General features: G+C 36.5%; 3 protein-coding genes across 5 annotated transcripts; all 3 read left to right on the plus strand.

Moving 5' to 3' along the window:
• Positions 1-15,819: 15,819 nt before the first annotated feature.
• KERA (keratocan) lies at positions 15,820-24,359 on the plus strand. Of its 3 annotated transcripts, none has more exons than XM_066365748.1 (4): positions 15,820-15,877; positions 16,045-16,096; positions 17,441-18,334; positions 22,674-24,359. In XM_066365748.1, exons 3-4 carry the CDS (start codon positions 17,449-17,451, stop codon positions 22,844-22,846), a joined length of 1,059 nt encoding a protein of 352 aa, XP_066221845.1. In that variant the 5' UTR covers positions 15,820-15,877; positions 16,045-16,096; positions 17,441-17,448; the 3' UTR covers positions 22,847-24,359. The 3 variants fall into 3 exon arrangements, with proteins under 3 accessions (XP_066221845.1, XP_066221847.1, XP_066221846.1); XM_066365749.1 differs by having other exon boundaries at positions 15,870-15,947; XM_066365750.1 differs by lacking the exon at positions 16,045-16,096.
• Positions 24,360-55,680: 31,321 nt separating this feature from the next.
• EPYC (epiphycan) lies at positions 55,681-103,822 on the plus strand. The gene is made up of 7 exons (XM_066365751.1): positions 55,681-55,743; positions 58,078-58,255; positions 84,775-84,946; positions 92,297-92,455; positions 93,295-93,497; positions 94,674-94,769; positions 103,247-103,822. The coding sequence occupies exons 2-7, from the start codon at positions 58,091-58,093 to the stop codon at positions 103,415-103,417; spliced, it is 966 nt and encodes a 321-aa protein (XP_066221848.1). The 5' UTR covers positions 55,681-55,743; positions 58,078-58,090; the 3' UTR covers positions 103,418-103,822.
• A 9,486-nt stretch (positions 103,823-113,308) lies between these two features.
• Positions 113,309-114,445, plus strand: CCER1 (coiled-coil glutamate rich protein 1). The gene has a single exon (XM_066365752.1). It carries the CDS (start codon positions 113,309-113,311, stop codon positions 114,443-114,445), a length of 1,137 nt encoding a protein of 378 aa, XP_066221849.1.
• The last annotated feature ends 29,734 nt before the right edge of the window (positions 114,446-144,179 follow it).

Consider the following 144,179-nt stretch of genomic DNA (forward strand, 5'->3'; position numbering starts at 1 on the left):
CTATTGAGCATTTATGATATGCCAGCACAGTGTTGGGCAATTAAAAAAAAATTAAAAAGCAGAAAAAAATTGCCTTGCACCAGAAGCTTATAGCCTAGAAGACAGATATAGAAATAACCACAAATTGTTTGAGTTGGAATTATTTAAATCAACATTGGATCAATAATTTTTAATAGGAGTATTGGGCAAATAAGTTTGTAAAATGTGTTTTTTAGGTTTGCTTGCTTATATTTTGTATTGGCCTGGGAAGCTCCATGTGTATGTAGTCCATGAAAGGCTACTGTGTTTGCCCTCAATGCGACAGATTACAAATTGTGGATTATTTTACTACTTGGAAGGGGCCACTGTACTGCTAATGTTTGCTAGAGAAGAGATTTTTTTTCCCCAGCTGGGGATTTTCAGGAAGAGAAGAGGGAGTACAGATGTGGAACCAGAGCAGAGGGGCTTTGGGAGCTCCACAGAGGCTGGTGAGGGCCTTTGATGCCAGGAGGAACCAGAGAGGATTTTCTGGGTTGTGGAACCAGAGAATGTGTCAGGGCTTTGGGAGCTCTGAATGAGAGGGAAGCAGTCTGCCCTGCCTGTTTACTTGTCTGCCGGTACAAGACTTTAATAAACAGAATGGCCCACCACTTTTTGGCTCCACTGTTTCTTTACCATCTGCCTGATCCAATGAGAACCTACATGGCCACAACGGCAGCAGCCACTGGCCATAGAAGTAGTGAAACTGGAAGGACCAGAGTTTGTGCTGCCTATCACCAATTCAGCAAAAATGTAGACAAGGATTGAGTATATATCAGGGGTTGGGAATCTATGGCTTGAGAACCAGATGTGGCTCTTTTGGTGGCTGCATTAGGCTCACAGACAAATCTTTAATAAAAAAATAATAACTTTAAAAATATAAAACATTCTCATGTATTACAATCCATTCATTTCCTTCCACTCATGTTCATGGTTATGGGTGGCTGAAGTCAATCACAGCTGTTCTCCGGGACAACACCAAATTTTTATTGGATAATGCATAACATACACAGGTAGTTGTGAGGTCAAGAAGTAAACTTCCCTCCTTTTAATCAAGTAGTCAGCTAGCTAATTTCAGAAACCCTTTTGATGAAGAAGATGGCTAAAAGAAAAAAAGATGAGGAGTATCGTACTTTTCAGCAGGAATGAACAGAGCAATTCACCTTTGTGGAGAGCACAGGTTCTGCAGTGTGTTTAATATGCAAAGATAAAATTGCATTGATGAAACAGTCAAATATAAAGCAGCACATCAACACACGCCATACTACATTTGCATTGAAATATCCAGTGGGGGACAGCAGGAAGAAAGCATGTCAAGAGCTACTGTGCAGAGTGCAAGCTAGTCAGCAGCAACTCCGTGTTTGGACACAACAAGGTGACTGGAATTCAGCTAGCTTTGCTCGTGCTTTAGCAATTGTAAGAAATGGAAAAGCCATTCACAGATGGGGAGTATGCCAAAACATTCATGCTTGATGTTGCCAATGAACTTTTTGACAACTTTTTGGATAAAGGCAAGATAATCAAATGAATAAAAGACATGCCTCTGTCAGCAAGAACTGTTCATCATGATTGTACCATCATGATGGCAAATCAAATTGAGGCAACACAAGTGAAGGACATAAATGCAGCACCATTCTTTTCTTTCGCTTTGGATGAGTCAACAGACATAAGCCATTTATCCCAGTTCAGTGTGATTGCAAGGTATACTGTCGGAGACACACTACATGAGGAAAGTCTTGCTCTTTTGCCTATGAAAGAAACAACAAGAGAGGAGGATTTATTCAAGTCTTTCACTGAGTTTGCTAAAGAAAAAATCTACCAATGGATAAACTTATTTTGGTGTGTACTGATGGTGCTCCGTGCATGGTGGGGAAAAACAGAGGATTCGTAGCCCTTCTTCATGAACATGAAAAGAGACCCATCCTAAGTTTTCACTGCATCCTACATCAGGAGGCGCTTTATGCTCAGATGTGTGGTGAGCAGCTTGGTGAGGTGATGTCAATGGTCATTCGGGTGGTGAACTTTATTGTTGCCTGAGGTTTAAATGATTGCCAGTTTAAAACACTGCTGGATGAAGTTGGGAAAAATTATCCTGGTCTGCTTCTGAACAGCAATGTGTGTTGGTTGTCAAGAGGGAAGGTGCTCAGCCATTTTACAGCTTGTCTGAGCAAAATCTGGACTTTCCTTGAAATGAAAAACGTGAGCATCCTGAGTTAGCTAACACTGAGTGGCACCTGAAGTTCTACTATCTCATGGACATGATTGAACATCTGAACCAGCTCAATGTGAAAATGCAAGGCATTGGAAATATAGTCTTATCCCTTCAACAAGCAGTGTTTGCATTTGAAAACAAGCTGGGACTTGTCATCGCCAACATTGAAACAGGTTATTTACTACACTTTGAAAAACTGGGACAGTTTAAAGATGCATGCGTAGCAAGTGACCCTGCTCAACATCTTGATCTCCAGCAGCTAGCAGGCTTCACATCTAAACTCCTTCAGTCATTCAAAGCATGCTTTGAAAAATTTCATGAGTGCACTCGTCTTTTTAAGTTCATCATCCATCCACATGAGTGTGCAGTGGACAGCGCCGACCTGAGTTATATCCCCGGTGTCTCCATCAGAGATTTTGAGCTACAAGCGGCTGACCTGAAGGCCTCAGACATGTGGGTGAATAAGTTCAAGCCACTGAATGAAGATTTGGAAAGACTTTCATGACAGCAAGCAGAGTTGGCGAACAAACACAAGTGGGGAGAAATAAAAAAAATTCAACCCGCGGACCAGTTGATTGTCAAAACTTGGAACGCACTTCCCTTCACATACCACACACTGCAGCATGTGAGTATTGCTGTACTGACAATGTTTGGCTCTACATATGCATGTGAGCAGTCTTTCTTACATCTAAAGAATGTTAAGACCAACCTATGATCACGTTTAATGGATGGAAGTCTCAACGACTGCGTGAAGCTTAATCTCACCACATATCAACCAGACTACAAAGCCATCAGGAAAACCATGCAGCACCAGAAGTCACATTAATGGTAAGAAGTACTTTATTCATCATTGGTTAGCAACAGCATAACAATGTTATCAAAAAGAATTCAGAGACTTATTGTACTTTAAAAGTGTTGGTCTTACATAAAATGCATACATATCCTTGTATTTAGTGTTAAACATATTGTATGGCTCTCACGGAATTACATTTTAAAATATGTGGCATTCATGGCTCTCTCAGCCAAAAGGTTCCCAACCCTTGATATATATGATATTTTATTCAGATGGATGGCAATCTGGGGAGACTAAGTAAAGGTTATATTCCCTACTCTTCTCAACCACCTATCCCCAGTCAACTTTTTTATAATGGGGAGAATAGGGTAGGTAAGAGTTTTGAAATTTCAATGGAAAGTTGAGCCAAGTTAACTGGATCATAGTCAGTGGGTGTTTAGGTCATTTTTAGAGCACAAAGGCTTTTCTTGCAGACTCCTTCGCACAAAAGTGAACTATTTACTGTCCCCTGGGGCACAAAGTGGGTCACTAACAGATACCCTGGGGCACAAAAGTGTATTAGCTGCAGATTTCCTTAACTCATGTAGGCCTGTCAGGTGTCCCAGTTTCTGGAACAAAGCTTTTATTTACATTAACCATTAAGCCCCTTGACCATAACCAAAGCGAACATTACACAAAGTAAAAGTTTAACTTTTGAGTATTCCCTATCAGGAGCATGCACTTATTTCTACAAGTGAGAGACAGGAAATACTGAAAGCTGTTGTGGAGGAAGAAGTGTTTTATTTGAGTGCAGTTCTCTTGACAGGTGGTAAGAGGATTTCTGGTAGAGGAAGAATTATGAGCAAGGTTTGGAGGAAAGCTATAATAGTAAATTCAAAAAACTTAAAGAATCCAGTAAGGCTACAACCTCACCCATTGAGAGAATTCTGGTCTTGCAGTAAGCAAATGACACATCATAAAGAAAACTTCTGTATCAAAAAAAATCCAATTTTATCTTTTAATCAAGCAATTATATATTCCTGGGTAAAAGACAGTTGTCCCAACTCCATTTTCTTCTATGTAGAGAACTGCCCTTAATTATAATCTTAGTGGGGTGTAGTAGTCTCTGGGCATCTCTTCTCTTCCTTTTCTTTCTTTCTTTCTCTTTCTTTCTTTCTTTCTTTCTTTCTTTCTTTCTTTCTTTCTTTCTTTCTTTCTTTCTTTTTTTCTTTCTTTCTTTTCTTTCTTTCTTTCTTTCTTTCTTTCTTTCTTTCTTTCTTTCTTTCTTTCTGTCGTTCTTTCTCTCTCTCTTTCTTTTTTTCTTTCTTGCTTTTCTTTTTCTGTTAAGTGAAAGGCTAGGAGGCAGAAACAGACTCCCACATGAGCCCCAACCAGGATCCACCTGGCAAGCCCCCTATAGGGCGATGCTCTGTCCATCTGGGGCCAATGCTCCATTGCTCAGTAACGGAGCCATTTCAGCGCCTGAGGTGAGGCCATGGATCCACCCTCAACATCTGGGGCCAACTTGCTCAAATCATTTGAGTAAAGCCAGATGGGGTTTGTAGAAGTCTTAGTGAAGCAGATGTTTATTCTTGGCTTAGAATGACCGCTAGTGAAGACCCCTAGTGAGGCTTATCAGTAAGTCAATATAATGGCAGTGGCTGCATGGTCAGATTTATTCTTTTTCTTTTTTTTTTTCTTTTTTTTTCCAAAGTTAGAAGTGGGGAGGCAGTCAGACAGACTCCTGCATGAGCCCAACTGGGATCTACCCAGCAAGCTCACCAGGAGGTGATGCTCTGCCCATCTGGGGTATTGCTCCATTGAGGCCTGAGCCATTCTAGTGCCTGAGGCAGAGGCCATGGAGCCATCCTCAGCACTTGGACCTACTTTGCTCCAATGGAGCCTTGGCTGTTGGAGAGGAAGAGAGAGACAGAGAGGAAGGAGAGGGGGAGGGGTGGAGAAGCAGATGGGCGCCTCTCTTGTGTGCCCTGATTGGAATCAAATTCAGGACTTTCACACAGGCCAATGATGCTCTACTGCTGAGCCAGCAGGCCAGGGCCATGATCAGATTATATTCTATCAGTCTCTTTGTTTTCCAAATCTACTCTTCCAGGTGTTTCTTCTCATTTATATGACTCCACTTGTCACCTTCAAAGCTTTCAAAGAAACCTTAAAAAAAAAACACAACACTTAGAATTGCTATCTGGTAATTATAACCTAGGAGCCTGGTTGACAAAAATATTGATACCATAAATTCATTATGATTAGGTTGTTGGGAAATGTGGAGAAATGCAAGATTGTTGTCGGCATAGTTTAGCCAAAAAGAGTCAAAATCATGAAAGTACACAGAGATAGGAATCTGGAAGGCAGTGACCCACAAAATTGAGATATCTATAGCTACCTGAAATGACACATCTCCTGAGAGTACGGCTTTGAAAGATCATAGCTCTTGTCATAGAAAAATAAAAAGGACATGAAGCAAGATTGCAGGGCAGGTTGGCTGCGACTATAGGCCCATGGAACAACTGGAAATGAATGAATAGAAAGCTCAGCTACCTAAATTCTCAGTTCATTATAGGATTTGATAAAATTAAAATATAGAACTTGATAAAATTATTTTTAAAAGATAAAGTTCTTATTTCTTTCCATTGCAGAATGAGATAACAAAAAATGATTTCAAAAATTTTGAATTATAATTAATGCACTATTACCTTCTTTTTTGCAAAATATTAAAGAATTGATCTGAAATCAGAGTGCCCTCAAGACTGAACTAGGGGTTATACAATAAGGTCCAGGTTAGTGGAAGTGTCTATGATCCCCAGCCCCACTGAGCCTATGGTGCTTGCAAAGGGAGCTCCACCTTCCTTGTAAAGCAATTCCTACTTGTTTGAAGATGCTGCTACTCCTTCGATTCTAGGCATTAATTTAAAAAACAAACAAGCTTGACTCTTTTCATGTCCACTGTGCTCAATCGTCAATGATTCTCAACTTGTAGTAAGAAGTAGCAATATGGTATAAATGAGAAAGTAAAATCTAGGATGAAAATATACTCTAAAGGAACTACAGACATTTCCTAACTTATATGGGCTAAATATTTAGGAAGATAAATTCTGAGGATACTCAATAAGGGGGGTGTGTGCTAATATATTAGAGCAGGTTGAACTTTACTTTTGTGTGTACTTCTAGAGATTCTGGAAGTTTGCTGGAACACATCACATGATGAAACTCAGTGGAAGTGTACCTGAAGTTAAAATCCCCTGGTACACTATAAAGGCAAAAAATAAAAAAAAAATTCACACAATGAAAGTCTATAGTGGATTTATCATGTATCGTCCACCCATCTACTTTCACTAAGAATTGAGACATATATTAACATGGGAATATTAGTATCTTTTTTAAAAAAAATGAGTAAATTTGCTGGTTGATGGTAGAAGGCCTGGCAGTGGAGATTTCACTGAGGAAGGATAAATCTGGAGTGGGAAAGATCAAGGGATATCTTTTAATTACCAGTGATAAAATATATCTATTTCTCATTAATAGGTAGAAAGATCAACATAAAGTCAGGATGTCTGATCCTAATATAATGACCAATTGATAATTAGATTTCTGAGAATGAAAGAGATGTAAAATTCTCCATGGATCTATTTGACTTGCAAAGTTTTCAGAACTGTTTATCAGGGCCTTTGACAAGCCATTATGACATCTGAGGCAGAATGCCTACCCTTTACTGAATTTTTAAACTTTAGTCAAATCACTCACCTAGAGCTAACAGAATGACGGTACATCTTGTCCTAAATGAGTACTTTGCAATGATATAGATACACACATTTGTGATATCGTGTATATTTTAGCCTCGTCTTCTAAAAAAATGACAAGTCATTACCAGAGTAATTTTGCCCTAAGGAAGAAAATGTAGTTTTGGAACAAAACTAGTATCTAATCCCTGAGAACACAGGGTACTTCTGCAGTCCAACAGTGTGGTTATTTTGGTGTTAAGATGTCAAATGGAGAATTTACCTTTATTCAGCTCATCCTTCCCATATTTATTCCCCAAGTTTTTGTGCATGTAGTTGGAATAGAGGACCTCAGAAAGTGATACATATCTCACACTGGCTCTGTTACCAATGAAAGAAGGACCATTCTGCTAGAAAAGATCAAGTAGAAAATTCCCAAGCTCTCCATCCCTACAAAATTTATTAAATTAATAGCAATACCACTTTAATAAAAAGAAAATCAGAAATATCAGCACTGCCTTCAAAACTAAAAATGCAAGGTTAATAATTCTCAGAAGATTTCCATTTAATCTAGTGTTTGGTGATGGAAGGCTAGTTTTGGAGAATAAAAGTGGATTTTCCAAAATTTAATTAGATGGCAACTGCTGTTCCATATGTGGCCCAAATCATCATAGTGCTCAGTGCCTGTATGAAGCAACTGACCTGAATAATGTCTTTTTCCAGTATGCCAAAAAACAAAATTGCTAGAAGGAGTCTGTTTTCCTTCACCAGACAGGAACAGCAGTGGAATTTTGCTATATTGTTTCTGGATTGTGTTCACTTTCTGGCTTTGTATCACGTTTTAGTCTGCAGAGATTACCATCTGACAAAACAGTGGTGGTACAATCGGGAGGGTAAACTTTATTAGTTAGATACATTGCTTAGACACTTGAATGCCAGAGCACTGTAGACAAATATAATGGAGGACCAGATGGCAGTCAAGTCATTGATTTATTCTAAGGGTTTAGGTCTCTAAGGAAAGTTGGATTTTCTCTCCAAAGCAAAGACAAATGGTTGAGCCATATATTCATTTTCATTAAGAATACAGGAGTCCCTGAATTTGGGAAGCCACATTTGACTACGTATGAATTTAGTGCCAAGAAGCTGTAAGATTTGAGTTTGTCCCATGAAAGGTAAAGGCTCTTCAGATAGTTGAGGTCACAGTGACCTCACTACTTATTATTCATCAGATTAAATGATGTTTAACCAGTGTAAGGCCAATCAGGTCACTAAATGTGTGTGTGTTGGAAGCCTTAATAAGAATTAAACTCCTAGATTTCCACAGCAAGAGCATGGTACATTGAGCAAATACTAGCCTTTTGAGAAACTAGAGATAATGGGAGGTTAAACAATAATTTGAGGTTTACTCTCCATAAACTTGTACTTTCTGATCTATCTAGCTAATCTGAATAGTCCAGCAGTGCTGATTCAGCAAGTACATGACATAAATGGAAATAAGAGCAAATAGTCCTAGTTCTTTGGCCCTGCTGCTCCTTCTTTCAGTCACATTTGTGACCTCAGGTATCTTTCTCTATGACCAGCTGACTGAGAAGACCAAATGCAATCAAACTGTGATTGATATTATATGATATGCAGGAATCAACAAAAAGTCTATGCCAACAATGGTAGAGCTCCCATTTGGGTTGGTCTGGAAGGGCAGTCTGATAAGAAGATAAGGATAACAAGAGTACATATACCACTGAATGAATATTCTCACAATTACTGGAGACATTATGAGCCTAGTAGTATTTTCTCAGCATTCCAAAAATATTGTCTTGTAAGAGACCTCTTTTGAAGTGCCTTGGAGAAATGTTAAACTCATTGGCTTTCAGCTGCTCATCTCCTTTTATCTCAGCATTCTCTGAAGGCCAATGGTATTAAGGCTAACATGGTAGACATCAAGAGAGCTTGAGCAGCCAGAAGAAAATGGTTCTAGAGCAGAGTAGTGCTAGGTAATTAATAACAGCTTACTCAAGAATCACAGAGCTATTTTTATTTTTTATTTTTGATTAGGTAATAAAAGTTTCCTCTTATAGTCTTGGAGCAACTGATACCAGAGAGTCATAAATGTCAAAGTTGAATGAAAACATATATAGATTATAAGCGACAGGATTTATCACTAGTTTCTGATCAGTTTTCGAATCAGCATAGCATCAGGATATTTCAGACACAAAGGCTAAACTATCATATAAATGAAGATTATTCACTATATAATTACAGTAACATAAAACACTTGTGCCAGCATTATTAATAAAAAATATATAGTCATGTAAAGCATAGTAAGAAGAGTAAGCATTAAAATTTTTGGTCAGTTTATACCCAGAACACACACACACAGAGAAAGACAGAGAGAGAGAGAACATACCTGATCATTTTTGACGGAAGTTGAGCAGTATTGATTCTCATAGATACTTCAATAAGATTATTTGTGCTTTCTTCTTAAGTCTTAAAGTTTAGCAAAGCACATCAGGTACGTAAGTAAAATCTCCAATATAAAATACTTCTATAGGCCAAATTAAATCAAGATTAAAAAAAAAAAGAAATTAAGAAAAAATTATTGCAGGGAACATAAAACTCACAATACCAACAAAATCTTACAAATTTTCATCTCATTTTGAACAAGATAAGAGAAGAGAGTAATTACAGGGAACAAAGAATGATTTAAGAAGGGAACAACCAAGAACAAGTATCCAAAGAAAATATATGTTATAGAAATTTTAATAGTCTGAAGACAAAATAAAGAAAATGTGTTAGAAAGTTTACAAATTTTTTGAGAAGGTAAACAGAAGAGATAAGAGAATTAGACAATTTCACAAGGAGGAGCACTAGATAAGACTCACAAAAAGAGAAAAAAAAATACATGAACTACAGTATATGGAAATGAACTTCCTGATTAAAAGGTTCCTCAAGTACCCACTGACTAAGATATAGACTCTCTCAAGGCAGATTGTTGTTAAAGTTCAGAAACTGAGGATGAAAAGAAAATTCTAAAAATTTTTAATGGGCAAAAGAAGGTGACACTTTGACAACAGAAAATCCCAATTTTTTCAGCCTTTTTAATTGTAACACCAGAAGCAAGACAAAAATTACTTTTTTTTTAACAGCTCCAAAATTTGGAGGTAATATTATTTTAAATTACAATTTCAGTCAGTCAAAATATCAGTTAAGTAGGTGTGCTGACTAAATACTTTTAACACGTGAGTTCACACACAGACACACAAAACTATCTCATGGATTCAGAAAGTGATCAGAGGCTATGTTCTGCCAACACTATGGAGTTAACCAAGAAGGAGCAGAACACAAGACCCAGGAAATAGGTGAAGGAAACCCAAAGACCACAACGGTTTCACAGACCCAGGGAACAGGGGTCATATTATGTTTAAATGTACTTTGAAACACAGGACTTTAGCAGACAGTGTAACTTTTGTGTGTACTTTTAATCCACACATTAGGTATGCTTAGTTAACGTTTGAAGAAACCTTATAATGAAGACTCACTATGTGAATTTTTAAATGCCGATTGCAAGTACATACCCATTATGTTAGGAACATAATACTTCTGGATAGGTTAAAAAGAGAGAATTCCTATAGCCCTCATTAACTAGGAGGCAATGAAAATGTGCCATAAAAACTAACAACATCTGAAAAATTTGCTTAGTTGGTTTGCAATAGCAAGCAAAATGAACTGACGTAAGAGGATGTGAAATTCCAGCACAAATATCTTCTAGGAGAACACAGTGAACCTGATATGTCCGGTTTTATTTATCAACATTTTTGTAATGTTCTAATTGCTTTACAATATTAACTCATTTAATCTTTACAACAACCTAATGAAGTGGGTATTATCACTATTATTATTATGATGATGATGATCCATAAATTATAGACAGGGAGACAAAAGCACAGAAAATTGTTCAATATCTCACAGCTAATCAATGGCAGAGATTTATTCAAACCCAAGCAGATGTGGCTTTTACCCAACATGCTTTGTTATCCCTCCTTGCCAAGTGTCAATTTTGTTTTAAATGGTTATATATATAGTTCTGTTTGAGATTTTGGAAAATATTAGTGAAATATTTGTGTATGTATATAGAACATACTATATATAGTTTTATATAATGGCAATTAAATGTGGCATAATAAAAATCAAAATAATTTTTTACTGTTTTAGAAATAAACATTTATATTGCATATTAATGTATGCAGTAAATATTTAATCAAAATTCATGCTATGTGTACATTCAGACTTATTGAAGAGAATCAGGGTTGCAGGTGGGATAAGGTGTGATGCTAAAGAAGTAGGCTAAATCCGATCTAATGACAAAATAATAGCTGTTTAAAATTTGTAAGCCAAAGAAAAATAATGCAAGCAAGAATATTAAAATAAATACTTAAATAAACCCATATGCAATTGATGATATGACCTCTTGGGAGTGAGACTGACACTGAAGTAGGTGTGGTGGGGATTGCTATCTTCATTATCAGTTTTTTAGTAGTTTTGACATTTTAACTGTGTTATTTGGACAAAATTTTAAAGTAATATATATTAATATGTTTGAGTGAGCTACATATTTTAGGGGAGTCCTTTTATATATATTTTTAATTATTTCACAGAGTTTAGTCAAACAAAACTGAAATTGATATATTAATGGAAAATTATTTCTCTTAGCAAAAGTTCAGCCAATTATACATAAACAAAGCTCCTGGGAGCACCTAAGTGGTCCAGCCATCATTAAAATAGATGTGTCATACACATATGGCAACAATTTTGAAATCCTACTAGAGTTTTAAGTCTTTTATACTACCCTCATGAATTCCCTTTTCTTTTAAAATGTCAATGATCTTCAGCAATGTAACAAGATAAATTCCTCCTTCTAAGGCAATTGGCAAAGTATCCTCCCTTTCAATAGGAAGAAGTGGAAGCAAAATATGCAGAGAGGAAACTTTATAAAGTGCTAAAAGGAGAGGCCTTGACCACTTTGCTCAGTGGATATAGCATCAACTTGGCATATGAACATCCCAGGTTTGATTCCCAGTAAGGGCACTCAAGAGAAGCAATCATCTGCTTCTCTCCTTCTTCTCTCCTTTTTCCCCTCTCACAGCCAGGGGCTCAAGAGCCTTTGCCCTGGGCAAGTTGGTCTGAGCATGTCATGTTGGTCTGAGCCTTCAGGTACTAAAGGAAGCTTGGTTGATTCTAGCATCGGCCCCAGACAGGGGTTGCTAGGTGGATTCTGGTTGAGGTGCATATGGGAGTCCAGTAATCCAAGATGCCCACTGTCATCCTCTCTGCCAAAAAAATTTCTGGGCTTCACTTTTCTTACATGTAAAAATAAAAAATTTAAAAATATATTTATTTGTATTTCTCTAATAACTAATGAAGATGAGCATCTTTTCATATATCTGTTGGCCATTTGTATTTCTTCCTGGGATTAGTGTCTGTTCATGTCTTCTTCCTATTTTTTTATTGGATTGTTTGTTTGTTTGTTGTTGAGTTTTATGAGTTTTTGTATATTTTGGATATTAGGCCCTTATCTGAGCTGTTGTTTGAAAATATCATCTCCCATTTAGTTGGCTGTTTATTTAGCAATCCCTCTACTGGGTATATACCCCCAAAACTCAAAAACATTGGTAGGTAAAGACACATGCAGCCTCATGTTCACTGCAGCATTGTTCATAGTGGCCAAGACATGGAAACAACCAAAAAGCCCTTCAATAGATGACTGGATAAAGAACATGTGGTACATATATACTATGGAATACTACTCAGCCATTAGAAATGATAACATCGGATCATTTACAACAAAATGGATGGATCTTGATAACATTATACGGAGTGAAATAAATAAATCAGAAAAAACTAAGAACTGCATGATTCCATACATAGGTTGGACATAAAAAACGAGACTAAGAGACATGGACAAAAGTGTGGTGGTTACTGGGGGGGGGGGAGAGGGAGGGAGAGGAGGGAGGGGAGGGGCACAAAGGAAACCAGACAGAAGGTGACAGAGGACAATTTGACGGGTATGAAACATAATTGAATGACAAGATAACCTGGAGATGTTTTCTTTGAACATATGTACCCTGGTTTATTAATGTCATCCCATTAAAATTAATAAAAATTTATTAAGAAAAGATTTATAATTTCTCCTTCAGCTTTAACATTTTTCACTATAAATTTTTCCTACATTTTCTAACATGCTCACCTTCATTTTCTCATTTAATTTTTAAGCAATTCTTTCTAGCAGTCAATAGGATGTGAGTATTATGGGTAGAGTCAGACTCATGATGGTTAAATAGCCTAGGCAAGATCAAACAACTAGTAAGCTGCAAAAGGAAAACTCTAATTCAGATATATATATTTCATCATGGATCTAAGGGTCTCTACTATGTTTCTATTTATATATTTTTGCTGATCAAAAACTCAGGACTGTTAAAGTGGTATTTATGCCTTATGTATTTATTTGTTCATTTACTCATTCTGTAAATATTTATTGAATATATACTCTGTTGAAAGCCCCATGGACTTCTAAAATATCAATCTGTCATTAGAAAGACAATGGCAAAGCCACATTATTACAACATAGGCCTCTTTCCTCCCTTGCAGCAGAGTCAGAAAAGACTAGGAAGAGTCTTTTATAATTCTTAAAAGTCACAACTCAGACATTCTTACCATCATCTGAATTTAATTAATTAAACTTTCATTAAAGCAGTTCCAGTGAAGAATTAGTCTTCATTCTTCAGGAATTAGTAATCAAAGAAAGGTAGATTAGATTGTTACAGAAAAGAAAATGATATAGTTAGAGATTACACTAAAAATGGAAAACATTTTGTGTTTTTAGTCTGGAAACAATGCTGCCAAACCTGGAAAGCATTGTAGATGGTCATTTTTATTTATATCATGTCTTTCAGGATCCTTCAGATGTGATTGTTGTCATATGCTCATAAAATGAAAGGGAAGAGCTAAGAATGATTTCCAGATTTCTGGATTAAGAATCTGAATAAAATGATAGTGCCACTCAAAAGTGTAAAATAACAAGAGCACTTAGAAGTAGAAGGAGACAGTAAATTTTATTTTAGATATCTGCCTCCGAGACATGCAACAGGAGATATCTAGACAGCAGCTCTATACCCACATTAGAGGACAGGTCTTTCAGAGTCTGGGCTGGTGAGAGATACTCGGGAGTCATCATAATAGAGGGAATAGCTAAAATCATGGGATAACACAGGCAATGTGTGTGTAGCAAAAAGAGCACAATGCAGAGGACAGAACCTCAAAGATCTCTTCTAAGTTCTGAAATACTTTCAAAAAATGTTAGAGGAAACAGAGAGCTTCAGGGTAGGGTCAGAGAGAGGTCAAACAAAAAGTGGAGAAAAAATTAAGAGAAGAATGTCAGAGAAACTAAAAGAAACATTTAATAAAAGGAGGGATCAGCATTCTAGACGTCACAACTCAAGTAACCTAAACACTAACAGACTTCAATAAGTTAGTAAATATAAAGATTAGTGCTGAGTTTTGTCAGAACAATTTTAGGGAAGTGGAGAAATAAAAGGCCATATTTTGGTGGGTAGATCATAAGTGGAATGGTGATCAGAAAATGAACACTGGGGGCAGCCAGCCAGTACACTACTCTCATTTTCCTACAATGAACATGTAGCAACATTTGTATAATAAAACTAAGAAAGAACTGAAACAATTTTCCCTAATAAAGAAGTCAGAGTAGCTGAAGGGGGCTGTGCAGATTTGAAGATTATCTGCTGTTTATATCTTGAAGGTTTAGAAGAAGATAAGAAAGGAAAAAAATGCAGGAGAGAGATATCACTCTGAGAAAGCAAATAATATTTGATTATTTTTGTTAAAGTATAAGTGTTCCTGTATAGCTATGACGATATCATCAATCAGAACTTAGTCTCTAAAAGTTCTTAATCTTGAATGCATTTTCCAGTTGAGACAGTAAGGCTAATACTAAATAAAAAAAGGTTTACATTCCCATAATCATTTACCACAAATTAGGGTCACCCTTGTGAGGGAGTCTACTACCGGTTTACAGATGACAAACTGGGCTTTAATTGACCTGCCAATGGTTAAAAGGGTGGAGGGAGATGTTCAGAAAGGGCCTTTGAACCTAATGCTCCTTCCCCTTCCCTGTGTTCTTTCATAACTCTTATCTGAACAGCATTAAGTGAGTCATATAAATTAAGCTTCCTGATTCCAGAATAAGATAGATTTTGAAAAACAAAATTGCAATCAATTAATAATGTCTGAAAATGAGATTTTAAAAAATGAGTGTCTTTCTTCAAAAGACATAACAACTTTTTACTTGCATATAAAAACTGGAAGACATGACCTTAGATATGTGGGTTAAAGGAAAATAGAGCAGTGACATAGAATGTCTTGTAATGACTTAAATGTAAAATGTCTGTTAGGGTGAGAAAAAAAAATTCATTTAAAAAAGTATTTGGAATAAAGCTCCTACTAGGAATTAGAGATACAGAAATAACTTCTATGATACAGAACCTGACACTAAATTTAAGTGCCACATTAGGTATAGAGTCCCAAATTTTATTTTTAAATTTTTAAATATATTTTTTATTTCTTTTTCCCTTAATCAAACACAATATATTTAAAGAGAACTCCAGAATCTGCTTTATATGAGAAACAAACAAACAAACAAAACACCATTGTTCAATATAAACAGAAAATATTTATCTTTTTGGGGGGAGGGTATTCAGTTTTTAAAAAGGATCTTCCAGGAAACAATACTTTACAATCTCTTTTGTTATACTTTAAACCCAAACTGCTTCAACTGCTTGCTGAGAAGTCGGGTCATATCTGAACATTACAATATCATTGGAACTGTGAATTGAGGGTGAAAATTGCCATGAATTATTGTTATAGGGTCTTGAGACTGAAGTAAGAATTTTCTGTGCTGGGCTGCCTAGGTACCGAGGTGCTGTGGTTGTTGGAGGGGTTAAAGTTGGAGCTACTGATGCATATATATTAGGGAGGATTCATAAAAACACAACAGTGGAGCCTGGGACAATCCGTGACTGTGAAGGAGCGGTAGCCAATAGAAAGGGGAGAAGACGGTCCAAGAAGACTGAGGTAAGCGGGCTTCTGAAGCCTGTCAAAGTGGAAACAATAGATCAACAGGTGTTCTGGGTAACCGGTCAGAGTAAGTTTTATTTTTTCTCATAGGAGGCATGACAGCATGAGATAAAAACAAACTACTTTAGTCAAACCTTTTTTTTTTCCCCTTGACTGATTTTTAGCAAACTTCAGACCCAGACACAAGACTCAACGGTATATTTCCTGGACAGCAAGGTAAACTATTTTGCACTTTTTTAAAGTCTTAAAGTTAAGAAATAGAAGTTCTGATTCATCAGAGGCAGGGTTACATCTTCAATAACTAAAACAAATCCCTGTTCTTAAAAAAAAAAAAAAAAAGAAAGAAAAAGAGAGAGAGGGAGAAAGAAAAAAAAGAATATTTCAATGTCTCTGCTGGAAGGTGACCAGAGCAGTGTTCTGCAATTGTGAGAAATTTGACAGTTTGCGGAAGCGGCTCTGCATTTATCATTTCCCTTAGTTTAGTTGCAAAATTGAAAGATCAGCATTTCATAAGGGATGCTGTTTTGTTTTATCTTTTCCTAAGGAGTTAGCAAAATTTATTCCATCTTTATTATCAAGCAGTCAAACTGAATGTGTATTCATCAAACATTATTTATATGTAGATATATATAGGTGTGTGTGTGAATATATGTATTTTTTTTCTATTAAAATAGTTTATTGTACCTGTAATCCTGTTTATAATCAATAGAAAGGGTTTGTGTTTTTGAGATGTATCTCATATCTGTTGTGTTAACCTAGTTTTTCATTAGCATCTGTACTGAAAATATGGAGTTCTACCTGCATCCTAAATGTGTTGTTTCTTTTATTTCTTATTAACCATAGAGATGCCATAAGTAAATACATTACTTACGTAATTGTGATATATAGAGTTCATAATTCAAATTTCTTGGCTGAACAACTTGACTCTGTACCTATAATATTAGAAGTCTCTTCCCGCACCCCAAAATAAAACTTACCTGAGAAGTTGAGCAACAGAAAAGACTAATCGCACACTTTTCTTCAGATCTTAAAACTTTTCGCACAACAAACTGCTAAAACGTTCTTTGATTTCTCTTTCTTTGGTTCATGGCCCAAAGAGCCTGGGAAATCTCATCCAGATGTTCTGCTCATTTAGGAATAAAAGTAAAAGCATATGCCTTCATCCTAGAAACAGCACAGACTCTCAGTTTGAATTATTTAAAGATCACTTTTTTGTACTCTTATATTCAACTCCTGATTTGAGTCGACTTCCTTGCATTAAATAGCTTGAAATGGAAAAACACTTAGAGCTCCTAAAATTTTCTTTTTTTTCCCTTCAGTTTTCATTGTAATTGGGTTGAAATAAAAAAAGTACAAGTTAATGAGTTAGTTTCAGTGTTTACAAAATGCTTTGCATGCAGTGCTTACTAAATAAATAGGTATAAATTAATATCTATATATAAAATGTTAATATGCATTTACCTTCCCCTCGAAGAAACAATGTTTACTAATCATTTTGGTGTATAAAGTTCTCTAAAGATCAAGGTCTTCAATATCTAACAGTTGTATCCTTTATTATAGGTACTATAATGGCCACCACAATCTGTTTCATCATCTGGGTGGTATTCATAACAGATTCTGTCTGGACTCGAACTGTGAGGCAGGTCTATGAGGTACATGAGCCAGAGGACTGGACTGCGCAAGACTTCGATTGTCCCAGGGAATGTTTCTGTCCCCCCAGTTTCCCAACTGCCTTATACTGTGAAAATCGTGGTCTCAGAGAAATCCCTGCTATTCCTTCGAGGATCTGGTATCTTTATCTTGAAAACAACCTGATAGAAACCATTCCTGAGAAGCCATTTGAGAATGCCACCCAGTTGAGATGGATCAATCTAAATAAGAACAAAATAACCAACTATGGCATTGAAAAAGGAGCCCTGAGCCAACTAAAGAAGCTGCTTTTCTTATTTCTGGAAGATAATGAGCTGGAGGAGGTACCCTCCCCATTGCCAAGAAGCTTAGAACAACTACAATTAGCTAGGAACAAGGTATCCAGAATCCCTCAAGGGACTTTCAGCAATCTAGAGAACCTGACCCTTCTTGACCTGCAACACAATAAACTATTAGACAATGCCTTTCAAAGAGACACTTTTAAGGGACTAAAGAACCTCATGCAGTTAAATATGGCCAAGAATGCCCTGAGGAATATGCCACCCAGATTACCGGCCAACACAATGCAACTGTTTTTAGACAACAATTCCATTGAGGGCATACCAGAAAATTATTTTAATGTAATTCCTAAAGTGGCCTTCCTGAGACTAAACCACAACAAGTTATCAGATGCAGGTCTCCCCTCAAGTGGCTTTGATGTATCGTCCATTCTAGATCTTCAACTGTCCCACAATCAGCTCACAAAGGTTCCCCGAATCAATGCTCATCTGCAGCATCTTCACCTTGATCATAACAAAATCAAAAGTAAGTAACCGTCAGCTGATGTCTTTGACAAAAATGTTCACGGTCATTAAATGTATTCTGTTATCTTCTTTAAGAATAGCAATTCTCTTTGTTTTTTCCCCCAAAGCTAATTTGTCCTTAGATATATTTAATGTGTATTTTCAATTTTTTAAGTATATTAAGATTTCTCTATTGACAGGTAGTTTCAATGAGCCAAAAAGTTTCAGTCTTCAAATAGATGTAGTAACCCACAGAGAGCTATTATCTATTAGAGAAAGTAAATGTCTCTATCTTCTTTAACCCCAAGGAGATTCTGATTTTTATTTTCTACCTCACTGGGTAGATTTATTTAAGAAAGTGTTTGAGGCACAAACAAATTTGCGAATAGTAACAGAAGAAATTTCATTTAGAGTTTATCAGGAAGACACCTTTGTCCTAAAAACTCTAGGACAGCCAATGCCTGAAACCACTCTCAATACAGTCTCAGCTTTGGATCAGTATGTTTCACAGATTGGTACCCCACCCCCTCTGCCCCGTGGAGTTTCTAACTGAGTAGGTCTGAAATGGAACAGAGACTTTTTATTTTAACAGTTCCCAGGTGACGCTGAGACTGCTCCTTTGGGGACCAGGCCTTGGGAATCAATTCTGTAGTTTAAGGCTGTGCTCTACTTAAATGGAAACAAATGTCTCTGGAAGTTGATAACTTCTTAGGACTAATGGTAATCAAGGTAAAATGCCCTCTTCTTTCTTGGAAATAGTTTTTGATAAGGGAAAACAAGATGAGTGTCAAATGACATGGAGGCAGAGGTACCAGGAGGAAAGAAGTAGTTATAGAAAGAAGAGGCTGGAGACATTGATGGCAAATTTGACACCTTCACAATTATGCCTGAGGTCAGGCTGAGTGTGGTGTAGAAGTGAGCAATGGTTTTGGTGCAGTCATGGGGTATTAGGATCAGCCTGGCACCTATCCATGCATCCTCACCCTCAAGCCCTTTAAGAAGGTTATCTTGAGAAGAATTCTGAAAAACCTTCGCAAATATATACATGCCTAAAGTGAGAATCTATCAGATGTTTTGTAGCAGAATAACACAGGTAACTGTCAGAGGGTTAGGCTGCCTGGTTATTACAAACGAAGATTTTCTTTAAGTATATAATCACATTAACATCCCATTTATAAGAATAGACAATTATCTACTGGGTACTGCTCAGTTATTCAAGTTCTGTTTGGTTTTTCCAACAGCATATTTGAGCAAAAACTTCAGAAAGTAGGCAGCAGGTTAATGCTACATTTATTTTTCCATGGTGATGAGACACATTGTTTAATCCTGTAGTCAAAAGCAAAAGATCAACCACAACAGAAAATATTAATAGACTCTGTTTCACTGAACCAGATAGTACCACAGCCAATGTTGACCTAAATATGTACAATTTTTTTTTCTGATGAAATTTTTATACTTCTATAGGTTCATTCCTTATCAGCCAACAAAGCCTCATAGACATTTAATATGGAAAGTTAACTTACAATTATTCCATCTAAATCTCCATCTGCAAATTAGGGATTCCCCTGAGAGTTTGAGAATGAGGGTGTTTTGGAGTGAGGTAGCAAAATTCATCACACAGGTGGGTACATATGCCTGCAATTCCATCATTATTCAAAGTTACACAAAGAAGAATAGGACTCTGTATTTCCTTCATTAACGGTTTAGAGAGCATTTACTAAGAATTTCTATTGTTCTCATGCCTTAGCGTGCATCAGAATCCCCTGGGGGCTGACTGTCTGACTCAGGAGGTCTGATGTGTGCCTAACCCTTTAGTTCACAGGCAGAGTATTGAAAATGCTGGTCTAGGGACCTCACTCTGAGAACCACAAATGACCCTTACAAAAGCTTTGTATGCTACTATTAGGAATTTCTGAAGAGAGAAACTGAAGCTCAACTAGGGGAAGACATTTGCTAAGGACAAAGAGTCAATATAATAGGAGGAACCTGAGCTCAGTATTTCTTATTTTATGTATTTTTCCCCCACTCACACAGTATAATCACAGCACATTTTTCTCTCATTCTGAGAATATAAAACTTCAGAAAATTTTATACCAATAATTTTAATAGAAATAGTATCAATGAACAAAAATCTTGGTTTATTTGCTTCTTAATGTAGATATAAAACATAGTCATTTTTATATTCAAAAAAAATTTTTTTAATAGGTATTTGCTTGGCTAAAATTGTTGGCTCACTGTTACATTACACTGTGCTGCAATAATTGTTAAAGTACTTAGTACTTCTGGCCACATAATCTACTCTAGTTGTTAATAAAGTGGTTTCCAAGAAACTCACCTTTTATGTGAAGAGTTCTCAGAATTTACAAGGCAGTAAACTTGTCTTATGTAAAATGATGGCAACACTTATCTACATTTTTTTGAATACCTAAGGGACATTAAATTTGGCAAAATGTTATGTGTTCAAATAAGTTACTTTTAAGTGGCCTTTTAGAAACATCATAATTAATTTATAAAAATATAACTAAATTTTAAAAGCATGCTTCCTACTATCCATTTATTCATACATGCATTAATTATGGGGCATGGGGGTGATAAGGATGAAAAGATAGCGCAGAGAAGGGACATTATCTCTCCAACAGGCAAGGCACCCTGTGCAGTAGGAAAAGGACTAGGCTGGTCTCTAATTCTTACCTCACTTGCTGAAATGCCTGTATGTATTTCCCTATCTGTTGAGACACTAATCCCACAATACCCAGGTAGGGAGAATAACATTGACTGATAAAGGCTGTGTGATGATAAAGTGATAATGTATGTGGGGAAAAAAAAAAACTTCATAAACACAAAACCATTATACAAATATGAGTCATTTTTAGCTAGTTCAATTTTTAAAAAATGGCATAACATCATAGCAGAACAACCTCACTGTAAGTATAAAATCCTTCAATTTAATATAAATACCTATGCACCAACAGGACACAAAGAGGCTGGGGCATTGCCCAAGTTAGGTGGGTCTCATCTGTTAAGGCAGAATACTTGCTCCAAATAATTTCAAAAGGGTATTTAAAGGCAATATACAACTTCATGGTTGAGATCAGCTATTATACTTCTCTAAATTTTGGTAGTTTAACAGGCCTTCTCTCCTGAATGCTCCTAAATCTCGGGATAATCATGGATGCCAAGGGCTCTGATTCAAGGCACGTGCACAGTTTCTCACATCCTAACCGTCTGTAAAGGCTGATGGGATATTTCCTGGCTTGAATTCTTTGTAACTCAATTCTTGGCAAATGTTTTTGTTTTTTTTCCAATTAAGTACATTAAGTATAAAGACACAAGTTATTTCTGTGTTACATATACATACTTGTATTAATTGTACTTTTTAAAAAGTTGTCATTATACATTATGAATTTGAAATTTTGCATTTTTAAGGTAATTTGCAAACACTTTTGCTAATAGACTGACATTCTACCCTGGTATCCATCCATCCATCCACCCATGCATGCATTTCTCTATTCTTTCAGTACCCACTCTGAACTGCTGTTTCTATCAAATACCCTAAATCTTTCTTGTCTCAGCCTGTAGTAATCTAAGCATGCCCTATCTCACCTTGTTTCCATCACAGCTTTTAACAATGTGTTTTTTCTTAGGGCCCTGGTACTAAGTACAGCAGAATATGGAGTGTGATGACTACACTTACCATGTTCTTCGCTCCATAAGATGCAACTGACACACCTAGGGTTTTAAGAAGGAAAATAGAAAAAAAAAAATTCTGAACCTAATGGTGTGTTAGAATATTTAATGAAATACCATATTTTTCACTCCATAAGACACACGGGTATTATCCCTTCCACTATGGAGTGAAAAATATGGCATATGTCCATTTTTTCAGGAATACTTCTTTTTAATGTGAGAAGAGGGGTGATAGTGAGGCAGACTCCCACATGCACCCAGACTAGAATCTACCAACCACATCTGGGGCTGTTGTTCCAGTACTGAGCTATTTTTAGTACCTGAAGCTGATGCACTCCAATGGAGCTATCCTCAGTGTCTGGGGTCACACTAGAACTAATCAAGCTACTGGCTGTTATAGGGGAAGAGGGAGAGAAGAGAGGAAAAGGGGGAGAAGCAGATGGTTGCTTATCCTGTGTGCCCTGACCAGAATTGAACTGAGATATCCATATGCCAAATGGATGCTCTATCCACTGAGCAACAAGCCAGAGCCAGGAATACTTTTGTAAAATGGATATGACATGGTTTGTGTCTCTGCCATTTTCATAGATCATTGGACTGGCCTTTCATAAGACTTTCCTCTCGTAATCTCTTGTATTCAAATACATTCATTCATACTATCTTTGTCTCCCTAGACATGAACGTCTCTGTAATATGTCCTGCCACTACCACACTGCCAGCAGACCGAGATTCCTTCAGTTATGGACCTCATCTGAGCTACCTTCGTCTGGATGGAAATGAAATCAAGCCTCCAATCCCAATGGACTTAATGACCTGCTTCAGGCTCCTTCAAACTATCATTATTTAAACATATCATCAACAATCTAAAATTGGTTTAATAAGCTAATATTTCTGGCATGAAATTTGGATAACATTCATAGGCTTAAAACAAAGATCACATTTGCAATTGTTTTTGGCCACCATTCTCATCTGTGCAGTTTAATTTCTCTATTCAAAGGTGTTCTCACCAATAATACTATAGGGAGAACAGCTTACTTTTAAAAAATAAATAAAACAGACACAGAGTTAAGTAGTTTATCAACTCCAAGATAATTCTTTTTTGTCTCCTTCACAGCTTATTAATACCAAATAATGCAATTGTATTGTTGTGCCATAGAAAAAACATATCTGTTTGCAAATATTCAAAATTGCTTATGCAGATACTATATTTACAGTATAAAATATAATAACCTAACAGGAGATAGGACAATCTGAAGAAAATAAAAAATGAGATCTTTTTTTTATCCTAATTATAAAGAAATAAATTAAGGGAGCTAAGTAGCTTTTGTAGGTAAAAGTTTAGCATTTAGTTCAAGAATGGCTGTGAAATACATCAAATATTTCATAATGAGAGAGTTTTAGTGATTTAATACCAAATTAGAGAGCATCATCCATTTTTAGTTTCCTACTATTTTCTATAGCTGCTGTTCTTAGATGCAGTATGACGTACTCCAGCAATTAACTCCTGAGATTTTTACATATACTATAACACATTTCTGACAGAATCTTAGTATTTTAACATTTAAAATCCATCTGAATCAGTGTTTGATTCATGTATCTTTCAGTGCTTTTTGGATTTTTTAAATAAAAGAAGTGGGCCCTGCTGGTTGGCTCAGAGGTAGAAAATCGACCTGGCCTGTGAATATCCTGGGTTTGATTCCCATCAGGGCACACAGGAGAAGTGACCATCTGCTCTTCCACTCCTCCCCTCTCCTTTCTCTCTCTCTCTCTCTTTCTCTTCCCCTCACACAACAATGGCTTCATTGAAGCGAGTTGGCCTCAGGCACTGAGGATAGCTCCAGGGCCTCAACTCAGGCTCTAAAACAGCTTGGTTGCCAAGCAATGCAGCAATGTCCCAGATGGGCAGAGCATCATCCAGTTGGGGGGCTTGCCGGGTGGATCCTGGTCGGGGCACATTTGGCAGCCTGTCTCTCGGCATCCCTGCTTTTCACTTAAGAAAACATAAATTAAAAAGTAAAAGGAGTTAATGTTTTCTAATAAAACAGAAGTAAAATATTTCAGATTTATTTCAGGGACATTACTCATAAGTTCTATTAAAAACACATTTTAAATAGAAAGTGTTACAGTAACAATTGCTTCCATTTGTCTGGCATGGATATATGCAAATCTATTTTGCCATTTTGTTTCTCCTTTTCTTCCAGTAAACGTGAGAAGAAAGTCATACTCAAAGTACCTGACATAATACCGCTGTGTCTCGAGTTAAAAAATTAACCCAGGATATTTTTAAGTAACAAAGTATACCTTAATTTAGATTTCTGATTTTGTAAAGCATATGCTATAAACAATAAATATTTTATAGAGGTTAATGTGTGCCTTTATATTTTTTCAAAAACAGTATTGTGAAAAATCCTATAAAATTTTATATATTTCCCTAGAAAAAGAATCATATATATTTGTGAAACACCAGATTAAAGAAAGTCAAACAAATTGTTTTACACCAAAGGCTTCTCAGAACCTTAGTATCATATGTTATTCTGTAATATGAATACCCAAGAGGAGAAGATAATGTGCAGTCTTTCATGTATTGGTAATTGCATGATACAGTGGTTAGGATCTTGAGCTTTGGAGAAAAAAGCCTGAGTTTCCAACTCAGCCTGTGTCATTTATTAACTCTTTGCTCTTAACATTACTGAGCATCGGTTGCTCATCCATAAAATAAAAAAGAGTACCCACTCTCTTACACAGTAGCTGTGAAGATAAGAGAAAAAATAGATGTACAGTTCTTATCTTTTGACACATTGAAAGTACCCAATACTAGTAGGTAAGAATTTTATTATTAGGAGGGACTCTAATCAATACAATTGCACAAATTTTCTTTATACCAGATCATGATATAAATAAAAAACTGATAAAAAATGTTTTGGTGCAAAGGAAGAATAAACAGGCAAGTGCATTTAAGAATGACAGAATGGGTCCAGTCAACCATAAGACTAAAGTTGGATAGTGAAAAAAATATATGAAAATGAAATTTAGGAGGGGACAGATAAATTTCAAGAACAAGATTAAAGACTCCAAAGGGTGAAGTACAGGTTTGAGAGCAATTAAAGTACACCTAACCTGGAAGAAAAACAGTGATCTCAGCCTGGGAGACTACAGGTAGAGACTTAGTCTTATGTGGCCCAATGCTGAGAAATGTGAAGATTCTGGGTGTGGCCATGAGAAGCAACTGTCAAAACAAAGAGAAAGTTAATGTCACTGAGGACCAACAGGTCAAGGAACTAATATGATTTTGTAAGAATCTCAGATGCAAGTGCTTACAGTTTACTTTAGCACTCCAGAGAGAAGACTCAACACAAAATGACAACTTTTGTGAATAATACAAATAACTGAAATAGTTTGTTCAGTGTCACATAGTTCTTGATTAACAAACACAGGATTCAAACCCGAGTAGTCTACCTTAAGAGCTTTTACTTTTTAAAATTATGTTATATCAACCACGTCTGATAACATATCCCATTATAGTTGAACAATTAAAAAAATTATGCTAGGAAAACATTTATATGTTTATGTGTGTATGTCTATGTGTGGTGTGTACCTCCATAGCAAATCGTCATTAAAATATCAGTTTTAAATTCAGTGAAATGCCCTATTTATAAAAAAACTGTAGAACATTTTTGTTCATTTTGCATCTGAGGTGAATCTCAGAAATACCTTGTTCAAAAAATAATAATTTTTTGTACTGAGAAAAGGATACTGTAGAATTCAAATTGTTAAGCAAATAGAATATATAATTTGCAATATCACAGGGTATTATATTGAAGTTTTAGTTTCTTGTTCCACCTTTGGCAAAATCTCACTTTCTTGGACATTCAGCGAGGAAACAAAATGCAAGTGTAGAAACACATTGTCAATACTTAGAGGATTCTGAAGACAAGTTAAAATTGTCCTGGAAAAAGATCACAACAGACTAGCAGAAATGGCTTTTGTGAAACCCATATGAAAAGCTATCCATGGCTCATGTCCTGGTGCCAGGGTTTGTTTCCAACAAGACAAGGGCTCAGCCATGTATTTCATTTGCTGGCATTCTGCTTGCATTAGAATCAACATAACAAAGCTGTTTGTTGCTAGGGATATAGGCTGGGAATACTGTCTAGGTTGATACTCAAAACAACTGTCTTCGGATAAGAGAGATGTAACAAACATGTTTTTTATACAAAATTAGCAAAATTAAATCATAAACACATCTACATAGTTAGGAGGAAAGGGATAAACATGATTTGGGTGTAACTTAGTAGTTACTGATATATTAAAGTTGAGGATGGCAAGATATAGTAGCAAAAGCATTGAGGATGTAGAATCAAACACAAATGAATTTGAATCCTAAGTTTACTAAAGGAAACTGAGCAAATTACTCAAACTCTGACAATTGGTTCTTTAAGTCTGTAGATATAAAACAATATGTGATAGTCGTCTGAGGATAACTATATTAGTATAGTTAAGATGTCTCAAATATCGCAGATGTTCAATAAATAATTACCACTAGTATCATTGATATTATGATTATTATTTGAGGTTCTTATACAAAGATGCACTAAAATGATTACTTGAGGTTCTTAGACAAAGATGTGCTAAAGAAGTTTTAGACAGTAATATTAATATATATGGGAGGAATATCTAAATAGAAATATATGAATGATAGAGTCTAAGATCTTTGTTTAGATGTATTTACTGTAAGATGCTTTCAATTTTGTTTGAAAATTTTTATAATAAAACTTTAGAAAAAATACCTATAGGCAGAAAAAGGCCTTGATGATCATGAATCTGCCATTCTGTTAGCTGTTGTGTTAGGCTGGAGAATTAGCTGGAACAGAGCTGCCTTACTAACTGGAATATGAACAAATAGCATTTGAAGGACAGTAACTATTTTTTTGGTATTAAGCCAGTACAGTCTGTGGTTTTTGCTATTATAGCATAACAGTCTGTCCTTAATAATTTATTTCAATTTTACATATCTTTTCAGTGATGTAAAATGATAAAGTCTGAATACTAGTACTGTATAAAATCAGTATTATATTTGTAATTTAATTTTTAAATTCTATCTAAATAAATACATGAGCTTGGTAAAAATCAAATAACTAATCAAAGCTTCCAATGAAAACTGATTCACTGCCCTACTGTTTCCACTCCAGTCCAATTCACTAAATCAACAAAATTAATATGTACTGGTTTTATTTTTCTTGTAGTTACTTCCGTATTTCTAATAACATGTTTTTATCTCAATTTATCAACTTTAATCAACATATATTAGATCATTTATAGATCTGTTATAGATCATTTATTCATACTTACCGACACCCTATTTTCTATATTTTGGTAACTATCTTATTATTTGTTTTTCTTAACTTAGGTAATGAACATGAATTTAAAACTTACACTTCAATTTCAACTGCTATAGAAGATGGTCTCAGCTTTTCTCTATATAAAATGAGGTTATTAACATTCTAACCCTTTTCTTTACTTTTCCATCATCTTCTATCAGAAAAACCTTTAATTTCATGGTCAAAGTTACTACAGTTTACACTTCCTTAAACATTAATTATGTTTTCTGTGCATTGCTTATAAACAGATTCTAAGATGTGAAATTAAAAAAAAAGACAGTTTAGAGTATAATGAGTATATAAATACTGTTTTTTCCTGAGTTTCAATAACATATTACTCCATTTCTGTATACATTCTTTAGCAAATATTGAGCCATAACTCGCATTCATCAGTGAACACGTGTCCACCTTCTTTCTGCTATTATCCAGAGATGTTAAAATCTGCCATCCACAGTTGACCTCCTCCTCATTTCTCTTTGCTGAAATGGATTTAGTCATTTTTATAATCCTGCACTATAATTTTAATGTGAGAAAAATGTGAAACAAATATGCTTAGATGACAACTTCTCTGTCCATTATTACCCTACTAAAGATTTCACGTCATTAGCCGTTTGAAATCTTCTACCTTGGATATGTACATGAGTTCTGGGAAACGAATGTCAAAAGCAGGAAGGAGAAGTGGGTGGTAAAGTGTCAAGAAATAGGGAGTTAAAGGTGAAGGTGCAAGGAGTGGAGTTGGAAAGGAGCTACAATGGAAGGGAAGGGAACTATGCATGCTATCCTGGATCACTTGACTGAGGTGACGAAATCTGAATGACCTTGGATTGCAATTCAGCTTGCAAGTGTAGAGATAGGGGTTCATTTCACATTGGGGGGTCAGTGCCCTGCAGTGAATACTATTGTTAATGTTTTCAGTAAAATCACTTTACTCCATTTAGTGTGTATAAGCAGCTTTGCTCAGTCACCCCACTGATAGATAGCAATCTATCCATTCCTCTATACATCCTCTCCACACACTTTCACTTCCTATCTGCCTAATATTAGTAGGATTCTACTTCCCTCTACAAGACTTTGCTTTTCAGTTAAATATTAAAAATACTATGTAGTTTCCTCCTCTCTTTTCTTCAAATATATGAAGCTCCAAACAACTTATACTGGATCACCACTCTTTCCAAATTTGTTGTTAATGTGCTTCTTTAAAAAAAACAACACATTAACATCTATATATTTCTATAACTGATAGGTGTAATTTGTTTGCTAGTGCTGCCATAACAGAACACCACAGACTAGGTAGCTCAGATAACAAACGTTTATTTTCTCACAGTTGTGGAGGCTAGAAGTCTAAGGCCATTGTGTTGGTTGGTTTGATTTTTCCTGAGACCTCTCTGTTTTGCAGACAGCTGCCTTCTCTCTGTGATGTCATGTGGTCCTTCTTCTATGTGCACAAAACCCTGGTGTCACTCAGTGAGTGTAGATTTCTTCTTCTTATACACATAGTCAGATAAGGATTCATCCTTTAAAAAAAAAAACCCTAATTTTTAGTTAATCACCCTTTGTAAGATCTTATTTCCAAATACAGTCTATTTTTTTAAATGAATTTTGTTGTGGTGACACTGGTTAACACAATTATACAGGTTTCAGATGCCTAATTCTGCAACACATCTCTGTACACTATATTGTCTTCATTCACTTTCCCCTCAGGTTATGTCTTCATCCATCACCATTTACTCCCCTATATTCTCCTCTACCTCCCTCCTCCCCTCTATAATTACCACACATACAGTCCATTCTGAGGTGCTGGGGATTAGAGCTTCAACATGTAAATTTTGGGAGACACAATACAATACATCACAGTAGTCATCTGAAAACTTAGTGTTTTCTTTTCTTACCTTTGTAAGTATTTTATTTAGTATCTAATAAAGGTACACAAAAATAGATTATGTGAGCATTTACCCCACAAGAAGGGTTCACAAGAAACCCAGTTATACATTTAATTTCTCATATTTTATGCACACAAGAAAAAATAAGTGATAGTAAAACAAAAATGTTTTTTTTATCTTTTGTTGCAATCAAAAGATTGTTTATTCTATGAACATAGTGTAAAAATGTAAAAATTGCCAAATATTCTTAATTTAATTTATTAAATGATATGTATTTTAATTCCAGATGGTACATCTTACATAATATCATTTAGCAAATGTTGTGTGATTTCTATCACATAAATCTTTTGCAATGAAGTTACTGCTCTGGAATTCTTCTTTTTTTTTTTTTTTTTTTTTTGTTCTTTCTCCTCTTCCTTTTTTTTTTTTTTCAAATGATGATAGTATACATTTCTGGTAATGTGACATCTATCGGTATTACTGAAAATCAAATAAAAATTCAGACACCAGTAATATTCTTTTCTAAGGGATAGTTAACTGTTATTCATGCTTCCTTCAACAAGCATTTCTTAAGCTATACATATACTTTGTCTAGGGAAGTCTTAGCTCCATAATAGAGTAGCAAAAAATGTAGCCAACATGCAGAGATAACAAAGAAACTCACAAATCTAATTTGAGTAGAACACAAAGTGTCAAAAATGTTATGCTATGCTTATGAGATGTTTTTAAAAATCAGAAACCAGAGTAAGAAGTCTTACCCGAGTCCTAGGTCCTAGTAGAAACAGGTTCTTGTAATCAATTCACTCATCATCTGAAAAAGGATCACTGAGTCACTGAGGTTATGGCTGAGCTTAAGAAAAAATAAATACATGTAATAGAACAAATAGCTGTTATATTTAAGCAACAAAGGTAAATTGTTCAATATATATCGGTACTGTTGATGAATACACACTATCTAATACTTAGTAAATAGTAGAAATTTTAACTATACCAACAAATCAGTAACGTTTTTAGTAAATCAAGAATCAAAGATGTTATTTCTCAGTGGAGGGCAGAGAAAAGTGATTACAGAATCAACTAAGGCAAAGTTCAGTCTACTTCTATATCCACTTTACTCTAGCCACAGGGAACATGCTCTCACATCCTGGACTTGGGGGCGAGTAAATAACATTACATTTGTCAGTCACACCACTGACTTATTATGTGATTTTAGCAACTACAGCAAATCTAGACTTTGCTTTTCTTTTATTTTGTTGAGTCAGATGAATAAAAGTTGCTATAGCAGAAATGGTTCGTTGGCTATGCCAAGAGCCATTGCCAAGTCCCTTTCTCTATTTCGCACATCTCTGTAGAGTGGAAAGTCTTAACCCTTCCCAATTCTCCATTTGTCCTCATTTCAGTTATCTCTAATGCAGATTTTGAGAGAAGGATATGGTTGTAATTATGAAAGAAAAGCAAATAATTTAGTAGAAAGTGAGGTAGGAAAGCCAATAAAAGAAGTGTTAATGAGCAGTCACCATGATGGGCAACTGGGGATCAAACACCATAGGGACTCAGAGAGACTATGAAAAAGATATCTTGAAATTATCCAGTGAGGGGTGAGAACACTGGGATTTTTGAATAATTACTCCTATGCTTGCCAATTTAATTTTTCACCCCAGTGAAATGGGCAACTGAACATGATTGCATCATGAATAATCGGAGATGCAGAAATCATTTTAAAAAGTCACGTTAAAAATATGTGCTGGTGGGAGTATGGCAAATTTGTCTTGGTGGGGTTTATCTCATCCTGGCTTTGCCACTAGCTGGCAACAATATGAGATAGACTCTTGTTTAGGGTCTTAGAGTTTTGTTACTTGGGAATGATGAGCTTGAGTTATTCATGAAAATGTTTTTCTAGCTTCAAGTCTAAGAATCTTTGATTAAATATCTTTTTTCTTATTTTTACAATAACTTGGATCTTTCTTTGTTAGGATGTAAAAACTTTCAATGCCACTTTTATGTTTTTTCACTAAATAAAAAATAGAATGCCTTTCTAATGTCAGAAAGCCATCTGCAAAGTGAATACATTCATGTGGCTAAACCAAAATCTCTTCATGGGAGAAAGCAAATTATCTGTTAAGATAATTGAGCATAGCTCACACAGATTTTCATGATAGTCCATATAGTGCAAGCAATATTACTTCAAGACTTGAAAAAAAGTTAGTCAACGTTCAATTTTGAATTTTAAAGGGAATGACACCACATGTAAGTAATAAAGCTAGAATCCCAAACAAATCAAATCCCCCTCCAAAATCCTTATGATTAAAATTGTTTCCTAAACTGCCATATTATTAAGGCCAGATGTTTATCATGAAAAACAGAAGATAAAGAACTTATGCAGCAAGAAAGTTCCATTTTAAACAGTAGGACATCAATTTAGAAAAATGAGTCAGTGTAAGTCTGGATATCCAATAAGCCTTCTGTAACATATTAGAACATTTTCCATGAACCATAGTTAAAATAGTCAAATTCTTTTCTACAAGATAAAATATGAAACATTTTTGGGTAAAGCCTTTAGATGGTTAGATATTATCAACCATGTGATAAATTTCCCAAAAAGTTACCTCTTAAGAGATTTCTGTGAGCTTTTCCTTTTTACATTTTATTTTTCTACATTAAAAAATCTATGATTTGTAGCTATATCTTCAAATCCTGTTGTTTTCTCATCATCCATATGCACATTTCACAGCTATTGTTACATCTTTACCTGGTTGCTGGTTTAGCAGCACAGATTTATTATAAGCTCACACTTCTTTTTCATACAAGTTTGTTTCTTTTGCTGATTTTCCTTTCATTCCACAATGTATTCCTTTATTCAATTATTTCTTCATTCGTTTATCATTTCTTCACTCCACAAACATCTACATGTCTAACAGGAAGTAGAGTAATTGGTAGACACTAATACTGATACAAGTAACGATACAGTATCTGTGCTCCAGGGTCTGGCAGAGAATTATCATATAAGGTTGTTAAAATAAAATGAAGCAATGCTGGAATTGCTTAAATTATGCCAGAGCACTTCTTTACTCTGCAAAAATCTCCAGAGGTTTGTCTCAGACAAAAATCACTGGACTTGAATCTTGAACATTGACTAAGTTTTCTAGGGTACCAAGAAAAGTAACGGTACAGTAAAAGCAAAGTCAAAGCAATGGGGGAAATGAGAAGCTTAGCTGGTCTAAAGTCTACATTCATATTTTAAAGAGTTTGATTCTGTTTATTCCTAATCCTTTGTGAGGTTATTAGAGTATATATTGCATCTATATATGTTGTAGTTAACTCAGAAGAGTTTATCCAGTTCTGTTGGAAACAAATACTCTTATTTTTCCCTTATTGATGATGTTTTCATTTTACTTTTATTTTTGAAGAATTTTTTCTAGATATACACATCCTTTCAGCACTTTAAAGATGTCACCCCACTGCCATTTGACCTCTATGGTTTTGATAACTCAGCTGTTGCTTGTATTGTTAATCCCATATAAGTAATACATTGTTTCTCTTTGCTTACTTTTAAGATATTTCTTTTTATTTCTTATTTTAAAGTTTTATCATGATAAAAGAAGCTATGTCTTTTTTTTTAATATATTTTTCTTGAGGTTTTCTGAGAATCTTGGATCAGTTAAGAGATGTTTGATAGTACTTTTTGGGAAATTTTTGGCCATTAATCCTTTGTTATGGACTGAACTATGTCCCCCACAAAAATTGTATGTTAAATTTTAACCCTTTACATGGATCTATTGTAAGATAGAGCCTATGAGGAGGTATAATAGGTTAAATAAGGTCATAAGAGTGATGGCTTGTTTTAATATGACTAGTGTCATTATAAAAAGAGAGACATCAGATCTTTCTGTCTTCTTATCTTTCTCCCCATTCCCAATCTTCTCTACTGTAGTAACCATCAAACCTGGGAAAAAGACCTCAAGAAATCAAGCCAGATGGCACTTGATCTTGGACTTGCCTCAAAAACTGTAAAAAAATAAATTTTGAACCCACTTAATCTGCGAAATTCTGTTATGGCAACCTGAGAAGACTAATATATCATTGAAAATGACTTGAAATAGAAGATTGTGATTTAGCTGAAAACCAATTTCTGTTTTGTTTTGTTTTTTTCATTGTCTACTAATTTGTTTCATCACCCAGTAAAATAGTGTAAATGATGCATTGTAAAGAATGGGTTGTGTTATCATTTTCTGAAGAGTATTCCAATAGGTAATTAATTGTATTTTTTCCTGCACACATGAAGTTTGCTTGTTAGTAAAGGATTAAAGGATTTGGGGTTCTTCCTTCAATTATTCCTCTTCTTGGGATCTTCCTCCTTACTCTCTTCAACCCAGTAAAATTCCAATTTATGTATTAACTTGAGTGTGCCCCAGGTGAAAAGCTAGTTATACGTGTTTACTTCTTTATGGGTCAACTCCTTCCAGTTTCTATCTGCTTTAATCCCTCTCTGTGTCTTCAGATATTTTATCCAGTCTCTATAATCTTTATCTTTGTTTTATTTATTTATTTATTTATTTATTTATTTATTTATTTATTTTGTATTTTTCTGAAGCCAGAAAAAGGGAGGCAGTCAGACAGACTCCCGCATGTGCCTGACCGGGATCCACCCAGCATGCCCACCAGGGGGCGATGCTCTGCCCATCCGGGCTTCGCTCTGTTGCGACCAGAGCCGCTCTAGCGCCTGAGGCAGAGGCAACAGAGCCATCCTCAGTGCCCGGGCCAACTTTGCTCCAATGGAGCCTTGGCTGCGGGAGGGGAAGAGAGAGACAGAGAGGAAGGAGAGGGGGAGGAGTGGAGAAGCAGATGGGCGCTTCTCCTGTATGCCCTGGCCGGGAATTGAACCCAAGACTCCTGCATGCCAGGTCAACGCTCTACCACTGAGCCAACCGTCCAGGGCCAATAATCTTTATCTTTATATGAGAGTTGATTATGTACAAGGTACTCTACAATTACAGGAGTAAGAATTTATGAGAAATTTTTAATAATAAATTATAGGCCCTGGCTGGTTGGCTCAGTGGTAGAGCGTCAGCCTGGCATGCAGAAGTCCCGGGTTCGATTCCCGGCCAGGGCACACAAGAGAAGCGCCCATCTGCTTCTCCACTCCTCCCCCTCTCCTTCCTCTCTGTCTCTCTCTTTCCCTCCCGTAGCCGAAGCTCCATTGGAGCAAAGATGGCCCCGGCGCTGGGGATGGCTCTGTGGCCTCTGCCCCAGGTGCTAGAGCGGCTCTGGTCGCAACAGAGCGATGCCCCGAAGGGGCAGAGCATCACCCCCTGGTGGGCAGAGCGTCGCCCCTGGTGGGCGAGCTGGGTGGATCCCGGTGGGGTGCATGCGGGAGTCTGTCTGACTGTTTCTCCCCGTTTCCAGTTTCAGAAAAATACAAAAAAATAATAATAATAATAATAAATTACATTTTTTAATAGATATTAGACATATCAGATTTTTTTTTTGTTTGGTAATCTTTGGTAATTTGTGTTTTCTAAGTATTTGCTTATTTTATATATGTTTGTGAAATTTATTCATAAAAATCTTGGTTTCTATTTATCATATTATTCAATAATATATCACAGAGCTGATGCCTGTCTTTACTCTAGACTCTGAGTTGTGAATTGTATAATATAATCTTATACTATTATAAATTTAATTTAAATTTTTTATTTGTTATCCAAGAGCCTTTAGATTAAAATATATTTATTAAATAAATTTTGATATAAATTAAGTTGTTAAAATTCCAAATTTTTACATTAAATACTCACTGTTTTGCCATCAAATAAAATCTTTCAGATGAAAGTGACAATTTTCCTATTTCAAATGTTTCAATAACTTTTATCAATCTATGTTAATGAAGAAAGAGTAGGGAAATTTAGACTATTTCATTTAAAAGCTTAAAATAATTTATTTCAATTTAGCCCTATGTGGATGCAAGTGAAACAATTGTTCTAGTTAATAACAAATAATAGAGGCTTTTAATAGTGCACAAATGGATATAAGGAGGTGTGACACTCAGGAATGCAACCTGGTCTGAGAAATAATAGAAACCATAGCACTACCTGATAATACAAAGACTGGCCCTAGATTCGAACCAGCTCTAGGTGATTCAGTAGTAATGGGTTTTTACAAACTTCCAAACATCTGCTTTTCATTCTTTTCCTAATCCAATCTATTTCCTCATAGTTCTTTTTCCCCTCATAACTTTGGTTTCCCTGTGATTCCTCATGCTTTTCTCTAACTTATGAATAGCCTCTGTTTCTTTTAGGTTTCAGAGTTCTTTGCTGATGCATAAATTTTCCCTGTATTTATTGGGATACTTTTAATTGCAATCAATAGAATCCAAAGGAAGTTACCATTAATGTATACCATAATTCATTGGTGTATAAAACTAATAAGTAAAGTTTTCCCACTGAATTCAGCAATGGTTGATATAGGTGTTCAAATAATGTTGCTCTCTCTCTCTCTGTCTCTGTTCACTTCTATCTTACACCAGATTGCTCCATCGGCCATATTGACCCTCCCGGTCCTAGCGATACATCATATCATCTTAGTGACCTGGTTGAAAGAGAGTGTATGTTCCAATTGCTCCAACATAATATCCACTTTAATTGACATAACTTATATTACACATCCATTTCTAACCTAATCTTTTTGTCTTATCCATTACAGTGAGGGCAGGAAGAATGGCAGCCCCTTCTGAGTCATATCTAATAGTTTTCTGTTAAGTAAGGTTACTATATTCCTAGAAGAAATGTGGAATGTAGTATTGGACAATAGTTCAGATTTCTGACGATGATTATGTCACTATTCATAGTATCTACTGGGCAATCACACAGTCTGGCATGGATACACTTTTCTTGGGTGCAGCATTCAGTCATAATCTAGTCACAGGTGCTTCTAGAATGATAGAACACTGGAAAAAACTAGTTGTAAAGAGCAATCCTGGCCCTGGCCAGTTGGCTCAGTGGTAGAGCGTCGGCTTGGTGTGCAGGAGTCCCGGGTTCGATTCCTGGCCAGGGCACACAGGAGAAGCGCCCATCTGCTTCTCCACCCCTCCCCCTCTACTTCCTCTCTATCTCTCTCTTCCCCTCCCGCAGCCAAGGCTCCACTGGAGCAAAGTTGGCCCGAGCGCTGAGGACGGCTCCATGGCCTCTGCCTCAGGCGCTGGAATGGCTCTGGTCGCAACAGAGCAACGCCCCAGATGGGCAGAGCATCGCCCCCTGGTGGGCATGCTGGGTGGATCCTGGTCGGGCACATGCAGGAGTCTGTCTGACTGCCTCCCCGTTTCCAACTTCAGAAAAATACAAAAAAAAGAGCAATCCTGTGAAAGGAGTTTGTAATAAACTTGTTTATCTCCTAGTAGTGTTTGTGGGTTTGGTAGATGTCATAATTGTCATATTTAGTTAAGTTACTATTATTTCTGATGAAAAAAATCAGGTGTTTACATTTTTTGTAAACTCCAAAATTGGTCATGATTTTCCTTTAGTTTCCATCTAATGTATCATAAGTCTATGCCTTCACTCTTATTACAATGACAAATATTACAAAATATTAGCATTATTGTAAATATGCTGGCATAGCTATGTTTGATTAAGTTTGATATTTTGGTGGACTACAGTGGCAAAAGAGAGCTGTGACCATAAATTGTCTTATACAGAAATTATTTGAAGCTTTGGATTGACTATGATTCCTTCCTTAAAATTAACCAGTTCCAGAGGCTAAAATCTTTACTGAAGCCAAAGATAATGTTTAGTTAGACGTGGAAAGGGATAGAAAAAATTTCTTCCAAAATACTGTATTATTATTTGTACTACATCCCAGGGTGTGTATAAATTATAAATGTCCTTACAACTTAATATTTTAGTGTTCAAAGCAAAATGTGTAAAGAAAAATGCATAGAAAAACTAAATAAGAAAAAATACCATATATAGTTGTCTGGTTTTAGTATAAAATAAGATACCTTTGGGCAAATTATGATTCATATGTTTAGGTATTTTCAATAAAACACTGGGGACATATTGAATTTAAATACTATGCTTATAAAAAGAAGTTGTTTTTTTTTAAGTGAGAGGATGGGAGACAGAGAGACAGACTCCCACATGTGCCCCAACTGAGATCCACCCAGCAACCCCTGTCTGGGGCCGATGCTTTGTCCATCTGGAACCATGTTTGCAAGCGAGGTAATTTTAGCACCTCAGGCAGAGGTTTCATGGAGCCATCCTCAGTGCCCAGAGCCAGTGTGCTCAAACCAATACAGCCATGGTTGCAGGAGGGGAAGAGAGATAGAGAGAAGGGAAAGGTGGGGGAGGGGGGTGTTGGTGAAGTAGATAGTCGTTTCTCCTAAGTGCCCTGATTGGGAATTGAACCCAGGACATCCACATGCCAGGCTGTCACTCTACCACTGAGTAAACCATCTAGGGCCAAAACAAATATTTCATTCTGAAATTAAAGCACAAAACAGAATTATTTCTATCTATCAATCTAGGAAGACATTTAATTTTGAAATGTAAATTTTGAATTAAATAGTCAATAAGTATAAAGATTTCTTTATTTCCTCAACTAAAAATTCTTCATGTGTTCCTCACAATAAGAGATAATGGCTGAACTCATCTATTTTCTTATCATAAACACTTGTGTAAACATAACTTTTTCAAAAAGTTTATAAAAAGTTCACTCTAGGCCCTGGCCGGTTGGCTCAGTGGTGGAGCATCAGCCTGGCGTGCGGGAATCCCGGGTTCGATTCCTGGCCAGGGCACACAGGAGAGGCACCCATCTGCTTCTCCACCCCTCCCCCTCTCCTTCCTCTCTGTCTCTCTTCCCCTCCCGCAGCCAAGGTTCCATTGGAGCAAAGTTGGCCAGGGCGCTGAGGATGGCTCTGTGGCCTCTGCCTCAGGCGCTAAAATGGCTCTGATTGTGGCAGAGCGACGTCCTGGATGGGCAGAGCATCGCCCCCTGGTGGGCATGCCGGGTGGATCTCATTCTGGCGCATGCGGGAGTCTGTCTGACTGCCTCCCCGTTTCCAACTTCGGAAAAATACAAAAAAAAAAAAAAAAAAAAATTCACTCTACTTTCTAATCCAACTGGACATGTTTGAAATATCCCACAGCCCTTACTTACCTTCATTGACAAATAACAATGGAAGAATCAAACTGTCATTACAAAGTTTCCTCAGTGTTTTTAACTTTGCTGTATTCCTTACAAGTATTTTTTATTTTATTTTATTTTTTTCTGTATTTTTCTGAAGCTGGAAACGGGGAGAGACAGTCAGACAGACTCCCACATGTACCCCACCGGGATCCACCCTGCATGCCCACCAGGGGGCGATGCTCTGCCCCTCCCGGGCATCACTTTGTTGTGACCAGAGCCACTCTAGCGACTGGGGCAGAGACCGAGGAGCCATCCCCAGCACCCAGGCCATCTTTGCTCCAGTGGAGCCTTGGCTGCGGGAGGGGAAGAGAGAGACAGAGAGGAAGGAGGGGTGGAGAAGCAAATGGGCGCTTCTCCTGTGTGCCCTGGCCGGGAATCAAACCTGGGACTTCTGCCTGCCAGGCCGACGCTCTACCACTGAGCCAACCGGCCAAGGCCCTTACAAGTCTTTTTAAAGCAATAATGGTAGTGCCAAATTCCTCATTTTGGTTCATAGGTAAAATATATATTTGCAAAGTAGTCATATAGGTTTCCACAGTGAGAAATACAATAAAAAGTGATTCTAAGATGGGCTGAATTCTTATGAGTCCACAGGTAGGCCAGTGGACACTGTAGCATTGGAGTTCTCAAATGTAACATTGGTACAAAATAGGTTTTCAGCCCCGCCATGATCTTCTACTTCGTGTCATTTTATTAGACTTTTCCTCTAATTTCTCAGTTTAAGGAATGTGAGATCTTACAACTTGAATCATGAATGTCTATTCATATAAACATTTATATTTATGATCATGTTGATACATGGACATATATGTATGGAAACATATTTTAAAATTTCAAATAAATTTTAGTTCAAAATTTTGTAAACATAAAAAAAACTAATAAAAATAAAGCATTGCATGTCTGTATAATTGTGTAGTGTTTAAAGTTCATACTCTGCTCCAGACTTTCTTTATCTGCTCTTTCCTTTAGATTCAAATTTCATAAAAATTTTGTTCTCACACTTTCTTCACTTTACTTCCCTTTATCTCCAGTCACTCTAATTTGCTTCCTTCTCCTACTATGTCACTGAAATTGTATTTTATTAGTGTTAGCTGGGACATCCTTGTTGCTAAGTGCAATCATTAATTTAACCCCCGAGGCAGTGTTAGATCACTTCCCAACATCTGTACAGAATAGCAACATTCTTTGGTATAGCAATATCCTGTCACAAACACACACACACACAGAAACACAATTATATTTACTTATTTAACAAGTATACCCAATGAAATAGTCTATGTTAAAGACTACAAAAGATTTTGAAGTTTGTTTAGATTTACTGCTATAGGAACCAGAGCCACTGGTTTGTGGTTTACATCTACTTTCTGCTTGTATTATGGACAGAAAATTAGAGTAGGGAGTTATTTTTGTGACCATAGTTTGCCAGGAAGAAATTTTTCACATATAATGTAATATCATCTTTAACTAATACAATGGGTTGTTTTTTTGTTTGTTTGTTTTTTGTGGGTTTTTTTGCTGCATTGATTATTCACAATGTTATTTTTATGGAATTCATATCTTCCTTGGGTTTTATAACACAATGCTTATTTTTCGCATTTTGCTTTGCTTTTTGTTACTTTTACTGTCTTTCTTCATTTTTATACTATTTTTTATTTATTTTCAATTTTCCTGAACTCTGCCAAATGGTTTCAACCTTCCTGTTGTCTTCTTTGAGTGCTTATATCTTACTTCATTATGTTATCTATGGTAACTTATTTAAATTCTGTGTGCTGAAGTATTCTCATTTTAAAAATGAATATAAGCCCTGGCCAGTTGGCTCAGTGGTAGAGCGTGGGCCTGGCGTGTGGATGTCCTGGGTTCTAATCTCAGTCAGGGAACACAAAAGAAGCATCCCTCCACCTCTTTAGATGGAAAGAGCATTGCCCTCTAGTGGGCTTGCCAGATGGATCCCATTTGGGGCGCATTCTGGACTCTGTCTTTCTATGTCCCCTCTTCTCACTAAAAAAAATAAAATTAAAAAAATACAAATAATAAAACTATTTATCTTGCAGAGTGCTATTAGAATTAAATAATATAATGTATTCCAATCACTTGGAACAATTGCCAGCACAAAATCAGAATTCAGTATTTGTTATTATTACCTTATTGACCAATTACTTCATTGCTTTTAAAATATTATTATAAAAGTGTAAGCACATACAGTAAAGTATTAAGCTCAATCATTGTCTAAAGACATGCACAAGATATGTTGCCATAAATTTCCTTAAAATACCCTCATTTAATATTTTAATCACTGTGGAATCTGTAATTATTTTTATCATTCCTTATATGAGTTCTCCTCTCTTCTTTCCCTTGAACTAACCCATAAGAGATTTATAATTTTTTGTCTTTCAATTACCAAATTTTGATTTTCTTGCTCCCTTTTGTTATTTTTGTATTATTTTAAATTTGTGTTGTTTAATTTTAAAAAAAAATGTTTCAAACCGTGGCTTTTACTAAAAAGTTAAATTTGTTTACTAAAGTGAAAAATAAATTCTCTTTATGGAAGATGAAAGACACATTTCACAGATAACTTATATGCAACAATGATTTGATCAATAGTGTACTAACATGGGCAATAGATTTTATTTTAATTAGAACTAAAATACCAAAACAAATACTGGCAATGAGTGGGCTAGGGGACTGTTTTATATCCTGAACTACAATATTCCAGATCTGTGTCCTATCTTATTGTTATAATTTGCAAATATCTTACAAAGTGATTCAAGTTTTTGAACTTTAATGTGTGTTAAAGAACAATGAGTCTTGGTTTAAAAAAATCATTGTATCCAAAAGTTGGAAAAATACTTGACTATAATGGTTAAATATATAAAATTGGGTGATTTCTGAATGTGTCCAATATCTTATTTTTCTAGTTCTGAAATGGTATCTGTGTCTTTAAATTCTCCTGCAGTATGAACTGAACCAGAACAGACAAAGGCCAGAAGTGTCTGAAGAGCTGAATTTACTGGCAATTTATCTTTAAGTATATATATATATATATTTTATAATCCAAAGAAGATATATTTGCGTGAACAACAATAAGGATTAGGATACCAGATAAAAGGAAAGCTGTCTTCAGGTAAATGAAGAAGATTATACTATTAAGAAGCTGACTTTGGGACCTAAAACAATGGTTAAACTTGCTATACTTTCTTCAGGATAAAATCTATTCATCTAATGCTTCAGCAGGTTTGTTAGCAGGGCTTCCTGCTGGACCAGTTCATCTGTTTTTTTCTGATTAGCAATTTCATAGTCCAAAAAGTCCATGTTCTTCTTCTATTTATCCAAGAACTCTTCCAGAAAATCTAAGAGATCGGTTTCACTGTCCTCAAAATAAAAATCTTGCTTAACATATTCTCCAGCTGCAGAGCAGAATTCAGAGCTTGAATGTTGTTTCCTCCACTCTCTATCAAACCTCTCAACAGAAAAGAAGACACTTCCTTCATCCAAACAGAAAACCAGTAAAGAAATATAGGCCTTAAACAACACTCTGGACCAAATGTACATAATAGATATTTGCAGGATATTTCATCCCAAAACGTCGGATTACACATTGTTCTCCAGTGCACATGAAACATTCTCAAGGATAAACCATATGTTTGCCACAAACTACACTCAACAAATTTAGAAAAAATGAAATTATACCAAGCATAGTTTTTGACCATAAGGGTATGAGATTAAAATTCAACTGTAAAAAGGAAGTAAAGATACCCAGAAAAATGTGAATATTAAACAACATACTTCTAAAAAATGCCTGGGTCAAAAAATAAATGAAAGCAAAGATCAAAAAATAATACACACAAATGAAAATGACAACAAAACATCAAATTTTCTGGGATGCAGCAAAAGCAGTAATAAGCCTGACCTGTGGTGGCACAGTGGATAAAGCGTCGACCTGGAAATGCTGAGGTTGCCAATTCAAAACCCTGGGCTTGCCTGGTCAAGGCACATATGGGAGTTGATGCTTCCAGCTCCTCCCCCCTTTCTCTCTCTCTCTCTCTCTCCTTTCTCTCTCTCTCTCTCTCTCTCTGTCTCTCCCTCTCCTCTCTAAAAATGAATAAATAAAAAAAATAAATAAAAAGACTAAAAAAAAAAAGCAGTAATAAGATGTTTATATCCTTACATGCTTATATCAAGAAACAAGAGAAATTCCAAATAAACAACCTAATATCACACCTTAAGAAACTAGAGAAAAAGAACAACAAAGGCAACCCAAAGTCAGCAGGAGAAAAAAAAATAGTCAAAATTAGAGCAGAACTAAATGAAATTAAAAAGAAAAAATTATAGCAAAAATTAATATAAGATCTGGTTCTTTTCAAATCAATAAAATTGACAAATCACTGAGAAATAAAAGAGGAAAAACTCATATAAACAACATTCAAAATGAAAAAGTAGAAATTACCAGACATCATGGATATACAAAGAATCATAGTAGATACTATGAAAGATTATGTATATGCCAACAAATTCAACAACTTAGAAGAAATGGATAAATTTCAAGAACTAGACAATCTTACAAGACTGAGTCACAAAGAATTAGAAAACCTAAGTGGACCTATAAGAAAGGAGGAAATAGAAACAACTATCAAAAAACCTCCCAAAAAACAAAAGTCCAGGACCAGATGGCTACACTAGTGAATTCTACCAAACATTCAAAGAGGATTTGGTATCTATCTTTCTCAAAGTCTTCCAAAAAATAGAAGAAGAAGGGATTCACTCTAACACATTTTATGAGACCAACATAACCCTTATACCAAAATTTGGCAAGGACAACACACACAAAATATAAAACTACAGACCAATATCTCTAACAAATACAGATGCAAAAATCCTAAATAAAATATTAGCAAATGGAATACAACAGCACATTAAAACAATAATATATCAGGATCAGGTGGGATTCATTCCAGGAGCACAAAAATGGTTCAACATATGAAAATAGATTAACGTAATACACCACATCAACAAAACAAAGAACAAATATTATATGATTCTATCAATAGATGCAGAAAAGGCATTAAATAAGATACAACATCCCTTTATGTTTAAAACAATCCATAAAATCAGAATTAAAAAAATGTACCTCAACATAATAAAGGCCATATATGTCAAACCATCAGCTAATATCATACTACATGGTGAAAAAACTGAAGGCTTTTGCTCTAAAATCAGGAACAAGACAAGGTTTTTCATTCTCTCTACTCTTATTCAACATAGTTCTGGAAGTTTTAGCCAGAGCAATAAGGCTAGAAAAAGAAATAAAAAGCATCCATATAGGGGAGAAGAAGTAAAGGTATTACTTTTTGCAGATGACATGATCCTGTATACAGAAAACCCCCCAAACTACACACACACACACACACACATACACACACACACACACACAAAATATTAGAAACAATAAGCCAATATAGTAGTCACAGGATACAAAATCAATATACAAAGTCTATTGCTTTTCTATATGCCAATGATGAAACTTCAAACAATGAACTCAAAAAAATAATTTCTTTTACAATTGCAACAAAAATACTAAAATACCTAGGAATAAACTTAACAAAGAATATAAAAGACCTATATACTAAAAACTACAAGAAATTATTGAAATAAATTGAAAAAGACACATGAAATGAAAAAATATTTCATGTTCATAAATTTGCATAATTAACAAAGTTAAAATGTCCATATTACCCAAAACAACATACAAATTTAATGCAATCCTCAAAAAAATCCAATGTCATTTTTTTTTTTGCTATTTCTGAAGCTGGAAACAGGGAGAGACAGTCAGACAGACTCCCGCATGCGCCCTACAGGGATCCACCCGGCACACCCACCAGGGGCGATGCTCTGCCCACCAGGGGGCGATGCTCTGCCCATCCTGGGCGTCGCCATGTTGCGACCAGAGCCACTCTAGCGCCTGGGGCAGAGGCCAAGGAGCCATCCCCAGCGCCCGGGCCATCTTTGCTCCAATGGAGCCTTGGCTGCGGGAGGGGAAGAGAGAGACGGAGAGAAAGGCGCGGTGGAGGGGTGGAGAAACAAATGGGCGCTTCTCCAGTGTGCCCTGGCCGGGAATCGAACCCAGGTCCTCCACACGCTAGGCCGACGCTCTACCGCTGAGCCAACCGGCCAGGGCCTCCAATGTCATTTTTTTAAAGAAACAGAACAAAATATCACCAGGTTTATATGAAACCAGAAAAAAACCCTGAATAGCCAAAGCCATCCTGACGAAAAATAATGAAGCCAGAAGTATCACACTACTTGACTTCAAATTATACTATAGAACCACAATAATCAAAACAGCATGCATTTGCAGAAAAACAGACATACAGACCAATGGAATAGAATCAAGAGCCCAGAAATAAAACCACATACATATGGACAAAACATCTTTGACAAAGGAGCCAAAGAAAAGAAAACATCTTCAATAAATGATGCTGAGAAAATTGTAAACTCACATACAAAAAAATGAAACTTGACTACACCTTGTCCCAATGCACAAAAATTAATTAAAATGGACCAAAGACTTAAATATAAGATCTGAAACAATAAATTACATAGAAGAAAACATAGGTACTAAACTCATGGGCCTTCACCATAGAGAACAATTTATGAATTGGACCCCAAAGACAAGGGAAGTAAAGGCAAAAATAAATGAGTGGAATTATATCAAACTTTTTCTTCACAGCAAAAGAAACAAACAACAAAACAAATAGACAGCCAACTAAATGGGAGATGATATTTGCAAACAACAGCTCCGAAAGGGGTTAATATCCAAAATATACAAAGAATTCACAAAGCTTAGCAACAAACAATACAATTAAACAATAGCAACAATAGCAAACAATACAATTAAAAAATAGGGAAAGAACATAAACCAGTGGTAGTCAACCTGGTCCCCACCGCCCACTAGTGGGCATTCCAGCTTTTATGGTGGGTGGAAGCGGAGCAACCAAAGTATAAATAAAAAGATAGATTTAACTATAGTAAGTTGTTTTATAAAGATTTATTCTGCCAAACTTAGCGAAAATCCAACATAAAGTACTTGATAAGTAATTATTATTATTATTATTATTATTTTGTACTTTTCTGAAGCTGGAAACAGGGAGAGACAGTCAGACAGATTCTCGCATGCGCCCGACCGGGATCCACCCGGCACGTCCACCAGGGGCAACGCTCTGCCCACCAGGGGCGTCGCTCTGCCGAGACCAGAGCCACTCTAGCGCCTGGGGCAGAGGCCAAGGAGCCATCCCCAGCGCCGGGGCCATCTTTGCTCCAATGGAGCCTTGGCTGCGGGAGGGGAAGAGAGAGACAGAGAGGAAGGAGGGGGGGTGGAGAAGCAAATGGGCCCTTCTCCTATGTGCCCTGGCCGGGAATCGAACCCGGGTCCCCCGCACGCCAGGCCGATGCTCTACCGCTGAGCCAACCAGCCAGGGCTGATAAGTAATTATTATTATATACTTTAACTTGCTGTAACTTTGCTTTATAAATTTTATAAAGTAAAGTTACTTCCCTACTTTATAAATCACTATTACTGTGGAACAAGTGGGCAGTTAGAAAATTTTACTATTAACAGAGATACAAAAGTGGGCGGTAGGTATCCCTGACATAAACAGACACTTCTCCCAAGAGGACATTTGGTATCTGTTGATAATTTTAGAATATTCTGTTATCATTACTTCCAACATTAATTCTGCTTCTTTCTGTCTTTCTCCTCTTCCTAGTGTTTCCACTACACATATAATGCATCTTTTGTAATTGTCCTACAGTTCTTGAAACATTTTTTTACTCTGCATTTCACTAACAGAAGTTTCTATTGACATATCTCACTGATGCTTTTCTTGGCTATGTGCAGCCTACAGGTGAACCCATCAAAAGTTCTTCATTCTTATTTTTTTATGCATTCTTCATTCTATTTCAGAGACTTTGATTTCTATTAAATTACTCAGATTCTTTCTTAGAGTTTCTATATCTATACCTACATTGCTTATCTGTTCTAACAAGTTGTCTACTTTCTCCATTAGCTTTCTTAACATTAATCATAAATATTTAAAATTCTCTATCTGATAATTACAAAATGCGTCATATCTGGGTCATATTCTGATGCATGCTTAATTTTTTTAGATTGTGTTTTTCTTGTCTTTTAGCATGCTTTCTAATTTTTAATTGAAATCTGGCCATAACGTAATGGGTTACAGAGACTAGGGATAATTAGGTTTTTAGTGTGAGGTTTTATGTTAGTGTGCCTAAGATTTGGTTCGGTTTAATGTTTACCAAAGCTATATGTGCCAGGAGCTTCAGCTTCCTCTAGTTTCTTTGTTATAATTTTTACTTCACATTACCTTCGGATTTCCCTAAGAACTCCTTCTTAAATAGAGTGTCTGTCTTGAAGCTCTCTCTTGAAGTTATAATCCGTTCTTTTTTTTTTATTGAATTGAATTCCTGTTGATGTGGTGCTAACATGTTGGGAAGGATAAGCATACTATACTCTCATGATAAACCTTAATTTTTTACTGGACTGATGATGCTGGAATGTGATCTTCAGAAGGATTTCTTAGCCCTTCACTTTTTTTAATGTTCCATTTGTGAGACAAAAAGGCTACATAGAGCTGAAATGATCTGATTGCACTTTCTTTAAGTCAGATATGGCCCTTGTACACTAGCTTCCCATGGATGGCAGACTTTTGTTAATTTTCCTTTGGAAGTGTTTCAAATATTTATTAAAAACAGAAGAATGTCAGGATGAAGAAAATGTACAGATAAGAATAAAATAAATACAATTAACTAGAAAAGATTTGTGCTGAAATTAAAAATTATAATTAATATGCAAGTGAAAAGGGTACCTTTTTAGCAGAAAAAATTAATACAGAACCATAAAGGCCAACTCATCTTTTGGTGATATTACCAATGTTTAAGGTCAGAGGACTTTGAACACTGAGCCTATAGAGAGTAAAAGCAAGTGACCAAAATGGTGGAAAATAATTAGGCTGGCTTCAGACTTTTTCACTGTAGCCTTCAGTGCCAGATACAATGAAGCAATATCTCAGAGTTCTAAGAGAAATGTAAACTGGCCTTGCCAGTTAGCTCAGTGGTAAAGCGTCACTTGGTGTGTGGATGTGCTGGGTTTGATTTCTAATCAGGACACACAGGCAGAGGCAATTTAATGGGGGGCACACCAGGCATGTGCCCTAGGCCTTGTCTTCTGAATAACCCCATAAAACTCCAACTTTACACATTTTTCTAATGTAAGGGTCCCAATATTTTCTTCTGTTCCCTGGGGCCTTGACTGACTTTAATCTGCCTTTGCACACAGGTGAAAGCATCTATCTGCTTCTCTTCCCCTTCCTCTCTTGCTTCTTTCCCTCTCTTTTCTCCTCCACTCCTGCAGCCATGGCTCGATTGGAAGGAGTTGGCCCTAGGCACTCAGGATGGCTCCATGGCCTCTGCCTCACACACTAAAAAATGGCTCTGGCTGCAGCGGAGCAAGGTCCCAGATGGGCAGAGCATTGCCCCTAGTGGGCTTGCTGGATGGATCCCGGTTGGGGCACATGCAGGAGTCGTCTCCACCTCGCTTCCTCTCACTAAATTAAAAAAAAAAAAAGTGAACCAAAACATCCTATCAAACTATTTGTCCTTAGAGACCCCCTCCCGCTACTCTCTCTCTCTTCCTCTTCTGCAGCCATGGCTCAATTGATTTGAATGCATTGGCCCAGGTCACTGAGGATGGCTCCATGAAATCCCCCTCTTAGATACTAAAAATAGCTTGGTTGTGATCATCAGGCCAGATGGGGTTGTTGGGTGGATCCCATTAGAGGCGCATGTAGGAGTCTCTTTCTCTATCTCCCGTCCTTTCAGTTAGAAAAAAAAAAATGAAAAAAAAAATTTAGCTTAGCCAAAATAGTTTTCAGAATGTCCATGCACTAAAGTCAAAGACTTGCTACTAATAGTCATTCTCTAGCCTTTTACTAGTCTATGATGGGAACCACTCTCCATTACCTTTTCAGTCAGTGTGGGCATTTGGCTTGAGATCTAAGTCAATGTATTAATTTATTCAACAAGGATTTATTGGATGCTTACTATGTGCTAAGGACTGAAAATGCATCAATAAACCAAACAGATAAACCATATTTTCATGAAGATAATATTCTGATAGAGAAAATAAATAGACTAAAAATTTATACATGATATCAGATAGTTGTAACTATTATGAACAAGTTGGTCCTCTTTTAAATGGAGTGGTCAGGGGAAGAGTAACTAAAGAGGTAACATTGAAACAGTTAAAGAGAAGAGGATTCAGTTAAATAGACACTGAATTCTCCTAACTTCACTTTTGTTTTTTGAATGATGATCAAAATTAATGGCACAAAGAGAAATGTTTTCTTAGGGTTTCATAAGAAAGATTTCCCCTATAGATTTTAAAATCAACAAATGTAAGACATGGAGCAAATGTAGCCACCTATTCTTTGTAGAAGCCCGTTGAGAATGGGATCTCCCAAAAGTAAGTTCTCTGGAAAGAGAGAAACATATACTTTTTGGTTACTTGGGCCAATTAGTTCCCTTTTTCTAAGTCAGTTTGATATTTGTTTTTCTTTACTTCTATCTAAAAAAAAGTCCTAAATGGTTTGAAACTCTCAGATTCTCGTCAAAGTCCATACCATAGATCTTTATACATGATACAAGAAAGCTTTTAACAACAGATATATGTAAAACCTTGCTGAAAGAGGTCCATGGGCAATGGCTTGAAAAGTGTTACTGGATAAATTGGCAGTTAGCTAGAACAAAAAAAAAAATGTTAATTTAAAAAAAGAATTAGTTCAGTGGGTTAACCAAGAACCATTTACAAATGCAAATAATCCTATATATTTTAAAATAGCCCAAACAAATCATAATCTATTGAGTAATTAATACTTTGAATTACTATGCATTGGATTCATAAAGTAAATCAACTAATTGATTCATTCATTCATAAATATTGCACAAGTTCTGGACCAAGGACTCTTTCAGACACTAAGAGTGCAACTGTGGATATGACCAATGCAGTTATGCTCATGAAGCTTACATTCACCCAAGAGAGACATATATAAGAAGAAAAATATAATAATAGATTATGGCAATTTCTATGAAAAAACAAGTGTAGTGAGTCATTAGAGTATAATTGGAAGAAAGAGAGTCTACTTCTAGGGAGAGGGTGAGGGAATGCCCCTTTCAAGAAGTATTTACACAGAAACTTAAAAGTTTAAAAAGTGAACCAATAATTCTAAAATAAGAAGTGACAATATTAAAAGCAACAGTTTTAAAAAAAAACAATGACTTGGCGTGATTCAAAACCAGAAATGACTGTGGTACAATAACTGAGGGGAAAATGCTTGATCTAAGATCAGAGAAGGAAGTGGGCTCTAACTGAAGGGGAGCTTTCTGGGACATGTCTTAGAAGTTTCAATTTTGTTCAAAGAGAGATATGAAGTTACTGAATGTTTTCAGCTAAAAAGCATGGAGCTTTAGTATTTACATTTTAAATGACCTCTGCTGTTTGGATAGTGAGTAATAGAAGGATGAAAGAGTCAGCCAGGAGATCCATTAGTATGCTTGTGCAGTGGTTCAAGTGAGAGAGGATGGTGGAATGAGATATATTTAAAGTAGAACTCACTTTCTTTGATAGATGGGATGGAGGAAAAATAGTCGGGAAATGGAAGAAATTTTCAATAATTTTAAGGCTTTGTGCTAGAGCCAACGAGGGAAATGTGATAGCATTTAAAAAGCAGAGAGTGGAAGAACAAAGTGTAGGGTGGGGTCAAAGGCCATCATTTCAGGCATATTGTAATTTTCCAACTAGACATTCAAAAGAAGATGTTAAGTTGTAAGTAGTTAATGGCATAGAAAAATCAGCAGCTCAGAGTGGATTGAGTGAACTGCAGAGATAAAACTGGGAGATTTAAGTATGAAGTGGTGGTTCAGTGCTGTAGCTAAGAACTTGGACTTTGCTACCCAATGGCTTCAGCTTTGATTTTGGCTCTGCTTCATACTAGTTGAAGCACTTAACCTCCCTGGACCTTAGTTTCCTCTTCCAAAAGTGAGGATAGTAAACAATACTAGGCACATATTGAGCATTCAAAATGTTAGTTATTATTAAAATTATTCTGGAACTTATTGTAATTTTATCCTGGAAACAGATAAGGTCACTGAAGTGGAGAGGATAAATAAAGAAAAAATGAAAAATTAGACTAAAAACTGAGGCGCTCCAAAATGTAGAGGCTGACAGAAAAAGATGAAACAGACAGAACCTTGCAAAGGCGGAGCCAGTGAGGTAGGAGAAAAATCACATTGGAACCAGGATAGTCCGCTAGGACAATAGTGAAGACAAGCCAAAAAACTACTCACACATAGCCCAAACTATAGTGGAATAAAGAGCAAATGGGAGCATAACAAGAGGAAACAGCTATACCATACCATTTGTCTGGGAGTTTTTCCTAAAAAGGGGCACATAGAAATAAAATAGTAAAAGGATGAAAATGTGGAACCCAAGGGCTATTATTTTTTAAAGATGAGTCAAAATTAGGTTTGTACAATAAATCAAGTCATCAGACACATTTTTGTTTCCTCATAAATACTGTGAAACCATTTTTATTGACTTTCATTCAGTTTCCGTACTTTATAAAATATGCCTATGTGACCTTTGTCCAGAGCAGGGGTCCCCAAACTACGGCCTGCGGGCCACATGTGGCCCCCGAGGCCATTTATCCGGCTCCCTCCGCACTTCCGGAAGGGGCACCTCTTTCATTGGTGGTCAGTGAGAGGAGCACAGTTCCCATTGAAATACTGGTCAGTTTGTTGATTTAAATTTACTTGCTCTTTATTTTAAATATTGTATTTGTTCCCGTTTTGTTTTTTTACTTTAAAATAAGATATGTGCAGTATGCATAGGGATTTGTTCATAGTTTTTTTTATATAATCCAGCCCTCCAATGGTCTGAGGGACAGTGAACTGGCCCCCTGTGTAAAAAGTTTGGGGACCCCTGGTCCAGAGCATATGTATCTGTACATAGAATATTGACCTAATAAAGAGATACTGAAAGGGAGGAGATTATTAATGAACCATAAACCTTGAGAAGAGGAAAGGGAATATGATCCTAGGTATCATTTGGGAATTTAAATTATTTTTATTTTCGTAGTCATAGAAGGGAGAACAAAGATGCATCTACATGCTGGTGGACTTGGCAGTGAAAAGTTAATGGAATATTTCTTTGATGACTTCTACCATCACTCTGATGACTTTCAGTGAGGAGAAAAAGAATATAGGAGGTTTGAAGACAATAGAAATGTTATAAAATAGTCATCTTAGAGTGTTGAGCAGAGACTCTACCTGAGAAGTAGCAGTAGATCAGCTGACTGGGGTCAAAATTTATCTTTAAAAATTTAAAGTCACACTAATCATCATTGTATGTGATTTTGCTAATAAAATACAAGCTTCCCAGATGCAGGAGAAAAGAAAATTGGAAGTTGAGTTCAATAGAAGTTGAGGTTTTTCCAGGTATGATAGAGAGCAGAAAGAGCTTAAAAGAAAATTATGTGAATGGCTTATCAAATCTAAAGCTAAGAAGGGATTTGGAAATAGGAGATTAATGAATAATAAAAACATGATGGAGTCTATAAAAATGAAGGTCTCATGAGATAAAAACAATATTCCACTAGTAGGGTTGTTATAGCTGGTGACAACAAGCTGAAGGCCATGACAATATCAGTGAGTGGGTAGGAAGGTGGTAACTTTACATAAAAAAAATAAAGATGGCCCTGGTTGATAGCTCAATGAATAGTTTCCACCCAGTGTGTGGACATCCCAGGTTCGATTCTTAAGGCACACAGGAGAAGCAACTATCTGTTTCTTCCTCCCTTCTTCTCCCCTTTCTGTCCCCTCCCATAGCCATTGCTTGATTGGTTCAAGCATGGCCCCGGGCATTGAGGATGGCTCTGTTGGAGGGCACCAATCTCAGGCACTAAAAATAGCTTGGTATTCAAGCATTGGCTCCAGTGGGATTACCAGATGGATCCCAGTTGGGGTGCATGTGGGAGTCTTCCTAACTATCTACTCTTCTCTCATAAAAAAAAAATTAAAATTAAATAAATTAAACAAATAAATAAACAAAGCAACTGCCAGATCACCATGATAAATTGATTATGTAAATGGAGGTTAACATCATTGGAAATAATGACTGGGGTATGAGTAGAGGGTATGAGTGAGCCATGAATGAAAGTTACCAATAAGTAGAGTTAATATGATAGAGAAGAAGTTATAGATGATTAAGCCAAAAGTGATGCATTTCAGAATGAATAAAGTTTTTGAAAGAGTAAAGAGAAAAAGTCGTTTAAAGGAGAAAATGTAGAGCAAGAAAAACCCCTCTGTCTTTGAGTTATGGGAATGAAGAAGAGAAAAGAGCCACTACATTGAAACATTAGAAAACCTTTGTCAGGACATAGCCAGATTCTTGAAAAGTAAAGGAAACAAATGCAAATTTTCCAAAAGAAACTAAGGACAAAAGAGAGTTTTAATTTTGCAGAGCAGGCTTAAAAGATTCTGGAGGAGAAGACTGGATAAGATTAGAGATCACAGACCACACAGTGGGTTTATGATGATACTGGAAGACCGGGTCTTATGGACTTCTGATGAGTAGGTCTCAGAAGCAACATGGGGATTCTACACAGGAAGTTAGCTAAACATTTCAGGGAATAATTTTATTTCTTATAATTAATAGGGCTAGATAGCTATAACTTCCTGTAGCTCTTGCAGATGTGGCCTTTTGGGGCTGGGGACAAAGACAGACAGCAGAGACCTGTCAGAGTGACCACTCCTCTCTGTTCACAACTGCTACAGGGCATAGAGAAAGCAATCATTAAGATACAACCATTCTGTTTTAAATTAATTCTGCTTAGACAAGCAGGATAGTATTTAGTTAATTCTATAAAGAGTGTTAGCCAAAAGGATTTGTAAAATGTTTGGGGGCATAAAAAGATAAAGCCACAAAGCCTCATTTACTAGGTAATGCAACTAGTTTTAATAACTGATCCCTTGAGGGTGTCCAGTAACCAAGTTCACTATTAAGAAAATTATCATGAAACTAAAAGATATTTACCAGGGATAAGAAAGGCTGGAACTGGTAACTAATCCTTCCTTACTGTTCAACAGAGATTAGGTCCTCCTGAGATTGTTACAAATTCGAGCTCCCACATTTCAAAATAGATTTTGAAATATTGGAGAGGGTCCACATAAGATCAAGAGAAATTATTTTTATAATTGTCTGTTTTTATAAAGAAAGATGAAAGGACTATTGTTTAGAAGGAAACTCAGGAATGATCATTTCTACTTTCAATCCTGTATTAAGATAAATAATTTGATTATTAAGTTGTCAAAAAACAACTACATTAGTAGAGTGTTCTGAAGCCTAAGGAAGACATCTTTTAAACACCAATAGTTCAAAGGTTAGTGTAAAAGTGTTGTTTTTGGAAATAGAATCTTAGAGGTTTAGCCAGACTGTAGAAAGGGTAGTGGAAAAATGTTATTTCTTGTTCTAGAGTCTTACAGGTTCAGCTGGAACTCTTCAGAAAGCAAGGGCCTGGCAGATGACCTCTCTGCCAATGCGCAGAGTACTAGATTAAATAATGCAGGAAGAAGCGATGTTATGTATCTTCTATTCATCTATTTTTATTCTAAAGCATTGGAAAGAGTTTAAAAACTAGTGACAGTTAAACAGCCTTAGAATCTAAGAAACTTAGAGATACCACTGCTCAGTAACATCTGCAAACTTGACCTGATTTGGTTTACTCTTTGTGTCACATGACACTGGATAATTTAATATTTGAGTGTCAGTTTACTCATTTGTGAATACATAGTGATAATGACTCTGATTGAAAATGTGTTGAGAGACTCAACAATATATTTTATATAAAATACTCTAATACATAGTGGAAGACATTGCTGCTAAAGGGAGCCAGCAAAAGAACTTTGATTCAGGACCCTTTTCAGAAATGTTTCTTAAAGTAACCCCTGTATGATGTGGTGAGGTGCCAGGAAGAAGTCCCTACCTTCAAGATGGCTTCTCTCTTGCTTGAGAAATCTTGGTAGACTTGGTATTTTACCTAGTATCACTGATTCTGTTACAGATAAAATTAGTCTCGAGAAAAATAATACAGAGTGAGAACAAGTCATTTGGAAACAGGTGTGGATGGTGGGGATAATGACTCGGTGTCCTGAATAGATGAGAGGGAAGCAGATAGGACAGTGAGAGTTTCACTCAATCAATTTGCCAAGGATCAAACCTGCTTTCAGAATTTAATGCAGTATTCACTTCTGGGCATGGAGGGCATCTCTGATGCACAGGTGAGAAGCAGACATCTAGGTTTATGTAAAGCATACCAGAATACAGAACACAGTCTCATTCTTCTCTAGAATGAAAATGGAAGTGAGAATGAAATTTAATACAAATATATTTTATCTTTACACCTGTAATAAAACTCAGTGTCACAAACCATGTCAGGTTCCAAGAACCTAAAATAAATCTCATATTATAAAAAAGTTTTTAAATGTAATTTGATTAGTTTGGCTCTGATAGATAAAAGAAAGGAAAATGTGATTTTTTTTTCCCCAAAAAACATTCAGATCATATTTATGATTATTTATGGACATATTTTTTGAAAATATTCATGCAAGTTTCATTGTTTTATTTCTCTCAAACCATTTTAAGCAGCCAAAATAATTTGGATTATTGAATATATATATTACCTGCCAAACATTAAACACATAAGACTTTGCAATATTTACTAAATTTCAGTTAAGATTAATAAAAAGTAAAGAAAGCAATTCAAGACATGCAAGGTTTAAGAAAATTATTTCTTGTTAAATTATTTTTGAAATATCCATGTATAATATCAATGCATACATTAACTTCTTAATTGATGGATTTGTTACAGATGAGATATACTAAAACCAAATTTTCATTTAAAATTTTAAGGTGACACATCGGCAATTATAACTCCTTTAACATAATTTTAAGAGCTTTATATACTGTGTAATTTGGATTCTACTGCTTAATTTGCGTGACTATAAAGTAGTTTGTGGTTTTTAAAGACTGAGCAGCATTTCCCAAGGTTAGCTTTTCTAAACAGAAAATTGAGTGTTACAAATTCCACCTCCCACAGACCAGAATTCACAACCATTGGTCAGGGGCAAATACCACTGGCTCTGTGTCCTCAGTCACTTCGTGTCATTTCACCAAGTAGGAGCCAAAGGTAAGTTTTTACACTTGCTTTCTCCTTGGGTTAGAGACCTTTTTTCCTACTATAACAACCTTAAAAAAATAATTCAAATTGCTTTAATGTCTCATGGTGAACTTTGATTCAGTGGATTGGATTGTATTTCTCTATGTTTATATTTATATTATTCTTGGAAAATCCAAAATTCCGAGTTAGCTTAGGAATTAATAGCATTCAGCAAAATAGTTGATTTCAATAGTCATGACAGATGCCAATAAAATTATAGCAGTTTCCAATATATTTCTTAAATGAAGTTCCCTGACAGACCACATTCTTTGCCAGTATAAACAGGCACTATTGATTGTTATTGATTGAAATATGCAAAAAAAGAAAATGATGAGATTTCAGGTGTTAAAATATATAATTATCACACTAGAATTATACATTTAAAATAATTTTTTGAGTTATATATTTTAAAGTTTTATATAAACATACATTTTCCAAATACTATGAAATGGAGTCAAGTGGACAATTTCAAAGTTTTAACAAAGACACTACATTAAATAGTAATAAAATTACTTGAAAAAAAAAAACTTAGTTTTTAAACTAAACATGGATATGTGTTCTTGATATTCCTAAAATCACACAGACTGCCTTATTGCTGGTAACTTTAGAGGATATCACAAATGCAGGTAAACTCTAATATGTAGACATTTATAATCAAATATAGAATATAAAGCAAAATAAAAACAGCAAGTACATACTTTCTTTGAACAACGCAAGTTGCCAGAAATGTACAAAAATATATAGATATATTTATTTTAATTAGGGGATGACCACTGTTAATGCTTTCCACTTGAATACAGAAGAATGGCTTCTGAAATATTTGCGAATCACACTGTTTTATTAAGTAAGACTTTGTTAGTAATTGCATAAAACAGTTCCAAATCTGAAGTCCTGCAAAGATCTCTTCAAAGACAGGTAAAACAGAGGCTCAGTTTATCCAATGTGAATAAAAAATTTATTTGAAGAAAGCATAGAAGGGGATAAAAAGGAGCTCCTTGTACTGCTTCTTATTCTCAGGAGAATTTCATATCCTTCTGCCTAAACCTGCTTCATAAAGACTTTCTTTCAAGTAACTGAAGGTCAGTTTGTCTGCCAGTGCATTCAAGTTTAAAAGCAATGTTTACTATGAATTCCCTTTTGCATGGGTGCATACACGTACAAATACCATATGAACTGTTTTTAAAGAAAACCCAGGAAGTGTATACAAAATGCAAAACTTTTAAAATTAGACATCTTTGATAAAAAGCTTTACAAATACTTTGCTTCCTCAACAAATAATTGCTAGGTAACATTTTTGATAGGCCCGACTTAAATATTTAAAATTAAACACAAGACTTTTTATTATGAACTAAAATGTGTCTAAAGGAGTATATATAAAACTGAAATAATGAAAATCATAAGATCTTGATTAAATCCCACAAGCATGATGTTATCATGGAAAATAAAAATTGTGCTTATTACAGAATTACAAACCAAAAGATATCTTTGTTCCTGTATGTGTACAAAATTTTCCCTAAGGGATCTTGCCAAACAGTGCCTTTCATACATGTGTTCCTATTGATTCTGAGTTTAAACCTTAGATAGCTATTAAGAATTGAAATAAAACACTAAGGATTATAGGAAAAATAGCTCTCTGTTCTGTTTTGTTTAGTTAATAACAAGGTTTGAAAAATATTGCATGAAGCGTTATACATGTACATATTAAATAATCAATATTTTAATAATACCCAGAGGCAACAAAGAAGTAAAAAGAAAAAAAAAAGTCTTTATTGTCTTGTTTGAAAAGATCCTAGGCTTGAATGTATAAAAAACAGTTATGAGTTGTATTTGTGTTACCAGCCGATTCTGTCTCGGTTTTCCCATCTGTAAAAGAGTGACAGCTACAGCACCGTCTGCGTCATCAGCAACATCAGCATCACCAGCATGGCCAGCATCATAATCTTTATGTTCCTGAGTGGATGAAATAGTTCATGCTTAATAATACAGGCTTTTTTGAATATATATATCACAGTTTTTCTGTGTTTCTCCATGTTTTCTTAAAAAATTAAATCAATTCCACTGTAATTACAGTATCTACTATAAAAATGTGGATAGGGTTATGTTTTAATTTGAATATCTGGGATCAATAGTCATCAGAAACCTTACAATTTCTTGTGTGATGTTTATAAATTATCCATGTAAAGAAAGCTGCTAGCTCGAATTTCTCACTATTGACATTGATTTATCTGTCATTCTTGTGCAGTGCAAACAATTCATAAGTGATTATCAATTAAATATTTATGCATTTTAATATTTTATAATTAGGAAAGTTTGAAAAATGAAAGCATTAGCAAGACTTGTTTTGGGACTTGTCATCTTTGATGCTGCTGTGACTGCTCCAACTTTAGAGCCCATCAACTATGACTCAGAAACTTATGATGCCACCTTGGAGGACCTGGATAATTTATACAACTATGAAAACATACCTATCGGTCAAGCTGAGGTACTTTTAAAAGCATTGTATAAGGAGTTATTGGGGATTGTTCTCTTTAAACAGATTTTTGCTTATTTATAAATTGAGATGTTCTGTCTTAATAATTTCATATGACCCTTTTCTCCAGACATTACAGATTACATTGGCACACTCTTTGGCTTTCTTATAGTTTTATTTCCTTTATATCTTCTTAGAAGGAAAAACAATAGTCAGTAAGGAAAAGTAAACTAATACATATGAATTGATAAAGAACTTTGGGAAGTTTGTGGTAAAGGGGGAAAATGTGAGAATGTAATAAGCTGGGAAATAAAAAGAATATAGAGAAAGGACAATGGTTTGAGATACCACTGTACTCCTGAACAAAATGTGCTTTTTTAAATGACTGATTATTTCTCAGCAGTAATGTAGAGGCATTTGCAAGGTCACAGCCCACATTTCATAAATCTAATATGACAAGTTCTTAATTAAATGCTAGGCTTTTACATAACTAAGGAGCACAGATTAATTTTCCTGAATCAGAAAGCAAATAGACCTTTAAAGGCTGTGGTGTAATTAATGTACAACAATGGCAAAAATTAATTAAGTATAAATAAACCAAAAGAAAAATTACATCATAGGCAGTCATTCAAGTGTAAGTCTTCTTAGAATAACTACTTTTGATAACTAAGAATTTATAATAATTACAGAAAAACATATGTATTAACTTGAATGGAACTTTGTGAAGATATAAACATTTTCATTATTGTTTCTGTTGACCTATGAAATATGAGAATCAGAAATATACAGTCCAATAGTTTGCACAAGTCTTCATCACTTCCTCTATTTTTCTCTCCCTATCTTTTTCTCTTTTGTCTTCCATTGTTTTCACACCACCTCCTCTTCCTCTCTCTTTCTTTTCTATTTTCTAGTAAAGTTTTTGGCTTGACAAATCACTTTTCTTCTGCATATTGGACATGATGATTCTACTGTATAAGTATTTATTAATATTTCCTGTTTGATTTATTTTCCTGTATGGCTTTGTTATGTTAAGAAAACATCCTGTTAAAAATTTATGAACATAAATAGCTAATCTTGTTGACTTATCTTTATAACTCCAACTTAATACTTCAATATAGAGTATAATAAAAACATTTTCTAGTCCCTAAGTCATCTACCCTGCTTCTTTTTTCCATTTTGCATAAATATTTAAAAATATATATCAATGCATATCTGTAGGTGCCTACCAAACTAAATTTTTAATATATACTTGTCATTTAACCAAAATGTATTTTAGAGAACCAAAGAAGTTTGGTGAGGGCCATAAGTGAATCCTCTTATTTTCAGTAGGACTGGGGAGTAGATTCAAGGGACTGCTTATCTCTTCAGAACACCAAATGCACCATAGAGGAAATACTTCTTGAAACCAAGGCTGCCTTAGGCAAAACTGTGAAGTCAATGAGCTCTCCTTGCAGAGTTCCTTTAAACCATTCCATGTTGTCAAGTTGCCTTTTGCTGTTCAGGAAATCCCAACAATATCATGAGACTCTGAAGTGCTTCTTACCACCAAAAAAATTTTAAGCTAATAAATACAGCTCTGTAAAGAGGATTTAGTATGTAACTTTTCCTCAGTATTCTTTTAGTCTGAAATAACAATCTTCCTTTAAGGAAACAAATATGTGACATCATATCCTTACATACCCTACCTAGACTTTCGTGCAAACTTCTCTGATTTTCACACTAGCCTAGCTAGACTCAGAATCCTAGCAACTGAGGGGGCCAGAGAGCCACTGATAATCCCTGTTGTTGACTGAAATATATAATCATCTTTGATTTAACAATTCTTTGTGGTAAAGTCACATTAGAAAACCAATTTATAGATAGATGATATATATAGATATACATATATATGTGCTGTGATAATACAACACATTTGAAGACATAAATTATACATGATTTTAAAAATACAGGGTTCATCCAGTAGCAAAATTCAATCAACCGAGTCAGCTACCACCTATGAAAAAATAGCCAAAAAACAATATAATAAGATGATGTAACAAAATTCTGAAAACTTTAACTTATATATTAACAAATTGTTAATATAAATTGCTTTATAAATTAAATATAAATAAATCAATCAATCAATAAATTGTTTTACAAACAAAGAAGAAACTGGTATAAAATTTCTCATAAGAAGATACAAAATGAAGCCAATAGACCCATTCATGTGAGTGGGTGAATTGATTCTCAAATATAGTTATCTCTTTAAAATTAAGGGCAGTTCCACATGTTCTTGATCTTATATGGCACTTTTTGAATGAACACTGGTAATACATCCATACAAGATATATTTGATGAAAAAAATGATGGTAAATAAAGCACATGAAAATTGATGGGATCACTTTTTGTTCCCAATATCAAGACTATGGTTCAGCTTGTTTTAACCTAAATTTTATTTTACCTGTGGAAAAGACTATTTACATTCTAAAATTGTAAATTCATGAGATAACTGAACAATGCTTTCAAAGCCAGTTTCTTTCTTATAAATTCTAAGACTTGGGATCTTAGTCCAATAGAGTGAAACTTTTTGGTCTAGGCTTTGAATGATTGATTAAGCCTTAAGCTTTTTGACATATGTGAGGCAGAATTCTAACATGTCCCCTAAGTGGCCCATACCTTGGTTTATACATGCCCTTTATAATTCTTTTTTTTATTTAGGGAGGGGAGGGGAGGCAGAGACAGACTCCTGCATGTGCCCTGACTGGGATCCACATGGCAAACCCACGAGGGGGTGATGCTCTGCCCATCTGGGGTTCTTGCTCTTTGGCGACCGTAGCCAATTTTTTAGTGCCCAGGGTTACCTCGCTCCAATGGAGGTATGGCTGCAAAAGGAGAGTAGGAGAGAGAGAGAGAGAGAGAGAGAGAGAGAGAGAGAGAGAGAAGCAAGAGGGGGAAGGGTGGAGAAGCAGATGGGTGCTTCTCCTGTGTGCCCTGGCTGGGAATCAAGCCCACTTACTGGGCCTACACTCCCACTAAGCCAAAATGCCAGGGCCAACTTTATAATTCTTAGCATCATGAATTTATTTAGATATCACTCCTATAATTAGATTATGTCATATAATCTCATTTAAAAGGGAAATTATGTTGGTCAGCCTGACCTGAACTCATGACACCTTTAAATCTGTGTCTTGAATTTAAGAACAAAGTTTTAAGCTTGAGAGAGATTCAACACAAGGGAAACTGTTGCTGGTTTTAAAGATAAAGGGGTCCATAAAGCAAGAATGCAGAAGTCTCTAGATGCTGAGAGAAGTTGACAGCCAGAAAGCTTACAGGGACCCCAGTCCTATAGATATGAGAGTCCCCAAGTTCCATGTGAAGTCACAGACCTGGCCATCACTTTCATTTTTATCCATGAGACCATAAAGAAGGAACTCAGTCAGACCACCTATGGATTTCTGACCCTCAGAAACTGAGTTAAAAAAAAAGGTATAGTTTTAAGCTGCTTAGTTTCTGAAACTTATTATGCAACAATAGAAAACTAATAAAAATGTAATAATTAAACTTTTTTTCTATAAACCAAATTTGAATTTACTGTTGTAAGGCATGCATTTATGAGTCCAGTGATCTACCTGATCAGTGAGCCAAACTACCCCCTTGATCCTCAGGTTTAGATTCTCAATTGAGCTTTATTAATTTTTACCAGTGGTAATACATTTATTACCTCCTTAGTGGTGGTAAGGGGTCAGGAAATTGTTTCTGCTTTTGAAAATTATAGGAAGTAATAGTATTCCGGATTGATGACATGTGATTTCTGATGAGCTAGAATATCCAGGAACTGCTGGGTTTTATATTAGAAACAGATTTTAGGCCCAGCAATTCTACCATAATGTTTGGTATCACCCAGGGGTTACATTTGTTTGTATATATAACACAAAATGGTTGCAATTTTTACTGAGTTTTTATTTTACTTTAGTAGTATAAATAAGAAGTAATTATAAGCCATAAGAACAAATATAGATTTTTTTGCTTTCTGATGAGTTATAGTTAACCCTGATTGAGCACTTATTATGTGCCAGGGACTAGTCCATGCATTTCACATGTATTATCTTCTTTATTTCTCTCAACACACTATGAAGTAATGTTATTTCCCATAAATAGATGAAAATATTGAGACAAAAAGCAGGTGAGTAACTTGACTAAGGTTGCACAGGATGTAATCATAGTGACGTTATCTTCTCACTCAGAAAATAATTTACAGCAGGTTAGTAAAGGATTGTGTTACCTGTTTCCATTTTCAACTTTTTTTCAAATTGTCCTTTTGACTTGATATTGGTTTTAGTTAAACAAAATGTCAAGTGGTCCAACACTCCTAAGGAGAAGAAAGCCATTCTTTATTCTTTTGTGGGTGAATAATGTAAACTAGAAGCAACCTTTATAGACAACTGACTGTTATCTAATTACTATGAAAGAATGGCTTAAAACTCATAACTGAGGGTCTTCAGGTTAAGACAGTCTCGACATACAATGTTTTGAGTTTACAATGCTTACTCCCATGAAATCTTTAAAAAGTTGAGACATGAGTGTTTCAGCTAACACTGTTAGCATTGTACTTAAGGACTACGTGGGTGAACTAGTTTGGCTGCACGTTGCAGAATACACCATATTTTTTTCCTATGGCTTAGTTGTGTTTTTATGTTCTAGATTATGATTTTACAACTGTGTTAGGATAGGAAAATGACTTAGGCTAGGGTGTGTTTTGTCTTACACCAAATTTTGGGTTATGTCACTGTCATAGGAACAGAACTGTGTAATAACCTGAGGACCCCTGTACTTCAAAGAATAATTGTGAATCAGCATTCTCTAACATATATCTTAGTCATAGGCAATAATATAAGTGTATATGTTATTTTATTATATGTATATAGGCAAATATACAGCATATATACAGCGTAGGGCAAAAGTAGGTTTATAGTTGTGAGTACACAAAACTCAATTTATTTTTGTATTATTATTTATTAATTATTATATTATTCTCCATATGAACAACTGTAAACTTACTTATGCCCCACCCCATATATATCATTTATTTGGTGGTCTAGGATTCAAGAAAACATATTGCTAGTAACCTTAAAGAGTTTATCAGAAAACTACATAGTTTAAAATTTAGTGTTCTTTGAGTGTCATAAAGTGAGATTGTGTTTCTGACCATGGTAGGTGTTTGGTGTTTTCATTTTCATAGTATAATCTGGGGGTTATTGATTGTCCATTTCTCTTAGGTCTAAGAAAAACATTATCCATGTGCATTAATAATATCTCCAGAAAATTTTACTCAGAAAAACTGTGACTCTGCTGAAGAAATTGACCTTCCATGCCTCCAGTAACATTTCCTTGGCTCCATTCAGACCTATTCCATATTACCTTAGTCTTATATAGCTACTTTTGGTTTTTTTTTTTTTTTTTTTTTTTTTTTTCTGAAGCTGGAAACAGGGAGAGACAGTCAGACAGACTCCCGCATGCGCCCGACCGGGATCCACCCGGCACGCCCACCAGGGGCGATGCTCTGCCCACCAGGGGGCGATGCTCTGCCCATCCTGGGTGTCGCCATGTTGCGACCAGAGCCACTCTAGCGCCTGAGGCAGAGGCCACAGAGCCATCCCCAGCGCCCGGGCCATCTTTGCTCCAATGGAGCCTTGGCTGCGGGAGGGGAAGAGAGAAACAGAGAGGAAAGCGCGGCGGAGGGGTGGAGAAGCAAATGGGCGCTTCTCCTGTGTGCCCTGGCCGGTAATCGAACCCGGGTCCTCCGCACGCTAGGCCGACGCTCTACCGCTGAGCCAACCGGCCAGGGCTACTTTTGTTAATTATGCTTGCAGTGTCTCTGAATCTTCAAGAAACATCAAGAAAGCTATACTACCGAATCCATGGAGCATGCTTGATTGCATTTACTGTAGGATGGTGTGGAGAGCATTTTCATGATTTCAATCAATGTTTTTCATGAGGCTGTGGTAGACACCTTTCTCTCAGGCCTCAGTTTCAGAGTGGACTACAACTTTTGAGGAATTTTCCTTTGTTTTGTTTTCTATGCTCTACATTTTGTAGCTCAGTTTGATTGTCATTTTGCTCCTAATCCTACAGCTTAATTTTTGCCTTTGATCTTCCCTGGTTTCCTATTACTTCCCTTGCCTTTCTTCTACTGTAATCTTCATCTCATCAGATACATTTTTGAAGTAGATATGGAAATAGAATTAAATAAACATAACAATAAAAATATTAATAATAATTTATCAATAGGAAATTTCTTAAATGAGGAATGTTTCTATTCTATAACTCACTATTGGTTTTTAAAATTAAGACTACCTTTTCTCTTTCATAGAGAGAACAAGTAGCTAGATAGTTTAAAACCATCCTTATGAAGAAAACTGCCATTGAAATAAATAAATTCACCTTTAAAAATAGCATTTATAGATGAAGAAGCTACAGACTTCATGAAAGGAATAAAATTTAAATTTTGTGGAGTTGTAGGGATGGAAGAGAACTCAGTGAAGGCAGCTATATCAATTAACAATTGAGCAGTGATTTCTATACTTTGTCATTATTATGATATGGTACCATACAAAATAATTTTATGATATATATTGATGCTCTGTAACATTAGAAATTACTCAAGTAGAATCAAACAAACTTTGAACTATTTATAGAAATCAATGTATAGCCTGACCAGGCAGTGGCACAGTGGATAGAGCATCAGACTAGGACGCAGAGGACCCAGGTTCAAAAACTCGAGGTCACTGGCTTGAGTGCAAGGTCATTGACTTGAGTATGGGATCATAGACATGACCCCATGGTTGCTGGCTTGAGCCCAAGGTCACTGGTTTGAGCAAGGGGTCACTTGCTCTGTTGTAACCCCCTGGTCAAGGTACATAGAAGAAAGCAGTCAATGAACAACTAAGGTGCCACAATGAAGAATTGATGCTTCTCATCTTTCTCCCTTCCTGTCTGTCTGTCCCTATCTGTCCTTCTCTCTCTGTCACACACACAAAAATAAATAAAATAAAGAAATTAATGTCTAGTTTAGATAATGATATGTAAAAAAGATCTTAAAATTAGGGTATCTGAATACAATAAATTCGTATAAAACTTTATTAATCCTAATGGATAGTTTGTCTCAAAAATTACCTTTCTGAACAAAAAGTAATTAAATCAATAATAATTTTGCTATTATTTTCCTCTCGTGATAGAAGACATGCAATAAATAATTTTATTTTTATATTTGAAATTATGTCTCACTTTGGTCAAGTTAGACAATATGTTTTAAAGTTTTAAACATAATTTGTATATAAAACCTCTCTTATTGGAAAAAGTAACTTGTTCAAGTTACCTTTGTTTTGTTTTGTTTTGTTTTTTTATATTTTTCTGAAGTGAGAAGTGGGTAGGCAGAGAGACAGACTCCTGCATGCACCCAAGTGGGATCTACCTTCCAAGCCCACTAGGGGGAAATGCTCTGTCCATTTGGGGTATTACTCTGTTGTAATTTTTTAAATTACTCCTGAGCCATTTTAGCACTTGAGGCGGAGGCTACAGAGCCCTTCTCAGTGCCTGGGCAACTTTGTTCCAATGGAGCCCTGGCTGTGGAAAGAGAAGAGAGAGATAGAAAGAAAGGAGAGGGGGAAGGGTGGAGAAGCAGATGGGTGCTTCTCCTGTGTGCCCTGGCCAGGAATTGAACTGGGGACCTTCACACACCAGGCCGATGATCTACCACTGAGCCAATCCACCAAGGCTCAAGTTACTTATTAAAGTGTCAGTCAACCTGAATCAAATATTATTTACAGGATATGATGAAAAAAAAGTTAGTCTTCCTCTTCATTCTTCTTCACTGAAAATGATCTGGAATATCGGGCAGTAAGAATTATGCTGACGAGCTTTCAATAAGGTTGTCTGATTGGCTTTCCATATGCTTCTTTTATAAAAAGTAGTAAAGCATTTGATTCTTAGTTTAAGCTATTTGAAAACTTTAAAAATGTAAATCAACAAAAATATACAATTATGTAAGGTCATCAGGAGAAATGAAAGGAACACTTGACAGTATTTGCCAGTGACTTGTTTGTGTTTGAATTTGTATTATACATTATTTATGAGACCACAAACCTAAGTTAATTGTCATAACTATCCCTTGAAATAAGACATGATTGTTATTATTACCATTATTATTTTTATGAGTAATTGAGGATAAGAATTTTGCCCAAGGTTATTCAGCTAGTAAGATGCAGTGTAAAATTTAAACCAGACTCTTTTAATGCCAAACCAGAGAGACTTTGGCAGCAAAAGCCTCCATTATTTTTCTGCTTCTTCTCTTTAATCTTTCATTTTGTTAGCTGTGTCCAATGTTGAGGTTTTTTTTCTTTGAAATTAAGTAATTTGATTATTAGGAATCAGAAAAACAAGAATTTTCAAGTGATTACAATGAACATAATATCTAAGCAACCCTCTTAGCTGTCAAAGTGTTTAAGGGAGAAAGAGGTAAGCTGATCCTGCTGAACTGAGAGCTGCTTTGTCAGAAATATCAAGGTGGAGCAATCTTTGCCAAATACATTTCTTCCTCATCCATTTTCAAGATAAAATTGAAAATAAGATAGTCTTAATTGCCAGTGTTCATGGTCTCATTCTTTTAGATAATTAATATGAATCACTTAAAATTAACTGGAGCATTAGATTTATGTTTAAAGCAGAATTCCATTGAGCTTAACATATTTGTGTGCCAGTGTATGAAACCCACAAATATTCTTTAGTAACACAGGCTGAATAACTCAGAGGCTTTCAATATGTTTGAAAACCAAATGTTGATATAATGGTAACAGCATAGTATAGCTACAAGAGTTATTATCAACTAGTTTGACAATTTGGGAGAAAGATAAAATTAAAATTCTGTTTTGTTTAAAAAAAACTTTAGTCTATACTGGAATGAAAATCCAGATAACCTTCTGGATTTCAAATCCCTTTAAAAAAATGAAAGGGAAGCTTATCATTTAACTATTATTGACTAAAGAACTGGGCTTAGTGGTTAGGAATTTGCTGGCACAGTGATGATCTTAAACAAAGTAAATAAATAAGCAAGAATGTTTTCTTCTTGTTCTGGATTTGCCTGAGCAATGGCACTTAACCATGAATGCAGACACTGCAAATGTAGTGCAAGAAACCATTGGATTTGGGTGTTGCTCATGAACGCACCCATTCTACACTTGGGAAGCAGTTTTTGAGTGATATGGGCGCTGCAGTCAGACTGCCATTGTGTGAGTCCTAGGTCTGTCACAACAACTGTGTGGCCTTGGACAATCCTACAACTCTTCTGAGACTCAACTTTATATTTATAAGATACCTAGTAAAATTAAATAAGAAACGCCTGACCTGTGGTGGTGCAGTGGATAAAGCGTTGACCTGGAATGCTGAGGTTGCCGGTTCAAAACCCTGGGCTTGCCCGGTCAAGGCACATATGGGAGTTGAAGCTTCCTGCTCACCCCTTCTCTCTCTCTCTCTCTCTCTCTCAATCTCTCTCTCTCTCTCCTCTAAAATGAATAAATAAATAAAAATTAAAAAAAATTAAATAAGAAACTTCTTAACTGTTTAACTTATTATGGCTTGGCACATAGCAATGTTTAATAAATGTTAGCTTTACCATCATCACCTATTCAATCAACAGCCACTGAAACTTACCCACTGGTGACCAGGAAAGTCTTCGTGAAAGGGGTGGCATTTGAGCTGTAATGAAGGCTAATGCCACTGGGCATGGGTTCACTTTAGATTCACTTCCCAATCTTTTTCTAAAAGCCGGGAATACAAACTGGTAGATTATACCAAATTAGCTCTTGTCCTTGGCACTTCCTACTCTAGTTATCTTATAAACACACAATTTCAATACAATAGAGGAAGTAAAAAAAAATCAACTATAAATAAGATCTGTAATTATCTACTGGGACATAAGGTTTGAATGAGTTTAGTCATAAAATACATATATATGATAAGAAATTATGTCCCCAAATCTGTCATCAGTCACAGTCCTGACAGCAAATCTAAGATATAAATTATTTCATTCATGCATTTACCCATCACCTTTTCTGTGCAATATTTAAGGCTACTCTCACGAATCAAGGCTATAATATATACAAAAATAATCAGATGAACATACAAAAAATAAATCTGGATAAATGTAGATAAAATATGTATGTACAATAATATCTTGTTATATACAATATATAATGTAGAGTATGTTGTATTATATTTTCTACAATATTACATCTTATTTATTTTTAATTATTTGTCATTATAACAAGAGTCAGGTACATATACAGAAAATGCATATCATTTTGTAGTATATAACACATATAGATATATGTAACATTGAAGTTTTCTAGGTAATAAGTGTTAGGTTTTAAGGGACCTGATACATGCTCCTCTTATACTCTACTTAACTTCAAAATCAATTGAGAGACAAAAATGAGACTCAGACAAATGAGTTAAAAATATCCTTCTAATTGTTAATAAAATCTAGATTGAAATGTATGGTTTAGGGCTGCAGCAACAATGAGCTTCCAAATACAAAACTCCAAAGATAGACTAGGTCATCCACCAGTCTCCAGCAAGGTCAATCAACCACAGGGCTCAGAACAGTGTCTGACTCAGTAAATCTTAGTGAATGCATGGAGGAGCAAAACAGAACACATGCTCTCAATGGGCAAGCTATTCCCCCCAAAAGGAAAGACGGAAGCACTTAGGCCTAGTTCCTTCTTTCATTCACCAATTACCCTAGTCACTCTTCCTCCCCTAGGAAGGGTAAGAGATCCAATAGAGGCTGCAACCCCCCCCCCCCAGGGGGGTGGTTTCTCTAGTCACTAGGCTGAACCAATATGTTCAATATAGCTCTCACCTCTGAGAGAGAAAATCAGTTCATTAATTGGACAGTCACGCTCATATCTTCCTGAGAACACACCTATACCAATGACTGCTTAGATATTCTTTGGCAGTTTGTAAATGTTGGGCCCAGAGGCTCTGCTATGATTCTGAGAGCATCCGTGAATTGATCTCAAACACCTCTCCATACCTAGATTGACCTTTCACTCTCAGGTCTATGCTCTACCTCAAATTACATCAAGGTACATTATCTAATAACAGCTTAGGAGATGTTCTGCAATTAAATTAAATGCAAAGTGACTATTCTCTACTAATACAATTCCAGAAACAAAGATGACACAAATTTATATATAGCTTCCTTATTTCCATGAAGTGTTTGGGGAAAAACACAAGATTACAGATGAACAAATCTTGCAAATGAAAGTCTAAACTTGTTTAAATCCAAAGAGATTGCAGTAGAAGTACACAATTGCTTGCCTTGTGATTTAAAGGGCCAAAGAATATATAGTTCAAAATGGCCCTTGCCATTTCCTTCCGCTTCATCTCAGCTACACGGAATTCTTAGTGCCTGGGTCAGGCTAGATTCTTTTAATAAATGGAGACTGAGTGGACTTTTCTAGATACAGCTGTACTTTCTTCAGAGGCACACAAATTCTTATCAGTTCATTACTAAGTCTCCCATGACCTTGATGTTTAAAGAGAGTACAGCATTGGCCCTGGACCAGTACTCAGTTGGTGGGAGTGTCATTACGATGGGCCAACGCTGCACATTCTAACCCCTATCAGGGCAAATATAAGAATTAATCAATGAATGCATAAATAAATGGAACAATAGATCGGTATTTCTCTTTCTCTCCCTCCCCCAATCAATAAATATATGTAAAGAGAATGAAGTATTAATGGCACACATTACTCTCACAACACCGACCCAAACCCCCATCAGATGTAAAGAACAAGTTAATTTCTGAGTCCCTAAAAATAGTTATTCTAAGCAAAAGTATAGCCCCCAAACTGGCACATAGTTCTGCCAGAGACCTAAGAAGAGACTGTGGTAACTGGGAAGTGAGAAGTTGAAAAAAATCTTGGTATAGCCCCATCCAGATGTTGGTTAGCTTGTGTTTACTGTTTCTAGTCTGCAAACTTTGAGCTCAAACACAGTTTGGAGACATTTCCAACCAGGAGTTAAATTATGGCACATTTTACCATTATTAGAGGAGTTGCTCTCAAAGTGCAGTACCTGAACTGACAGTCCCCTCATTGCCTGGGAGCTTGTCAGGAGTTCAAATTCTCAGATCCCACTCCAGACTTAATGAATCAGAAACTCTAGAGGAGAGCCCAGTAATCGGGGGATTTAACAAACCCTGAGTTTATTCTGATGCACTTAGTATATGAGCAACCCTGAATGCTATGGCATTTATTTCAAGGCAGCATTTGAGATATTTCTGTTTCCTAGCAGTTTTTAAATGTACAATGTTGGCAGGCCCAGTTACCAGGTCTATGTGAAGCTTCTTTCTGTTGTTGTTGGCATTTTCAAAACCTTTAAAGTCCCACTTTTTGTCAGCCCTGAGTTTCTGGAACCTGATACTGCATTGAATTTGTGTCTATCAAGTGACAGACATTTATTGGGAGCAAAATTTTTCTTCAGCCTGTGTGGAGGAGTCTCCATCCTGAAAACTGTGTCCCACAGCTTCTACCCTTTTTTCCTGCTATGGAATTTGTGAAACTTACCCCCCAGAGAGTTTCCACTCTTCCCATTTTTTTTCAGCTGAATAATCAACCTCAGCAAATTCCCGAACTGACACTGATGTAAATGTTTCTGAAGCTTGTGGCCCTCAGGAGCCAAATGAGAAATAACCCTTTTACTGTATTCCTGTCTGAAAATACAAGACTTAACTACAATTTTTGTTTCCAACATCCCATTCTGCAAAATAAGTTTTCCCTCTAGTGTGATAGTTAACCTTGGCCATATGTTTGAATCATGTCTAAAGTTTTAAAGAATCCTAATGCCTAGGTCACACCCAGATTATTGAAATCAGAATCTCCGGGGTTGGGACTCAGTGTTAGTGTTTGTCTTTCCTCAGCTATTTTTTCAGGATGAGTCATTTATTATTTTGCTTTAACCAGTTTAATATGCTTTCCAGTCTGGTCCTTTTACTTCTCTAGTACTGTGTGCTAAAGGAGTATCTTCTCTTTTCCTTCTAGTCTGGACCTTTGTTTTTCTAACATAGTCCCCTTCCTCCTCTCTATGCATCTTCTATACAGGCATATTTAAAAAATATATCAGTAAATTATAAATTTGCCAAAAGTAGCATTGTTCAAAAAATTTTTAGAAATTCTCATACTTTTGTATTAGGCAAACTCCAATTACACTAATTTCTAATGCAAGATTGGATTTGACCTGCCTAGCCATCCTTAAGATTTCTAATTTTCACTGAATCTTTCCTAATTCTACAGATTTCTTATTCTAACACTCTTAAGACAAACTATAGTAAACCCTGTCTAGAGTTTGCTAGGAACAGAGAGGCTTAAACTGCTTTTGCTAAGGTCCACATACATAGACACTGAAATCAAGAATTATTGTTTGGTAATGTTACCACCATCAGATTGTACAATACAGATAAGTGGTCCTCTAAGGGTAATCACAGTGATGTCATGTAATCTCTCTGCTCACATTCAATGTGGGCTTTAAAGAGGTAAATGATATAAAATGATATGTTAGCAAGTATATATTATTCACATATAACACATGAAAAGAATGAAGAAAACATATCTAAAAGATATTGCAACTGGATCAAATATTTTTGTAAGTGAGTTCTCTTTGGAGAGAGTTATCAAAACTCTGATTAAAGACATAAATATGGTTGAGTAGCTCAGGGGGTTGGAGCATTGTTCCCATATGCCAAGGTTGTGGGCTTGATCTCTAGTTTGGGCACATACAAGAATCAACCAGTGGATGCATAAATAGGTAGAACAATAAATCAGTGTTTCTCTTTCTCTCCTTCCTCTCTCTCTCTCTCTCTCTCTCTAAAACCAATTGGTCAACAAAAAATACATTTTTAAAAAGGCATAAATATGAAAGAAATAAAATCTAAGAATTTTAAGACAAAAATCCTCTACTATATATATATGGAATCTATAACATAAAAAGAATGGAGATTCAAGAGGATCAATATATTTTGGTACTGAGAGAAAAAGGGAAGATTATAGAGTCTAACGTCAAAAACAGTTAACTATTATTTAGCAGCCTTCTCCTATTGGCAGAATGATTTCTATCATGCTAATGACTGCAAAAAACATTTGATAGGCAACAACTTTAAAGTTTTTGAGCCTTAAAAATCAGCCTTTTCTGTACTCATCTGCTTCTCCACCCTTCCCTCTCTCCTTCCTCTCTACCTCTCTCTTTCCCTCTCGCAGCCAAGACTCCATTGGAGCAAAGTTAGCCTGAGTGCTAAGGATGGCTCCAAGGCCCCTGCCTCAGGTGCTAGAATGGCTCCGGCTGCAACAGAGCAACGTCCCAGATGGGCAGAGCATTGCCCCCTGGTGGATCCCGGTCGGGTGCATGTGGAAGTGTGTATGACTGCCTCTCCACTTCTAACTTCAGGAAAAAAAAAAATCAGCCTTTCCTTTGTCTTATTCTGTTATAAAGCTGACTTACCTAGTTTTTTGCTCTGGTTTTAAGGTCATGAACAATCTTTTGATTATATTTCTGTTACCAAGTGAGAATGCAGAGACTACAGAAAATATATTGGCAGCAATAAGAGGGTTCAGGCTAGCATTTTAGTTTAGTACAGTCCAATACATTTGTTTAAGGTAATTCTGCTTCTAAGAGATAAAGTCAGGCTTCTAACTTTGTAAAATTTTGCAAGCCTTTATCACTGATACTGAGCAGTAAAAAAAATGTTAATGTAATAATTATCTCTTTCAAAGGCAATGGGTATAAGCTGGTCCTCCCTGGTACATACTCTGTAAATGCACATATTTTTGTATTCAAAATACCCTATGATAATATATACATCATCATCATCATTCTCATCAGCATCATCACTATCATCAGTGAATAACAATTTTATGCAGAGAAGTTCTACATATTAAAAGGCATAGTTTATTATATTTTATGCCTCAATAAAGGCTGTGTTAGAAGGAACAATTTGGTTTGTGTTAGGGTAGGAAAGATTAAAACTCAAAAAAAAAGTAATACTAAATTACTCCATCATAAAATAAAGGGCTAGAGCTTCAAGGTTTCAAATTTCTTGTTTTTTAGTCCAACAACTTTGTTTCAATTACTGTGATTGACTCCTTCTCCCTGTCCCATTCTCATGAGATTACTGATCTCAGCGTACACTAAATTGTCCTTCTGGCATCCTTACTTGGAGAACAAGGGCAGTAAGGGTAAAGGGAACATGAACTGACTTAGCTGTTAGATAATGTTGCTAAAGCCTTTGCCAAAGTTTCTTACCAATATTATTTGGGGACATTTAATTAGAACTAAATGATATATTTGTGAGAACTAGATATTAGAAACCTATTAAGTTTCTGGAGCCTAAAGGGGATGATGGTGAATGGAGTCTTGAATAAACGGGGATAAAACTGAAGTAGAAAATATTTCTGACAACTAAAAATAGATTGTTGTTATTTTCTGGCAAAATTAAAAATAAAAATAAAAAAGAAAGAGAGAAAATGAACATGTGAACAACAACAAAAATGCTGATGTTGCAAAAGAAACAGACTAGAGAGAACCTGATTAAATGAAACTTTCAAATTATCAGCTCTTATTACTTTTGTATTGAATTTTTCACTAAAACACTGTATAAAACACAAAGAAGCATTATCATTTAGATTTATGAATTTATGAAGAATAACCGTACATCAAGATATATTTTTTAAGAAACTAAAAAACATTTATATTTTTTATAAATACATACAGTATATAATATTTTAGAAAATCATATGAAATGTTATAATTTTATATTATTTTGACTTAAACAAAAAAACCCTCTAATTTTGGTATTTGAGCCTGACCAGGTGGTGGCACAGTGGATAGAGCGTTAGACTGGCAGACTGGGACATGGAAGACCCAGGTTTGAGACTCTGAGGTCGCCAGTCTGAGCATGGGCTCATCTGGTTTGAGCAAGACTCACCAGCTTGAGCCTAAGGTCGCCGGTGCGAGCAAAGGGTCACTCAGTCATCTGTAGCCCCCTGTTCAAGGCACATATGAGAAAGCAATCAATAAACAACTAAGGTGCCACAATGAAGAATTGATGTTTCTCATTTCTCTCTCTTTTTATCTGTTTGTCCCTCTCTCTGACTCTCTCTTTCTCTGTCATAAAAAAAAACAACCCCAAAAACAGCCTGACCAGGCGGTGGCACAGTGGACAGAGCGTTGGACTGGGATGCTGAGGACCCAGGTTTGAGACCCTAAGGTTGCCAGCTTGAGTACGGGCTCATCTGGTTCAAGCAAAAGCTCACCAGCTTGGACACAAGGTCTCTGGCTCGAGCAAGGGGTTACTTGGTCTGCTGAAGGCCCACGGTCTAGGCACATATGAGAAAGCAATCCATGAACAACTAAGGTGTTGCAACGAAAAACTGATGATTGATGCTTCTCATCTCTCTTTGACCTGAAATCAATTATTAAATATATAGATTTATTTAATTTTGACTTAATCAAGTTAATGAAATACTGAGATGTAAAAATTAAAAAGTTGAAATATGGAGAATTTACTCAAATTTGGTGGTAAAATATGTCAGGAAGTACTACACCAAGAAACCAAAATCAAAGAATAATTGTTTATAAAAGATAAATCAGAATAAGAGAGATAAAAAAGGGCATTTATTATTTTCTAATATTAATGATATGTACTAGGTAAGTCAACTTATAAAATATTAAAAATAGTCCCTTCAGTATAATTAGAAAATGGATAAGAAAACAAAAAATGAAAAGGTCTATATTGAGGGAGATTACATTAACAGCTCTAACAAACAACTTCAAAATCTCAATGACTTAACACAGTAAAAATTTATATCTTGCTGACAGGATGGTCCAGTGCTGGTCGACAGGTTTACTGTCCTTAAGTTGTTTTTCAGGGATGCAAACTTCTTTTATTCTAAAACTTCACCATTTTCAGTTTAGGACTCCAAGTTCCCAGTGGTATGTTCTGTTGACAGATTGAGAGAAGAGAAAGAATGTGTAGAAATGATACTTGCGTTTTAGTGATTAGGACCATATGTGGCACACTACTTCCTCTCCCATTCAATTGTCCAGAACTAGCCATGTGACCCAAACCAGATACAGGGAAAGTGGAAAATACACATTTAGCTGAAGACCCAGGAGGTAAATGAAACAGCTTGGTGAATACAGGGAATTGTCTCAGCCACTATATTTAACCAGGCTAAAGTTTCATTCTGACATAATTCTTATTTTTCACAAGACTGAGAGAAAATTATAATAAACGCCGCTTAAATTTTACAACCCACCTACATTAATGTTGTGTGACATCTTCATACTTGTGAATTTCAGGAGAAGACTAGACTGATTGACTGCAGAGTTCCTGCAGGGCCTTGGTATGGTCTTCAGCCTTTGAGTTCAGCAGCTGAAGGTTCAGCCTTCAGATTCATACATAATCAGTAATGATCAGACCAAACTATATATAGGTTGATGAATGATGCCTTGCAAAACCCTTATGAGGCTTAATATGAACAAGAAAGCCCATTTGAGTTAAGAATTCTTACTTTACCTTTCTAGAGCTCCTCTTTCTCAGAATAAAGGTGCATAAAAAGCTAGATTACTTAGAAGTATTTTATTTGGCTAGGTACAGAATCAAAATTAAGGAAGCAAAGCAGTTCTGGGGCAGGACTGAGTAGATTCAAATCTGAGTCTTAACTGCTTAGAAGCTGTGTGACCTCAGGCAGTTTACTTAGTTCTTCAATCTTTTGTTTTCCACTAACAAACCTACCAAACATGCACTATTATTGCACTTCTGCATAGAGATGTTGCGTGGGTGACCTTAGATTCCAAGGCAATGGCACAACAGTTTCTCCTAGGGAGTGAGTTCAATCCATGCTAATTATTTTCAGCTACCTAATGATCAGATCAAGTGAAATCTCTTCTCTCCATGTCAGAGATGTTCTCTTTAGAGATTGTATTATTTATGTTTATCAAATTTAATATTTCTCTCCAATAAACAATGTTAGCCACAACAAACTGTTTCCCAAAACTGAATTTCATAGATGGCTTTCTTCTTTGATTTGCTCTTTCTTTCTTTAGCTGCATTATCATCACTCAGAGCCAGGAGTCAAGAAGCTGTGCCCAGGAGCTTGGGAGAAATGGTCTCTTCTCATTGTGTTTTTAAAATCAGTTTTGCATCTTGAGAACAATCTAAAGTTAATTTAGTTTCTTGGGATGTGAAACTCACTATGACTCTCTCCTTGACCCTGTTTCATATGCTAAAATCTACATTTTTCCCTATTCTAATAAAAAACAATTACATTTTTATTTAGCTTTCCTTCCTTCTTTCCTTCCTCCCTTCCTTCCTTCCTTCCTTCCTTCCTTCCTTCCTTCCTTCCTTCCTTCCTTCCTTCCTTCCCCTCACCCTCCTTCCCTCCCTCCCCCGGCAACCCTGCTTGGGGCAGATTCTTAAATAAACCAAGCTATTTTTAGTGCCTAAGGCCAATGCTCAGAGCAACCGAGTTATCTTCAGCACAGAGGCCAACACTTGAACTAATTGAGCCACTGTCTGTGGGAGGGTAAAAGGGAGAGAAGGAGGAGAGGGAAGGGGATAGAAGTAGATAGTTGCTTCTCTTCTATGGCCTTCCTGGGAATCGAAACTGGGACATCCATATACCAGGCCAACACTCTATCCACTGAGCCAACCAGCCAGGACTTATTTCATTTTTCAGTGACTATAAATAAGTCAGCTAGGATCTCAGTATATATATATTTTTTAAATTTCTCTCTCCTTAGGGATTTACTGTGCTGTCTTTAGTCCCAAATTGTATATACAAGCAAAGAAAAGATTAATAAAAATGTTCCCATCTCTGCCTAAGTTGTCATGTTAATGTCAAAATTGGAGGTAGGATAGTGGAGGTAAACAGGTTAGGAGAAAAGACAAGGGAAACCTCAGTATCAGGATTAATTGATCTCTCAAAGTTAACATGCACTCAGCAGCCTCAGCACATTCTATAAATCCAGGGAGCACCATTCACATAGGATGCCAAATGGTTAATACATCTCAGAATTGTGCCATGGAGTGGCTCTCACTCTAGGCATATAATTTCACCTTTCTCTCCAATACAGACCATACATATCTAACCAAAATCCTTGGTTCAGCAGTAGATTCAAAACCAGCCTCATCTGATTAAGCCAAAACACACATCCCTCCTTTAGTTTCCCTTCACAATATGTTTGCACCTACAATGAAGGTCCGTTGGCAGACATGGAAATGTCTGAGCTGTAATTAACCTCTTGTCACACCTGATCTCCCATGCACTCATGTTAAAGTATTTTGTTATTCTGATATTCAAAGCACCCCTTAGCAGGCGTCCCCAAACTGCGGCCCCCTGAGGCCATTTATCCAGCCCCCACTGCACTTCTGGAAGGGGCACCTCTTTCATTGGTGGTCAGTGATAGAACCACTGTATTTGGCAGCCCTCCAATGGTCTGAGGGACAGTGAACTGGCCCCCTGTGTAAAAAGTTTAGAGACCCCTGCTCAAAAGCTGTCATCGTTTACCAGTACTGATTCAATAATATTTATCACCCTACTAATTGCTAGACATACTGGGGTAGAGAGCTAGGGATATAATGGTGACCAAAGCAACCATATAATATACATTCATCCTCACAGGAGATCTTTATTAATTAAATATTCACATATACAGTATAAAAATCTGTTATCAGTTACTTTCTGTTGTATAACAAAGAATCCCAAATTTTGGTGGCTTATAACACCATTTACTTAGCTGTGCCTTCCACAGTTCCGTAATTTGTGCTGCACTATGCTTCTGGTTTACAATGGGCTCTGTCATGCATCTGCAACCAGATGTTGGGGTGGTTTAGGGTTGGCTATACTATGCTGTCCTCAGTTTATATGGTTTTCCTCTGCTCCATGGGCTCTCTTACTTTCCAATAGCTGGTTCAGATTTATTCACATGATGACTGGGCAGGATTGTTAGGAAGTCAGTGCTTCTTAGAACCTTGAAAACTGACACAACATAAATACGTCTTGTTCACTGAAACAATTCAGAAGCCAGTCTAACATCAAGAGGTGAAAAACTAGCATCTACTCTTTGATTGGAGGAGCTGAAAAAGTTATATTGCAAAGGGGCATGAATCTAAGAAAGGAATAATTGCAACAGTTAAAAAAATAATTTACCACAAATGTCATGGCCAACATGCCAAAAATAAGAATCCAATGCTCTGAGAACCAGCAAGTATGTTTTCCCAAGTCAGGTAGATCATGAATAGATTCCCAGAGAAAGTAAGGCTTGAACTGGATATGAAGGCTAAACAAACAGTAAATTACAAGAAAACTTTGGGAGGTGTTGAACATGTCTATTTTTTTGCGTGCGGTGATGGCCTGTCACAGATGTTTAAACTCATCTAATTGTATATACTACACATTGAAATCTATCACTAGTCATCTAGTTGTATACACTATGCATGCAAACCTTCAATAAAGCTGTTAAAAATAAAATATATTTTTTTAAAGCTGGGGAATGGAAGGAGCTCCAAGCAGAACAATTAGTGCGTGCACTGTCCTGTAGAAGGAGGAGCATGGACAGCATAATAAGCTCTGGCCAGTGCAGGAGAAAAACACAGCTGTTATGAAACAGAGGAAGGGGACACTACAAGGGCCAAACCATGAGGACCCTATAAGTAGAAGAACTTGGAATTTATTCTAAAAGTAGTAGCAAGCATTTCTATGGCAATTACTATGTGTCTGACATTATTCTAAGTGTTTTGTGTCCCATAACATTTTCATCCTAATGCAGCTACACTATGTATACTAGGATTTTACAAATAGAGAAATTGAGGTTCAGGGAGGTCTCACAACTAGGCCAGTAGTTGGCAAACTCATTAGTAAACAGAGCCAAATATCAACAGTATAACGATTGAAATTTCTTTTGAGACCAAAATTTTTTTAAACTTAAACTGTGTATCATATATAAATAGGTACATTGTTATTAACTTAATTAGGGTACTCCTAAGCTGGCCTTTGAGCCAAAGAGCCGCATGTGGCCCATGAGCCATAGTTTGCCAACCTACTGACAAGGTAGGCTATAGTCAAGTCATCTAAATCTGAATCCTTCCTCTTAACCATTATGTGAGAGTGCTTCTGCAAGGCCATTACTCCTATGGTTATTGAGAACAAAAAGCCATTAAAGTGCTTTAAGCATGGGTTGATGCTGGTAGTTTTGCCTTTTTCTTATTTTATTTCCACTTCAGGGTGAATGTATATTGGAGGAGATTCTAACTTCCTGTAGGTGAACTATTGCTGTATTCCAGACGAGGTACCATAGTAACATAGATTATAGTAATGGCAATAGACAGAGAGAAAGAATAGTGATATCAATGGATGTTTAGAAAAATATATTGCCAGGTAAAATGGACAGTTGACTATATAACTTAAGTGTAATGCTTGTCATAGATATGCTTGATTAAATAATTACAAAGAGAGGTAAACCTTCCATTATTTACAAATTCAGTTTTTCATTCAGGGATCTTTTCTTTCAGACATGAAGGTAGGAATCAAATCTGAGTAAGCTGAATACTTTATTGGCATTCTTTCCATCACACATATATTATATTTTTATTAAGTTCCTCATTGGAAACTTAGCTGCAGATTAAGTGCTAAAATAAAAAAATATATATATCAAAATACAAAAAAGTAAAATGCATTACATTTTATAAGTTCAAACACAATGGTTAATGATAGCAGATGATTTGTAATCATCCTAAACAGGTGTGGTCGACATGTTCAACAGGAAGTCTGTACTGAAGGTGGTCAGGGGCCAGCAAGCCAACCAGGAGGAAATGTGACTGCTGTTTCTGAATACACTATATTTTCACATCTTTAGTATAAAATTAAGGCAAATACATTAAGTAGACTTAATGGTAGTAATGTGGCTATATAGAGCATTTAGCTGTGCATTTTGCTAAGGAGCAAATGGATTTGATTAAAGATACTTTTATCCAAATGTTATTGTCACTAAAAATGGTGCTGAGTACTTTTACAGCAAGATTCTTCTAATGGACAACTCTACTGACTGTGGGGGAAGGAAAGCTTCAAATCTTTTCTAGTATTAACAACAATATAGGTATTTCTAGCAAAAGTCTAAATACACAATGTGGGACAAGAACTTTAACTGAATTATTTACTACTGAGAGTCCTTATTTCTCCAGGGAGCAAGAATTTTGAGGTACTTCTGGGTCATTTCAGTCCCGTTTAGCCTAAGAGCTATTGAGGTGCTGGCTTGCTTACAGGGTCAAGGCTATGCAGGTATGGAGACCAAGGCAGGCAAAGGACTCCTCGTGGCACTATTATCTCTCCGGTCTGCATGAACCTCACTCGAGAGGTGAGACTTCACTCTACCCAGGTCACTCTCTGTGTACTAAGCATTTGTCACCTCTGTTATAGATAGGTTCTTTCATGGGCATGAACTGTATGCTTAAGTATAGTCTATTGGGACATAAATTATCTATAGGTCTAAGACTAGGTAAACAAGAGACTAGAAATAGACAACTTACTGCAAACCAAGCAAGTCAAACATGTACCTTCCTGATAGTAAGTCAAGAAGATAGGCAAATACAGTAATGACTAAGTTCAAGGTCATATGTAGGAGCAACTCTTTATACTGTGTTTTTAAACTTTAGAGAAATATCATGAACAAATTAGAAGGAAAATTCAGTAAGAAGTAAGTCAGAGTAAACTAGGAGGTATTAAAAAGAATGGTTAAAAAAATGGATATTTATGTCAGAGGATTGGTCATATACATATTTGCATTTGAGTGTAACCAATTGTAGCTTGAGAAACAGAGGCAGGGATGGTTTCTGCTCATTTGTGTTTATTCCCAAATTTAAGTTTGTTTTTATTTTTTTTTATTTTAGGGGAGAGAGAGAGACAGAGAGGGATAGATAGACAGGAAGGGAGAGAGATAAGAAGCATCAACTTGTTGCAGGACCTTAGTCGTTCATTGATTGCTTTCTCATAGGTGCCTTGACTGGGGGCCTCCAGCTGAGCCAACAACCCCTTGCTCAAGCCAGCGACCCCATGCTCAAACTGGTGAGCCTGCACTTAAGCCAGCGACCTTGGGGTTTTGAACCTGGGTCCTCAGTGTCTCAGGTCGGCTCTCTCTCCACTGTGCCACCACCTGGTCAGGCCCCAAATTTAAGTTTCTGCAGCATAAGCATAAAAGTCTGCCATACGGACAGCCAGGTGATCGTTTTTTCCTGGCCTCGTTTCTTTGCATGCATTGCCTTACAACTTCTTATCCCATTATGAAAATTCATAACAGGGGGAAAAAAAAGCTTAAATCACGTCTACAAAGCAGTGACAGTACATGTGTCTGTGATGCAAAAGGCTCTCCAGGCACAGGACTTTGAAGTTACAGTTTTGCTATTTTGCTGAACCAAAGATGCATTTCTCTTCCTTAGTCTTAAAAGTTGTTCAACATTCCCATTTTAATAGCAAGTAAGCATGAACAAACACAGTTTCTGATAAACACAAAAGCTGTTTTGCCTTATTACAGTGGATGACAAGTGAGATCTTACAGCTTCACATCAAATCAGTGGAAAAACAATTATCTGTAAAAAAAAAAAAGAAAGATACGTGCAAACATTTTTCCTATAAAGCCAAAAATTCAAGGCAATGTGTCTGGAATGTGTTTCTCCCTTTAGGCTGCCTCCATTCCATGAAACATCTGTCTCAATTTCCGCTCTTCCTGGAGTCTCCTTTTGGTCTCTGCAAATCCATTCCTTCTGAGTCTGCCTCATTCTGACCCTGCAGGCGGAGACGGTATGTCTCTCCATTTAAGGAAGTGTGCCCCATCTCAAGTAGAGATTTACAGCCATGATATCTTCATGTACGGCTTCCTAATGCACCAAATACAATAGGGCTCAGTTTTTGTTTGATTTCATGCTTTAAATGCATTAAAGTAAGCATTAACACAGTTGTTGCTTCATCTCAGCAAAAGCTCTAAAATTAAGCACAGAGCTGTGGATTAGATATATTTTGGACAAGCAAACTTCTTGTATTACATTCAATGAGTACTTTTTAATCATATACTATATTACGCTACAGCCTTGAGATTTAAAGATACACAACATAACTGAGAGTATGTTGTCTAGTAGGCTTGGAGAGGCCAGGAGATGATGGAACCACTCTAATGCAGTATGGGAAGGCCTGAAAGACAGAGCCTCTGCAGAAGCTCAGAGGCACACACAGTTCAGAAATGAGCAGGAAAGTGTTGGGGCGCTTTAAAGGATAATTTTTTATTTGTGAAGCAATGTATTGAAATTTATCAAAAGTGACATTACATAAGTTACTGTTATCTAGAACATTTATCTAAAATAGTCAGAAAATATCTGGCCTAATTATGTACGTATTTTACACATGAAAATGTGAGTTTGCGTATTTGACATTAAATGATTTAGAAAGTGCTATGTGTGTGTTTTGTTTGTTTAATGAAAGCAAATATAGAAGGGTGGAAAGGATCAAGAGGCCCCATCCGTCTGGCAAAGGGGAAATCTGGGGTTTCTGCAGATGCCATGAGGAAACCATTCCCCAGTGGGTGGGTCTGGCATGCTGCCAACCAATTATCTTGAACAGATTTCCTGCCTAAGGTCATAAAGTCATCAGGGAGGCAGACATTTATTAATACAAAGGAATAGATATTAAGGTCAGGGAAGGGAGTCAAAAGTAAGAGGTTATTCTAAATGCAAAATGTGATCTTAAAAACAATAACTTGTTACTTAAAATATGTATGTAAGAAGAGAAAAGCAAGTGTCATCTAAAACAGTGGTCCCCAAACCCTGGGCCATGGACTGGTACCGGTCCATGGGCCATTTGGTACCGATCCGCAGGAAAGAATAAATAACTTACATTATTTCCATTTTATTTATATTTAAGTCTGAATGATGTTTTATTTTTAAAAAATGACCAGATTCCCTCTGTTACATCTGTCTAAGACTCACTCTTGATGCTTGTCTTGGTCATAGATACATTTATCTGTCCCACCCTAAAGGCCAGTCCATGAAAATATTTTCTGACATTAAACCGGTCCATGGCCCAAAAAAGGTTGGGGACCACTGATCTAAAATACAATCCCTGAAAAATTATTTGAGTATCTATAAAATTTTCTAAATGCCTCTTATTTTCAAAACACTAAAAAAAAAAAAGGCCAATTTTAACATTCCCAAATATTGTTGGTAAAAGTTGTACTCAAAACTTGTATTTTAGCAAAGGATACTTTTCAGTATAATACAATTGGAAGAAGTATAAGTTGTTTTAAAGGAACAGAATATTTGAATGTAGGGGACTAAGGAATTAAAGGACTGAAATATACACAACAATGTTTTATTGGTGATTATCTTCAAGGGAAATAGAATTAGGACAGTGTGGGTCAAATAAGTTTGCAAATACGATGTATATGTTTTCTTGCTTATAGTTTGCACTGGGTATAGGGGACAGGCTGTAAGCAGGTGGAGTCCTCCTTTCCCACCCTTTTGATACTAAGATCTTCTCAACACTAAGCTTTTCCCCACACCCTTGACTGTTGCATGATGTAGGGTGGTACACTCTTATGAGGAATCCCATTTATGTCTCAGATAAGTGGCTTTGTATCAGAGATTTCCTTATTTGTATATTGGCTTAAAGGCTTTAATTTCTACACTATAAAATAAGGGAGACCAGGGGCTCTCTCTTTCGGTTCTTGAAATTATCATTGCAGCAGAGGCAGCCAAGATGGCGGAGTGCTGAAGGAGAAGCCAGTTTGTGCAGAGTTTGTGCGGAGAGAAGGAGATGGGGAACAGAGGTGAATAAGGCTGGTGAGGTAGAAACCTTTGATTCTAGGAAACTCGGATAAGTCAGTGGCTTTGAGAGCCCTGAATGGAAAGGGAAGTGTTTTCTCACTGTGTGTATTTCTCGCCCACCTGGTGCGAGCTAGGATTAAAGGTAATGTCCCACCAGTTCTTGGCTCCCTTGTTTCATTACTGTCTGTCCGAATCAAATGCGAACCTGCATGGGCCAGGTGGCTCTGTTGGTGGCCGTGGCTACTGGCTTTACAGACAGACAGGTGAGTGGGATTCTGGGTGCTTCTGGGTTAACTTGAATCTTTCTTGCAATTGCATGTGTTCAGAAAATAATAAAAGTTTTTTTTAATTACTGAATAAACAAACATATGAAGATGTTTAAAAGTGCTAGAAATCCACCCACCCCCTCAAACACATTGGAAACTATCACTGAGATTGGAGAATCAAAACTAATTAAAAACAGTAATAGCAGTAACTGGAACCCCATATGCTCTCCCAGGCAAGCAGGACAAGAGCCCTGAACTTCAGAACATAAGTGCCCTCTTGTGGCAAAGATGGATACACTTGAAATTTGTTTCATTGCCACAGGGGTGATTGAGGTTGCCTGATTAAATTCTGTTTCCTTTTCAGATTGAAATAGCAACAATGATGCCTTCAGGGAACAGAGAGCTCCTCACCCCGCCCCCACAGCCAGAGGAGGCTGAAGAAGAGGAGGAGGAGGAGTCCACCCCCAGGTTGATTGATGGCTCTTCTCCACAGGAGCCTGAATTCACCAGGGTTCTGGGTCCACAAACCAATGAAGGTCAGGTCTATCAATGCTGAATTGTAATTAATTCCACTTGGTCATCCCTCAAAACTGCCAAACTCCAAGTCCACAAGAAACCCACATGACCTTTTTTTGCAATAAGTTTGGATTGAAGCAGGAGATGCACATGTATTCTGTATTCAAATATAAAGTAGTTTTAATAATTCATTTTGGGCATGATGGAAATTTTCAAATAACCAAAGATTTTTTGAAGGAAAATATTTTCCTTCAAAGGAAAGACCTTTGTGGTAGATGGGATGCATTTCTAGAACAAAGATTGCACTATTAGCAAGATCTGAATCTATGTCTGAGAGATCAGCCCACAACAGTTTCAGGAGATAAGGTTACTGATAATGAATGATCATAATGATGGTAATAGTAATCATTTCACATCGATAAGAGTACATAACATCTGTGGGCCATAATGCTCAGCACTGTCTCCTTTGAGTATCACAGACTCCCTGTGAATGTGTTTACATTAATCTTTATATTATTATGGTGCTAACTAGCTCTAAAAGGGTAGGGACGGCCCTGGCCGGTTGGGTCAGCGGTAGAGCGTCGGCCTGGCGTGCGGGGTACCGGGGTTCGATTCCCGGCCAGGGCACATAGGAGAAGCGCCCATTTGCTTCTCCACTCCCCCACTCTCCTTCCTCTCTGTCTCTCTCTTCCCCTCCCTCAGCCAAGGCTCCATTGGAGCAAAGATGGCCCGGGCGCTGGGGATGGCTCCTTGGCCTCTGCCCCAGGCGCTAGAGTGGCTCTGGTCGAGGTAGAGCAACGCCCCGGAGGGGCAGAGCATCGCCCCCTGGTGGGCAGAGCGTAGCTCCTGGTGGGCGTGCCGGGTGGATCCCGGTCGGGCGCATGCGGGAGTCTGTCTGACTGTCTCTCCCCATTTCCAGCTTCAGAAAAATACAATAAATAAATAAATAAATAAATAAATAAATAAATAAATAAATAAATAAGTAAAAATAAATAAAAGGGTAGGGACTTGCCAGAGATCACATATCCATTAGTTTTGTTGGTGGCGGCAGAAGGAAAGTGGAACCAGGTGTTAGACCAGTGGAGGCCGACAGAATCTTGGTTCAGTAACCTTGGTAGTTGGTGGAAGAAATGGGCTTTAGGAAACAAGTTCCAGAGGCAAAGAAGGGAAATTTAGGAGAAAGATAGAAAAGCCCCTGGGGAGGAGGGGGAAGGGATTGGTGCTGGTATGCTCCCTAAAGGAAGAGCGCAAGTCAAGGGGTAGGGGCTCCATCCTAAGGTCTTTTAAGGCTGGAGACTTTAGGGGAGATCCCAGGGGAGGATCTCAATAAAATATTCATCAGCTCTCCAGGTGTGTCCTTTCAGAGTTGTGGTCTCCACTGATTGGTTGTCACTGGGCAGGCCTTCCTTAATCAATGCCGCTGGTCCTGAGGTCGGCTGTGGAGTTACTTGTCTGGTTTTGCTGATTTTCCAGGGTTGGAGCTGAAACACAGCTGAGGTCATCCTTGCTCTGGTGACCTGTTCCTGGCCCATGGTCTTTGCTATGTGCGTGTCTGTCTGCCTGCCACAGTTTCACATGCTGGGTTTGAAGAAAGCCTGTTCCGATTCTCATCCATGCAGTTGTTGGAAAGTGGGCTTATTCTCACTCAGCCCTAGGAACCAGCAGAGAGGGGAATAAAGAGGAAAGTGGCCCATTACTTTTTATTCCATCTTGTCTGGCCTAAAGGTGATCTAAACCAGAGCATTTTCATTATCCAGAGGAGTCCCTGGTGTTAAATATGATTCTGTAATTTTTCTTGCTAGAATTTATTGGTTCCATCTTTGGGGTTATTCAAGTAGACTTAACACCAAAATACTTTCATGAACGCACGCGCGCGCGCACACACACACACACACACACACACACACCACACCACACCAAGGTTGATTGGGGGGGAGTGGAAAAATTAGTAGAATTTCCACTACAAAGGTTTAGTCACTATTGAGTATCCCTGTACTCCAAACTCTGGAGATACAAAACTTATCTTAAAATGGCTACCATTCTTACAAATATTTTTGTCTAGAACAGGGAGACAGACATGGAAACAAATTTAAAGGTTAGTATTCCACATTGTAATGCCAGTGGCAGATTCAGGCAGACAGTAGAGAAACTGCTGAGCTGGAAAGCGTTGGACCACTTTGTTTATTGACATCTTACAATGTTGGATGAGCACACAGGCAGGAGAAAACCACTTCTCAGGCAAAACAAACAGTAAAAATGGCCCCTCAGAGTGGCAGGCAGGCAATCTGCCATCCTCCCTGAGCGCAAGCCTTACACAGACTACCCACACATGGCACTGTCATGTGCTCACACACTAATCAGGCAAAGAGCTTGCAGCCAGTAAACCAGTGAGCAAGCCTGACACAGATGTTTTCCCCACACAGATGATATGAGAAAAGTCTGTAAAGAACACACTGAGTGAGAAAAGAAAAAAGAGTGCTTTCAAATCAGCTTCACAAACTGCTGGATATACTACATACAGCCTTGAGCAAAGCATTCAGTGGTTTTTTTGTTGTTCTTTTTTGCCTCAGTTTTCTCGTCTAAAAATGAGATAATAAAAAATTACCTTTTAGAGTGTTTATAAGGACTAAATGACTGAATTTGTGTCTGGCTCATAGGAAACATAATTCTCATTATTCTATTTTTGATAGAAGAGTTTATCTTTTGTTTACTCACAACGAATTTTTCAGGGTACAATACAGTGTCCTTAACTATAGGCAGAATGTTGTAATGCAGACCTCTAGAATTACTCATTTTGCATAACTGAAACTTTATGCCTATTGAACAACAAATGTCCGTCCTCCTTCTCCCAGCCCCTAGTAACCACCAATCTACTCTCTGATTCTATGTGTTTTTAACCGTTCACCAATAAGTCATGTAAATAGTTGTCTTTTGAAACATGCTGACTAGAGCCAGACACTAGTGTTTTATGTACATTAACTCTGAAGAGTCACAGTACCATTATGCACTAGGTATTGCTACTTCTACTATATAAATAGAAAAACTAACATGCCAACATACTATAAAAATTGTCCAAGGTCTGGCGGTGGTGCTTCCTGGTTCTGGGATGCAAACAGAGACCATTCAGCCCTAAGTCTTTAATGGATTAGTCATATTCTTTCCACGTAGTTAACATTCTATGGAACAGTAGAATACTCTACAGCAGGACCAGGAAAATGCACACACAATGACCAAGAAAGGTAAGTATCCTGCAGAAAACCCTCAAAATAGGAAAATTAAATATCCCTAGAATATTATTTACTTTCAAGTAACTTCAGATTCTTCAGAAGTTGACTGATCTGGCATCTTTACCTAAGTTTAAGTGTTTTAGCTGAACCGGGAACAACAGAAAAGCATTATCCCCATTTTTTTTAGTCAAAATTATAGCTCTATAATGTCAGGGTTGAGACAATTTAAGAAATCTATGACTATTCACACACACACAAAAATTTGCCTATAATCTGAGAAATAAAGTTAATATTTTAATTCACATTTTAATTTCCAGAGAAAAGCATCCTCAGAAACTCAAAATTTTGAAATTAAATTTGAATCATATAAATTCATCACAGTTAAATAGTTTGGAAACATTTATAATGTTAAAAATCAAAATATCATTTTTCTCTATTAATGCAAATTTCTAAAAATAATCTGAAGTCATACAAAGTAGGCTTGAGTTATGAATGGGAAAACTAGAATTAAATTATAATTAGTGTGAATAAATATAATTACTCTAAAATTATTAATAAATTAGCACAGCCATAAATATATAGAAAAATAAAATGCCTTAATTTAAAAAATTATAAATGGCAAATATTAATTTATACTGATTGGAGAAATCAGTAAGTATTAAATATTTTACAGCTCCCTCTTAAATTTTTTTCTCTAGCTTTTTATTTCTAAAATAGTTTTTTATTTCTGAAGTTGTTATTGTAAATGATTTTCTTATTTAATGCTAGAAATAAGATCTTAGAAAATGCATTACTAGTTCTTTATTGTGGGAGGAGTTGCAATGCTTAGAATGTTTTACTGAAGTACAAAATTGTTGTAATTAATCTAACTAATAAAAAAACACATTGGAAATATTAACAAAGACACTGATAACACCATTCAAGTCACACACATGTAAAATGCAGAAAGGTCTTAAAAAGTTTACAAGTTGAAAATAGGAACGTTTCCTAAAATATAACAGCTCACTGCTGAGTATGGTGTCAATAAAATACATAAGATCTTTGAATGAATGTTGTCCCCACTCTTCTGCAATCCAGTGCTCCCTAGAAACTTGTTCTTAGGAAATTCAGACTCAGTGGGAGACAAATCAAGAGTTGAGATAGTCAACCAATTTACAGTATAATTTCCTTCTTCTTACGTGTTAAGATTAGATAGCCAGGGTGTTTTTCTTTACCCTTTTCTGATACTCTAAAGCAGTGGTTTTCAACCTTTTTACACTTACAGGCCAGCAACATAGCCAGCCAGACACAGAAACACACAACGAATAAAATTTTATGTTACTGCGCATAACAGTGAAACAGGGACAAGCCAGTACTTGATTTCCAAATTTGACACGTACTGTGCATAGAATATTTCAAAAGTTTGTCCAAATGCTCTTTGTCTATTGCACATGATTTCTGAATACTCTGCACAGTACAAAAGATTGATCAAATGAGCCTACAAGTTCCAAAGACATTTAAGGCAATCTCAATAGTATTTTTATCGATGATTCAGGCTAAGTGGCAAGCACCCTGCACATATCAAATTTGACTAAGATCATTGGGTCTATAATCTTCATACATCATGGGGTGGTTTACAGGAATGAAATTTCTGGTAGACCAGGAGTTAAAAAACACTGTTCTAAAGAACATGAAGAATAGGAGAAACTTTTCATTATTTGAACAAAAATTCTAAAGGGGCTGAGTGGGAGATATATTTATACTAAAACTGTATAGCATGATTAATTATGTTTATTTTATTTGCATTACTAGTTCTTGATCTCTTAATTAAGACAACAAAGTGTCCCTGCTCGCCTGTGAGGGAGGTGTTCCTGAGATAGGGAACTATCAGTGTTAAATCTAGGAACGTTTCAGCTAAATAAAGATGAATTGATCACTGAGCAATCTCCAGGAAGTTCTTTTATCACTTTCTCCAATAATTCTCATGGCTTATTTCACTTTCTCCTCATCTCAACTCTCACAACCCTTCCTCTTCTCCTCCCTTTATTCCTCAATCTCCTGCTTCCCAAAGAAAATGCAGTCTTGCCTGACCAGGCCGTGGCGCAGTGGATAGAGCGTCGGACTGGGATGCGGAGGACCCAGATTCGAGACCCGAGGTCGCCAGTTTGAGCACAGGCTCATCTGGTTTGAGCAAAGCTCACTAGCTTGGACTCAAGGTCGCTGGCTTGAGCAAGGGGTTACTCGGTTTCTGTAGCCCCCTGGTCAAGGCACATATGAGAAAGCAATCAATGGACAACTAAGGTGTCGCAATGAAAAACTAATGATTGATGCTTCTCATCTCTCTCTGTTCCTGTCTGTCCCTATCTATCCCTCTCTCTGACTCTCTCTCTGTCTCTGTAAAAAAAAAGAAAAAAAAAGAAAAAGAAAAGAAAATGCAATCTTTGGGTCAGCGTCTCCTTGTTCTTTCTGTTTTCAGACATAATTTACCTATTTACCTATGACTAGCTGTCCTATTGAACAGAGAGGCTGGCTGTCCCCACAGGTGGGATGTGCATTCTTCCCACGGGGTTCTGCGCTTCATTTCCTACTGCCCTCTCAGGATCCTTTCCATCACTGACCTATCTTCTTTTGGATTTCTGCAAACTTCTTTAATCAATATCCCTCATTATACACAACACAAACTTTTTTATAGTTATACCCTCTCTCCTTCCGTACTTTTCACAGTCAAGTATGTCAATGGCATTGTCTATATTTGCTGTAAATGTTTCCTTATCTCCAACTTTCTCCTTAATTGACTGTAATATGGCTTCCAGCCTCACCGCTCCATTCTCTTACTGAAGTCTCTTATAACCACTGCAATAGCTAACCCAGAAGACATTTTTAAGTCCTCAATTTACCCGACATCTCAGTAGCCTTGATTTTCTTCTATCTCACTTTCTTTTAGGTATTTTCTCCATTTAACCTCCATAATATTGCCCTACTGTACTTTCGTCCTTTCTTTCTGGTCATTGCTTCTTTGTCTCCCTTATAAGCTTATTGCTCTCTAAATTACCACTAAACAGGGAGAGTAGGAGAGAGGTGTGTGTGTGTGTGTGTGTGTGTGTGTGTGTAATAAATAGAGAAAAACAGATTGATATGTTGAGATACAATCCAGCCTAACAAATACCTTTGAATCTGTTGTCTTTTCTATCACAATTACTCTAGCAACCATCACCATCCACTATGACCACTGATCCTCCCTCAGACTTCCACCACACCATCAAGCAGAGCAACATTCTAGTAAGCAAAGCCCATACTTTGAATAAGGAACAAAACCTGTAACACAGCCTATAAAGCTATGCACGTTATGTCCCACACATTCCAATGCTCTTTGTGCTATGGTGACATGAGCCATCTTTTAGTTCCTCCAAAGTGAAGGAACTGGACACACACTGCTTCCTCGGTCTGCATACAATTCTCTTGCACCCACATAATCAACTCCTTTTGTTCCTACAGATTTCAACTCATGTGTCACCTTCTCAGAGAGCCAAGACTCTCAAATTGGATCAAATATTTATATTTTTTGCTCATATGATGTTTTATGATATTTACCACAGCCATCATTTTATTTATTTGTGTGACTAATATTCATCTTACATAGCAGAACCTAGAACAGAACTCAGTCCCTCTGTGCTCATCACTGCTTCACCAGCTGGCATAGTGCCATCTACCTAGAAAGGGTTAAAAATGCATCCTGAGTGAATGAATATTAGTGATTATTACCCTATATTTTTTGTAAAGTAGATTTTGTTTCAGTGGGGTGTTCAAATATTGAACCAAAAACCTAATAAAAACATAATATGTGATGCTTTAAATTTATAAAAACCACAATATTAATGCTCACATTTGAAGATAGAATTTCTAAGTATAAATGCAACAATTGTGCAGTATCCACTCAGCGATTTAAATAAAAATTTTAAAATATTACAAAAAATACTAATCACTGGAGCAGCTTTTATTGGTATATTTGACTAGTATTTCATTTACAGAAAACTGTATAAGAAAATCTAAAATATACCAAGATTGTCTATATGAGACTCTAGTCTTGTTTAACAAACATTGCTAATTACATTGTTAGAAACTGCTTTTGTTACTAAGTTATAATTATGTGCTTTTATCTTTTAGATTTTCCAACCTGCCTTCTGTGTACCTGTATAAGTACCACTGTATACTGTGATGACCATGAACTTGATGCAATTCCTCCACTGCCCAAGAACACTGCCTATTTCTATTCCCGCTTTAACAGAATAAAAAAGATCAACAGAAATGATTTTGCAAGCCTAAGTATGAATGACAGCGCTAATGTCCTTTTCTTTACAGACTCATAGTTTTTTGGCATTGTAAAATCTTGGTACTGAACATGATAGCTGAATATAAAATATGGCTTATAAATCAATGCTTTTTAAAGATTTGCTTTAATTATGATAAGAAAAAACAATAAATAATTAAATTTTATCATGAAATAATATAGCTGTTGATATTTTCAAATAAATTATTTTCAACTATATTAAAATCATAGGTAACTATTTTATAGGCCAAAACTCATTATCATGTTGTGACATTAATAGTAAAATGTCATGGTTATATATTATCTAGAATATATATACTATATATGCTTGAAGAGACTTCCATTAAAGCATAATTCCTTTATGACTAAAGGATGTAAGGCTAAATTTTAATGTAAGAATTATTACCAACATAGAAGAATTTTTGTTCTTGTCTTCATGAGTGTTTTAATCACTAAAAATTTATTTTCAATGCCTTTGTATTTTAATACTACTGTATCTTGGACTACTAGAAAATACAACAATGTCATTCCTGAGGAAAACCTTTTAAATAGTAAAATCCAAATAAAGTTTATTTAGAGTATAGGGAAAAAGACTAGTTCTTTTTAAATATAATGTGCCAGTTTCTTGGCTGAAGTTATACTTTCTTATAAGTGCATAAATATGAATAGTATTTGGAGGAAACACATTTTTAAAGTAGTTAGAAATTATTTAACTGACTGGTCATTGCTAATTAAATTCATGTTTATGTTTGCTTATATAGTAAGAAATTTATATTATTATATGCAAACCAAACTTTAAGAATATTTAACTACTTCCTTTATTTTTTTCTTATAGATGATTTAAGGAGGATTGATCTGACATCAAATTTAATATCTGAGATTGATGAAGACGCATTCAGAAAGCTGCCTCAACTTCGAGAGCTTGTCCTGCGTGACAACAAAATAAGGCAACTCCCAGAATTACCGACCACCTTGACATTCATTGACATTAGCAACAACAGACTGGGGAGGAAAGGAATAAAGCAAGAAGCATTTAAAGTGAGTTTTAAGTTTGAATATAAAAGACTTTCATCTCCCCATTTAACTTATGGTCAATGACTAGTGCCGTTTTATTTTTATAAAGAGATTCACATTGATGATACTTTTAAATCCTAAAGTAAACTTTGGGAAATGCTCTGCTCTGGTACATTTTCAGGTTAGTCGAGTGCCAGGAACAGAAAGCAAAATGAAATAAGAAATGGGTGGCTCTCTGGAAATGGTATTAGGCAGATAATTTGTGTTTACCAAAAACTCCACTCAAGGAGAGCATTTAATCAGGTTAAAAGGATAACTACTTTTACAGAGTGTGGTTGGTGCCTTAGGGATGGAAGACTTCTAAATTACTTTATAAGAAGGGTGGATTTAGTTAATCTTATGAATTTTGTTTTCTAAGTGAAAGAAACAAACTCCAGGCTAGAGTGACTTCTTGGAACAACAGTGTAGAGTCTGAGAACAGTAACCAACTGGCTTTCTTACTCATTTTTACTCCATTCAAGCTGCTCCTCTAAATACATGTTGAACAAATAAATTAAAAATACTGTTTGAAGAGACATCACATTATTTTCAAAGCCCTGGGCAATGGTGAAAGTCCTATCTCTCTACTAGCTATCTTATGACACCACCTTGTTGGGCACAGGAGAGTTGGGGCACCTCATTGGAGGCTGGCAAGGGTAGCAGTCCAGTATTTCCACTCATCTTTTGTTGGCATGGGTAGTAGTGAATCACAATTTGTCCTGTGGTATTTGGCTAGAGTAGACCTGTTATTGTCTAAACCTTTTTCTGTCCTTTGAGGCTGTCCTTTCCCTGAAACTCAAGCTAAAAAGAGAAGGCATTTTTTTTGGAGAAGAAATTCTCATTTTTCCCTCCTTATAACAGGAAAGAAATTTGTGCTAGGCCTCACCAAAGTCCTCAAAATTCTGTTGCAGGACAGAAAATAAGCACCTTACTTAAATTGAGAAAGTTAAAGTGGACAAAGCGAGATTATTCTGAGATACAATTCTTCCAAAATTCAATTGAATTATCTAGTAACTTAGAAAACTAATCTGCCTCAACTTTACTAAATGAGATCTAGACAGGCATGTGGTATTTTACAAATAATTTCATGGACAGGGGATGGAAAATACAACTGTGGCATTCTAATTTCTATTAAGTCCCTACATTTGGAATGTTTCACAGGATATGTATGATCTCCATCACCTCTACCTCACGGATAACAACTTGGACCACATCCCTCTACCACTCCCAGAAAACCTACGGGCCCTTCATCTCCAGGTAGGCTTCAGCTAGTAAGGGATGCCCAACAGCTCCATGGAAAACAAGAGCAAACAGGAGTAAGTCGGGACAAGAAGCTCTTTAAAATGGCATGCTGACACACTGACAAATTTTTTTTTCTCCTTTCTCTCAGTTATACTCTCTCTGTCTGACTACGAGTTATTTGTACATTCATGACACTAATACTGATTTATTTCTAATAACCTTAGATTCTATTTTTATTCTTTGCCAAATCATAATGCATTTTCTGGCACATAAAGCTTCTTTTGAAAAATACTGTTTTATCTGCTAAAGAAGTATAAGGATTAGAAATGCAAAAGAAAACAGAAATAAGTCTAATTTTATTTCTAACTTTCAAGAAAAGAAATATCACTTTTAGCCTTCTGGTTTTAGCTTTAGATTTTATGTATTGAATTAAGTCCAATTCTAAGACATTCTCTCTGTTAAATGATGACAGACTTTCATTTTTCTGGATTTAAAAAAAGGCAGTTTTTCTTAAAACAACATACTGTATTTGAAAATCTGCTTCATTTAAAATCCAATTAAGCTACATTTTATCTTTAATGAGTGAAAATACATTTTTAAAAATATTATGATCGAATATTTTCTAAATATATTTTATTTAAATATACTAAAAATATGCTCAATTAAAACAAAGATTTTTATTGTTAAAAAAAGATAAATTATTTTTATTTTGGATAAAATATTTGGTCTTTACCTGCAATTAACTTTTTATAATTTCATTTGCTTTGTGGAATAAATCTGTAGATAATACATTCATTGTGTACTCAAAGAAATAATAACTAGTATGTTATTCCAATCTTTTGAAGAGGTGATTTTGCTATGTGAGAGAAGGTCTCTGATTTCTTTCTTTTTTTTTTTTTTTACAGAGACAGAGAGAGAATCAGAGAGAGGGATACATAGGGACAGATAGGAACAGAGAGATGTGAGAAGCATCAATCATCAGTTTTTCGTTGCAACACTTAGTTGTTCATTGATTGCTTTCGCATATGTGCCTTGACCGCGGGCCTTCAGCAGACTGAGTAACCCCTTGCTTGAGCCAGCAACCTTGAGTCCAAGCTGGTGAGCTTTGCTCAAGCCAGATGAGCCCTCGCTCAAGCTGGTGACCTCAGGGTCTTGAACCTGGGTCCTCCGCATCCCAGTCTGATGCTCCATCCACTGTGCCACTGCCTGGTCAGGCAGTCTCTGATTTCTATGTAGTCCTCTGTGTATTCTATAAATATTTACTTCTATATCTTTTCTTTTATTCTATCAATATATATTTATCCATACTCTTTTTAGTGCTATTTTATGTATATCTGTCTCTGATTCTTGAATATCTATCTATTTTGAGAGTTTTACTGGCAGTGCTTACTTCCTTACTTCCTTTCTAGTCCTCATCTTATTTGTGGATGGCTCTCTCGATATCTCTTTCTCTTGTGCTGTCTATGACTGAAAGGAAATCCTCAAGGTAATTTTGTAATGTGTTTTCTAATTATGAATTAAATTCTATTAATATTGTTTGTGATAATATTGACTATAAAGTAACCAGGTCTCTGATGTTATAGTTAACTACAATGTACTTATGTATACAATATGAAATTTCTTTAAAGTAATTGAATTTGGGGCTTCTAATCAAGAAGACACAGTAGGTAAATGTGGTACTTGCATCTTCCTACAACCATATAAAAATTACAACTAAATTACAGAACAACCATCATTCGGGACTACTTGGAGTCTAGCTAAACAGAAGTCCTATCACTAAAGATGCACAGAAGAAGCCACACTGAGACTGGTAGGAGGGGCAGAGACTCAGAATGCTCTGGTCCCACACTCAGGTAACTTTGTTCTGTATTTTCTAGAAGGCCTCAGAACCAATTTTAGCTCATGGAAAGCTTCAGAACATATTGACTGACCACTCAACTACCTACAAAACAACACACAGAGGCAGACTCAGGGGGCACAACAGTCCCCCTGAGTGAGTCATATTCCATAGGGTTGTCCCTTGCACAGCATAGCCTCCACTGCAGTCTGGTTGCAGCCAATTGACTTGAGGGTAAATACTTGCTAACAGCAATTAAGGCTCAATTACAAAAGAAGGGTGTACACAATCCACTGTGGGCACAGCTGGAGCTCCCAGCTTATGTGACCAGGGATACTGTACCACTTACTACATAAGGCCACTTTACTATATAACATCAAGAAGCACAGAAGACCTACCAAATACATAGAAACAAATACAGGGATGCAGCCAAAAAGAGGAAACAAAGAAATATGTTCCAATTAAAAAAACAGAATCCAGAAAAAGAACTAAACAATATGGAAACAAGCAACTATCCTGATGCAGAGTTCAAAACACTGGTTTTAAGTATGCTCAATGATCTCAGTGAGAACTTCAATAAAGAGAAAGGAAACAGGCCCTGGCAGGTTGCCTCAGTGGTAGAGCATTGACCCAGCGTGAGGAAGTCCTGGGTTCAATTCCTGGCCAGGGCACACAGGAGAAGCGCCCATCTGCTTCTCCACCCTTCCCCCTCTCCTTCCTCTCTGTCTCTCTCTTCCCCTCCCACAGCCTAGGCTCCATTGGAGCAGAGTTGGTCTGGGAACTGAGGACAGATCTGTGGCCTCCACTTCAGGCACTAGAATGGCTCCCTGCAACGGAGTAATGCTCCAGATGAGCAGAGCATTACCCCCTGGTGGGCATGCTGGGTGGGTCCCATTCTGGCACATGCAGGGGTCTGTCTCACTGCCTCCCTGCTTCTAACTTTGGACAAATACAAAAAAAAGGAAGAGAAAGGAAACATAAAAATAAGGATAGAAATAATAAAAATAAAGTTGGAGATGAAAGCTACAATAACTGAAATGAAAAGTACATTAGAGGGAATCAACAGTAGATTAGATCAAGAAGAGGATCAAATCAGCAATCTTAAAGATAAGGTAGCAGAAAACACCCAATCATAACAGCAAAAAGAAAAAAGAATGCAGAAAAATAAAGATAACTTAAGGGGACTCTGGAAAAACTTAAAGCATACCAACATTTCCATCATAGGGGTAACTGAAGGAGAAGAGAGAGAGCAAAAAATTGAAAACCTATTTGAAAAAATGGCAAGACACTTCTCTAACCCATTGAAGAAAACAGACATTCAAACCTAAGGTTACAAAGTCCCAAACCTAATGAACCCAAAGAGGTCCACACTAAGACACATTATAATTAAATTGCCAAAGGTTAAAAACAAAAAGAATCTTAAAAACAAACAAAAACCCCCAGAAATAATCTTAAATGCAGCAAGAGAAAAGCAGTTATTACCTACAAGGGAGCTCCCATAAGACTGTCAGCTGATCTTTCAAAAGAAGCTTTTCAGGCCAAAAGGGACTGACAAGAAATAAACAAAATGATAAAAAACAAGAACCTACAAGCTAGATTACTTTACCCAGCAAAGCTATCGTTTAAAATTAAATAGGAGATAGATAGCTTTCAAGACAAGAAAAAATAAAGCAGTTCATCACCACCAAGCTAATGTTACAAGAAATGTTAAAATGTTAAAGGATCTTCTTGAAGAAGAAGAAGAAGAAGAAGAAGAAGAAGAAGAAGAAAAGAAAAATATGAATATGAATAATAAAATGGTAATAAATACATAGCTATCAACAACTACTTTAAATGCAAGTGAATTAAATGCTCCAATCAAAAGACATAGTGTGAGTGAATAAATAACAAAACAAAGCCCTTATATATGCTGTCTATAAGAGTCTCATTTCAGGTTGAAAAACACACACAGACTGAAAGAAAATGGATGAAAAAATATTTCATGAAAATAGAAACAGGCCCTATTTTTGCTGGTTGGCTCAGCGGTAGAGTGTCAGCTGGCATGTGGATGTCTCAGGTTTGATTCCTGGTCAGGGAACACAGAAGCATCCATCTGTGACTCAACCACCAAGAGAATGAAATTTTGCATCTTCAACAACATGGATGGACCTAGAGGATATTGTGCTGAGTGAAATAAGTCAGACAGTGGAAGCCAAATGCCATGTGATTTCACTTATCTGTGGAATCTACAAAACAAAATAAATAAACAAAACAGAAACAGACTCATAGATACAGATAAAATATTGATTTTTTTCCAGATGAGAAAGAGATGGGGTGATAGGTGAGGAAGGTAAAGGGATTGGGAGGTACAAATTGGTAGTTCCACAGTAATCAGGGGGATGTGAAATATAGCATAAGAAATATAGTCAATACTATTGTAATAACTATCTTCAGTGTCAGATGGGTATCAGACTTATTGGGGTGATCACTTTGTAATATATATATATAATATATATATAATAATATATATGTCTAATCACTAGGTTATATACCTGAAACTAATATAATATAATATAATATAATATAATATAATATAATATAATATGCCTACTGTAACTAAAAAATAAAAATTTTAAATAGTAATTGGCTTTATCTTCATTATTCTAAGGTTTAAAAAAAATTAAGTACACCATTTAAAATATTTCTATCACAACCATCTTACCAATATCTAGCATAAAGCTATTTCTTATTTATATTATCTTCATTTATATTTATGGTTATATTAAAATTACCTTATTTAATTCATTTGAAAAATATATGCTAACATATAGCATACTAATAAGAATGACAACTTGGGCTAACATTCTACTTCCAACGCTATTAAACAATTGTATAAATATCTAAACCTCCTTGATCTTTGTTTTAGTTTATAAAGTGGGTAGTACAGTTACTGGAAGATGATAAGTACTCAAATGTAAGGCACAGTTTTTTGAAAAACATGTGCACAGGCACTAAATCTGTATTATTCCTAATGAATATTTTGTAATGCTAAGGGAGTCAATTCATCAGGAAGATATAATGCTTATAAATATATATGCATCTAACAACAGAGCCTCAAAATGTGCAAAGAATAAACTGTTAGAATTAAAGAGAGAAGCAGACAGTAAAACAATAACACTTGGATACACCAGTACTTTACTTTTATAATGAACAGAACAACTAGCCATTAAGATCAAACAGGAAAAAGATTTAAACAACACTATTAATCAACTAAGCCTAATAGTCATCTATGGAACATTCCGCCCAATAACACAAAATATGCCTTTTTCTCAAGTGTACAAGAAACATCTCCTAGGATAGACCATAACCTAAGCAACAAAACAGGCCTCAGCAAGTTGAAAATAATTGAAATCACACAAATTATTTTTCTGATTATAATGAAATGAAAAAAGAAGTCAACAAAAATAAACATTTGGAAATTCACAAATGTATTGATATTAAACAACTTTTTCCTTAGTAAGCAAAAAGTCAAAGAAGAAATCTAATAAATGACTTTGACAATGTGACTAGTTAAAAAATCAATGCTCAAATATTAATTATATATATATATATATATGCACTAGGAGTAAAGCATCTGAAAATAAAATTAAAACAATTTTATTTATAATACTCACAAAAATTATAACTACCTAAGAATAATTTTTACAAAAGAAGCACAGATTTGTATAGTAAAATCTACAACATACTATTAAAAGACTTCTGCACAGCAAAGGAACAAAACAACAGAAAAAAGAAATGTTACATAATGAGAGAAAATATTTGGAAACCATACATTTTATAAGGGCTTAATATCTGAGATATATACAGAACTCAAATACTCAGTAGGAAAAACACAACCCAATTAAAATACTGGCAAAGAGTCTGAATAGACATTTCTCTAAAGAAGATGTACAGATGGCCAGCTGGTATATGTAAAGGTGCTCAACAGTACTCATCAGGGAAATGCAAACCAAAACCACAATAAGTTGTCACCTCACACTCTTTAGAATAGCTAATATCAAACAGACCAAAGATAAATGTTGTCAGGGCTATGGAGAAAAAGGGAACCCTTGTGCATGTTGATAGAAATGTAAAATGGTGCAGTCATTATGAAAACAGCATGTAGGTTCATCAAAAAATTAAAAGCAGAACTATGATATGATACAACAATTCTCAATCTGTGTATATATCTGAGGGAAATAAAATCAATATCCCATGTTCATAGCAGCATTATTCACATTAGCCAAGAGACAAAAACAGCCCAAGTGTCTGTCAATGCATGAATGAATAAATAAATTGTTGTATGTATATACTGTATGGTGTAATATAATAAAAATAAAACTTAAAAGGCCTTAAAAATAAGGAAATCCTGCCTTTGCTAATGATGATGTAGATAAACAAGGAGAACATTTTGCTGAGTGAAATAGTCCCGACACAGAAAGACAAGTATTGGATGATCTCACTTATATATGGAATCTAAAGAAGTCAAACTCGTACAAGCTAAAAGTAGGTGGGTGGCTGCTAGGGGCTGAGAGGAGGAGATTCAGTGAGACATTGATAAAAGATATACATTTTCAATCATACAAGATGAATAATTTCTCGAGATATAATGTAGAGCATGGTGACTGCATAATAATATTGTTCTGTATACTTGAAATTTATTGAGTAGATCTTGTGTTCTCACCACACATTCGCATAAAAGGTAATTATGTGAGGTGATGAAAATATCAATTAGCTTAATTGTCGTAGTTATTTCACAATGTATACACAATGTTTCAAAGCATTATGATGCACATTTTTAAATATGTATAATTTTATTTGTCAATTATATTTCAAAATAGCTGGGGAGAAAGAGATCTAAATAAAGAAAAGATATTTTTATATTTAGGGGTTAAAAGACTTTACATTAAGATAAAAATACTCCCCAAATTTATCTAAAACTATGTTACATGGTAAGTCATGAAGAATCCACTAAGCTACTTGAACTAATAAATGAGTCCAGCAATGTGGCAAATTGCAAAATCAATATAAAATATTAGTGTATTTCTATATAGGGATGAAGAAAAGTAGGTTTATATAGTTGTAATACAAATAAATTATACAATAGTTAATACATAACATTTCAATAATAAACTGTGTTTCATGTACTCACGACTGTAAACCTACTTTTGTCAAAACCTGTACACTAAGGCCTGACCTGTGGTGGTGCAATGGATAAAGCATTGACCTGGAACACTGAGGTTGCCGATTCAAAACCCTCGGCTTACCTGGTCAAGGCATATATGGGAGTTGATGCTTCCTGATTCTGCCTCTTCTCTCTTCTCTCTCTCTTTCCTCTTTGTCTAAAAATGAATAAATAATATCTAAAAAGACATCCTGTACACTAAGTACAGTGGAACACGATGTTGCACCCACTTGGTTGTCTAAAATAAGTGAGACAATCACAATCGTTGCTTAGGATGCAGAGAAAATTGGAACTCTCATACATTGTTGGTAGAAATGTAAAATGGTGCAGCTACTTTGGAAAACAGCTTGACAGTTCCTCAGAATGTTCAACATAGAGTTACCATATGACCCAACATTTCAAGTCCCAGGTATATAGCCAAGAAAATTGAAAACATATGTCCACACCATATTTGTAGCCAAATGTTCACTGAAGCATTTTCATGAAAGCAAAAAGTGGAAACAGTCCAAATTCTCAACCAATAAATAGATAAACAAAGAGATGGTATATTCATACAATGGAAAACTATTGAGCAATTAAAAAAGTGCTGATTCATGCTACATGTATGAACCTTGAAAATACAATTAATGATGAAAAACAACCTAGTCACAAAGGATGATGTATGGTATGACTTCATTTATGTAAAATGCTCAGATTAGAAAAATTCATAGGAAAACAGAAAGTGATTTAGAAGTTGACAGCGCTAGAGGGAGGGGAAAAGGAGAGTTATGCTAATATCTCTGAGGTTTCTTAGGGGATGTTTAACATGTTCTGACATTAAATTGTGGAGTTGCTTACACAATTCTGCAAATAATACTGAAAACCACTAGACTATACACTTAAAATGGATGAATTTTATGGTTTGTGACACATATTTAATAAAACAAATTTTTAAGTCTAGTTCTGGGCCCTCTCTCCTCCTGATACTTGCTCATTCTCTCCCTCACTTCATTTCAGCCATTTTGACTTTTTCTTATTCTTAAACATTCCATGCTAATTACTCTGAATTTGAACTGGGTACTCTCTTTGCCTGGTGATTCTTACCTTGACTCTTTCAATGTCCATGTCTTTTTGTCATTCTATTCCAGACCTCCACTGCTATCTCTTCAAATAACTTTTCACAGTCACTTTCCTTTCTTCATAGTTTTAATTGTTTTGAAAGTAATTTTTTTCTACTTGTTTTTTCACTTCCTTATCTTATATTTCCATTATTGAAGTATAACCTCTTTATGGGCAAATACAAATCTATTTTTTGAGTTATCCCCATTGCCTACAAAGTACTTGATGTAAATAATCACATAATATGCATTTTTGGATGAGGGAAGAAACAAACAAAAACAGGGTGAAGCAAAATACACTAAGTACTAAGAATATGCTATATCTTGTTTTATAATTTATTTTCATCTTTTTTAGAATAACAACATTCTGGAAATGCATGAAGATACCTTCTGCAATGTTAAAAATATGACTTATATTCGTAAGGCACTAGAAGATATTCGATTGGACGGAAACCCTATCAATCTCAGTAAAACTCCTCAAGCATATATGTGCCTACCTCGTTTGCCTATTGGAAGTCTCGTCTAAATCAGATGATGATTAGCATTATGATGCCTAGTATAACAAAATAATTGTTACTGCTATCTTCACAAACAAAACTCAGCATGATAATGCTTTCACATTGTGTTCTGAAAGGTGATACCATTACATAAAATACAACTCAAAGTTTTAAGACATGATGGCAGTTAAGTAATCTTAGAAAACACCACAAGTCGGGAATAAACCAAAAGTTGTAGAAAGTGAAAAGCTAAATAATAGAAAATATTTCATAGCTATTCCTATAAATCACATGTAATTTGCAAGTTTAAGAGATTCATATCCTCTGTAATTTCAAATTAATCATATAAGAAATAAAAATTAAAAATGAACACGTAAGGTTTATTACCAAGACTTAGATATTTTTAATTAAACATTTCTATTCCTTTTTCTTCACTAAAGCATGTTTGTGATTCCAAATTCATTAAAGAAAATAATAAAAGTATTTAAAAATTATAATAGTCTTGTGTGAAAATATTGAATATAATTACAACATGCAAATAACCATAACAATACTACACAAAGCTTCAGTTTTTAAATAATAGTTTATTATCTAACAGACCTGTCGACTCATTTTAGATCTTTGCTAAACTGACTAGTTACTGGTGTATTTATGTGCCTGTGAAGAAATAAAATAGAAAATATAGATGATGAAGTGATAAGCACACTAGGGAAGAAGTGAGGAATGCCTTCTAAGTTAATCTTTCTGAAATGTATAACATAATGCAGGCATATTGTCAAGAACGGAAAAAAAAAGAAAAAAATATACAATGAAAGGTGAGTTTCCTTCCAGCTGGAAACCCCAAGTTTCACTTCTTAGAAATAAGTTCTTAGTCAATGGTTTTCGGCATAACTTCTATGAGAAACAAAAAGTTGTACATAAATATTCCCCTTTTTTACACAAATATACATGAATTTTTAAGTGTGAAAGATAATCACTATTCTGAACTTTGCTTGTTTCACTTAAAAATATCTCTTAGTGATATTTTTCCTTATCAGCACATAAAACACTACTAATTCTGAAAATCACATCAGCCTGTTACACAGCTATACATTTTATTTTTTGTATTTACACTAAAATTGCAAATAATTTCCTTGTGTGAATATAACTATCTTTGTGTACATGTTAAGTGCATCTATAAATAAATCCATAGAAGTAGAATTCTGGATCAGAGTACATTATTTTAAATTTTAATAAATGTTTACATTACCTGTAAAGATGTTATGCCCACTTACATTTTTACCAACAGTGTGGGAGAGTACATGGTTTTCAACAAGCTCATTATAATGGTTTAATATAAAACATTTTTATTATTGCATAATCTATTTCTGAATTAATAAAGTAAAAAGTGAGACAAGTAATTGGCAATACATCTCCAACATTTTAAAACGCACAATACTTTTATTTTCCACTATCTCATTTAAGCAAATATATTCTGCATTTAAATTATCTAAATTTTTTCTCCTCCATATAATGCATCATATGCCATTATTTGTAGACAATAGAACTAAATCTCGAATTTCTATAGTGTAACAAAGAGAATTGTTCTAATGTGTCTCCACTTTAGTTACATAAGCATTTGCTTGTTTCAATTTAAAAGTGTGAACACAAATATGTAATGAATAACAAAAAGTATAGATTAATATGCTTCAAACCTATAGAGAAAAACTAATAATGCAATTAATCATAATTTATATACTTCAGAAGTTCAAAAACTTAGAATAATCATCAAGGCATCACACTCTAAAATCTGGTGATATTTAGAAATTGCTCGAAAAAGTTTTTTTCTAACTTTTTAGATGCACTTTGTCATAACTACATTATCATGAATCAAACTAAAAGTAAAATTTAACTCTAACATGTGTCTTCATATTAGTTTTTTTATGGCTATCTAAAAAACTTGGCCAGAAAATTAGCATCTTAACAGCCATTTATTATCTCACAGTGTATGTCTGTCAGAAATCCTTCATGTCTCAACTGTGTTCTCTGTGTAGGATTTCACAGGACCATAATCTAAGTGTCATCTAGGCTCTTCATAGAACATACAAAAAATAACCCACCTCTCGTAGTTTATTCAGTTTGTTAGAAGACTTTGTTTCTTGTGACTATAAGACTGTGGTCCCAGTTTCTAGCTGTTAAGCATGGGTCCCTCTTACCTTCGAGAGGGGGCCCACATTCATCATCTCGTCCTTTCCATCCACCATCAAAGCCAGCAATAGTATGATGAATCTCACTTGTGCTTTTAATCTCATTGACTTCCTCTTCTGCTGCTATCTGGAGAAAACTGCCTGCTAATAAAGTGCTCATTTGATAGAGTCACATCCAACTGGATAATCTCTATGTTTTAAGGTCAATGGATTTAGGATTTTAATTATATCTGCAATTTAAAAAAAAATTAATTAAATTTATTGGGGTAAAATTGGTTAATAAAATTATATAGTTTCCAAGTATATAATTGATAATATATCATATGTATATTTCACTGTATGTTTACCATCCAAAGTCAAATATATATCCTTTCATCACCATGTTTGACCCACTTTACCATTTTCTTCTTCTCCTCATCCACCTTTTCCTTTAGTAACCACCATATTGTTGTCTCTGTCTATGAGTTTTTGTTTGTTTGTGGTTTGTTTGTTGCCTTCATTTTTATATATATGACCTATGAGTGAAATCATATGGTTCTTGACTTTTCCCATCTGACTTATTTTGCTTAGCACGACAATCTCAAGAACCATCCATGTTTTCACAAATGGAAGTATTTTACCCTTTCTTATGACTGAAGAGTATTCTACTCTTTGTGTGTTGTACACCTTCTTCATCCAACCATTATTTAAGGGACACTTTTGGTTGTGCCCATGTCTTGGCCACAGTGAATAGTGCTGTAATGAACGTATGAATACATATACCTTTATGAATAAATGTTTTCAAATTTTTTAGGTAGATAACCAGAAGAGGGATTGCTGGGTCATGTGATAACTCTACTAATTTTTTGAGGAACCTCTGTGCTGTTTATCATAGTGGCTGTACCAATTTGTTCTCCAACATTTCTGCTCACTGGACAGGGAAGCTACTATGGATGAAATTTTTGTGTCTCCCAGAAATTCTTATACTGAATCCCTATCTCCCAATGTGATGGCCTTTGGGAGTTTAAAAGGGTTAGACAAGGAGATGAGGATGGGGTTCTTATGATGGGATTAGTGGTCTCATAAGAAGAAGACGGATAGATTGTGTGTGTGTGTATGTGCACGTGCACTAAGGAAAGGCCATATGAGGACATAATAAGAGTCAGCATCTTTAAGCCAAGAAGAGTGTTCCAAACAAGAACCAAATCAGCTACAATCTTTATCTTGAACTTCCCAGCCTTCAGAAGTCTGAGAAATACACTTCTATTGTTTAGGCCACCAGTCTATAGTATTTTATTATTGCGGCCCAAATGGACATATATATGCCAAGTTCAGTATTATCTTTTTGCATGTTTCAATGGATTCCAAATGGCCTGGGATCTTTGAGTCACATTTAAGCAAATATTTCTGTGGTTGAGAGCAATCCTCCAGACACCCAGCCTCAGGAAGATCAGAAGGATGCACTGAGGTGCTTAGGACCATGCAGGTAAAGAATGGATCCCAGCAGACAGGACTGATTTACTCACTAGGCACAGTTAGCGCAGTGTCTGGAACCTATGATAATTTTAGCAGCCTATATATGTATCTTTATTTTTTAATTAAAAAACATGATAATAATGATAATAATAATACCCATGCAATAAATTAGGCTGAACTATATTAATCTTTATAGCAACAAGATATAAATTATATTTTTATTTTTATTTTACTTTTTTATTGATGAAAGCACCCATTCAAGTCATAATGTTCTGCTCATAGAAGTGTTATTGATGATTTCAGATTCCCCTAGCAAAGATACCTCTTTGTTCTCACAGCCTTCTCAGTGCACCGTTACTATACAATTCTGCAGGCAGTGAGTTGTAGCAAAAAATAAATAAATAAAATGATAAAAATATTGGAAGAAAAAAGTATTATTATGCAAATGTAGGGCCAATTGACCTTCTCACAGGCTTCATGACTGCCCACTAACAAGGTTACTTTGCAGATGTAATTCATCATGAACTCTAGGACGTAATGCTTACTGTAACTCTGACCAAATGATAACACGGGAATTTAGTATTCCCCTTCAGGCATCCCCAAACTATGGCCAGCGGGCCTCATGCGGCCCCCTGAGGCCATTTATCCGCCCCCCACACACACACACTTCCGGAAGGGGCACCTCTTTCATTGGTGGTGAGAGGAGCACTGTATGTGGTGGCCTTCCAACGGTCTGAGGGACAGTGAACTGGCCCCCTGTGTAAAAAGTTTGGGAACCCCTGCGACCATTACAAATGCCTCACTCACATTCTTAATTGAAATCTGTAGTTCTGAAACTGCCCTGATTGAACATAGTCTTTTTAAAAATAGCATAACTTTTTTTTCTCCATTTATTTGCTACACACATTTATTTTCTCCATATATTACAGGCTATTTTTCATGGGGGAGGATACTTCATTCTATTTCCTCATGATATAGTGTACTTTAAAACTATCAGCAAAACATTTCCATGCTAAAAATCCTAATTATTACTGAGTACATGATGACATGACTACAATATGTTGTGTTAATCCTCTGAAATTCCTGAGTTGTTGTAAGATTAATTATATTTTCAAGGAATAATAGTGAATATCTACATATAATACTACTATGAGTAAAATTCACATTCTTCTCTTTAAATCTGTAAAAACATTGTATCTCATCATAAAGTTAACTTCCTTTCATAACTTGCTTAAATAATATGAGAAGATATAAATAAAAAAGTACCACAAAGGTACTTTCAGATGCACAACATACTTCACTAATTTGGAAACTAACCCATAACTTCTCATTATCAAGAGAGGAATGAGTAATTTTGAATCCCTAGATTTTACTTTTGAAACGCCTGAAAAGTTAATACCTTGTGCTTACCCTCTGTGACCACAAGATGGCAGGCACCTTTCTGGTTTCAATTATAGATCAGCAATTTTTCAAACTCCGCGCTGAAAGAATTTTTAAAACATGTAATACCGGAGTATTTAATCAGGGGAACTAACTTCTTTTCCCTTACATTGTCAAACAAATCAATGACAACAGCCAACACAACAGTAGCTGTACCGGTGTGAATAAATCAAAATTATACCTCTTTTTTATGTCAGATTTGCAAAAAATATACTTTTTAGTGTGCCGCAGAATTTTAATAATTAGTTTATGTGTGCCATGAGGTCAAAGTTGAAAATTGCTTTTTATAGGTATATATCTTCAGGATGGAAAAAGGTAAGTCTTTGAGAGTGCATAAAATGCATTCTATATTAATTTTTTGTATCCTATAGCAGTGCATTGCTTACAAAGACTAATCTAAAAATATGTTGTATTTTATTTACTTGACTAAATATATCAGGTATATCCAATTTCTCTCTAAAATTTTTTATTTACAAGTTTAATTAAGATTTGCTTTCCAAAAGCCAATTGAAAAAAATGTCAAAATCTAAGAAATATATCCACTTCCACTGAATCAGAATAAATTGCAATTAATATTGGCAACCTAGAATAGTTTAAATATGGTATGTTTAATAAAATATATAAAAAAAGGTGTCTTAACTTTGCATATGTTTTTTTCTAAGGGACTTTTGCCAACTGATGTATGAACGAATTACTACTGCCATCAAGTGTTAGAATTCATTCAAGTCACACAAATGCACAAAAACCAACAAGAAGAAAGATTTCAGGACATTTTCAATCTACTAACATAATGTTCTGTATAACATAAAGGTAGTAGAACTGTGTCATCATATGACATCAGAATTTAAAATGCAATAATGTCATTAAAGTTTTCCAAATAAAGTTTTAACTAGTTAATATGAAGAACATACGTATTTTGCTAAATTTACTTGATATATGTAGCAACCAGACTCTAAATTGATTCCCAACTATTTCCAGCCTCTTGGTGTTCATCTCTTTGTTTAATCTTCTCTCCTCAAGTGCTGGTTTTAAGACCTGAGCCTTTCTTCTAACAAATAAGACATAAGTGATAGATATCACAAATATCAAGCCTATGGTTATGATGCGCGTGTGTGTGTGTACATACGTATGTTTGTGTGTATTGTGCTAGAAAGCTCTAGGAAGATCCTCTTTGCTGGCTTGATGGAGTAAGCAGTTGTGTTGAGGAGGCTGGTGACACAGACCAGTGGGCCGCCTCTAGGAACTGCTGTAGTTCACTAGGATCTGCGGGCAGCTCTACACTTGAAGGCATCCTCCAGCCAGCAGACAGCTAAAGGACCCTCAGTTATTCAGCCACAAGGAAACAAATTCTGCCAAAATATAAATAATCCCAGGAGCAGATTTTCCCAAACCGAGCCCCAGGATGCGAACCCAAACTGCCAGGTGCCTTGATCCTAGACTGGTGCCACCCTGAGCAAAGAATATAACTAAGCTGTTCCTAGACCCATGACACTCAGAAAGTCTGAGACAACAAATGTATATTGTTTTAAGTAACTATGATTGTGGGGATTTTTTAACGAAACAATAGAAAACTAATTCAGTATATAAAAACACAGTAAATGTGTTGTGTTTTAATGTTGACTCATATCGTTTCATTTTTCAGTATTTAAAGAACACAGTTCAGTTAAAATATGATTCATAATTCCATAATTGTATTTCTGAAGGATGTGTTTGACGTGTTCTGGAGCTAACTTTCTTGAATGATTAACCAGTACATGAAAAATGTGTATTATAATGCCAACATGTTCAAAACTAAAAATCACAAATTGTAATCTGCTACTTCTCTTACAAAGAGGGTGAGGTGAGACAATACATTGTTTTTAATAGGAGAATGGAAATTAAAGATATATGTATAATAACCATGCAAAAATGTATAAAGCCGGTATTATTAATATAAAGTTCAAATCAACTGATCAAACAAAAATAATGTCTTTATCTATATTAATCATCTATTTTTTAAAAAAAGAAGGAACTGATGGGAATTCCACTATAGCAACATGGTGAATTTCTGAAGTTCTCAATTAAAAACCTGTACTGTATGCCACACATGCCCTTAGAAAAATAAATCTGGAATATGACCAATCTGTCTTAAGAAGAGCAGGAGGAGAGTTATGGCCAAATGTGTGAGTTTACATCCAGAAGTAGACACTGGAAGCAAAAAGGGTCAGCACTCTGCACTTTCAGTTAAGCAGACTTGTCTTCAGCAAACCACAGAGCAAATGAAAGTAAATGATGCTTATGGCATCTATGGTCCTGTGGAAATGGTTGGAGCCCTGATTCAGAAACCCCCCCACACACACCCGCAGGGGGAGGGTGCCCATACTGTTCAGTCTTCAACCAGGAATGCATCAATGACCTTTGCCAACTTCAGGGCTTCCCCACATTTTGCTTCTTTGTCATTTGATGGAGGCATGTACAGACCCAGTTTCCCAGTGGGAAGTGAGTGTGCTATTTTGCACAGTTTCACTCACCACAGGAAGATAAGAAGGAGGCTATATTATGGGACAGTTTTCTCTAGGATCAAGTCTGTTAGCCCTTGTTTGCTGTTTCTTAAAAGTGGGACAAGTAACAGACACAAGAGTGGGGATGCCTATTCTTGTATCATGCACAGGGTCAGTTATCTTTACATATACTATATCAACTTTTTTTAAAGGTGTAAAATACATTTATTATATTTATAATATTGGATATTTTGTGAATATATACTGCTCACAAAAATTAGGGAATATTTCTAAATATGAAGCGCTAAAACTACGTTTTGTGAGCAGTATATTTACTATGGTATATAAGTAGAAGAGTCTAATAAATATATAGTTGTGAATCACGATGATTTGTCTTCAGAGCAGGGCTCTTATCTCCCATTTTGCATATGACTTTCTATGTGGAGACCTTTGAAGACCTCTTCTGCACTGCTGAGCCTCTTTAAAAGTCTTAAAGTATTTAAACATAATAATGATGATATTTAATAGTTACTGAATGCTTATTGAGCACTTGCACTGGTGCTTTAATGTTATTTAATCCTTACCACAACTCTGTGGAATGGGTACTATAACTATACTTATGGCATAGAAAAGGACCTGGAGGCTCACACCAGTTAATAATTGGTTAGTTGAAGTTGAAGCACTTCTATTTTTATTAACAGCCCTTATTTTTTAAAGCAGTTTTAGGTTTCACAGCAAAATTAGTCACAGGGTACAAAGATTTCTTATTTATACTTCCTCCCCACACTCATGCATACCTCCTCTATTATAAACATCCCCATCAGAGTGGTACATTTGTTACAATGATGACTTACACTGACATTATTGCCACCCAAAGCTCATAGCTTACATTAGGGTTCAGTCTTGATATTGTACCTTCTATGCATTTGGATATATGAATCATGACATGTATCCACAAAATTGTATCATTCAGAGTAGGTTTATGTGTACTTAAATCAAAGCCATAGTACCGTGACTGCTCCCAATGTATGTGTTGCCTGGTCAATAATGGGACAAAAGGAAAGATATATTGGGATATCTATATTTTCAAGAACCCATGAAATTCATCAAAGGACATGTGAGTGCTATACTACAATCAGCAGACTGATTCCTCAAACTGGTTTCATGCGTTCATCACAAGAATTCTATTTAAGGTGGATGTGTAGTATAGAGAAGCAACGTTGCGAATTTAGCCTCTGTGGTCAAGAATGCCTAGGGTTAAATACTAGCCCTACAGTTCATTAGTCCCGTTAACAGGCAAAAATTAACTCCTCAGTTCCCAAATCTGTCAAACGTGGGAACAATGGCCACCTCACAGCATAGGCATGAGAATTATGTGCCATGATCCCACTAGTGCGCAATAAGCAACGCAACAAATGTTGACAGTCTTGTTTTCCCCTATCACAAAGGTGATTCCGCATTGTTACAAGAGTAAGCCTTAAGGTAGGAATGGGGCCCAGTTTCTGACTGGAAGAGCTTTCTCTTTACTCCCATTGCCCCCCGAAAGAGGTAGAATACACTTTTATCAACACACAGTTCTCCCACCTCTCCTCGTGCCCAGTTACCCGGGCCACCCCTACACTGACCCAAAGGGCTATCTCTACAACCCCACATCTGAAGGTGGCACAAGGGTTCAAATTAACTGCCTCCAGAGTTTCCCGAGGGGCAACACATATCCAGTAAGTGCCCCCCCCACCTCGCTGAGAATTGCGTCACAAGCCCCCTACGAACGCTCACGAGGCACCGGTTCCGGCCAGAACGCGGTCTCCACCCACCGCGAGAAGGACCTCCACTCCCATTGGCTGTCGTCAGGGGCAACCAGGGCGAGGTGGGCACGCGGGGCTTCCGCCGGTATTGAAAGGCTGTTGCCCAAGCGTCCTCAGTCTGGCCAGGACGCCGACAGAGAACCAGCTGGTTCGGAAGGGAGTCACAAGGTACTGCGCAAGCCAGCCCTGCCTCCCCAGCCCCCAGCCCGAGCCTCTGCCGCGGAGGGTGTGTGGGGCTCGGGAGCGGCTGTGGCTTCGTGCTGCCCATCAACACCTCCTCCCCACCGTCTTCACCCAGGGCCATTCCCACCCAGCCCACCTGGACGAGACGACCCGGGTGCGACGCCACCCACAGAAGAGACAGTGAGCTAGCGAGCGGAGGAGAAGGGGTCCCGGGAGTGGAGGAGAAGGGGTCCCCCGGAGTGGAGAGGCAGGCACGTGGTGCTGTGTGGAGAGACACAGAGGTGACCAGGCCCTTTAGACCGTCGGATTTGGCCAAATTTGAGGACACTTTTAGGACGATTCCACTTAGACTTCTCGAAGCCCCCTGAACCATGACCCAGGCGGGCGATAAAAGGGAAGACCCTCTTAACCTGGGTGGCGGAGGCGCATCCTCTGCTTCCTCTCGCACGTGGTCTCCCTGCCACCGAAGGCGCAGGGGCGCCCCGATTCACAAGTGGCAGCACCACTACGGCCCCAAGGCCCAATATGAGCCCTCATGGAAACAGCTGAAGCAGCAGCGTGGCCCGGGCCCTTGGTTCCAACCGCCCCCAAGTCCTTACTGGGCCATGTACTCCAACTGGGGGTGTTGGGGGGGACCCTGGTGCCCACCTCCAATGGCATACCAGAAGCCCCCCAGCCCAGTGCAGATGACCGGAATGTATGCTCTGCAGCCAGTGTGCCTCTGCTGCTGCTGCGCCTGCTGGCGCGGGCCCTGGCAGCCCGGCTGGGCGAGGCCCCCCGGCAGGAAGAAGCGCTGGGGTCACCGGGGCCGCGGCCTGCGCCGCCACGCTCGCCGCCCCTGCGCGAAGAGCCCACCCGAGGATGTGCGCACGCTGCTGCGGCCGGTCAACCTGTACCGCTGGCGGACGCCGGGTCTGTGGGCGCCGCGCAACACCACCCAGTTCCTCATGAACCAGGTCTACGAGGACATGCGGCAGCAGGAGGAGCAGGAGCGCGAGCAGGCAGCGCAGCGGGCTCAGCAGGCCCCGGCGGGCGGCGACGACGGGAGTGGCGCGCCCCCTAGTGAGGCCGAGGGAAAGGCGGAGCTGCAGGACACATTGTACGGCTTTGTGCAGAATTTATCTCTGGCGCTTAGTCCCGAGTTGGAAAACCTGTTTCCCGCCCCACAGCAGGTGGAGGGAGAGGAAGAGGAGACCAATGATGAGTGTGATGGGGAGTGTGAGGAGTGCGAGGAGTGTGATGGGAAGGAGGAGGAGAGTGAGAAGGAGGATGAAGAGGCCGAGTCCCAGTATGAAGAGGAGGTGGAAGAGGCTGACTACGTGAAGGAGGAGGAAGAGGATGAGGAGAATGAGGAGAATGAGGAGGCAGCAGAGAAAATAGAAGAGGAAGAGGAGCGGCTAGAGGAGGATCAGCAGAGAGAGGAAGAGAACTATTTGCCTCTGGAAATGCCTTTATCATTCCTGGTGGAGGCTGAGGAAGAGAGAGAGAACTTTCTAAACAGTTTTTAAGCCCATAACACATAATTCCCAAAGTGCACCAAGAAACTCTCCTTATGTTACAGGATACTGTTAGAAAGGGAGTTGAGGAATGAAATAGAACTGATTTGAAGCTAAAATAGATTAGCGACTTATTAAAAAACTAATTAAAAAGTGGGTGCCATTAATAAAAAATATCCATGTAAACACCTTCTTTGGCCATTATAAAATTTTAAAAAATTGGTGTGTTTGTGTATAACTATGGGTGGAACTTTCAGACATAATTTAACTCAAAATGATTAAAGACCACATATTTTATTACTAGAGTTTGAATGTTTTCATTTGGTGTTTTCTCTCTAGACACCCGTTTTCTTTTTAATGCTGACAGTGCTGAAACATATTTTATAATAAATTTATATGACCATCTACTTAACGAGCTTGAAATCAACAGCTATTTTGACTGTTACATTCCTAAGACATGTGGCACATCTACTGAATATCTGTCAATGCTCTTAACATAATAACCCAAATTATTAAATCTATTCATTTACATGTTTTTTCTTCTAGAGTTCCATCTTCAGAGTGGATTGTTGAGGGTTTTATTTTGGTAGCCTCTTTTGCATTCTCTATAACATCATTCATTTATAGGCCTGGTTCCACAGTGCTATGGCTCTTCCTCAGAAGAACGTCAGGTTGCTTCTGTGGAACTGGCTGTCTGCCATGGCTGCAACACTCCATGCCTTGCATTGAGAGGGTTCACCATGGTCAGAAGTCAACCTATGCCTCTAGTTAAAATCCAAGGTAACTGTAAGCAATGGAGCACAGCCTACATTTTTAAACCTTGTTCCTAGATATATGTCTTGTCATAAGTTCACAGTAACCACAAAAATATAGGTTTTGCAGAATGGGCTTTTTAATGATTATTGCCCTTTTGGGGGCGGAATACAGTTTCTTTCCCAGTTTTTCTTCATTATAAAGGAGACTAAAACAAAGATGTGTAAGTGCAAGCTTGCGTGAGTTAATTTCTAAAGTCTAAATGACCACCTATGGAAAATACATCATTCAAAGCAATAGCTTTTATGTAGACATTTTTTAGGAATAATAAATTTCTTCCCGAGCACTTAATTCTCAACTTAAAAATGTTCCCATCTGGCCCTGGCCGGTTGGCTCAGCGGTAGAGCATCGGCCTGGCATGCAGAAGTCCCGGGTTTGATTCCCGGCCAGGGCACACAGGAGAAGCGCCCATCTGCTTCTCCACCCCTCCCCCTCTCCTTCCTCTCTGTCTCTCTCTTCCCCTCCCGCAGCCAAGGCTCCACTGGAGCAAAGATGGCCCGGGCGCTGGGGATGGCTCTGTGGCCTCTGCCTCAGGCGCTAGAATGGCTCTGGATGCAACAGAGCGATGCCCCAGAGGGGCAGAACATCGCCCCCTGGTGGGTGTGTCGGGTGGATCCCGGTAGGGCGCATGCAGGAGTCTGTCTGACTGCCTCCCGTTTCCAGCTTCGGAAAAATGAAAAAAAAAAAAAAAAAAAGTTCCCATTTATAGCATATTTCCAGAATAGATGGACTCCCTAGATGAAGAATTTGAGCCTGCCATTTCAAAAATTATATCTTTTGACAAACTGTACTTCTAAGCATGGTTTGAATCAAAATCTAGTATTTATTTGCTAAAGAGGAGACTGCATTGTGATATCTTACCTAGATGTTGAGTATTACTCACATATTCCATACTTTAGCTTTTAGGGTGATAAGCTTAAGTTGTTTAAAATAATAAAAATTAAAAAATGATTAAGCTAGCAAATAAAATTATTTTGTTTCTCATTAAAATTTTTAAGTGAGAGGAGGGGAGATAAAGAAACAGACTCCCACATGCACCCCAACTGGGATCCACTCAGCAACCCATCTGGAGCTAATGCTAGAATCACCTGAGCTATCCTCAGTGCCCGGAGCCGACACTCAAATCAATCGAGTCACTAGCTATAGAAGGAAAAGAGAGAGAGAAAGGGGAGAGGGAGGAGAAGAGAAGCAGATGGTCACTTCTCATGAGTGCCCTAACCCAGGATTGAACTCTGGACGTCCGCATGCCCGGCTGACACTCTATCTACTGAGCCAACCGGGCCTCACTTATTATTTAAATATCAGAAATCTATTCAGCAACATTTCAGTAACCAAAAGAATGAACAGAAGAAGAAAAACTAGTACAAACATTGTAGGAATTTTTAAATGATACCAAACACTCCGAACTGTAGAAGCAAATAACCAAACATTTAATTATGCTCTAAGAAATCATTTCCTGCAAGGTGAAATTTCTGAGTTATGTATAAAAGTAGCTTAAAATTTGTGGACAAGGCCCACCCGGGGTGAGGACGATGGAGATGCAGAGATCCAACTCTGGAGACCAGGTTCAGTGACGCAGATCCGATTTATTCAGGAAGTAAGCTAGCTTATATACCAGGTTCAGCCTATAGGGTGTTACAGCATGTCCTTCACAGCCAATGGCTGAAAATGTCAGGGAGCTGCCTGGTTGGTGCTGAGTTACTTCCTTACAGCAGGCGAGCTCCCTCCTGGGTGTGCCTAGGAGGGTTTCAGGTGCTGGAGTGTTCTCACAGCATTGCATCAGCCACAACTGCTAGAATGTGCTCTGTGCTCTACCTACAAAAATTAGCCTCCCATATGTATGTCTGATGGATATGTGCAGAGGGAAACCAAGAATTCTGCTTCTGGTCAATCCTGATACTGGTCAATATCTTTACAAAGCAGAACTCCAAAATTTCTTCACAACCACATCTGGACAATTCTCAATTTATTCTTACAAAAGATTCTACATTTAAAATAAAATATAACACATCTCCACACACAAGGTATTATCCACTAGTCATTGTAAAGGATGTAGACGTGAGCAGTGACTCAGGTGTTCACCCTCGCTCATGTACCATTACTCAAGAAACATTTACTGAATCACTGGGGGCTAAGCACTGGTGAAGACTGGTAAGGGTACCGTGGCGAATAAGCAAACCCCCTACTCTCATGTTGCGTACAGTTAAGCAGAAAAGACAAACATTAAATGAAGAGTTAGAAAAATTACTGACTGCAACTAAAGAAAATGTACCACTATAAAAGTAAATGTCAAAAGAGAACTCAAGAGTGAAGCTGGGGATGTTTAATGTGGGCAGAGGCAGCTGTGGGTCTAAAGGCCGAGAGCCAGGGGGAGCTTGGTGCCTTTGAGGAACTGAGGACAGAGGAGTAGAGTGTACTCAAGGAGTGGCCAATAGGTAGTGAGAGAGATAAACAACAGCCATATTATCTGTTCATTTCTGAGCTATTCATATTTTTTTTTATTTTTTTTTTAACAGAGACAGAGAGAGAGAGTCAGAGAGTGGGATAGATAGGGACAGACAGACAGGAACAAAGAGAGATGAGAAGCATAAATCATCAGTTTTTTGTTGCGACACCTTAGTTGTTCATTGATTGCTTTCTCATATGTGCCTTGACCGTGGGGCTACAGCAGACCGAGTGACCCCTTGATCAAGCCAGTGACCTTGGGCTCAAGCTGGTGAGCTTTGCTCAAACCAGATGAGCCTGCACTCAAGCTGGCAACCTTGGGGTCTTGAACCTGGGTCCTCCGCATCCCAGTCCGATGCTCTATCCACTGCGCCACCACCTGGTCAGGCTATTCATATCTCTTGAATAGACACCAGGACAAATGAAGGGACAAAACAGCTATCAGTGATTCTCTACCTGAGCTTATTTTTTAAAATTAGATATGTGATGGTCCCTTTATTAATACTTAAAGCTGACAGGAAGTAATTAAATCATGTCAGAGTATGAGGGGCTTGATCAGCCCAGTACACCCTTTTCAGAAACCTCCCCCAACACAATCATGTAATGACAGGGCCCTAGGGATTGTTGCTCAGCGTGATTGAAGCACCTTAGTGATCAACATCCATGGAGAACCTCTGCACAGCTTGTTCAGTACAACTTGAAGATCTAATAGTATCAATGTTAATATGGCTTAGAATACACCCAGTCATTAGTTTTAGAAGTAAATGTACACTTCAAGGTAACACGGTTTTCTAAAACTTTTTAATAAAGTGATTTCAAATTTGTTGAGTAAACACAATGGAAATGAAGTGCCACTAAGCCATTTATTTCAAGAATGGAGTCATGTTCTTTGTCATTGTTCAGAAAAATGACAGAAATCAATTTATTTAGAAAGCCTGGGCTTGAAGAATTTTTAGATGTTTCTACAATACATGGAGAGATGCTGATATTTTCCTTTTCTAGTGACTGACAGAAGCATTTCTTGATTTAATTTCATTGTCTCTACAGTAAGTTAAAGATATTTTTTTCTGTGAAAATATTAGCCCTCTAAAGATGGTAAAGTACACGACATTTAGAGATCAACTCTGAATTCTGAATAAAACTTTAAAACATATGCGTATGAGGTCAGTAATTTCAATGGACAGTATATAGTTTCAGTAAAATAAACCCACGAGACAAAATAACCAGTCCTGCCAGTGACACCAAACCTACAGCATCTGAGAAGAAAATGATACAAATATTAATGCCAGGTGGTCTTGAGCAAGGGAATGGGTAGGATAAGAAAATGGCTTATTTACAGTCTAGCAGCATAATAAAGTGATGTATGTATATACATAATTTATGTTTAGACAGGTTCAAATGAATACAACCACACTTGAAAATTTCTCTTAAAGCTTCTAAATCACATTGGCCTTGAATATCTGTGTATTTAAAGCAAAATCAGAATATGGCTCTATCTCGACTGTTTTAGTATAAGCATTGTTCTGTACCTATTTACTTTTAGCCAGTTAATGGAATATAGCCCCATATCAAGGTCAGCTGATGGAAGAGAAGAGTTTAGGCATCTGTGTGTTGTCACTGCTGCCTAAGAGACCTGCAATGGTAACCTTGTGCCTCTTTTTTTGTCAAATGTAGTTGTCATCTCTCCCAGGCCTATTGTAAAGACTGAATAATTGAACATTTAAGAAGAATTGTACTATAGACAACTCACTGTTAATCATCATACACTAAACTACATTTTATAACCAAAATTCTCATTTCAACTTTTTTGTGTGTGTGTGACAGAGACAGAGAAAGGGACAGATAGAGACAGACAGTCAGGAAAGGAGAGTGATGAGAAGCATCAATTCTTTCTTTGTTGCATCTCCTTAGATGATCATTGATTGCTTTCTTATATATGCCTTGATGGGGGGTGGGGGTTACAGCAGAGCAAGTGACCCCTTGTTCAAGCTAGTGACCTTGGGCTACAAGCCAGTTACTTTGGGCTTCAAGCCAGTGACCTTTGGGCTCAAGCCAGCAACCATGGGGTCAAGTCTGTGATCTCACACTCAAGTCAGTGACCCTGCACTCAAGCTGGTGAGCCGGCGCTCAAGCCGGGCTACCTCGAGGTTTTAAACCTGGGTCCTTTGCCTCCCAGTCCAATGCTCTATCCACTGCACCTCCACCTGGTCAGACTCATCTCAACTTCTAAATATGAGATTTGTCTAGATTCATTAACAAGGCCCTGGAAATGTCATTTCATTGCATTTCTTTTAGACTATGATAATCAACTATTTAGCTATCACTGCTGAACTAAGTATATAACTAGTTGTCCTTGAAATTTAGTTTTTAGCTTCTGGTAAAATAGTGTGCATATGTGGTGGTCTGGTGCTTTGATATTGGCACCAGTGATATTGGTACCACCTGAGAGCTTGTTAGAAATGCAGATACACTGGCTTTAATTCAGACCTACTGAGATAGAATCTACCTTGTAGTAAGACCTCTAAGTAATATGCATGCATATTAAAGACCTAGAAGCTCTGTGATTTAGGGGTTAGAGCCATTGCAGAGCCTTCATAATAATTTCATGCTTAAGATTGTGATTTGTGGGTTCAAAACTTTCATTATTTATTACTTTAGTGTCCTTAGGAATGTTATTAACATTTTGGCTTCTCATTTTCCTCATCTGTAGTATCTACCTTTTGGGATTAAATAAGAGAATCAAGATTAAATGAACCAATACTTAGTCAATACTCAGAGCAGTGACATTTCACACTTACCAGTTATATTAAGTATTCCATAATGAACAGATGAGACTACTGACATATTATGTGTTATCTAAAAGTCACTTGTTAGTGATTAGAACAATCATAAATGGATAATCTTACAAGATAACAAAGTGAGTCATTTACTCTGCCTTGTTTTCTCTTGGCTAACTGCAATCAAATTAACTACTTTTAGCTGCACATAATTCTGTGTGAACTTTGATAACCAATTAAATCTCTAGAGCTGGATTTATCTTCAAAATACACTTTCTCACCCTTTTTTTCCCCTTTTCCCACTACCAGTAAACAGTTTCCTTTCTTCCTCTGACATTAATTCCTTAATGGCTAGTGCTAAGAATTACCTACTCAAGTCAGGATAATTCTTTCCCATACAGGCAATGGATATTAGAATGCATCTCTTTAAAATAAAAATACATGCACTGTAGTACTTAAAGAAAAGGTTTTGTCTTATACTATACCTAAAAATATTGAAAATCCCAATAAATATTAAATACCTATTCTAAGCAACCTATGTAGAACACTTAAACTATTCAGAACATAGGCCTAAGATTTCAAAAAATATTTGAACATATGCAAGATTCTTAGTATACATAATCATATTTAAAGATAACCACCTTGGGAACTAATACTTGACTTTTTTTTTTACAGATGAAAGAACTGAAATGCAAAGATATAAATTGTTTGGGGCTCAAGTTCTCTATTTTGAGTTTAAAGTTGTGGGTACACATATTATTGGAACATATCTCTCTGTTGCCTTATTTGAAACCTTTCTTAGAACGCAATTTTCTTCATAAACTTAACCCGAGTCCCATAAAGGATAGTCTCTTTAATGTGGGATTGGTAATAGTGGCACTTAAAGGAAAGATACTGGTATTTCTGTCTAGTAGTGTTATAATTGGTTTCACATAATGGTAATTTGACAACTTGTTTTTAATGTTTTTTGTATATGTGTACCAATATACACATATTTGGTGGAAAAAAAAAACTCCCGAGTACAATAAATCACTTTAAGATGTAGTTGTATTGCTTCTCATCTATAATTAAAGTTAAATCAAAATTTTATTTTATTCATAAAAATTTGTGAATATTCAAAAATATTTGAAAGAATCTGATGGTAACTTTATAAGAGTATAAGATAATTGAATAGCATTCAGAATAATACCACATTATTGAAGGTTCTGTCTTGTGCTGTACCTAAGAATAAGATATCAATTTTGGCATCTTCTGATGTTTTCATATGGCATTTGGACTTTTTATAGTGACTGATATTTCTGGTAGAAAATATTAGAGTAGTCTCTTCTATGAATTCATTTAGATTTTTAGCATGTGACTTTTAGTTCTAGTAAATTAAAACTTTTAACTGATGTCAATTTAATTACTAGCTCTCACAAAAGCCACTATTTGATTAGACATTTCATATGATGTTTATCATTAAATAGCATTACCAAAAACAATATTAATAAAGCTACTATATACATAATAGTATCTTTTTGTTGATTTTCTATATATTGAAGCATTCTCAAGAGCTGAGAGGTTATAATAAAAAATGACAAAGTGAGGTCAAAAGCAAATGGCTCTATATTTTTCCTTCCAGTGGATTTTCCTAAGTCCATGTTCATTTTTCTTTTTTCTTAAAAAAAGAGTACTTACGGCTTTTTTCTTTAAAATTTTTGTAAATGTCACACTATTTCCTGCAATAAACCCATGATCCCGAGGTATATACTGGCACAAATATTTAAATATAAAACAAAATTTATAAAACTGCCTTTCCTTTCTCTCAAGAAAGGAACCATATACCGTACTCTACAACTAATCACAGACAAGTGCCACCTAGTGGCAAAAGCAAAATATTAAAATGTGAACTAATGATCATGGTGTTCTTGCTGTATTTATAGATACTTTTTTGGGGATAGTTAATACGTTAATATATATTAAAATGGTACTGTAAAGGTGTTGGCACAACCACCATATTAAGATATGTATATTATTTATTTGACTATGTTGCTATATACCTGGGTTTTTAATATATTTTTTTTACCTATGAGGCTAAACTATTAATGTAAACTAGCAAAGTTTGTGACGCAAAGAGGGAAAACAGACTCACAAGTGTCTTTGGATTTCCATGGATTATTATTTTTATATGGTTGTAATAATTTTACATTGTTAATAATAGTTTATCTAAAGGAATTTATATAATAAATCTATTTTAAATTCGTTTTGACATTAACACCAATAACACTAGCAATCTAGACAGACAGTTTATTTGTATGTCCTTTTAATACTGCCATCAGGCTCTGGCTGGTTTGCTCAGTGGATAGAGTGTTGGCCCAGCATATGGACATTCTGGGTTTGATTCCCAGTCAGAGCACACACGAGAAACATATGGTTTCTCCCCTTCTCTCCCTCTTTTTCTCTTGCAGCCAGTGGCTAAAGATCATCCACCCTGGGTGAGTTGGTCCAAGCCTGTCAGCCTCAGGCACTAAAGATAGCTTGGTTGATTCGAGCATCAGTCCCAGAAAAGGGTTACCAGGTGGATCCTGGTCCAGGCACATGTGGAAGCCACTCTCTCTATCTCCCCTCTTTTCATTTAAAAAAAGAAAATTACCAACAGCAGAGAAGACAAAACATTTGGACTTTACCTTTATATACTTAAATTTTAAATCTAAATTGATAAACTAAACTATGCTTAACACTTTAATCCTGAGAAATAAAAATGAGGAGTATGTGTTCATTGGCTTAGTTTTAAATGCAGGACTTGTGATAGTCAATTACCTTCTGGGACTTGAGTATCACTTAATTTATTAATGATCACAGCCACTAATTAGAGCACAACTTCTTAAGAAAAGAGATAAATGTGCTTATTTGTTGGTCTGGCATCCATAGGATAATATCTTCATTACTTCCTTATTTTCAGTGCGTTCCAGCTGCTTAACCACTTCTATTGGGCACATAAATTCGAGGTAAGAATTGGCTCTGCGCTAACCTGAGAGGCACTTTCCACATTCACAGCTTTCTTAGTATTGCATTCATTAATTGCTTCAGAGCACCCTTAGAAAGGGTAGGTACTCCTGCTTTGTACTTTCTTCATACTCACTTTATTGATCATTTCATTATCATTTTGAAATTGTAGTTAGTTGTCTGTGGTTCTCTTTTACTTAAAAAATTATATAGGGCAGGGAACTACTTTTTATTTCCAGTGAAAGTCTTACACCTAGGAAATCCTCAATAAACATTTTTAATGTTATATGAAAATGAATGAAACTATAAAATGAATGAAATAAATCTATGAAATGGATTATGATTATTAGGTAGTCCAATAGGGAAGCACCATGATGGGTGACCTAAAAACAGTTTCAGTAGAAAAGCCTAGAGAAGACAGAGCAAGGAAGGAACTGGTAAGGAGCAAGTAACGTGCCACAACTCCTGCACCCTGAACTCTGTTACACAATCAACAGTTCCTTGTGAATAGACGGATCCTCAGAGGAACTGAACACAAAATCCTTTACTGTAACAAGAAAGCTCTTGGCTTCAACCTACTGTACCACAGAATCGTGAATATGAACTGACTTACTAACACTCACAGCAATGATTCTCCTTTTAAAGTGCACCTGAACATACATTTTAAGTTTAATATAATTCTACAATTCAAAGTACCTGGTTTGGAAATTTAAGACAGCCAACTTTTATTTTAGTCCATGTTTAAACTAACATTTGCTGAGTCCTGTGTCAGGGCTTGTGCTAAGTACATGTGCTTTGCTTACCCATGAGAAAGCTGATGCTAAGAGCCCTTGAACAACCTGCTCACAGTTACAACCACCTGTAGCTGACAGATTGGAAACTACGCAGTCTGTTTCCTAATATTATTAGTTCTACTCTGTGAAATAGAGGGGAGTATAATAAAATTTAGTTCAGATTATTCAAGGACGTAACTCTGAGTCAATATCCAAAGCCAAACTTTTGCAGCCATACTGCATATTGTAATACTGTCCGGGAAAAATGCTGTGTCTCAGTCATTAGTATCCAAAGGATTTGTGATAAATTATTTATAGGGTGAGAAGTTTAAAAAAGAGAAAAGAAGCTGAGTGAAACTGCTGGAATATTCACATCATTAGAGCCGTTTCCTGGTCCTTTCCCTTTTCTTCTAAGGTGAAAGGATAAAGCTCACTCTGATTGCAGACTTCTTAATTCCCTAGATGAGGAATCAGCTGTCACGAATGGAAGGTGGGTGGAAATGGAAAATTCTCACTACTGGCAGGAGAAGAGCCCAAGAGCTGCCACATAGCTGGATGTCAGTAAAATATTAAATACAATATAAAAAATAAAAGCAGTAGCCAGTATCAGGAGGTCAAATAGGTATAATGAAGAGGCCAAGAGTAAAAGCTGAGAAAAGTTTACCATGAGGAAAGTGTCAGGAATCAGAGTAAGAATCTAAATAGAAACTGTGGATGAAACTTAGTAGGAAATAAGAACATGTATTAAAACTCCTATGTCACTGAAGTTACCATCAGACCTAGTCATAAGTATGGACAAAAGACAGGGAGTTTGAATTTTAGTGTACCTTAAAGCCCTACTTTCTTCAAAGTAGTTTCTACTGGTCAATAGCATGTTCCTGTTCTCTCTAGCGTATGCCTCTCCCATGTTAAGCCTCACCACTTATTTAGTTTAAGACAATGTTTCTTTATAATCAACTATAAAATTCTGTATATATTAGGAGACAGTTGGCAATTAACAATGCCCAATTAATATTTTAGCGTGTATTTGTTTATCCACTTCAGCAAAGTTGTTTACTTAGAGCAGGGGTCTCAAACTCAATTCAGCATGTGGGCCGCAGAGCAAGATCACAGCCGTTGGGCAGGCCGCACTAGGTCTACAAAAGGCAACTGTTACGCAACACTTTTCTCACTGCAGTTGAAAACAAAAAAAAAATCAGTACAACAAGCACAATCGTACATGCAGTTTACTCAGTGTCACAAAACGACCAGAAACTGTAGTTTGCATCACAACTGCTGTTAACTAAGCTAATATCTAGCTAGGATGCTAGAGAAATGAAAAATACAAGTAGGCCCCTAGGCTTACTTAATTTTATCCAAAATATTTTGAACTTCGTGGATTAGTCTGCGGGCCGCACAAAATTGTTCGGCGGGCCGCATGTGGCCCGTGGGCCACGAGTTTGAGACCCCTGACTTAGAGGAAATAAAAAGGACTCAAAAGAAATAGAACAGGATGAGATTTGATGAGGATTCAATGTGGTGACTCGTTGACAGGCTAGAGGAAGGAAGGGGATTGGTGCATACACAAAACAGATTCACAAAGATTTTGTTAAAATCTTTGAAGCCAAGTGTGTTTTAAAATACATTTTTTTTTTTTTAATTTAGGATGTATATTATTATTAGCCATTTTTATAGGAAAAATACAGGACACACTAAAATTTTGATTCATAAAAGCTACTTTGTAAATAGAAAATATTCAGTGCTTGTTGAATTTAACATAACTTAAGGGTGTTATATGTGGACTGCAAAGTAATTTACAAACTATAGAAATTATCCCTGAAAGTATAGTCTTCAAAGTAATTTAAATAATTTTACTAGGCAGTGATCAAACGTCAAGTTTACTTATACAAGTAAATAAATTTATAATTTACCTTAGTGCATTTTAGAATTTTTGCTATCCTACTACCAAATATATTAATGATTTCTAAAATTATATATGTATATAAATAAATCATATATATATACTTTTATATGACAAAATAGTTCCCTTTGGTGTACGACTATTTATTAATTACTTACAAAGATGTTTAGGCTAGAAATCATCTAAAAAAGCACTGAGAATAATTTATATTAATATTTATATTATAATTTTGTCTTATTAATTATGCCTTCTATAGCAGATTAACTTCTTAATCTTATGTTTTTCTCTATTTCTGTGAGTGGTACATTCCATAAACATACGCCTAAGCAGGGGACAGAATCCATTGGTGAGGTAATTCATTTATTCACTCATGCTGTTTCATGTTCCTACTAAATGCCAGACATTATTTTAAGTGCTATAGACACATCTAAGAATTATATTCAAAGTATTTACCCTGGCTGGTTGGCTCAGCGGTAGAGCGTCAGTCTGACGTGCAGGAGTCCCGGGTTTGATTCCCAGCCAGGGCACACAGGAGAAGCACCCATCTGCTTCTCCACCCCTCCCCTTCTTCTTTCTCTCTGTCTCTCTCTTCCCCTCCCGCAGCCAAGGCTCCATTGGAGCAAAGTTGGCCCGGGTGCTGAGGATGGCTCCATGGCCTCTGCCTCAGGCACTAGAATGGCTCTGGTTGCAACAGAGCAACACCCAGATGGGCAGAGCACCGCCCCCTGGTGGGCATGCTGGGTGGATCCCAGTCGGGCGCATGTGGGAGTCTGACTGCCTCCCCGTTTCCAACTTCAAAAAAAAAAAAATTTAAAAAAAGTATTTAGCCATGGGTACCTTGGCACCAGTTATCAGAACAGACACTGAGCCTGACCAGGCAGTGGTGCAGTGGATAGAGCATTGGACTGGGATGCAGAAGGACCCAGGTTCGAGACCCCAAGGTCGCCAGCTTGAGCACGGGCTCATCTGGTTTGAACAACAACAACAAAAAAGCTCACCGGCTTGGTCCCAAGGTTGCTGGCTTGAGCAAGGGGTTACTCGGTCTGCTGAAGGCCCCCGGTCAAGGCACATATGAGAAAGCAATCAATGAACAACTAAGGTGTCGCAACAAAAAACTGATGATTGATGCTTCTCATCTCTCTCCGTTCCTGTCTGTCTGTCCCTATCTATCCCTCTCTCTGACTCTCTCTCTGTCCCTGTAAAAACAAAACAAAAACAAAAACAGAACAGACGCTGACCAAATAGCAGCCCAGAAATGACTGCATGCGGTTTATCATTTAGTGTGGGAGACTGATGAGTTAATTAGGCGGTCACCAAACAGTATGAAACTGATCTAAAAGGGTAAACATAGGACAATAAAACTTTCAAATAGTCCATAAAGTTGTTTTCTAACTGTTTATGGCTTACTCTATAATTTTTGATGCATTAAAAAATCATAATTCAGGTCCTGGTTGGGTAGCTCAGTTGATTAGAGCATCATTCCCATATGCCAAGGTTGAAGGTTCCATCCCCAGTCAGGGCTCATGCAAGATTCAACTAATGAATGAATAGATAACTGGAACAACAAATTAAAGTCTCTCTCTCTCTCAAGTTAATTAATATATATGTATGTATGTGTATATACATACATACATATATATTAATTCATAATCCAGAGATACCTAATTAACCAAAAATTACCTTCAGACCAAGTGATTTAATTTTAAATCATTTTAAGAATTTTTTTTAGAGTTAACTTTTGAAATTAGCAACTTTTTAAAACAAGATTTAAATTTCTCATGGCTGCTCATCCGTTTAAACCTACCTTAAAGATTTATCGTTTTTTCCAAGTTTCCATATTTTTAAAGCAACATGTAAAATCTACTACATAGATTATGTTAAAAAAGTCATCAGAAAATGGTGTGATTTTCTAAGACATTTATCAAATACATCAGAAATAAAAAGAAAAATATCTGTTTTTTACTTGAATAAACCAAATAAATTATTTCCACTCTACTTGCTTTGATCTGAGGAAATCAGATCAAAATGCTCAGAGATAAATTAATGAGTTTAAGGAGAAATGTGTTTCTTCTTATTTCTAAAGCTGAGGTGGAAATTCCTTCATGTGTTAGGCTCTTAAATACTTTCAGGATACTAATTAAAGTTACTGATTATATTTGAATTAAATAATTTGTAATTTTTATTCTCATCATAAAATGCCAGGATTTGTATTTTCTAAAAAATATCCCTAGACATGAATGAAAAAATTAGAAGTCAAGCCCTAATGCATAAACAAAAACTATATATTTATACAATTCTAATGATACTTAGACATAAAAAATAAAATTATGCACAAACCTTTAGGCCCACTAGTTAGTATGTGTTTCCTGGGTGCGAAACCTCATTTGCTGAAATATAAGAACGTTGTACATGTTTATCTTCTTAAATATCAATATATCATTAGGTATTATGCAACATGTGTGGTGCATTGCAGATGTTGCTTTGACTTATAATTTCCCCTAGGTGGCGATCTTCTCAAAGAAGAAATGCCAGCACCTCTGCTTAAGAGAATTGAGCCAGTGGGGACACTGAATATTTATACCCTACCCTAGCTACAGTTGAATCGATGGATATCTACTTTAAAAATATAAATGCATGTTTGAGAAAAGGTTTTAGAAACATTGGTTTGAATTAAGCTGAGGTTTTTGTTAATTCTGGAGGAGACTTAAACATTTTACTTATATTTCAGTTTCTGGACTTCCTATAGGTCTTGTTCTAAAACCCTGACATTATTTAATGAAATGCTTCATTGATCTCTTTAGATTAGTCATTTTTTTTCCACACTGTCCACAGTTGCTCTTTTGTGCACATTTTACTGGTAAATGTGGGAAGGTGGATGAGTAGGGTGAAACACACTTATATCATATTTGAGATGCTTCCATAATACATTTTAAAAGTGAAAGAGACAATGACATAGCAAAAAGATTAGACTGCTTCATTGTACATAAATAATATGGAGTGAAAACTATGCTAAAATTCAGAAAGGCAGGACATTTTCTTTCTCTGCCCACATCCTTCTTATCCTATTAGCTGCATTCTAAGACACTCACCTATTCATACTTGACATTTGCACATAGAAACTTAGTTTTCTTCTGCTTTGGAATTTTGGCTTTTGTTTTTTTTGTGTGTTTAAATTTTTCATTATTCCACCTTAAGATTTAACCTTCAAGGGTTGTGGGTCTGATAGTTATAAAGCAGGTCTCCAGTGTTTCTATCCAAAGTGCCGTCACAGAGTAATCTGAAGTAGGCTATAATCCTTCAAAGAAAATAGGCATAGAATTGAAGTACCAATTAATATTTATATAGCTGTTTGCAAGGCAATTTCATATTTATTATATACTTTGACACTTTGACAACGCTGGACAGTCAGAGAGTAGGAATTATTGTTATCCCCATATTACAGGTAAATCTCAAAGAAGTTAAGATTTTTAATTAGGATAAATTGGGAACTTAAAGGCCTAGACTCAAAGCCTTATTCTTTTGTAAACTTGATAGGTTTTGGCCACATCTAACTCTTTACAGTAAGACTTAAATTCTGTTCCCATGGACTTCCCTTGGCCTCTACCTGCCTACACATACCATGAACATATTGCTGTATTCAACAAGAAGAGCTGTGTCAAAATTAAAGTGAAATTTCTCTGACTAAATATTCCCTGAGAAAGGATTTATTGAACCAGCTTATAAGAGCCGCTCACTTTCTGTCTGGTACCCTGAGCAGAGGCCGTCAGCAATAAAGTTAGCACTGGAGGTCAGTGCACTCACACTAAAACTTTTACCAGAATTTGTTTGGATCTTTGACAGAGTCATTTCCATGGGACTGGGATGAGTCTCTCCCAGTCTCATCCTTGACAGATAGCTGCTCAAAATGCAAAGTCCATCATCCCATCATGTGAGTGGATCACTCTGTCCTGCCCTAAATCTCAGCAGTGTTCCCTCTCGCTCATGGCTCTCTGCACCATCGCTCTCCCCCTACAACCTTTCTCCTTGCCTTTAGGAGCCTCCAGGCAGGGCCGGCTGCCTAGCTTTCAGGGCCCAGTGCAAAAGGTGAATGGAACCCCTTTGTATAGAACACTATGGGAGATAAAGCTTTTTCCCTTCTTCTGCAATCTCTTTCTAAACTAGGCATAGTGGGTTTTAAAAAATGTAATGTCATGTTCCCTCAGGGGAGAGGCAAGTAAGTACAGCCCCTCACAGGAGCCCAGATCACCCCACAACACCCATTGTGGGGCTTGTATTCCTCATTTCCTATTGCATACAAGCCTTTGCCTAGTGCCCTACTGGGGGCAGCAGCAGCTGCTGGCAGTGTAGTGCGGGTGTGAGCAGAGGTGGATAAGGCCTTGTTCAGGGAGGCAGGACAAGAGGTGAGGTGATAGGCAAGGTTCTCAGCCCCCACACATTCTCCATCATCCCGACAGATTTCACCTGCAAAACACAAACTTGAAGATTAAATGAATAAGAATTTCAAGGTGGTGCTCACAAAACATGAAGCCTCAAGTGCAGCGTCCCCTTTTGAGAGTGGGTGGCTGTTCAAGAGCACAAGGCATACACTCAGGAAGCCAGGCGGCCCTACCATGGGAAACAGTTTTCCCAGCATCCTCAGCTTTTTCCTAGACAGAAACTCTGGCTTCATGAAATCTGGTGCTCCTCCAAGGAAATTGAAGCTGCCTGAGCATGCACTGCTTATTTTCTCATGTTCATGGGAACAGGGGTGGGCTGTCAGACGTAACTCCTGTTCTACAATGTTTCCCACTTATATACCATCACTCTTATAAACTTACAGAAATGAGATACACATCACCACCATGACCTTAGCCCCTCTACACTTCTCTTTTCTACCAGCCTGGGTGTACATTATCCTCCTTCCACTGATTATTTAATTGCCTCCAGAGCGCAAACTTCCTTTCCATCTCCCAAACCTGCCATTGTCCCAGCTATGTCAGTTAATACTAATCATATGAAAAAAATTGCTACTTTACAGATGCTTGACTTCAACCCCATTAGCCTTGAATTTTACCTTAGTCACTTTGTTTTGTTATCATACCCTTGGTCTTGTCATGCCAAGAACCACTAGACCAGGGGTTGGGAAACTTTTTTGGCTGAGAGAGCCATGAACGCCACATATTTTAAAATGTAATTCCATGAGAGCCATACAATGACCTGTGTACGTTATGCATTATCCAATAAAAATTTGGTGTTGTCCCGGAGGACAGCTGTGATTGGCTCCAGCCACCTACAACCATGAACATGAGCGGTAGGAAATGAATGGATTGTAATACATGAGAATGTTGTATATTTTTAACGTTATTATTTTTTGTATTAAAGATTTGTCTGTGAGCCAGATGCAGCCATCAAAAGAGCCACATCTGGCTCATGAGCCATAGGTTCCCGACCCCTGCTCTAGACCAAAGAATCTTAAATTTTAACTCACCATTTTTTGGCAACTTTCTCCTCTTGTTCTGTTCTCTAAGCTCCTGTTCTCAGAAAGTGACACAAGGTTCTAAGCGAGAAGAACAGATTCTTTGGATACAGTAGAAATACATTTTTTATTTTGTCTTGAGGGTTTTAAATAGTCTCTTATCAAATTATTCCAGTCAACTTTTGGAGTTGATGTCATATATATTTTTTTCTTGTTTGTTTTGTTTTTAAAGAGAGAGACAGGAAGGGAGAGAGATGAGAATTACCAACTCATAGTTGTGTCACTTTAGTTGTTTATTGATTACTTCTCATATGTGCCTTGATTGTAGGGTGGGGGGGTACTCGAGCTGACTCAGTGACATTTTGCTCACGCCAGTGACAGGGCGGTCACCCTGTGTTCAAGCTGGTGATCTTGAGCTCAAGTGGGATGAGCCTGCACTCAAGCCAGTGACCTCAGGGTTTTGAACCTACAACCTCAGCATCCCAGGTCAATGCTCTATCCATTATACCACCACTGATCGGGAGATGTCAGGTACTTTTGATAGTACTACATTTTCAACAATTTTACACATGCATACACATATACTCCCATTTTAGAAATTTGAGGAAGGGGAACAGCTTCCTTCTCTACTTTCCATCCTGCCAACTCTCCATATAGGCTTACTATACATTTTTCTTTGACCTCATTGAGACTCTCAGACTCTCCAACACATTTTTCTTTTACTCTGCCAAGTCCTTTCTGGCTTCATTTTAATCTTTAAAGTATCTAAATTTTATGATTACTTGACTTGCTTTTCAAACTATCCTCAAACCCTTGGTTTTTCCATTAAACTATCCCAGAAAACCATGAATTTTGGGTCAATAACAATGATCATAAATAGTACTAATCATTGCCTGTTTCACATGCTTCCTCTAATGTAATCTGTACAATGATATTATGAGATGAACATTATTAATCCCAATTTAAAGATAAGGAAAACAAGGATCAGCAAGTTTCAATAACTTGTTGATGTTATTTCTGAAGTTAGAATCTATGATTTTTAAACTTTAGTATGTGAACGATCTCATCCAGAGAACTTATTATGATTTCTGAGTCTCACCTTACTGATTCTGACTTGGGAGAGTTTGCAAGTGGAAGAGTAATCTGCATGTTTAACAAACTCCCCAGATGATTTCCACTGAGACTCATTTGAGGTTCCCATAAATGTCCCTTCAGTACATAAATGTCTTTATTTGGACTTTTCCTGGCAGAGGGAGATTATCTGGAGGGGAAAGGCAGCTTGGGAAGCCCTCATTTCCCTTTTGGTATCTTGCAGCCCTATTACTATTGCTCATTTGTGAACAAAGTGAGATTACAGTGATCTGTGTCCAAAATCAAAATGACTGAAAAATAAATTGGACAAAGACTAACATAGAATATCAATGCTATCAGTCAATTATCTGAAAAAATAGTTACATTTACGTTATGAGTTTAACTTGAAAGTGCAAGATTAGTTACTAGCAAGTCTAATACCTTTTCTTTTTCTGCTGATTTTCTGTTTTTTACTGATTTGTACCATTGTAACTTTTAATGAAAGTTTTCAATATACCATAACCTGTTACAATATCTCTAGTTCTAACCATGTGAAAATAAAACACGTGGAGACATGCACTGACTTTTCTGTATAATTATTCACATAGTGACTGTGAGTTAGAAGAACAACATTATAAAACTTGTTACAATGAAATTTAATATAAAAAATCATATAAACAGACACATGACTTTAAATATATCAATGGAAGAAACAGACAGCATTTGGCTTTTTGTTTGTTTAATAATGGGTTTTTTTCTGGCGTATTAATAATTTATGTGTTATAAGACTATTGCCTTTGAAAGTCTGAGAATCTACATGCATTACAGGGAGTTTCATTCTTCCACAATTCTGGTACTTGCATGTTAATTTGATTTAATTACATTCATACTATTCAAAAGTCTCAAGTGTATTTGAAATGTTATGTTCCATTCCTTTTTCCCCCTCTTATGTCAGTAGCTGCTTTATTTGATATAGACAACTGGGATAGCATATGTCTCTTTAAAAGAAACATTTAAAATTAAAAATTTGGAGAGCACACTTTTAAAATTCATCAAAAAGTAGGGTGCATTTTGCTTCTTATGAGATTTATGAGATATCTGGAAGAGTTTATACATCAACATGTAGGAGGCCTCACTCTACACTTGAAGGTACATGATAATAAGATTAGGTCTAGAGATGTTTCACTAACTCAGCAAAATTTTCTGTAAATCATTTAAATTAATGGAATTTATGTCTTTATTTTTAAATCAAAGTTGATAATGCTTGTGTTAGTTTTTTAAGATCAAATGAAGTGATGAAAATAAAAGCTCATTGATGAAGGTGGGAGGCAAAAGAAGGAAGTAGTGTTCGTGGGACACCTATTGTGTTCTAAGCCCTATGCCAAGCATATCATATATATATTTTTTCTTTTTTCATTTACTCTTCAAAATCCTCTCAGTAGAGTAGATATTGTTCCATATGTTAAGGAAAGGATACTAATACTCTAAGAAATTAGTGGTTAGCTTGAGGCTACCGAGTAAGTTGTAGAGCCTTGATTAACAAATTTGTTCAGTTCTGCCTTCTAAATGGAACCACTTCCCATCATTTCTACTCTTACCCTCTAGTGCAAGCTGCCGCCATTCTTCTCAGGACTATTGCAATAGCCTCATTCTATCCTATTTTTGTCTTTGTCTCCCTACAGTCTGGTCTTAACACATAAGAGGGAAATCTTTTAAGTTATCAGATCATTTAAGCCTCTGCTCAAAACCCTCCAAAAATGTTTTAACTCATTCAGAATAATTGCCAATGTCTTTAAGGAGTTATAGAACCCCTTGCATTATCTGAGCTCCTGTGTCTTATTATTTCTTTGGTTTTGATCTCTTACCATTATGCCCTTTATGGGCTGCTATCCAACCAAACTGGCCTATTACACCCCTTCCCCTGAATTTCAGTTCCTCAAACATTGCAATCATTCTCTTTCTTGGAAACTTTTGCATGAGACCATTCTCTGCAACAAAAAAGTATCTTCCCCTAATTGGCTTCATGTATCTCTTCTTCATCTCTTTCATATCTTTGCTCAAATGTCACCTTCTTAATGAAACTTTACCTAAATTTCCTCATACCCAACCTTCTCCTTGGAACTCCCTCTCCCCTGCTTTATTTCTTTTTTTCCTTACAATATATCACTATTTGCTACAAGAAAAAAATATTGTTTTGACAGTTTACCCCATTTCTCTAATAGTAGATAAGCATCTTGAATGTAGGCATTACTCATGTGGTTTTACACTATTCTATCCCACTTGAAAATAGCCCAAAATTGAGTCCCTATCTGTAATTACCCTTGGATAAGGAGGATCTTCCTCACCAAGGTAAAACCCTCCCCTGGAGAAAGACCTATTCAGTGACTGGTGGATGACAGTATGACCCCTTGCCACCATCTGAGATAACTCTTGAAGGCCATTACCAGCTTAAGAATACCCAGGAGTCAGGATGAGATTTTTTTGTTTGTGTGGCCGTGTTGCAATTTATCTTTTTTCCTCTACCCAATTCTGCTTCTTTCACTTCTTTCAAAATATTATTCTTAAGAGTTGCCCCAATAAACTTCTTTCAAGCAAATCTTTATTTCAGCCTTTTCTTCCTTGGAGTCTCAATCTATGGCCCAGCACCAACAAAAATAATGGCACATAATAAACAGCTACTTCAATAAATAAGAAATAATTTAAATAAAAAAGTGAATAAATAGAATAGAATAGAATAGAATAAGATAGAATAGAATAGAATAATGGTTACAAATTTGTGACTTAGAGTCAGAAATATCTGTATTTGAATCACTACTCTGTCTCTTAATTCTTGTGATATAGAATTACTTACTTAATTAATTTTTCTCATCCATGAAAACTTTCCTTTAAAAAAAAGCAGTTTGTTAGGAGTAAATAAGATAAAGCACATAAAATCCCCATCCTAGTGCATGGAACATGTAAGTCCTTCATAGATACTATAAAAATAACTATTACTGTTACTGTTTATGCAAAAGATGTAGTTAACTTTCTAGATCAAGAGTTATTTCTTCTATAACTTGCTTTAAATCTATTCCTAGGTCAAAAGGAAAAGAAGAATACAAATGGAGACACTTTTTTTTTATCATCCCTGGGAAAATATAAGTGAGGATGAAAGTGAGAAATATAAAAAGATGGACACAGGTGAAATAGATGGACACAGGTGAAACAGATAAAATAAAACAGTAATCATAGACTTCTGGATCAGTTAAAAAAATAAAAATGTAATCTACTTCTAAGTCTTATAATTCTGTTAGAGTGTTTAAAAGGACAAGTAGCTCAGCCTGTTTCTAGGCTGGACTTAGTCATTCAAAGCAGTAGAGCAGTTTTTGTCTAAATCAGTCTAATAAATATGAAGAAATACTTAAAGATCTCTCACTGAGATTTGTCCCAGTGTTTAATTACTTGATACCATCAGATTCTCCTTCAAATAACCTTTAATCTATTTCTAGAATTTTAATCTATTTCATGCAGTTTTGGCTACTATACTAATGCAAGACCACTAATCTCTTTCCTTTGAGCCTCAACCTCAGTACTTTAATTAATCAAATTATTTATTGAGACTTGTGCCAAGTACAGAGCTGGGCTTGATGACAAGTTCTAATTCATGATCCTCCGTACTGTTCTCTGACCTCTTCGGAGCCTCTGAGTCCCTTTCATCTTTTCTAACAGTCTTATTTTAATTTTTGTTGATCTTCTTTGAATGTACTCCAATTTCTCTACAACTCTTATAAATACTTAAGGAAAGGCTTGATTATTGCCAAATATGGAAGATTACTATTCATGATAAGCTTGTCATATTCCTATTAATATACACCAGCATAATGTTAGCTTTTTAAATAATTGCTTTATGCTGCTAAATAATTTGATTGGTCTTATATGATAAAGTTTAAGCCATTTCCTCTACTCAGAATTTGAGCATATAATGTCTTATAATCAACTGAAAATTTTTGTTTCTCTTTGTAGCTTCTTTCATTTAAACTTATTAAAATCAGTCCTAGCCTGACCTGTGGTGGCGCAGTGGGATAAAGCATCGACCTGGAACGCTGAGGTTGCCGGTTCGAAACCTTGGGCTTGCCCGGTCAAGGCACATATGGGAGTTGATGCTTCCTGCTCCTCCCCTTTCTCTCTCTCTCTCTCTCTCTCTCTCTCTCTCTCTCTCTGTGTCTCTCTCTCTCCCCCCCTTCTAAAAAAAAAATCAATAAATAATAATAAAAAATTAAAAAAAAAAAAATCAGTCCTAGTTATTTAAAGGATTGTTTTTTACATATTCAAATTAAATTCTCATAATTCTTATCCTTTTTTAAATTACCAGTTCTTCCTATGCCCTTCCTAGTTTAATTCAATTCAACCAAAAATTTGGGACCTATACTGGACCAGGTATTGTGCTAAATATTAATGCTACAAAGGAATAAAATAAACACAGGCCCTATTGAGAAGTTCTCAATATAGAGGCAAGAGAAAATTCCAAGTGCCAACAGAGAGGAATGTATACATTCAGGGCAAGGTCCATCGATAGACTTCCTGGTGGAGATGATGTTAACCTGAACTGCAATGATTAAATGGGAATTAACTAACGAGGTATATAGGAGTAGAGCATTCTAGGCAGAGAGAACTATACAATCAAATCTTTAGAGGCTAATCAGTATATATGTGAAGACTATAAAGAGCTTCTCATCATTAATATAAAATGCAAGCTGAAGAATGGTGAGAAATTTAAACTTTATTTCAATCTCACGAAGGAACATTACATAATCTTTGCCTGTCTCCTGTCATCACTTTAATACAGTTGATCCTCATTATTTAAAGATTCCATATTTTCTTGCATTCTAAAATTTATTAGAAATCACAAACTCACTACTCAGCTGCTTTTGGGATCATTTTTAGATATGTGTAAAATGGTTAAAAATTTAAGTCACTCAAGCTACAACACTCCCAGCAGAAAATCCAACAAGGTGACCCCTCTTCTTCCTTATTTCTTATCTCTCATTTTATGAACAAGTATCCTTTTGGAAGTCTATTTAGTGCCATATGTTTTGCATTTCTGTGTTTTTCGTTGGTGACTTCACTACTTAAAAGTAAAAGTAAAGAAGCCAGGCAGAGAAAGAAAAATATCATATGATCTCACATACATGTGGAATCTAATGAACAAAGTGAACTGAGGAATGGAATAGAGGCAGAGACAGGGTCACAGGGACCAGAGGGATAGCAATCAGAGGGAAGGGGGATGAGGGGATGGGATCAGAGTAGGTAAAGGGATTAGTGAAACTATATATACATAACACAGAGATATAGATAACAGGAGAGCAAATTCTAGAGGGAAGCAGGGCGGAAGGTAGGGGTGGCAAAAAGGGTATAAAAAGGGTCACAGGGGTGGGGGTGAGGGAGTTATATTCAGTGGGACACTTGAATCCATGTAAACACAATAAATTTAAAATTAATAAAAATTAAAATAAATGGCCCCAAATGGCTGAAGTGCTATGTAATGTTCCTAAATGTAAGAAGGCTGTGCTTTATAGAGAAGCTATGTCTGTTAGATAAGCCTCACCATTCATAAGGCTAAACTAGCAAGAAGTAAGCTTTATCTCCAAACAGAATCCTGGCAGTGCCTAAATTTAAATACCAACCATATAAAAGGTAGCTGCAGTTCTCTTATTTCATGATTTAAATGCATTGTCAGTATCACCAAGCCATGCTTAACTTTGACTATCATGGCCAGTGAAGCCTGTAGTGAAAATTAATTGCACTGAATCTGTGCCAAGCACACACAGTTCTATCAAACTAGGCCTGGCTTGCATGGTAGACACTCAACGGGTATTCGTGATGATCATGATAGTGGTGATGATGATGAAAGGCTGAAAGGTTTATGAGTAAATGTTGCACCTAAAAGTGAGCAGCTACACTCACACTGGAAAGATCTGTGCTTTGAGGGAATGCTCTCTACAATGAAATCAATCTCATGCTGATTGAGGGGCTTTCTGGGTACATAGCTCTGTGGGAGGATCAATGATGGACAACCCAGCCTCTGCCTACAAAAGGCTGATATCTGAGGATACGACAATTACTAATATCATAATGTAAATTAAAGAGGCACAAAGAGAAAGGATATAAATGCTAATGAGTTTTAATGGTGATGGAGACTATTTTGTAATGAGAAAAAGAATATCAGAAAAAAAGCTTCATTAGGGTGATGATGTTCAAGCTGAACCTTGAAAAGAACATGTTCACAATCAGGAAAACTTGAGGGATGTTACGAGAAGAAAATAGCCAATTTGCTTTGAATACAAACTCCATGAAGTTAAGCAGCAGAAAATGTGGCTAGAAAAACAGGTTGAAATGTTCAATGCAATTAGAGCTTGTTGATTGGAGGAATAATATGCGGAGCACCCCACTTTAGGGAATTTCATGTTATGGCACATGGAGAAGCACATGTGATTTGGGGTATCATTCCTGAGAGAGATGCTGAGCCCTGAAAAAAGGGTGGTGGCAGGAGGAGGAGGAGGAGGAGAAGGAGGAAGAGGAGGAGGAGGAAAGGAGGACAATCATGTGAAGCTTTGCAGAGTTTGCATATTTAGGAAGTGAAGTCGTACAGTTTGAGTTACTAGAAGAATGGGTGAGTCATTCATAGCCATAGGACAGTCAGGAGAAGCAACCAAATAAATCCTGTTTCATTGAAGCTGAGTTTAATTTACCAACAGACAGTTAAGCAGAAATATACAAGTGAATAGTTGGTAAATTGAATTTGGATCATAAGAGAAATTGGAAAGGGTTGATTTTGGGGAGACATCTGATTTAAAAAATAAAACCTTAATTACTATAAAGTGAAAATTCACTATACAGTGAAAATATTATGTTATAAATGTAAAAATGTATGTACAGGCCCTGGCCAGTTGGCTCAGCGGTAGAGCGTCGGCCTGGAGTGCAGAAGTCCCGGGTTCAATTCCCCGCCAGGGCACACAGGAGAAGCATCCATCTGCTTCTCCACCCCTCCCCCTCTCCTTCCTCTCTGTCTCTCTCTTCCCCTCCCACAGCCGAGGCTCCATTGGAGCAAAAGATGGCCCGGGCGCTGGGGATGGCTCCTCGGCCTCTGCCCCAGGCGCTAGAGTGGCTCTGGTCGCAATAGAGCGACGCCCCAGAGGGGCAGAGCATCGCCCCCTGGTGGGCAGAGCGTCACCCCTGGTGGGAGCGTGCCGGGTGGATCCCGGTTGGTCGGGCACATGCGGGAGTCTGTCTGACTGTCTCTCCCCATTTCTAGCTTCAGAAAAATACAAAAAAAAAAATGTATGTACATATGATATATAGTACATATAGTGTTATATATGGTGTTCAAATGTGCTCTTTTATTGAATTCTCAAGGCAATCCTCTGGGTCAGTTGCTATAGAATAAATAAGAGAGGCAAAATATTTTCAGTTCGAAGTCAGAGAGGAAAACAAAATATATAAAATATGCACCCCATCCCCAAGAAAAAATAGAAAAGATAAAATATGGGGTGGTGAAAATGGCTCTTAAATTTTATACATTCTTTGCTGTTGGGCAAATAATATTTTAAAATCTGTATTTTCTGAGTTTGCTCACTAGAAAGTTAAAAATTGCACTGCTCATGTGAATGGCACTGCTCAGATGAAACTTCTTATTACATTCCTGCTTGGGAAGGGCCACTGTTATGCTAATATGTGCTGGAGGAGGGGTCTTTGTGGGCCCAGGTAGTTTTTAAGAAGGAAGAAGGAGGAAGAAGAAGACAAAATGGAAGGGAAGGAGAGAGAAGCCAGTTTTGCAGAATAAGAAGCCATGTTGGCAGATGGGGAACCAGATGTGACTGAGCTGTGGGAGCCTTTGATTCCAGGAAAACCTGGATGTGTCAGTAGCTTTGTGAGCTCTGAATGAGCGGGTTTTGGAACCCTGTGTGTTTTTACTTGCTTACAGGGTATGAGGCTAGAATAAAGGAATGGCCCACCAGTTTTTGGCTCTGCAATTTCTTTACTGTCTGCCCAAATCTAATAGGAACCTAAATGTGAATGGCCACGATGGTGGCTGCCCCTGACCTTACATTTGCCTTAGTCCAGATACCTGTTATTTTTTTTATAGAAATTGTTAGAATAAGAGTCTAACTGGTTTGTTCATCAATGTTCCATTTACCTGCCAGACTGATCTTTAAAGTTTTGGATATAATCTTTTGCCCATTGCTTAAGCATCTCCCGTAGCCTCTCCTTTTTTATTTAATTAATTTAATATTTTTTTATCACATTAAAGTCCCCTCTGGTCTCATTCTTACCATTCTTGGCTCCAAACTCATGCTGGGGTACTCAGTATTTCTCTGATCTAGCAATGTATCTCCAAATCTGTGAAACTTTTCTGGTGTTGCTGTGTATGCCCAACAAATTTACCTCCTCCCAAATACTCCTAGAAAAATCTTATTTAGCATACAAGTTCCGGGCCAAATGTAATATCCCAAGACCCTGATTCGATTTTCATATCCCAAGCAAATTTTCAGTTCTGCGTTGCCCAAGTGGCCAGCCTACACTAATGTTAAATTAATGATTTCATCCTAATTTCTGTGTTCACGGGAGTCTGCCAGGACTGATTCTTTGAAGGTATTGCACAGAGTTTAGCAACCAAAGAAATAACTCTGAATTTGTTTTTGTTTATTGATTTCATTTTAGCAAAAGTATTAAAATACTTGTAAATTTGCAGCTTTATCAATGTTATTATCATCAAAGAAAATATAATTGAAATTTGCCTTGGGTGTATATAAAACTTACCAAAGCTCAACCAGTAATTTTTGCATTCTGCATCAGAGACCTGCTCAGACATGATGAATGTACAAACTAGGGGATGGGGCAATGTCTGTCTGTCTAGTGTGGAAAATACTGTAAAGTATGGTCTTGCAATCAGGCCCTCTTCATGACATATACACAATCAGATTACAAACTTTGTCCATATCATTATGTTTGACTTTAACAACTGCATGAACATGACTTTATAAAATAATAACAGTGTTTAGTTTGATTTCTTTGGGGCATGACTTAATATGCAGTTTCAGAAGCACAAATTGAACTTTTAATAATTACTCAGTGAGTCTGATCTTAAAGCCAATTGGCTGCCAATCAACTGAATTCTCTAAACTGATAAAAGAGTATTATATTAATGAAGACACAGACAAGATAAAATAAATTATCTGAGCTTCAAGCAATTGAAATTAAATTTTATTATTTTTTTTAATTTATATGAGATCCAGCATATATATATCTCACAAAAATTAGGGGATATTTTATCACTTCATATGAAGTGTGTATATATACACTACCTTATGTCAGAATCAACCTAAACTTACAGGCTGTACTCCCCAGCAATGGTTTTATGCTCTAAGCAATTGTGTATTAAAAATAAATAAATTTCTTAAGACTGTTTATACTTATCAAGAATTTCCAAGATAGTCTTTGTTGTTGCAAAACTGGGTGAAATTAAATAAATTTGATGATTTGAAGAAACAGATTTTCCCCCTAAAAATGAAAATGTTGGTGAACATGGAAGAAATATTGCTTATCATTATTTTTGCATTAGAAAAAGTCATAACTTTGGACTTAAATAAATAGACTGGTTTTGTTTTGTTTTTTTGTTTGTTTGCCAATAATTAAGCCCTCGCATTCTTTGCTCTATGCTACCCATGATAATTATTGCTATTGTCTCACTGTGTCCACCTCAATTCTTTTGTCATTTTGAAGATAAGCAATTCCAATTATAACCTTGCTACTGACAAAACCCATTCTATAGTGACTCATCTCACCTATTCTAATTTTTTCTGTTCTGTTATGGGTAAAATAAAAACTCACTTATTCCAAAACTTTTTCTTAACCCTTTCCCCTTCTCACTTTATGTAATTGTGGATAGATTTATTGTCTTAGTCAGCTATGCTCTTATTTTTTTCTCTAATGTCAACCCAGAGGTCTAGTGGGGCCAACTTTCTCCTCTTTTTTTTTATCTTAATTTTTTTAATTCAGTGAGAGGAGGAGAAGCAGAGAGACAGACTCCAGCATGTGTCCTGACTGGTAGGTATCCAGCCAGCAAGCCCCTAGGACAGTGGTTCTCAAACTTTTTGAAGTCAGGGAGCATTTAAAGTCTGACAAATAATTGTAGGCACGCTATATACAAATTTCTGATAAATATGTTATAATAATTAAGTCAAGTATTAAAGGAAAAAAATATAAACTCCAAGCATGCTTTTATGGTAATTAAACAAAATAAATATGACAAAATTAAATTTATTCTGACATTCAAAAACATTTTTATGTTTCATTTTTTGAGTTATGCTTTTTAGAATTTGTAAAAAAAATGCCTAAAAAATAAAAAAATGCCAAAAAATTATCTTTTTTATGTATATATATCTATATATATCTATATGTATATAGATAGTCTAAGTATGTATATATAGATATATATAGATAGATACATTCTTAGCAAGCTTCAGTAAATTCGGCAAGTCCTGGCGTGAATGTGTTAAGTTTTTTCATTCTTGTGTTTATGAGAAACATGAGCCTGATGTGTCCTAATGATTTCTGATTTCTTCAACATTTGGGCATATATTTAAAAGGCAAACTCTCATTTCCCCATCAATATGTTGAAGAATTCCCCTCTTTTTACTCTTAATTGTGTTGAGGGTAGAAACCCTAATTCACATAAATAAGATGTTGAAAATTGTAGTAAAATGTTCAAAGTTTTTTTAGATATTGCCACATATTCTTCTTTTATAGAAATCCAAAAAGCTTCAAGAGACAATTCCTTATGTTTAATCATCAATCCACGATCAGTGGATATAGCTGCCAGTTCTTCTTCTTCCGTTAATGTTAAACCAAAATCACTTGAAGTTTTCATGAATGGGTTTCTAATCCAATCATATTGTTCAGTGTAAAGTTATGGAAAATGCTATAAATTAAATTCTGTCCATCAGCGTTCAAGTCCTACTTAATTTACACTTAACTTTTGCTCACTTCCAGAATCGGATTCTTTAATATAGTGCTTCTTTTTGAGAAATCTATCCATTTTATTTGGGTGTATTTATCTAAAAATAATATAATGATGTGTTAATAATAAATATAATAATGATGTGTTTACAAAAAGAGCAGTATTTCTGTAATAAAATGGTATATTAGAGTAACTATATTTATTTTTATATCTGGGCACATGATATGAACCAGCGCAGCTCGTAATTCCAGGTCCTGAGTGGGAACAGTGCGGAATTAAGAAAATACGGGGTCGGGAGGGCCCTGTAATCACTGCTGGCAAGAACAAAGCATGCCAAAAACTGCATCTTGCTTTATTTATTGGGCAAAGTGAGGCCATTAGCAAATCTTAACTTTATACCAAACAAAGGATAGAAGAAACTTGTCTCCAGTCTTTTGTGGAACATGGGGGGTAGTGTAAATAATCTAGCACCACAGTTTAACAGTCTTTTGCAACCTAATCAGGCAAGTGAGGTGGGGTGTTGGGCAGACT

Source organism: Saccopteryx leptura, chromosome 2, assembly GCF_036850995.1.
Source record: "Saccopteryx leptura isolate mSacLep1 chromosome 2, mSacLep1_pri_phased_curated, whole genome shotgun sequence".
Lineage (NCBI taxonomy): Eukaryota > Metazoa > Chordata > Mammalia > Chiroptera > Emballonuridae > Saccopteryx > Saccopteryx leptura.

Coding starts and splice junctions, on each gene's coding strand:
- CCER1 (XM_066365752.1), top strand. CDS start 113,309: ATGACCCAGGCGGGCGATAAAAGGGAAGACCCTCTTAACCTGGGTGGC.
- EPYC (XM_066365751.1), top strand. CDS start 58,091: ATGAAAGCATTAGCAAGACTTGTTTTGGGACTTGTCATCTTTGATGCT. Junction 84,947..92,296: donor GGGTCCACAAACCAATGAAG/GTCAGGTCTATC, acceptor TTTATCTTTTAG/ATTTTCCAACCTGCCTTCTG. Junction 94,770..103,246: donor TACGGGCCCTTCATCTCCAG/GTAGGCTTCAGC, acceptor CATCTTTTTTAG/AATAACAACATTCTGGAAAT.
- KERA (XM_066365748.1), top strand. CDS start 17,449: ATGGCCACCACAATCTGTTTCATCATCTGGGTGGTATTCATAACAGAT. Junction 18,335..22,673: donor TGATCATAACAAAATCAAAA/GTAAGTAACCGT, acceptor TTGTCTCCCTAG/ACATGAACGTCTCTGTAATA.